Source organism: Neovison vison, chromosome 13 (assembly GCF_020171115.1).
Source record: "Neovison vison isolate M4711 chromosome 13, ASM_NN_V1, whole genome shotgun sequence".
In the NCBI taxonomy this organism is placed as follows: domain Eukaryota; kingdom Metazoa; phylum Chordata; class Mammalia; order Carnivora; family Mustelidae; genus Neogale; species Neogale vison.
Window position 1 is genome coordinate 41,207,469 of NC_058103.1, and position 144,179 is coordinate 41,351,647.

Genomic DNA, 144,179 nt, shown 5'->3' on the forward strand with positions numbered 1-144,179 from the left:
TCCCACATGGGACATTGAGCCTAACTAAAGAAAAAGAAAAAAATAAAAATAAAAATGTCTCCCAAGGTTTTAACCTAAATGACTAAAATGGAGAAAGAGAGCTAGAGAGCTTAGGAGAAGAGAGGATTAATATGAGAAGAGTGGAGGCAGGGGTGAGTTTGATTTGACATGTTAGTTAACTCTGAAATACGTATGAGAAACCCAAGTGGAAATGCTGGATCAGTTAGACATACTAACTCAGAAGTTCGAGGGAAACTATAAAGACTGGAGATATAAATTTTGGCAGCATCAGCAAATAGATAAAAATCTGAAACCATCTCATCACTGTACCCTTGGTGCCCAACACAGTGTGGACACTCAATAAATATTTGTCAGATTAATGAATGAGTGAGGATAAAACGAGATGACGGGTACGAAAATATTTTTCAAACTGGAAGGGCCTCTGGAAATAAAAGGTTATATACAATATTATACTATGATTATCTTACAAAAAGAAAACTCTTGAATGAGCAGTAAAGATTTAGCAAAAGCACAACTAGAAATTTTGCTTCTAACAGAAACAAACTCCAGATGGCTTCTTTCGTCCTCCCCTTTTTGATATTTAGAGTTGATACTATCTAATACTGTAATTAAGGGCGGTGAAGCACCATAAAAAAACTGAAAGCTAGTGAAATACAGCAGTGGTTTTTCTCTAATCATGGCTCTTCAAATTGTCAAAAAGATTTTCACAGCAATTTTTCAAACTGTTTCAGAAGGAGTATTTTTTCAAAAACTACACGGGTTTTGTATGGACTTTCCTAACCCAGATTATACCATAATTCTAAATTCAACTGGCATTATTTTGTATTAAATAAAAGATAGCCCTGACTTCTTTCTATTTGCCTTTTAAGTCACAGCCTGATGTTTTCATTAAAAAAAGTAATTTGATGGGGCACCTGGATGGCTCAGTCCTTTAAGTATCTGACTCTTGATTTCAGCTCAGGTCATGATCTCAGGGTCATGAGAGAGAGCTCCCTGCCTCCACAACAGGTGCCACACTCAGCGAAGAGTCTACTTGAAATTCTCTCTCTCCCCTCCCTCTGGCTTTCCCCACCCACTCACCCCCCCACCCGCACTCACCCATACTCTTTTTCTCTCTCCCCGCCTCATTGAAATAAATAAGTCTTTTAGAAAAGACAAACAAGTAGCTTGGTGAATTTTATTGGGGAGTTGTTGCTTTGGGACTTAAGCAACAATCCAGTAAAATTCTCTGGACTTTTTCTTTTTTTAAGATTTTATTCCTTTATTTGTTAGAGAGAGAGAGCAGAGGATGTAGCAGACAGGTTGAGGGAGAAGCAGGCTCCCCACTGAGCTAGGAGCCCAGTACAGGGCTCAATCCCAGGACCCTGAGATCATGGCCTAAGCTAAAGACACACACTTAAATGACTGAGCGCCGCAGGGGGTCTCTTCTCTGGACTTTTTAAAGCACATGATAAAAATTAGATATTGCAAGTTATATTCCCTCTATTGATTATAGAAATACAGCAAAGGTAAGGGTTTTCTGCCTATGAGAGCTGAATATTGGGTATGAAGACTTAAAGTTTCCTGGACCAAGAGAGGAGATAGTCAGCTAGAGCGATGGATGAAGGGATGGATGGATGTCTGGGGAGAAGTGAGTGTTGAGAGAAAGAGAAGCAGGAAGATATGAGAGTGAAAGGGAAAATGAGACATTCTGGCTTTTAACAAGGAGCCAAAACAATTCAATAGGACAACGATAGTCTTCATAACTGGTGTAATTGATATCCCTATTGGAAAAATAAACCTGAGGCTTACTTCACAATTTATAAAAATTAACTGGAAATAAATCATAGATATAAACATAATATCTAAATCTATAAAATGTATAGAAGGAAACATCAAGAAAAAAATTTTAACTTTGATTTAGACAGAGTTCTTGTGACATAAAAGTATGAATCATAAAAAGAAAAAAATCATATATTAAACTTTATCAAATCTTAAATAGTTTTCTCTTTGACAATCACTCACCAGAAATTAGAAAATTGTGCCAAAGACTGGGGGAAAGTGTTTGTTAAATAAATATCTGGTAAAAGGTCTTCTACTTGGAATAAATAAATAAATCTTATAACTCAAGAATTTTTTTTAATTTGAACAATAGGCAAAGATTTGAACATGCTCTTCAGATAATATGAGAATGACAAATAAGCATATGAGAAGTTCAGCATCATTCGTCATCAGAGAAATTCAGGTTAAAATCACAATGAAATACTACTCCATACCTAATAGCATGGCTTGAATTTTAAAAAACCAACAGAACAAAACTGACAGTGACATCTACTCTCTAACCATGAGGAAATAATAGGGACCAAACTGGAAACTGGCGAACAGAAAACTGTGGCATGTTCATTCACACACAGTATTATTCAGCTATAACTACTGACATGTGGCACAACATAGATGAATCCCAAAAGCATTATGCTCAGTTGAAGAAGTTAAGCACAAAAAGCTCTTTTCTGCTTAATTCTATTTATATGTTTTTTTTTTTTTTGGTTTTTTTAAAGACAAAACTATAGAAACATAAACAAGTCAGTGGTTACCAGGACCTGGGGGTGGTAGGAGGAAAGTGACTGCAAAGAGGCAAGCGAGAACATACTGGGGGGGACAAAAGGTTCTGTATCCTCATTGTGATAATAACCACATGTCTGTATAGATTTGTCACAACTCAAAGAACTATACACTTTAAAATTGGTAAATCTTATTGTATGTATCTCTCTAAAGCTGACGAGAGACATACATTTGATGAGATTAAAACATATTGGACCATCAACAAGAAAGGATCAGTAAACTAGGAGGAAAATCAATAGAATTTATCCAAACTGAAACACAAAGAGAAAATAAAGTTTTAAGAAATTGCATAGACAGAAAAGAAAGAAAAGAAAAGAAATGCATAGAGCCTCAATGACTTTTGGGCCAGGGACAAGCATTCTAACACAAAAGTATTTAAAGTACTTAGAGCCTCAGAAGGACTGGAAAGGGTGAAGAAAGCAGATAAAAATATTAGAACAAGTATTGGCTAAAAATATTCCAAATTTAAATAAAAACATCCATCAGAAATGTCATCAGCTTAATGAAATGAACCTCAAGCAGAGAAACACAAAGAAAACCAAAACAAAGCACATCGTAATCAAGGGGCTGAAGGCTCCATATAGAAGCAGCCAGAGGAAAAGAGGACATATGACATTAGTATTAAGAATGACAGTTGACTTATTGGAAACAACGTAAGCCCAAAGAGCAGAACCTTCAAGTGCTTAAAAAAAAACTGATCGAGCTAGAATTATATGTGCAAATCAGGGCAAAATAAAGACATATCTAGATAAATGAAAGCTGGGAGAATATGCTCCCAGGGGACTCACACCCATAAGACCTGCTCAAAGAAGTTATGCAAGGTGGATGGAAATGACACCAGGTTTACAAGAAGGAATATAACATACCAAAGATAGTAAATATGTGGTTAAATATAAAGACTACATTGAGTTATCTTCTTTAAAAGATCCTTGACTATGTAAAGCATGTGACATTGTACCAATGTAATAAATATAGACATTAAATGTACAAGATTTATGTCTAAATATAGACATAAAATGTACAATATCACAAAGATGAGATGGAAGGTTTTGGAATAAGGGTGAATACTGTAATCCCTAGAGCAACCACTAAAACAAATTAGAATACACAAGTTGTGGTTCAAAATCCAGTAGAGGACCTATTATACTATTATAAATAATATTTTGTTCACTATTTCATATATTTTATTATTATAAAATAAATAAAATTTATTTATTATATTATATTTTATATATTTTATTTATATTTTGTTTAGTATTTTGAATACTATTATAAATAATATTTTGTTAATTCATGATAAGGCAGAAAAGGAGGAATAAAGGAAGAACAAAGGGGACAAACAGAAAATAGATTTTTACCCAACCATAACAATAATTTATATTAAATGTAAACAGACTATACACTTTGGTTAAAGACAGAACTTATCAGATTAAAAAAACAAAACCAGCATGTTTCAAGTGATGCGCTTTAGATATAAAGACATAGATAAACTCTTAGTGAGAAAAAAAATTGAGGAAATACCCATCTTCAATATCAGGAATGATAGAAGAGACATCTCTACTGATCCCACTGGTATTAAAAGGGTGAAGTTACATGCATATTGAAGGCTTACAACCTAATACTGTATGTATCCCAACTCGCTAAATATTCATCAAGCCACTGTGCTAAACAGTTCAGGTACATCCTTTTATGTAGTCCTCTCACAATCCTGTAGTGTAGACATAATTTTGTTCATATTTTATAGATGAGAAAAATCAAGGCTGGCAGAGGGTAATTGACTTGCCCAAGGTCACGGAGCTTGTTAACAGCAGAATCATTTCTTTCCTGAACTCGCATCCTGTGGATATTCCTAGCCTCATAACTGTCTCATTAGAATGAGTTTAAATGTATGTATTATACTATAAAGGAAGAACAGGTTTTGTTTTTGTTTTTGTTTTCTGAAACAATCTTACAGCCTGAAGGTCTTAGAGGAAGAATGGAAAAGCTACTCACCGACTTGCTGCTACTGTTGCCATGGGAACCTGAAAAGAGATTACATACACATCAATTTTACAACTCCATCTTTTAATAAGTGCGGAACATAACCACAGGCTGCTGACTCCTCGTGGAAAACTCCTTGAAAAATCCATCTAATCAAAAATCTCCACAGCTTTTCTAATACGAAAATCCCAATTCACACAGTAAGCTGAACTTTGCCAGATGGGGTGAGTAATGATTCTCTTGTCCTAAACTGCCGTCCATCCTCTGCCTATTGAGAAGTGAATCAAGCCAAAAAAAAAAAAAAGGAAATTAAAAAATAATACTGAAAAGCAAGAACAAGGGACTACAAAGCATTGGGTGCTTACGTCCTAAGAGCGAGATCAGGAGGTGCTGAAGAGAGAGCTATGGGCACTGATTTAAAGCATTGGTAAACATCACGGAGACAAATAGGCAAATGGAAATTAGTCGCTGACAATGGAGGCAGCAGCTTCCACTAAAATCAAAGCAAAACATTCCTCAAAAGTACAGACTTATCTCTGTTGACTATTTCTCTGATGCTGAGGTATAGACATTGTCAACTCAAAGTCGGCTATCACAGTAAGAAGAAATTCTGAAATTCAATAAAGCCTACATCTATTTACAAAGAAAGAGTGATGTTCTTGTTTACTAAATTTAGGCTCCTACTATGCCTTCCCAAAAGCTGATTTGAAAAGGCACAAGAGAAAACTGAAGCATGAATTGTAGGTACAGAAAAGTAAATTGTGATCTGCCAATTTTTTTTCATGACATACGACTCTGGCTCAGCCAGCAGAAATGATTTAGAAAATATGTTAATAACAATTTTGTTTGGTTGCAAATGGCAGAAGTCCTAAAGGAACGAAGGCTTGAACAGCACAAAAGTTGATTTCTCTCTTATTTAAAAGTCTGCATTGGTCATGTAGGGCTGACCTGGCCGTGCCACAATCATCAGAGACCCCGTTTCCCCCACCCCTTTTATTGTTCCACTGTTTGTAACCTGTGCTCCAAGATGGTTATTGGAATGGCAGACCACATGTTCACAAGAAAGACCACAGAAAGGGGGGAAAGGATGAAGGATGCCCCCTTTCCTTTTAAGAGCACTGTTCTCTAGTGTCAGACACTTTTACTTATACCCCACTGGTCATGTCAGATGTGAGTAGGCCGACTCTTGTGTGCCACAGACAAGCAGGTCCTCACATGTTGTATGACAATAGCCAGAGGAAGAATAGTTGCTCCCTGCAACTGTAACTCCAGGGGATCCCAGACTCGGGTATGGTTGATTTATTCATATGTCACATACGCATTCAAGACACAATTGTTAGTCGTACTGTATATGTGAGGCTTTGTGTTAGATTCTGGAAATAAGAAAGACAATAATGACACATTAATCATTTCAACACAATGTGTAAGGAATTTCACAGAGGTAAAAAAAAGCAGCTCTCTGTTGTATTGTAAGGAACTCTTTCAAGGAAACTTTCCCAGAATAAATGCTGTGTAAGGTAAGTCTTTTAAAAATATGACCTCGCCAAGTATACTGGTGGAGGAGAGCTGGGGTGGGGGTGGGGAGAGGAGAGTTGGAGAGTGTCCGAAAGTGGAGAAGGCATTCCAGGCAGAAGGAGGAACAGATGCAAATGTGACAAAATATGGGAAAGTATGGCTTGCTAGGGAGCTCTAGGCACTTCCACAGGACTTGGAATGGGGACGAGGATATAGGAAGGGAGCCAGGGAGGAGTGGTAGATGAGACAAATGGAGACAGGCTGGAGAGCGCATGCATTGTTCTGTGCTCCCCAGGAAGCAGTAGAGAGGTCTAGGAATCAGAGGATCACAATGAGTTTGTGTTTTGAATAACAACTCTAGAGGGTGTGTGGGTAAGTGGAAATCGAATGGAAGACGGGCACAACTGAAAGCAGAAAACCGTTCACTTATCAAACATTTCCTGAGTGCCAAGTCTGCACCAGGCACACAGGAAGTGCTAAGGATACCCAAAGGAGTATACCAGACACGGGAGCCCTCCAGGACCCACAGCAGAGGAAGGGACAGGAACAGGGGTTAATGGTCCTCTGTGACGCGTGTGAGCACGGGAAGGTGAAGGATGATCTGGGAGGGCAATGAAGAACGTGTCTAACCTTGCTGGGATGGGACCAGAAAATTACAGAGAAAAGTGTATGTTAGTTTGCAAAGACTGACTGGAATTTTGACAGGTAGTCAAGGACTGCAAAGGACATTCTTGGCAGAGAATGTGGTACCTACAAATACAAAGAGGCATGAGAAGAAGCTAGAAGTAGTTCAGGGTAGGGGTTCAGGATGCAAGTGTGGGTGGAGGGGTGGAAAATTAGCCCCAGATCAGGATGGAGACAGTTGGAGAGTCACACGATCAAACCTGATTAGTGATTATAGCAAATGTCTAGTTAGGAGGAGATGAGACCTTGATATAAAGTTGAGTGGAAAGAGCAGTCAGGGAGCTGCAGATCTCCCCTTTGCTCCCCCGATCCACACCATGCCCTCCTCTACTCTGCTCCATGGCCCAGGAGGCTGAATTGCGTGGATGACATCCATCTGCTCTCGTCCTTGGGCTTCCAGCTGGGTTTGGCCAACGAGGACAACAGAAGGACGTCAGCAGGGAGGAGAACTTGAGAGAGTGAGGTCAGGTTCCCTGCCTATGAGGTGACCCAAGGCTGACTTCATGATCCTGTTCAGCGCTCCGATCTCCAAGGAGCTCTCGTGCATTTCTTCTCTGCCCCAAGGCTCTGGCTTTCTTTTGTTCTCTTTGTCCCCAGAACCATTCCCTGGCCTTCCTCACTTGGGCATGGGAGGGGTAACAATGACGCACTACATTCAGGGTGTTATACTACCCCTGTGGTTTCCCTACACTGTGCTCTTTGAGAATAGCCCCTTTATTAAGTTCTCAAATTATGCACTGAGTGTGCCAACACTTTCCTGCCAGGATCCTTACTAATATAATCAGTAAACATCACCCTCAATTAAACTATTTCTTCACAACCCTCCTGACTTTTCTGTGAAATCTGGAGCACCCAGTTTTCCGGGGGGTTGGGGGTGATCAAACACCCAAGAAGCTTCACGGCTTTCCCAATACAGTTAGTTAATTTCGTATGCCAAAGATCACAGTCTGGTGGGTTCAGATGAATTCAGGGGAGTGAAACTAAATTCTTGCTACCAACCAGTTCACAAGTTGGGGGGGGGGAGATAAACTTGTATATAATTAACAGTAAAACCCACCAGACTAATCTCTGGCCTACTTCCTCAGCATGGTACAGTTTAAGCAAATAGTCTAGACTGAATGAGAATCATTTCCATGGGGATATATTGGTCAAAGGGTACAAACCTCTAGCTACAAGATTAACAAGTTCTGGGGATCTAACGTTTGGCATGGTGATTACAGCTAATAATAGTGTATTGTGTACTCAAATGTTACTAAAAGTAGATCTTAAATGTTCTCACCACAAAAAAAAAAAAAAATGGTAATCATATGACGGGTTGGAGGTGTTAGCTAATGCTATGTTGGGAATGATTTTACAATATTGAAACAGGTCAAATCAACATGTTGTATATCTTCAATTTCTACAATGTTGTATGTCAGCCCTATTTCAATAAAACTGGGGTTAGTAAAACTTAGGGTTAAAAACAAAAACAAAAACCGGGGCACCTGGGTGGCTCAGTGGGTTAAGCCTCTGCCTTTGGCTCCTGTTCTAATCAGTCAGCGAGGCTTGCAGTATAAACAGGCTGCCTGCAAATTCAACCCTCTGTGGGGAGAGGAAGTTTTCAGAGAAAGAATACTGGTGTAAGATGAGCAGACATCCCTAAAAGTATCTATTACACTAGTTTGTAGACCCTGTTTAGTCTTTTTTTTTAAGAGGCAGGGAGAGGCCCAGGGAAAGGGAGAGAGAATCTTAGGCAGACTTCACACTCAGGTGGAGCCTGACATGGGGCTCTATCCCAGGACCCTGAAATCATAACCTGAGCCGAAACCAAGAGACTGATTATTAACCAGCTGAGCCACCCTGGTGCCCCAGTCTTTCTCTAAATGAATAATTTCATAAGGCAGATTGTGATATGCTAAGAAAGACTGATTTAAAGTCTATCTTATCTTAGGGTATTTAATGTTGTTTTTTTTTTAAGAGAACAATAGCATATTTACAACTCAATTACATTTCTATTATGCTACTTCTAGTCAAATTAAACATTCCTTGGTTCCACAATGATTTTTCGGGGGGAGGGGTGTTGTCACACCTGCCACACAGCTGGGTCCAAGGACTGCCTGCATGCTCCCAGCATGCTCTGGGGTTAGTTACCATGACAACCAGTCTAAGAGTGTTTCCACCCTATCTACCCCCTCCAGGACAGACATTAATAGAATAGGCATATATGAGAAAGACTAAGAGACAGGTTGAATAAGCGTATGCAATTATTTTTATAGCACTGTGGTCCTAAATTATTCCTCATGTTAGTCGCCTTTGTAACACACGATGATTGGAGACAGATTATGATGTCTTTCCTGCTAAGTGTTTAGAGCACTTTCAAATATGCTTTCACATTATCCTCACAGCATCCCTAAGAGAGAAGAAAGTCTTATTCTGCAGGTTGGCAAACTAAGGCACAGAATGGTAAAGTGTCCATTCTGCATCCATAGGATGAGATGATACTAGAAACTAGGAGCTACTAGGTAATACTAGGAATTCAAGAATCCTACCTGTAAAATCTGCATTTTCATTACTCTTTTCTGCTCCCCTGTCTCTATCAGCTTTAAGCTCCAGAGAAAATCAAACTCAATACAATTTTTGATGCAACCTCATCCTCATTATAGTTTGTATAAACTGTAAAAATAACAAAAGTGGTAGAAGAGGGTAACTGGGGAGGGCAACTGAGTAAACTATTAAAGAAAAAGGCTGGTGAGGGGCACCTGGGTGGCTCAGTTGGTTAAGCCTCTGCTTTTGGCTCAGGTCATGATCTCAGGGTCCTGGGGTCGAGCCCCAAATTGGGATCTCTGCTCAGCGGGGAGACTGCTTCCCCCTCTCTCTCTCCCTACCTCTCTACTTGTGATCTCTCTCTGTCAAATAAGTAAATAAAATCTTAAAAAAAGAAAAAAAAAGAAGGTAGGTGGATATGAAGATTGGGAAACAGGAAAGTAAGTATATATGTTTCACCAAAGTTAAAATATTTCACCTCAATTTTCCTTCAAGGAAAGGAAACAACCACTCAGCTTTGGAATAACGGAAGGTTAATCCACTGGCATGAGGTGTGTTTGGGACTCAAGGAAACAATATGACAGGAATGATGGCCAAGACTAACAAGGGACATCTCGGATAGTGAGAGGAAAACTCAGGAAGTTGTGCCTCCCTTCCCCCAAAAGCAGCTAAAATAAGCCCACTTTTCACTTTTTCTGGGATTCTGCTTTTGGCCTCCATTGCCTCTGAGAGAGGAGACCAGGAGTGCCTCATGGGAAGGGATAAGAATTGCCTTTGAGAGATGGAAGCTGAGGACACATTAAAACCTACCAAAAGGTTGACTCCAGTGTTTGAAAGATTCTGAGATTCATTTCACGTCAATACTCCACGTGAAAAACTACAACCTAAGAAGACAGTGCTTTAGCCAGTGAATACAGAAGCACCAGAATGTGATTTCATGTCCCTGATGTTTCTCCAAAGCAATAACCTATCCCCACAAAAGTCAACTGCCGGTGGCATGCTACCGTCAGGAGCTTTACAAACCCAGAGCTTTGGTACCTGGTGTATTTATCCTTGATTCATACATGCATAGGCACACACACACACATACACACACACACACACACACACACACACACACACACACACATTTACGTTTGTTCCTTTTCTCTCTTATTTCCTTATCGTGCAACATAAAATGTATTGACTTTCTAGCATAGTATTTAAGTATTATTAATTTTAAATTATAGCATTTCAGTTACAGAGGAAAAGTGCATATCACTCAAGGGCTTTATCTCCCCTTCTGTGGAAGGGATTAGCATGTTTTCTGTTGTATACAGGATAGTTGCATCATGATAGGTAGAACTAGGACCCTGTTAATGACTTTATTTGGAGATTAAGTATGGTTTAAGGATTTGGGTATGGATGCCAAGTTGACAAGGGGTGGATTTGTGATGGTTAATTTTATGTGTCAACTTGACTGGTTAAACATAATTTCTGGGTGTGTTTATGAGAGTGTTTCCAGAAGCGATTAGCATTTGAATTGGTGGCCTGAGTAAAGAAAATTGCCCTCTGTGATGTAAGGGGGCATTACCAGCCCCTTGAAGGCCATTTGTGGGAGTGGTGATCTCTCCTGACTTCTCAGTTTCAGGAAGTGTTAATTCCCTCACATCACTTTACCTTATGTCCAGAATCATTTAGAAGAGTAGAATACTAGCCTAGGACCATCTTCTTTGTCTCTCTTCTGACCACCATCTCTGTGATAACCATTACCTATGTGCCTCGGGGCAACAAGCTCCAGCTGGAAACCCCACCTCATTCAAGCCCCAAAAGAGGAGCAGGACTCTGGAGTAAAGCTTAAGAGGTTCAAATCCTGGTTAGTGGTGAACATTCTGTTGACCAATAACATTTACAGTAAATGAACATGGGCAATGTTACTCTTCCTCTCTGACATTTAGAGTTTCTCTCTATAAACTACAATTAATAAAAGTGTCAACCTCATATGGATATTGTGAGGATTAAGTGAGATAATCCACATGAAGTTTGTCTAGGGGCTAGGCCACAGTCAGCACTTACTACCTGTTAGCTATGTATTAAAACAACTCTCCAGAAATCTGTCTCAGCCAGGAGTTGTGTCTTTGCTCATCAGACAGGCCTTTCTATCATACTCAAAGAGGGTGAACACAAAGGAAAGCACAGAAAACTAAGGACTGGAAAATGGTGAGGTTGTAGAAGTGGCCAATCAGGAGGAACCAATTAAATAGTTGCCCAAAGCATGTATAAAGGGTCTCTCTGGACAGAATGGAGTATAGTGTGTAGAAAGCAGTTAAATGGGAACAGTTTAAGCCTCTTAGGGCAAATCTAAGAAGGGACATATTAAGTGTATTCATAAAGATAGACAGACTTTGGAAAATATACTTAATTAAATGAAAGATTTGCATAGAAAACTAGTCTTTTCCCAAGCTCATTAGAATGGCAAGTCAATGATCCCTTAAGAAATTTCAAATGTTGCTTTTATATGGTGGGAAGATTGGGAGACTGAAAAAAACTCAAGACACTAGCAGTTAATCTGTGCCTTGCCCAGACCTCAAGCAGAACTCATGCATTTTTAGGAGGTGAAAATTAGACCCTATAGGAGAGTTCAAGAGACACAAGTGATATGCTTAAAACATTCCAAATGTATTTGCGAAGGAAGATTTACTCTTTGCTGTGTTCAGTATATTGCCTGGGGCAAGAATAATCTCTTCCTCAGGTCTCTGGTTCATGCTGGCTTTCTTTTTTTACATGCTGTCCTTCGTTTGCCACACAAAGATATTCCGAATCTGTCATAAACACAGACACTCCCCGTGCAGTATAATGATAAACTAGCTGTTGCAAAGAGCTTAGAAACCAGACAGAATGTTCCCACATATCTAACCCAAGTTATTTTCTGTGGCTTAACATATTTTCAATAGCAGTTCAACCACATGCTTAACTCCAACATAGAATTCCTTTCACCAGCTACAGAAAAAAATAATCAAAGAGTCTATTGCTTCTGTGGAAGTTCTTGTACATGATGCCAGGGGAATTATCCTTTCTCTCACTCCAACATGCTTTATGGGTTTGCCCCGACCTGGCTACACTGAACCCCACTAACATATGACTCTGTGTGCACCATGGCCGTGGAGGTTGAAAGAGTCCCAAGAGTGTCAGAAAGATGAGAAAGAATGCTTTAAAGCCTTGGGACCATTCATTATCCTGCAGGGGACCAAAATAGGCAAATCATTTCCCCTCCATGGTCTGCATTATTCCAGTCCCTTTCAAGGTACAGTAGTCCCCCCTTATGCCTGGCAGATACAGTCCAAGACATGGATGCCTGAACCTACAGATAGTACCATACACTATACAGACTATGTTTTTTGTTATACATATATGCTTCTGATAAAGTTTAATTTCTAAACTAGCATAGTAAGAGATCAATACAGTAACTAATAATAAAAGGAACAATTATAACAACATTCTGTCATAAAAGTTATGTGAATGTGGTCTCTCTCTTTCTCTCAAGATATCTTACTGGGCTATACCCCCCTTGTTCTTGTGATAATGGGAGATGATAAAATGTGCACGTGATGAGATGAAGGGAGGTGAATGAGGCAGGTATTTTGACATAGCTTTGGGTTATCACTGACCTTCTGACAACTTATCAGAAGGATCATCTGCTTCTGGACCACAGATGACCACAGGTAACTGAAAGCATGGAAAGTGAAACCACAGATAAGGGGGGGCAGGGAGCTGCTGTATGATTTCCAGCAACTGTGACAGTCTCTATCCTTTGGAACTTCTGAATATCCTGGGTCCTTCCAGTTGGATCATCAAGCTTCGGACCACAGAGATAATACAGCAAAATGCCAGCAGGGCCTCAATGTAGGAAATGGCCGCCATTGAACTCTAGCTCAGCCTACTGCTGCCTCAGTACTGCTGCCTATGATTAAGAGTTTGGGTTAAAAAAAAAAAAAAAAAAAGTTGGCCTTTTTTTTTTTAGAAGGTAGAGTGAATCGGGTTTGGATTCTGAATTCTGAATCTACCTCTCACTGGTTCTAAGAACTTGGACAAGTTATTTGATTTTTCTAAGCCTCAATTCCTCATCTATCCATTGAAGAGAATGATACAGCTACCTCTATGAGTGCAGGAAAATTAAGTGAGATCATTTATGTAAAGAATTCAATAAGAACAATAAGCAGGCAGTACGTACTAGCTATAGTCAGAGAATCCTGCTTTGGAGATGCAGTCTGACTTTCCCCCTCTCAAACATTCCTTCATTCATCAAATGAGTATTGATCCATTTCAGATATTACAAACCATCCACAGAGTTCCACCGGCTAGACATATGAGAGATCTGGGTCAAACTACATACAAACATTCATAAATTTGAGATTATGTATTGAATCTTGTAGCAGATTATCTTTTTCTGACCCCTGAGAATTATTCCATCAGACTGCTGGGCTCAGTCACATAAAAACCCAGGAAGAAAGTCAATCAGAAATGTATATAAGAAGATGAACAAATTACCCACAAACACATTAAAAGGTTTAACCTTACTAATGATGAAATGAATTACAAATAATCCAATAACAATATTATACCCATCCAAAATGTGAACATTTGAAATGATAATGTTCATGGGTCCCTGGCTGGCTCAGTCAGTTAAGCACCTGCCCTCAGCTCAAGTCATGATCCCAGGGTCTTGGGATCAAGTCCCGCATCAGGATCCCTGCTCAGTGGGGAGTCTGCTTTTCCTGCTGCCTGCCCCCCAACTCATGCTCTCTCCCTCTCTCTCTCTCTCAAAAATAAACAAAATCCTAAAAAATAATAAAAGTGATAATATTCAGTATTATCAGAAGTAGTATCAGATATGCTGATAAGAATGTAAATTTTTGGAGTATTTTATTAATATACAAGGACCAAAAGTTGATATCTTTTGACCCAATAATCTAATGTCTGGAAATTTATCCAGAGATAATACTCAGAAATACAAACAAAAATGTATATATGCAAGAATGGTCAAAGCAGTATTATTTTGGGGTGTTTGGTTGGCTCAGCTGGTTAAGCATCTGACTTGATTTTAGCTCAGAGAGTGATTTTTGGGGTCCTGGGACCTAGCCCATGTAGGGCTCCCACTCAGTGGGAAATCTGCTTGAGATTCTCTCCCTCTCCCTCTGCTCCTCCCTGCTCACTAGCATTCTCTTTCTCCCTCAAATAAGTAAATAAGTCTTTTTTAAAAGTATTATTTTAACATTAATTAATTAATTAGATAAATAGCATAAATAACCCCAAATAAGGAATTTCCTAAATAAATTATGATAATTCAATACAATAAAATACCATGTATCCATTAAAAATCATGTTTTCAAAGAGTATTCAAAGCCATGGGAAAGCACTTACAATATAATGTTATTTTTAAAAATTGTTTTAATGTAATGCAATTCTTAAAAATTGATTATAAAACTTCCAAATATATAGAGAAAATTAATAAAAGAAAATACGGTAAATGTTAACTGTAAATATCTATAATGAAGGAAGCAGAATCATGTTTATTTTCTTTTGTATGGTTTTTGTATTTCAAACTTTCTGTAGTAAACACGCTCTCCTTTTATGGTCAGCTTTTATGTTTGTATGTATGCTCCAGTTTCTCAGAGACTTCTTACTCTCCGTGGATTTATTTACACTTAAATGTAACCTTCTAGAGAAACAAATCCTCAGCCCCAAAGAATAACCCTACTCTAAAACTCCTAGTTCGCAGGCTGCTCTGGCCAGTAGAAGAAATACTTGAGGTGGTCAGTCATTCCTTCTTGACCCCTCCCACCCACATCACAGTATGTGGGAGGGGAGCTTTAGGCTCAAAGGCTGATAAGAAAGTGACAAAGCAGCAAAGACAAGCCAAGTAGATGAAAGCATTGTCATCAAAGTCCAGGAAGTTGTAGCCATGCCATTGATTCCCAATGCTAGGAAGGTGGAAGAGTCCAGAGGTTGAGAATATTTTCAAGCTACCTTCCTCAGGAAAGGCCTGATCTCAGAAGAGAAAGTACAGAAGAACAATCACAGCTCCTTGAAGTCATCCTTTGACTTACTGTCTAGCACGGACCCAAGAGATGAAAGACAAAAAGAGATACAATACTGTGCTGGGCCTCATGGTTTCTGAAGGCATGTTTCATCAACTTTGTGAAATTGTAGTATTGTTCATTGTTGTTATTTAGCACCCATAGAGTATTCTATTATTCGGGGCATCTTGCCAACAATAATTAGTAATTTTTCTCATCACTCTGAACAGCATTATTAGCGTCATTATCCTCTGAAATATACAAGAATATTATGAAAGCTGATGCCACAGCAGTCACTGGCAAAGCCAAAATTAAACTTATTTTCTGGCTTCTTGATTAATAGCTAGAAGACTCAAATAATACAGAATTGTCCCACTAGAAGTAAAAGGGATGCATTATTTATATGTAAGATAAATAAGTTGGTTGTGATTTTGCTCCTCTCAAATAAAAATTATTGTGTATTCTTTTAATTAAGTAATACAATTATACTGTCTGAGTTGCAATTAGTGTCTTCCTTCTCTGGCTTTCCAAGGAGGGCCTAGCTTCTATTTTAGTTTCTTCTGATTATTTCTGTCCATGGCTCTTGCTGGCTTTGGTGTTAGTCATCTGTTGCTGCATAACAAATTACTCCCATAATTTAGAAGCTTAAGACAACAAACATTTATTATGTCACATAGTTTCTGAGGGTCAGGAATTTGAGAGTCATTTAGCTGGGTGGTTCCGGCTCAAGATCTCTCTATGAGATGCACCCAAGCTGTCAGGAAGGCTGTGGTCATCGGTAATCTGACAGCTTGATTAGGGCTGTGGTTGTTGACCTCAGTTCCTTGCTGGCTATTAGCAAAAGGTCTCAATGCCTGCCCTGTGGGCCTCCTCCTTGGGCCACTCACAACATGGCATTGAATGGCTTCCCCCACACTGAATGACGAAAGAAAGAGTGAGATTGCAAGACAGCAACCAAAATGGAAGTCACACGGGTTTTAATAGCCTGTTCTTGAAAGGGACATAACATTGTTTCTATCAGATACTTTTGCTTACACAGAGTAACTCCAGTAAAATGTGACAGGGAACCAAACAAGGGCATGAACATTAAGCATCAGGGATTGCTGGGGGGTCATTTTGGATGCTGCCTACCACAGCTTTTATTTTATTTTATTTAAATCTTTATTAGAGAGAGAGAAGCAGAAGGAGAGGGAGAGAGAGAATCTTAAGGAGGCTCCATGTCCAGCATGGATCCTGGATGCAGGGCTAGATGTCACCATCCTGAGATCACAACATGAGCCAAAATGAAAGGTCGGACCCTTAACCAACAGAGCCTCCCAGGCTCTGTCTTGAAGAAAATGTGATTTGTTTTTTTGTTTCTCCAATGGTTTCTTCTTGTCTCAGTGGTAGCAGAGCCTTTCACATTCTTTCACAACCCAATCAGCAGCAGGATGATAATCAAGAAAATTCATTTAAAGTACAATCTTCCAAAATAACTCAAAAATATTTTTTAACTAAATAAATTTTGATCATTTTAATTAGCCTCACTGGCCTTAAGACTGTGGATCTATCATACTGACATTATTAGAATTTTTGGTACATTTTACTTGAGTTGGATTTCTGAGGGGAAAGAGTAATGTTATCCTAATAGGAAAAGCCATTTGAGAAACTAGAATGGCAATGAAATATAGTAATTAAGGCTCAGTTCCTAAGTCATGCTGGCCTGTGCTCAAAGCCCCGTTCTGCCCCGCCCTAGCTATTTGACTCTGGACAAACTGAGCCTCAGAGTGTCAGTTTCCTTATCTATAAAATGGGCACATTCCAAGTTCTGTTGCCTGAAATCTGGGCAAGTGCTTAGCCAAGTGCAATCACTGTCAATAACGAAGATTTCATGTTTTGGCCCAGTATCCACACACAGCAAAAGGCTCTTGAATAAGCTTTTTCCATCTTCATTGACCCCTCCCTCTCCTTTCATCTTAAGGAATTTATTTAATCCTTTTTGCTTCCTATAGAAGGTAGATGTTTCTTAAGAGATTCTTCATTTTTTATTTTTCAAGGCTGTGACCAGCAAGGGAAAGTGGTGAGTAGGTGTTTTATTTCATTTTTTTTTTTAAATTAATTTTGAGAATCCGTCAGAGTCAGGCATTCAGAAACTAGACTATCATGGACTTTGAAGGTCGTTCCCTTACCTTTCCCCTATTCTGTGCCCCGTCCGTCGCCCAGCATGGAGCAAATACGTGACCTGAATTGAGGTGACAGCTTTCACGTGGAGAGCTAGCACGGGGAGGTCCCAGGAGAGGTGAGCAGCTACAGTGTAACAGGAGGCATCTATTTGTTACCAACTACACCGATTCTCCCTGCTTAAGTCTTGAGCAAGGTCATTATTCTCAACTCGCGACGCATGGGTGCACAGCAGGCCCAGCTGATGGGGCACGAGCCATTAGTATTCTGCACGTTCCATCGGCTAAATTTGCCATTTCATTTAGAATGCTTCTGATTGCATATTTTTTTACATTCCTGGCCTCCTCAGAGAAATGAATGCCACTGTTAGTGATCTGACAGGCAGCAGAGCACACAGCGATGCATTTTGTCATCAAACTAAAGGGGAAACTTATTAAAACACTTGGCTGTCAACCATGAATTTGGTCAGAATCACTTAAGTTCTTAAAGTACGTTTACATGCAAGAGCCAAATATAAATAAGTAAATCAAGGAAGTATTGTGGTAAGGGGGGGTAGATTTTAATAAATTAGAATTTACCAAAGAGACTGCTTTCTTCTCTAATTATGTCCAAATAAAAGTTCAATGAATGCAGACATTTTTTCAAGGTACAAGATCATCTTCTGGCTATTGAAATGGGCATCACATACTTTGCAAACCTCAGAAACTCTATGTTTTAAAGTATGTACCTTTAAAAGATAATTAATATTTATATTTTATTATATTCTTCTCAATATCTCTTAGATGTGATAGGCCAGAAGACAGCTGAATAGTTACTTCACAAGAGAAATAAATGAGGAGCATTGTTTTATGGGCTGTGAAGGGAATGTAAAATTTGTACTCCTATCAGTGGAGCTACTAAAAAATGGAAATTTATGATTTTTGCCCCCCAGAAAAACCTCATTAAGCTCCTTGAAGAAATAGAAACCTCATGAGCAGTAATCAAAGCATATGAAGCCTCCTGAGTGGTTAACAGAACCCACTTCATCAGACAATTCCACTGAGGACAGAGTTGCCCAAGGACATCCTTTTTATGGAATTTATTATGAATTAAAATTCAGCTGCAGAGAGTGACTGAGCTAGAGAGCTTAAACACTAGACTGTATCCATGAGAATCTTCCTTGAGAACCATACTGGCCTTTCATCATTGTCAAATCCCCAGGAACAATAAATAAGCCAGAGGCAGACTGATGTGCCCCATTCAAGGCAAATCCATGCATAGCATGCTCCAGACAGGCAGTCAGTGGAAGGCCCCTCTACTGGAGGCCAATGCAGCTAGATATTGCAAGTCAACACAAGTCAGTTCGATTTAGAACCACAGTCTGGGCGTGTGTCACCTTGTCCTAAGCAGACCTTCCCAGTTTCCACGAAGACGACTGCTTATACGTGAGTTTCGAAGCTATTAGCCTGATGAAGGAACATCTGACAGAAGAAAAATTCATAATACTTTGCTTTTCAGGACATCCTGTGGGACCATGTATTAGTTTCTTAAGGTTGCTACAATGAAGTACCACAAACCAGGGAGCTTCAAACAACAAAAAATTGTCTCACAGTTCCAGAAGCTAGAAGTCTGAAATGAAGGTGTTGGCCGGGCCAGGCTCCCTCTGAGATCTCTAAGAGAGAATCCTTCTTTGCCTCTGCTCGCTTGACATTTGCTGGCAATCCTTGGCATTCCTGGGCGTAGAGGAACATCACTCTAGCCTCTATCAACATCAACCTTTGCTTCTGTGATCACATGACTTTCTTCTTTCCGTGGGTCTTTGTCTTGGCATGGTGTTTTCTTTTCTTTTCTTTTTAAGACTATGCATTTATTTATTTGAAAGAGAGAGAAATCACAAGTAAGCAGAGAGGCAGGCAGAGAGAGGGGGAAGCAGCCTCCCTACCAAGCAGAGAGCCTGATATGGGGCTCCATCCCAGTACTCTGGGACCATGACATGAGCCGAGGGCAGAGGCTTTAACCCACTGAGCCGCCCAGGCACCCCAGTGTCTGTTTTTCTTATAAAGACACCGGCCACACTGAATTAGGACCTATCCTAATGACCTCATCTTAAATTGATCACATCTGCTAAGACTTGATTTTCAAATAAAGTCACATCACAGGTTCCGGTGGTTAGGACTCAGTATAACTTATAGGAGACACTACGCAACCCCACCAAGAGGCCACTTTGGTTGACGGAGACTGAAGCAATTCATTTAGATGGACAGGATGCAGACTATGAGGGAACTGGTGGCAGAAGACAAAGGATAAGATTGTTAGAAGAGTGTGACCAATAGTAGTGGATTGATTAACACTATAAGTAAACTGAAAGCTAAGTATCCATTGGATTTAACAGCAGGGAGTTTTGTGTCTATAGAGTGGTGAGGGCTAGGACCCTATTACAATGGGTAACAGAGTAAGGAGCAAATAAGGTCATGAAGACCATGAGTGTAGGTAAGTCTCTTAAGAAATTTAGCTGTGCAGAGATAAGAGACAAGAAGGCTCTTGGAGAGAACGCTGATTGTATGCAGGGCTTTTGGTGTCAAGAATTTGGAAGCGAATCACATTTACTGGTGCTCCTCTATACTGAATGGCCACTGATTCATACACCTGCCACAAATGAAAAGGCTAGCACATGCACACTGGTGGTGAAGATTTTATTTGAGAGCTCACTGCTCCCTGCTTATAAAGAGATGGACAAGGTGTGCAAAGAGGTGGTTTGAATTGGGAGGGGCTTGTTAAGTAGGCTTAACAGTGAGGTTCATACTTTCCTCTATAAATGGTCATGAAAACTGACTCCTAGTGGCACGTTTGGCTAAGTCCATGACACCTGTTTGTATTAAGGGCCCAATAAACTCTCTTGCGATCTGCAAGTCATCTGCCTCTTTCCTTCACTACCCGTATCAGTCAGGGTTCTCCAGAGAGCATCAACAGGATCTATACGCACATAAAAAAGATTGATTTTAAGGGATCAGCTCATTGGACTGTGGGATCTGACAAGTCCAAAATTTGCAGGGCAGGTCAGCAGGTTGGAAACTCAGGTAAGGAGCAGATGCTGCAGTCTTGAAATAGAACTTCTCCTCTGAGAAATCTCGGTTTTTCCTCTTAAAGCCTTCAACTGTTTGGGTGAGGCCCCACCCACATTAGCCAGGGTACTCGCCTTTACTTAAAGTCAACCAATCATCGATGTTAACCACATTTACAAATACCTTCACAGTGACAACCAGATTTCTGTTGGATTGAACAGCTGGACGCTATAGCCTAGCAAAGCTGATCCGTGAAACTAACCATCACATCGTCTTCCTAAGGACTTCTGAGGGGCCACAGCTTCTGAAAAGGCATACCAGTTCTGACCACAGCAATAAGGCAAATGTCCACTTTAACTTTAGAGGCTTGGATTTAGGCATTTACAGAACAGTATTTTTTATTATTTTTTTCAGGATTTGATTTATTTATCTGACAGAGAGAGAGAGAGAGAGATGAGCACAAGCGGGGGGAGCAGGGGAGGGAGAAGCAGGCTCCCCACTGAGCAGGGAGCTTGATATGGGACTCAATCCCAGGACTCTGAGATCATGACTGGAGCTGAAGGCAGATGCTTAACCGACTGAGCCACCCAGGTGCCCCTAACACTATCTTTTTTTGAAGATTTTATTTATTTACTTGACACAGAGGGAGAGAACGTGCACAGCAAGGGGAGCCGCAGAGGGAGAGGGAGAGGAAGAAGCAGGCTCCCTGCTCCATCCCAGGACCCTGGGATCATGACCTAAGCAGAAGGCAGGTGCTTAACTGACTGAACCACCCAGGCGCACCCAGAACAGTATTTTTGTAGCAAAATCTATATGGTAAATGGAGTTATCAGCCACAAATAAAACTACTAAAGACAATGAGTCCACAGAATGATAGATGCTTGCATTCTTTCTAAAAATAAAATTAGAACGGGACACCTGGCTGGCTCAGTGGGTTAAGCATCTGCCTTCAGCTCAGGTCATGATCCCAGGGTCCTGGGATCGAGTCCCATGTTGGTCTCCTTGCTCAGCAGGGAGCCTGCTTCTCTCTCTGCCTCTGTCTGCCACTCTGCCTACTTGTGCTCTCTCTCTCTCTGACAAAAAATAAATAAAATCTTTAAAAAAATATTAGAACGATGATGTGCTTTAGTTTATTCACAGTATAAAAACACCAGACCCAGTCTGTGGCAATTAGCTCATTATCTTATAGTAACACTACCTATTACTTTCTGGAGGTGTCATTAACCTTCTTTCTCCTTAGAGGAGAATTTAATACAAGGCAGCTCTGTCTCTCTCACCATTCAGCGGAGCATTTAATTATCAAAGGATCAAAAGCATCTTGTTAGAATGTTTCCATGCAGTGTGGACTCCAAGGGAATTAGGAAGGACAATTTAAGTGTAATTTCCTGAAAGAAAGGGCTGTCAACAACAACAACAAAAAAAACGAGAGCACAGAAGATGACAGCTTCAGAACTGTACCATGTCTCTTTCTATATTTCTATCACAGAAAACTCTATTAAGATAACTTACATCAGGAAAAGCATCAAAACAAAGCAAGAATGTTTTTCTACATGAACTGAGCATGTGAAAATATCACCAAAGGTGCTTACTCCAGAATGCCATATACTGTTATTAGCCTTTAACATTTTAGTTCAGGTCATGTATCAAAAGACTGTTATAGATGGTGAAACACACACACACACACACACACATGCACGCGCACACGCACACAAGTGTCTCCAAACTCCCGCAATTATATGAGGTTTAAGATCCTTCATTCCCTAATCATATTCCTTTCACTCAGAAATGGTTTTATTACAGCTTCTCTTGAGATCTTTTTCTTGAAACTGAAATGACATAATACGCCAACAGAAAGATCGAAAGCTCACAGTTGAATATAAAAGGGTGTCATTTATAACTCATCCTTCCAAGACAAAACCAGCTCACCTTTGTATCAAAGCTTGCAGGGTGTGTGCTGGGGCTAAAACAATGCAGAGAGCCATTTAACGTGAGTCCTGGAAAGAAATCCTGGAGTCGCCTTTTCTGTTTATTTTTCCCATCTCCAACCTGCACATAGGATTAAAAGATGTCACTCAATTACATTTCAATTTTTCTGCCAGCTGCATTCATTACAAAATTTCAGAAATGTTCCAGGAAGGGTCATTTATTGAATGGATGTTAAATTTGCCACTAGAAATTGACAAGTACCCAGCAGCATATTTTGTTCTCTCTCAGAGATAATTTATTTCAAAATACTGTGTTTTTGATAAGTGGACCGTGTTTGGGACTTTAGTGTATCACAGAGACTATAGTAATTCCCCCTTACGGTGATTTAAATGCTTTTATTATTAGGTCTTATAAAGAAAAAAAAATGTGGGTTATATTAGTGAAGGGGATTATTTTTTATTACATAAATATTTTATGATATCCATTTTCCATTTCTTGCCCTGACACTTTATTACTACCCACTCTTATTAATTCCATGCTTGATATAAATTAAATGTGAAATTTTGATGTGTGCGGTTGCAGGGCCTTGAGGGCATAAAATCCCTTCTCTAAAATTACAATTACTTAACTTCTCCTAGGATTAATATGCCTCACCACAGTCCCTGAGCTATCCAAGAAAGAGATCATTTGGAAACAGAGCAGCAGGCTTCAGACGTGACAACTCACAACCTCGTACTTAGGCTGTTTGTGGGAACTCCAAGACAGAGTTCACCACGAAATTTTTCATAAAGAGCTTGTAAAATTGAATCCAGTCAAACTCTCCATTGTTCAGGGGCTGGTACTCTTGCCTGGGGACCTCATTACTTGCTGGCACCTCTGTGCGAAGCTAGATTGGCCTCGGGAAGGTGGAGAAACTGACCCACACCATGGTCACCACTTGTTAGCAACTTGCAGGAAATGCAGGCATGGCAGCTGAAACGCGCTCTGCCTCCCTTGGGGACTTAGCCAGGCTCTCCTCCTCTCGGATACGTTACAAAATCGATTGGGCTGTTGCTATTTTTCCAAGTTTCTCCCAAAAGAAAAAGGATAAATACATTTAGAAATGCTTAAACCAACACAATATGATTAGGAACAAGGAGGATGACGGAGTAATAGGGTAAAGAGAAAGAACACTGGAAAGATAGGCTGGATAGCATGTCAAAAAGACAGGGAGCTCAAAAGTGCGGATGTTTTTGCAGGCCCTAGCTCTTAAGTAGCTTACAAACACCTTTTTAAAGGAAACAATTACCCACAGTGTTAACTTATTTCATGAAATAAATATATGCATGCACAGATATACATATGCACACCCATATCTACATATTGTACACACATACATACATAATATAAACATGTGTGTATATGTATATATAAAAACTCCCCATTATGTGTCCTTCGTGGTTGACTGAAGCTCTTGGCTAACTTTGCATAATCTTCATTCTGGGGTCCAGGCTGAAGAAGAAATCCCTTTCTACAATATTGCTGGGCTCATGCCAGAGAGAAAGAAGGGAGAGGGTCAGATAGGCAGCAGATCTGACAACCTCCACTGGAAAGCGGCACATTTATTCACTTCCACCCACATTTTTTTTTTTTTTTGCTAATCAAGTGGTACAGCCCAATCTATCTGACTGAGCCACCCAGGCCTCCCGGTACAGCCCAATCTAAAGTCAGGAGGATGGGAAGTGTAATTTTCCCACAAGAAGGGACCCTGTAGGGAGAGAGAGGAAACACTCTTCAAAAATGTGTGAAATTCTATGTGAAATGGAAAACTCGGCCTGATCTCTTTTTGCTTAGAGATTTCACAGGAATCTAAATCATAACAATTCTCTAGGAAATATAGAAAGCCAATTGAGTTCAAATTAATATTTATTTATTGTGTTAAATGTTTTACTGAAAGGAAAACACCATGCGCTATGAGAAAATTGTTACAAAGAGCTAAGGTCTTGTTTCGGTTTGGTTTTGTTATTTTTGCCTCATGTTTGAGAGTTAGTTAGGCATGCCTGGTCTGGCATGGGACACGTAGTGGGTTACATGCTCCCCATTTTTCTCTACTGGAGCCATTGAACTGAAAACCTGCCTACAAACAATTTGCTGCCATAGCATTTGGCCTTCACATGGATCAAACTCATTACAAATTATGTCCACTTCTGTTCATTTTTCATTAACATATGACATTTAAAGTCATACAACTTGGCGCCAACAAGATTATAAAGATATCTGCAACCCAGACAGTGAAATTTTATGATGGTGATAAGACAGTCCTTTGGATGATCCCGAATAGACTTCTACTATTTTTTAATGATTTTTGTGGTTGTTATTAAAACACAAAACTCAAAAAAACTCCCGGACAACCTAAACATGAGCTCCCTCTTCCCATAAGAGTGTCACCCAGGGGTATGGGGACACTGTTATGTCGGGGAAAGGAGCCACCAAAGAATTTGATGCCAAGGACTCTTAAAAATAAAATTTATTTCTGAGAAAGATCATGCTTAAGCAACCAATGGGCACCAGTTAGAAGGCATGACGATACAATGAGTAGGAAAAGCCAAGGCCTGACTTTAAAGGTAGTTATGAATAAAATTAAATGATGGAAACTCAATGTTTAACATGCCAGCCAGCTATGAAGTCTGGAGAAGAAAACTTTGAAAAATCAGGGAGAGCTGAAGGGGGAGAAAAAATTCACCTGACTTCTGGTACATGAAACTTCTGCTCCGGTCTCCCGAAACCGAGAGAAACTCTTCACTAACAAATATGTAGATATATGATTAATCACAAAAATTGGAGAGAACACCGAACAGAGTTTAAAAGAAAAAAAGAAATGAGTTGCAGTGTGAGCTTTGCCACTCCGTAGTCATATCACTTTGGGGAAACAACAATCTGAGTTTTTAAGGAGAAGATTCATGAGCAGCCCTGTGGATTTCATAAGTGGTTTAGACAGTAATCTACAAGGAAACACATGAAAGCAGTTTTAAATTCAGTTCAACATACACCTCCTGGGTATCTACTACGCTGAGAGAGGAACTTGGAAATGTGCCAAGTGCTGTACAAATATCAGTTATCATGTGAATTTTCTTCCCTGTTCCTTCTGTTCCCGGAGCCTGGAGAACTCAATAATAAAGTAATAGAATGGAAAGTTTTGTATGGAACTCATCTGAATGGGAGCCAAACCCTCTTTCAGCATAATAAGGTACAGAACACAAGCTAGAAAAAAACCTCTTACATATAAGCAATCTGATTTCCTTTTGAATCTGTCCTTTCCTGTTCCGTCACACCCTCCGTACCAGCTTCCACATGGCCCCATCAAGCCTCATACCAGAGGATGGCCACGATGCCAGGGGCTGTGACACAGCAGGATGAAGAAAATTAAAGGAATAAAACAGGCCCCCAGGCCAAGGGACTGAGCTGAGGAAGCAGAAAAGGAAAGAGGAAGTGTGTTTAAGGGGGTGTTCTCTGCTTCCAAGGGGAGCAGCCCCCTATGGCACCTGGAGAGCCCATGAACGGGGCCCCAGACCTGTGGATGACACATAGATAAGTCAGGGAGAAAAGAGGCTCTACATTGGTCAGACAGTTACTGGATCAAAAGAACATGTTGCACATCCTTTGGGGGTCTGTGTGTGCATTGACTCAGCTGAGGTGAGGCTTAGCCCCTCCCCACCCCACTCACCAGCAGATGCCGGGATTCTGACAGAGGAAAAGGACAGGATTCAAGTAAGTCATGTGGGATCCAACACTAGCTGACCAGTGAGACGTTCTTCTGACCTTCTCATTCCCTCCCACCTAGACAAGGAACACAGTGTTCCTATTACACGGTTATTTAAAATCCACATACCCCCACCCCCACCACAGTATAGTAGACTATCCTCAGGAAGGTTCAGAAACTGCTAAACATTGACATAAGCAAAGAACAAAGAGCTTCTTGTGGGAAAGCAGGTTTTAGACTAGCAAGATTTATCACTGTTTGATGAGTTTTATCTTCTATATTTTGATTCCTGACTTTTCTGTAGTTTTCTGAGACGATTAAACTGAAAGTAAATGTGGGTTATTGGCTACTAAGCCTTGTTAAAGGAAGTATTAAAAGGAACTGTGGTTAAACTACTGGTCTTCCTTCTCACAGAGGGCAATTCAGCTACATACAAGGACACATTGTGGACTTGAAGTAAATCAGATTCAGCAACTTTTTAAAAGGTGGATTTGAAATCTGCAATGGTAGCTAGGGAAGTAAAACACTGGAGAATCCTGAGGCCGACTTAGAAATCATAATATTTATCAAAACCCTTATGTCACCTTAGCCTTCCAGTACAAAAGGTCATATAATATTACCCCTTGAGCAAGACAGAATGTTGTTCAGTATCTGAAATGAAACACGAATAGGGTTATAGAACTTCGCAGGAGTTTCACAATGATTATAACAACACTGTTCTCTTGGAACGTTAAGACCGTTCTTCCTTTTCATAGATAAGCAACTTAAAGGACTATCTTCTTCATCAACACCTTCTGAAGCCTCGAGACACTTCCCCAGATAGTGTAGGTCCCAGTGTATCACTCCAGGAACATATGAGAACAAAGCTTCTGATTACTGTCTGCAGTGGCCTCACGTGCACCTGTGACTTCAGGAATGCTGGACACCCTGGGAGGCAAGGAACCCACCAACAGTATTAGCTCATTTCTAAAAGAGAAAATTGGATTAAGAGAAGTTGAGTGTGTTGCCAAAAATAATTGAGCAGTTATCGAATGAGGTGTGAGCAGATCTAGTTGTTATGGTTCATTTCATCTACTGGGATAAATTGGACCTCCAGCATGGAACTGCATTTTATTTTATTTTTTTTATTTTTTTTTTTTTTTAAGATTTTATTTATTTATTTGAGAGAGAGAGTGTGAGAGAGAGCATGAGCGAGGAGAAGGTCAGAGAACGAAGCAGACTCCCCATGGAGCTGGGAGCCTGATGTGGGACTCGATCCTGGGACTCCAGGATCACGCCCTGAGCCGAAGGCAGTCGTCCAACCAACTGCGCCACCCAGGCGTCCCCATGGAACTGCATTTTAAAAGATCAGATGCCACTACCACAGTGATGGAAGGTAATTCTAAGAGGTATCAATTTTAAAGTTAGAAGATTTTTCAAATCTTAAAAAATAAAATAAATAAAAAATAAAAATTGTGGATCCTGAAAAAATATGAAAAAAATCTAAGTGAATCTAATAAATTTAAGTAGTGGGAGACTATTGACTGAATAATAGGGTTCTCACTGTAATACGTGTGTATATTTAACGTCATACTAATGTGTCCCCCTGAACATTTTTATAGATATCATTTTTTAAAAAGTTTAAAAATCAGGTTGCATTTCAAATCTCCAAGGGAAACTCACTATTGAAAGAAGGAAGCCTGTGTAAATCTTTTGTGTACATGTATCCTTTTTAGAATTTGAGTCATCGCTCCCTCATTTGGAGGCTTTATAGGCTTAGATTCAGCACATTTGTGTTTCCTGATAGCAGGGCTTGCCCAAAGTTTAAATTAACAGGAAGATACTATTTTGTTACAGTGCACGTTTGGCAGATGTATGAGGGTAGAATATATTCATAAATGGCTTTTAGTTGTATTGTAGTCAATGGTCTGAGAGTAGCAATTGATACCAAGGCAATATTCTTTTTTCTCCTAAATAAAATCTCATAAACATATTTTTAGACCATACTCATCTGCTCCCATGGCCTTAAATTGTTAGGCATGTCTTATATGCATGGGTTGGCTCTTGGAGAGTTATCTTTTTCAGATATCTGCCTAATTGGTAGCAGCTGTTAATCAAGCACATTGTCACAAATCCTGTAGTATAGCATTCATCCTAAAGGTTTGTAGTTTTTTTACATTTTGAAGGGAAGCCATAGGCCTTAGGGAACATGGAATGGAGTAGATTTCAAGTAATTATATTGAGTCAATGCAATTCGGCCTGAAATATCTGACTTGAATGTTTATGTTGATCGAACTCCCTGGGAAACTGTCAGACCTTATCAACACTTTGTGTTGTTCACACATAACCCAAGAGGAAATGTCCCTTTAGCACTCTGGTCACAGGCCTTGGGAACAAAGAATTGAAAGCCAGAGTGCTCTAAGTGGAAGGTTGGTTTCAGCAGACTGGGGTTTGAATCAGCTCTCTATCATTCATTCTTTACACTACTCAGATACTTTTAAGTGTCTAGACACATGTCGTGCTATGTTAGATGCTGGGATACCCAGGAGAATAAGGCATAATCTGGCCTCAAAGGCTACCCTCTACCTGGGGCCACTTCAATCACAAGGTACAACAAGACTAGGCTCATGTTCCAGACATCCAAACCCATGGGCTCCTATATCCTCCAAGTCTTCGACCCTAAAATCTCTGAGACCTGGTTGAAACTACCTCAAGTTCATGGAGCCAAAATATCCACCGTTGGGCCCAGTCCTCACCTTCCAACAGGAGACTCTTGGGACTAAACCCACCCATTCTTCTCATCCTTGTTCTTATCAGTCAACACTCCTTTAATCTATTGGCAGGCACTACTGTCACTATTATACTCATCCTTCCTTATCCTCAAATTGATGACCTAATCTCTCCCTCCCCTGAGTTTCTTAAGTCCCCTCTCTGTTATCAGACTGCTTCCAACAACCTCAAACTCCCTTACAAGACCTTCCTCCATTTCCTTGCATTAACTGAAAGCTGACTCACCTCAAGGATATCCACTTCTATGTTGTTCCCTCAAATGAGGCTCTTTATCCTCTCCTACATCAAGCACCTAGGGTCAGTGGTATGCTTTTTCCTCCTCAATGCCTTAAACCTTTAAACTCTTAAACATCATCAACCCCTATAGCAAGCTGCGTTTTCCAAAGGAGGCTATAGCACATTCCCCACTCCAGCTGGGTGACCTTGCTTCATGGATGGGAACCATGGATGGGAATCCTCAGCAAATGTACTTGCATCTCCCTCACCTTCCTTCCCTCTCCTTCTACTCAGGAGTCCATTCTTATGGCCATTCTCTTCTCATTCCTGCATTTTAGGCTTGCCCCCTCTAATAGAGCTTTCCAAATGCCAGTATTATTTGAGCATTTTCATGCTTTTGCAAACTAAAAAACAAAACAAAACAAAACAAAACAAAAACATTTGGTTGTCCTGCCTCAAAAATAGCCTCCCTTTATAGATACATTTGTCAAGACTTGTTTATTCTTGCCTTTTCCATTTCCTCACTTCCTCCCCACTCTTAAGCCTGCCCCATCTGGCTTGAGTTCTACCAATTCACCAAAATAACACTAACTAAGGAAAACATAGACCTCCATTGGGCTCATTTTTCTGGATATTTTTCAGTCTTTGTTATAAATGATGTCAGAACGAAGGGTACAGTTTTAGGGGTGAAAGAAAGGATCAGGATCATTCAAGGAGAATCCTGAATATCAAGAGAGACAGGGGGTGGGGCAGGGAAGAAAGAGAACACTGAGAAAAGAACTTCAGAGAATGCTAACACATGGAAGGGATGAAAGAAGGAATTCTGAAGAAGACTGAGAAGGCATGGTTATGACATAAGTAAAGAACAATATTATGAAAGCCAAGGGAGGGAGAAGTTTCAAGTAAATAATAATACATGCATTGTTGATCATGTATATTCATGTAGTGTTCATGTATCACTGAGACTGAAAGTGTCCCCTGGATTTAGGAATTAGGAAGAGGACAGTGACCCAAGTACCACAGAATAGTGAATCAAAAGCCTGATGAAAGCAAATAGGGATGAACACACTCTTTTAAGAAGCTTACCTACAAAAGAAAAGGGAGAGATGAGGCAATCACTAGAATTCTCTCTGCACCTGTTTTCAATTCTGTTAAAAAGAGATAGCAGTAACTGACCTTGCAGACCTGTGGTGAGGACTAAACTAGAGGAGGAATAGATGTACGGCATGTAGCATAAGCCATATAAATGATAGTCATTGTTATTAAAGGATGAACGTGAAAAATTAAGTCTATTTCTTGTTGGTGGGAAGAAACTAATGGGGAGGAGTTGAAGATAATGGATATAAGAGAAAAAGATAAAGAAAGGTCCTGTGACCAGACTAAAACAAGATCAAGCAGTGAGGTGGAGAAGCTGTCTTCTCCAGGAAGAAGGAGATATCATGGTCTCAGACTAAAGAGATGGAGAGAGGGACAAATGTTGATACAGAAGGTGGTGTCTGGAGAGAGAAGAGCTGTGAAATTGATGAAGTTTGTGACTGAAAACCTTGATCTATTAGGAAGGTATGAGGGGAGATGATTTGCTGACAGTAAATGTGTTGGGGGCAAGATAAGGGGCATAAGATAGAGTAGTGGCCAAAGGGAATGGGACACAATGCTAACCAAAGACAACTTAAGTATGTGAGCATTGCTGAGGGGGTCACTGAAACTGGAACCAGAGATGTGCAGTGGGCCCAACCTGCCCAGTTGTGAGCTTTGTTCTCACTGGCCTGGGTGAGTCCATGTATTTTCCATCTCCCACCACGAAACACAAGCTCCCTGATGGTAGGATATGCGTTGATCTTGGTCACCACTACACCCAGTAACTGGTGCAAAGTAGGTGCTCAATAAATCGCTATTAAAAGAAAAAATGAGGGACGCCTGGGTGGCTCAGTTGGTTAAGCAGCTGCCTTCGGCCCAGGTCATGATCCCAGCGTCCTGGGATCGAGTCTCACATCAGGCTCCTTGCTCGGCGGGGAGCCTGCTTCTGCCTCTGCCTGCCATTCTGTCTGCCTGTGCTCACTCGCTCTCCCTCTCTCTCTCTCTGACAAATAAATAAAAAATCTTTAAAAAAAAATGAATTAATGGATATAGAAATGCAAAGGGAAAATCATGAAGTTGTACAAGTTTGGGATGTGTAGAATGGAAGAATTAGAATGGGAAAGAATTGAGGGAGCATATAAGAAAATTATGAGAATCACGTAAGTGAATCAGACTAGCAATCTGGAATGAAGAGAAGCCACAAGAAAACTGCTAAGCTGAGATAAAACAGCAATACCCTACTATGAAAGGGGATTTCATAAGCCAAAAAGAAGACTCAGGGAGTGGCTAAGTCAGTTAAATGTCCAACTCTTGATTTCAACTCAGGTTATGATCTCAGGGTCATGAGATCAAGTCCCATGTCAGGCTCTGTGCTGGGCATGGAGCCTGCTTAATATTCTCTCTCTCCCTCTACCTTTGCCCCTCCTCCCCCCCAAAAAAAGGAGGAGAAGGAAGAAGAGGAGAAGGAGAAAGGAGAAGAGGAGGAGGAGGAGATCAGTGGAATAAGAGAATACAAGAGATCTGACAGTTTTTTAAACTTCAAAGGTAGAGCTGTTACCAGAGATAACAAACCTAGGATATGTCCTGGGGATTGAAAAATTAAAAAAAAAAAGTAGAGAGAAAAGTCAAAGGAGTTAAAGGTCAAGGAACTATGAGATCAGAGTAAAGTTTTAATTATTTTTCTAGCTTTGGTACCATGAAACAGATTGAAAAGAAACCATACTGGATATCTCTCCTCTCGGGGTTATTTGTACACTTCCTACCTTCCTGGAGCGGGTGGGGAATGGCACCGTACTCATTTTACCTAAATGGTTCACACATAGATGCAACTTTGTTGAAGTGAATAAAAGATAAGGGAGAATTGCCTATTTTTCTTCACTCATACACACCATTAAGCCAGAACTGTCAATCAAAAGCAATTCTATGAAAATCTGTCCAATTCATGCTCCAAGGAAGGCTAGCCAAATGTTAAAAAAAAAAAAAAAAGAGATTAGCAATTAATTTAGCAGTAGAGGGGATGTCAATGACAGATTGCCTCAAATAACAGTTATATAATTTCTCCCTTTAAGTGACTGTTAAACATGAGATTTTAAAAAAAGTTTAAAGTTTTATAAAAATCTAATCATGAAGATACACCTGGTATTGAATGATCTCAATTATCAATGTGCCCAGCCAACTGGTCAGCATGTCGCATCCTCTCGCATCCTCATTTTTCTCGGATACAAAGTAGGGGATTAACAGTATTCTCCCTCCAGGATGTTTAGATGATTGAATGAGATGACATTTGTAAAGACCTTAGCACAGGGCCTCGCACCTAGTGAAAATTTAAGAAATGAGAGCTATAATATAGTTATTCCAGAGAATGAAGCAAACTCCAGGCCTTCTAACCTACCTCCAGATACTCAGTCATCTATACAGATAACAGCTCAAAATTAACTCTAGCCTTCTATAAATAAGTAAATCTTTTTTTTTTTAAGTGTTGAGGGGGGGTAGGGGGCTCCTGGGTGGCTCAGTTGGTTAAGTGTCTGACTCTTGATTTTGGCTCAGGTCATGATCTTAGGGTCCTGAGAGGGAGACTCGAGTCAGTTTCCCCTCTCTCTTCCTCTGCTCCTTCCCTTACTCATGCTCTTTCATGTGCTTTCTCTCTCTCTCTCTCTCTCAAATAAATAAATAATTTTTTGAAAAAAGGAAACTCTGGTCTTCTGGTTCAAGCTGCAAAACAGAAAATATGCATGGACTTTCCCTCCCCCAAACCCACTGAATCACAGTAAAGAAGCATAAGAAGAAATTCACTATGAAGCCCTAAAAATGTAAAGAATATTAGTTTTCTAGGGCTGCCATAATAACATATCACAGACTGGGTAGTATAAACAACAGAAATTTATTTCCTCACAGTTCTAGAGGCTAGAAGTCCAAGATTGAAGTGACAAAGGTTAATTTCATCTGAGAGCCTCTCTTCTTGGTTCATAGATAACCATCTTCTCCCTTTGTCTTCACATGGTCTTACTTCTATGTGTGTCAGTGTATGAGTTTCTTATTCTTAAAGAGACCCCAGCCATATTATATGAGGACCACTCTAATGACCTCATTTAACCTTAATCACTTCTTTAAATACCCTATTCCCAAATACAGTCACATTCTGAGGTACTGCAGATTAGGGCTACAACATATAAATTTGATCGGGGGATACAATTTGGTCCATTAAAAGGAATATAGGCAAGAAGTAAAAAAAAGATACAGATACATTTTTGGAAAACAAAATACAATTGGAAACAACTGATGGATAATCCAGAGTGGAGACAGACATGGATCAGAGAGAGTGACTCCGGAGGATTCAGATACAATTCATGGGAGAGGAAATAAGACAAAGTAGAAATGAAAAAAAGAAATACAGGGTGCGTGGGTGGCTCAATGGGTTAAGCCTCTGCCTTCGGCTCGGGTCATGATCTCAGGGTCCTGGGATCAAGCCCTGCATCGGGCTCTCTGCTCAGCAGGGAGCCTACTTCCCTCTCCTCTCTCTGCCTGCCTCTCTGCCTACTTGTGATCTCTCTCTGTCAAATAAATAAAATCTTTAAAAAAAAAAGAAAGAAAGAAAGAAAGAAATACAGAAGCCAAGGAAAAAAAAAATTTTTTAATTTATTTGATAGAGATCACAAGTAGGCAGAGAGGCACACAGAGAGAGAGAGGAAGGGAAGCAGGCTCCCCGCCGAGCAGAGAGCCTGATGCGGGGCTCGATCCCAGAACCCTGGGATCATGACCTGAGCCAAAGGCAGAGGCTTTAACCCACTAAGCCACCTAAGTGCCCCCCAAGGAAAAATTTTTAAGAGAAAAAAAAAAAAAGAGGGCAAAGTGAGGCTCAGTTGGTTAAGTGTCTGCCTTAGGCTCAGGTGATGATCCCAGGGTCCTGGGATTGAGTCCTAAGTCAGGCTCCCTGCTCAGTACTGAGTCTGCTTCTCTCTCTGCCCCTTCCCCTGCTTGTGCTTTCTCTCTGTCCTCTCGCTCTCAAAAAAAAAAAAAAAAGAAAGAAAGAAAAGAAAAAGAAGAAGGAAACAAACCAGGACAATCAATAGTGTTCTAACAGGAGTTGCTAAAGAAGAAGACAATAAAAGTAGAGGGAGGGGATTACTAGAGAAACAATGGAAGAAAAATCTTCCAAAAGACCAGTCTTCAGACTGAAAGAGTCAGACAGTACTGAAAAGAATGGAAGAAAAAGGCTCACAAAACCCTAGAATGTCAGTAATAATGAAAAGATTGCCCAAATTTTGAGACATAAAAGCCAAATTACTTACAAAGGAAGGAGAATCCGGTTACATGATACTGCCTATCAGCAACCTTGAAAAAGATGCAAAAGATGGATGAAGACCTCTAAAGTTCAGAAGAATGGTCTTAAATCTAGACAAATTCTAATTGAGTAGAAAAGTGAGATACAGACTTTCAGACATATACAAACATACGTGAAGTCTCCCTCCATGGATCTTTTCTTTAAAAAACAAAGACTCTTAACTATAGAGAACAAACTGATGGTAACCAGAGGGGATGTGGGGGCCAGGGATGGGTGAAATAGGGCATGGGAATTAAGGAGCTCCTCACTTGTGAAGAGCCCCGGTGTTGTACGGAAGTGTTGAATCACTATGTTGTATACCTGAAATTAATATTACACTGTATGTCAACTAACTGAAATTTAAATAAAAACTTGGAGGTTTTTTTAAAAGGTGAAGATGTATTTGCACAAAACAAAGAAGAAAACCATAGGCAGAGAGGGCTAGAGGCAGAAAGTGCTGTAGGAACATAAACTATGTTAGCTAATTTTTTTTTTAAGATTTTTTTTTTTTTTAATTTGTCAGAGAGAGAGAGGGAGAGAGAGCGAGCACAGGCAGACAGAATGGCAGGCAGAGGCAGAGAGAGAAGCAGGCTCCCTGCCGAGCAAGGAGCCCGATGTGGGACTCGATCCCAGGATGCTGGGAATATGACCTGAGCCGAAGGCAGCTGCTTAACCAACTGAGCCACCCAGGCGTCCCTATGTTAGCTATTTTTAAATCATTAAGTAAATGTAATAAATCAAGAGAGAGACACTTAACTATATGATTTGAAATTATGAAAGTTGCCAATAGAATACTGGAAAATAAAACACAAGTAAAAATTAAATTGGGGGCGAGCATGATTACTCTTAGCTAAACTCTTCAATCCAAAACAGAAAGATAATAAAGATAAAGGTTTACTCTGAAAAACAGCCTGAGGGTTTTGAAGGGTGGGGGGTGGGAGGTCGGGGTACAGGTGGTGGGTATTATAGAGGGCACGGATTGTATGGAGCACTAGGTGTGGTGCAAAAATGATGAATACTGTTATGCTGAAAATAAATAAAAAATAAATTAAAAAAAAAAAAGATAAAGGTTTATTATGTGGCATCATGCAGTTAACTACCAAAAGGGAAAGACACAAAAACATTCAGAAGAGGTTAACTTTGAACTTGCAGGGATAAATTGAAAATGGGAGCAGGGGCCTGGGTAAGTCACATGGGAAGACTTATTTTGTCCTCTGCACTATTTGAAACTTTATTTCTATGTAAATGCATTATTTTCATAATAATTAAAAGGGAAACTCTCCCCAAAGATTCCTAAATCTCAGACATAATCCTCTTGATCCGCAGTTTAATCCACTTCCCTTGGGTTTAGAGACAATTCTTCAAATAGCTCTATGCTTTCCACTTGGAAGAAATGTCCACAGCAGTAAAAAACTGGACACTTGCATGTTCAGCAGTTTATCTAACTCAGACTTTTCCTGCTAAGCAATATTTCATAGAATTTTGATTGCGGTTCTATTCTCTACCCTATTCCCACTCCTTTTTCATTCACATCTTTCCTTTTTTCTGGTCACATCGCTACGAACTCACACATTCTGCATAATCTAATTACCGAATTTCTTCTCGTGAATCATTAGCACCTCTAGCCTGCAAAATACATCAAATCTGTATCTTTCTATGATAAAATTAACACATGTGATAGGATTTTTAAAATGCTGTATTTCACACATGCGTATGCGTAAACCCATGCTATACAATGGCTGTAATTTCCATTGTAAGGGTGAGTGTGTTTCAAAGGACAGACTGGAATAAGACTTTTATTTAGGACTTCAAATTGAAAGCCACTTCATTGTGTCGATTCATTGCCCATGTAAAGTGGAGGGCAAAGTTGAGCTTTCAGAGTTCCCTTTGCCCATGTTAGTGCTGTTCCTCTTGCCCATCTCGCCCAAGAATCTTACTGATAAGGGTCATTTTTCCACTCGCCTACAGTAACACCGTCTAGTAAACTTCAAACTCACAGTAAATAAATGGAGGTCTCTCGTTTTCTAATACCCTGAACAACGAACAAGTGAGCTTTAGACGTAATTGTTACGTCACTTCCTTGAACTTCATCTCATTGAGAAAATGCATACGCATTATATAAGACTTCCGCCGTGTTGACGTACTGTATTAGTTTTCTATTGTTGTTATAACAAGTTACCACACATTTAGAGGCTTAAGCAGGGCACGTTTATTATCTTACTGTTCTGTAGATCAGAAGTTGGATACAAGTCTCATTAGACTAAAAGCAAGATGTCAGCAAGGTGGCATTCCTTTCTGAAAGTCCTAAGGGAAAATTCTTTTCTTTGCCTTTTCATCTAGAGCTTGCCCACATTTGTTGGTCTAAGAGTTGCTTACTTCATCTTCAAAGTCAGTAATGGATGAGTGAGTCCTTCTCACACTGCCATCACTGACTCTTCATAGCTCAGAAATGTTCTCCACTTAAGAATGCATGTCATTGATTGGGCTCACCTGGTTAATCCAGGGTAACCTCTCTTTTCAAGATCCTTAACCTTAATCACATGAGCAAAGTCCCTTTTGCCAGGTAAGTAACATATGCATAGGTTCTGGAGATTTGGGTGTGTATATCCTTGGGGGACCACTATTCTACCTGCCACACTTATCTATTGTTATCTTTTGATTTTCTTAACAGATCATTCCTGTGAATGAGAATGAAAGCATGATCTTGATTTAGAGACCAACATTTTAAGTCCTTCAAACACTCATCAGAAATACATATTGATAAACAGGGCTCTCAACGAAGTAATCTACAATTCTAAATGGCATAAAAGAAATTCATATACCTGTTAACCTACACAAATATAACCTAGTAGGGTGTGACTTGGAGTACATGGTTCTCTGTTATAGCAAAGAAACAAGCAAGGCTCATGATAAGGACTCAAATACATTAAAGAGTTTGAGGGACAATGAGGTACCACCTCACACTGGTCAGAATGGCTAAAATTAACAAGTCAGGAAATGACAGGTGTTGGCAAGGATGTGGAGAAAGGGGAATCCTCTTACACTGTTGGGAATGCAAGCTGGTACAGTCACTCTGGAGAACAGTATGGAGGTTCCTCAAAAAGTTGAAAATAGAGCTACCCTATGACCTAGCAATTGCACTACTAGGGATATATAGAGATGATACAAATGTAGGGATCCGAAGGGATATCTGCACCCCAGTGTTTATAGCAGCAATGTCCACAATAGCCAGACTATGGAAAGAGCCCAGATGTCCATCAAGAGATGAATGGATAAAGAAGATGTGGTGTATGTGTATATATCCATACAATGGAATACTACTCAGCCATCAAAAAGATGAAATCGTGCCATTTGCAACGATGTGGGTAGAACTAGAGGGCATTGTGCTAAGAGAAATAAGTGCATCAGAAAAAGACAATTATCCTATGATCTCATTTATATGTGGAATTTAAGAAACAAAACAGAGGAGAATGGGGAAGGAGGGGGAAAATAAAACAAGACAAAATCAGAGAGGGAGATGACCCATAAGAGACTTACTAGTAGGAAACAAACTGAGGGGTTCTGGGAGGGTGGGGGTGGGGAATGGAGTAACTGGGTGATGGCCATTAAGGAAGGCATGTGATGTAATGAGCACTGGGTGTTATATAAGACTGATGAATCACTGACCTCTACTTCGGAAACTAATAATATACCATATGTTAATTAATTGAATTTAAATTTAAAAAAGCAAGCAAACACGATGCAGGTATACAAATATCACAACTGGAATTTAATTCTATAAGTTACTTATCATTGAACATATATTGAGAACATATAACTGCATCAATATGTATTCATCTGTGATACACCAGGTGAGTGTGTGTTTATGGACAATTCATGGACAATTTAAAAATTTGTACAAAAAATACATTTTTTAAGATTTTATTTATTTATTTGACAGACAGAGATCACAAGTAGGCAGAGAGGCAGGCAGAGAGAGGGGGAAGCAGGCTCCCTGCTGAGCAGAGAGCCCGATGCAGGGCTCGATCCCAGGACTCTGAGATTATGACCTGAGCCAAAGGCAGGGGTTTAACCTGCTGCGCCACCCAGGCACCCCCCCAAAAATACATTTTACACAAAAAAATTAAAATAAAGAAGTTGTGGGAGTGGGGGAGGAGAAGAGCTAGACTTTTATATTATTTATTTCATTCTTAATGCAACTTTTTTACTAAGTATAAAATGAATACATGCTCATTTTGAAAAATTTGGGAAATATATAAAGATTTACCTCCCAAAAAAGAAAGCTGTAATCATCTTCTCCTACATTTTTATTTAGGTTCACATTCAATAGATAAGAATTAATAGCAATTGTTGTAATACCACCGCCATAATAACATCCCCAGATATTAAAACTAAAGATTCCTTATACTCAAATGAAACAAATTTTTAAAAGACTTAAGATTACCTTCATTTGATTCTCTCCTCTCCAAGATCTATCCCAAACTGTGGGCCACTTCTTCAATTCCTAGCTTGGCATAATACCTCACTACCCCCAGAATTGACTTGCCCCCAAAATAAGCAGCTGGTAAGAATCTTGAAATGTGACCACACTGAGGTCCTTACAACAGCAATAATAAAGATTTATTAAGTATTTCTAATGTGCCAGGTGCTAGTCTACATTTATTAATTCATTAAATCTTCACAACCACCTATGGGGTCAGTGCTAGAGCCACTCCCATTTTACAAATGAGCACAGGGTGACACGAAGAGCTTACATGCCTACTCAGGTCACTCAGTTACTAAACAGCAGTCCCAAGGCTTCAGACCCTAGCTATCCACTTTGATTTATTTTTCCAGCATCCTTGGAGCCCCAGGATGCCTTGCTCTTTGCCTCCCATCAATGCAACAGAAGCCAGAAAAGATAGATATTTGAAAAACTGCATCTATATTGAACTATAGAAAGGTCTTTAATGGTATCGAAATACCAAGAGCAGCTTAACGTTTTATGAGTCCTTATTGGGGTCCATGGGCTGCCAGGCACTTTATCTCATTTAATTCAAACAACCATTTCACAAGGGAGGAACAATTCCTGACACCATTTTTACAGTTGAAGAAATGGAAACTTGGAGAAGTTCAGTAACTTGGCCATGGCCACACAAGAGGTAGAGCCAGAATTCCACCCCAAATCTCCAAACTTGTGGGCCTGCCCTGTTGGCCAATGTGTTTTACTTGATTCTGTGCTTGTCTCAGTTCTGTTCTATAATTGTATGGACATGGATAAAGACAAAAAGGCATAGAGATCTGCCATCTCAAGATTCAAAATAAAAACCAAAATTAAACTTGACAGCTTGGAGTGATGTACAAAAAGAAGAGAATGGAGATTTCAAGCCATGCCCATGGGGCCTCAAGTAGTTCACCATGCTATGAAACCTCTAAGTTAGAACCGAGGAGGGCAAGGGAAGGGGTGAGGAGGGGCACAGTCCTAAAGCTGGAGAGCAAAACCAGAGTTCTCTCTCTCTCTCTTTTTTTTAAAGGGTTTTATAAATTTATTTGACAGAGATTACAAGTAGGCAGAGAGGCAGGTGAGGGGAGGCGGGGGTGGGGGAACCAGGTTTCCCCGCTAAACAGAGAGCTTGATGTGGGGCTTAATCCCAGGACCCTGAGATCATGACCTGAGCCGAAGGCAGAGGCTTAACTCACTGAGCCACCCAGGTACCCCAAAACCAAAGTTCTGATAGTCCAGTAAGCCAGCAGAGCACTCTCCAAAAATCTGGGCACAAAGAGGCTAGAGTATATGTCATATGAGAGAAGTCTAAAGAAATGAAGAGGGGGAAATCAAACAAAAATAGAAAGGTTACAAGAGCTGGTTTTAAATGCTTAGTAGGCCAGCTCTTCTGTATATGTGGAAATAACTCCAAGGAGGTGACTTAGGATCAAGAAATGTGTTTTAAAGAGATTTGAAAGAGGAGGTAGATTTGGTTGAGGAGAAGGAAGGTCCTGCAAATAAAAATTGAAGTTGTTCAAAAAGGGAATTATGGTTGATGTTTCCTCCTCATCTGGAGTACTCAGCCACAGGCTTCATGCTCGCTTATCAGGAGTGACCTAGAGGGCCCAGTGAGTGTGTGGCTTGGGTAGGGGAGAAGAACCATTTGCTTTAAGTTTATTTTCATCCCCACACTTCTGTGATTCCACGAAATGGGCACCAGCAACTATAGTTAAGAGGTAAGAAAAAGGAGGCAGGACATCAGACATGGGAAAACACGAGGGGACAGGTTTCGTAAAGATAGGAACCTTGATTTCTTTCTGTCCTTGGCTCCTAACCACTACTAGATTTGATGTGGCTTTCATCTGAGAAAAGGAAGAATGTGCTACTTTCTTTTTCTCAGGAATTACATTTCTGCCTAACAAATTGTCAACATGATTATTAGGTTGTAAATATGTTTCTACTTGTGTTGTGAAGAAAAGTACATTTTGATGGATGTCAGCAATGAACGAAATATATTGGCCCCACAACAACTCCAGGCTGTTGGGAGGAATGGAATCTCAGAAAAGGTGGGTGGCCACTGGAGATTTGGAAAGAAATAAAACATCTTCAGAATCCCTAGGATCTGGCTTTTGGATACTTGTCAAAATTACACTTTGAAATGCAAGGATTCTATCACGGGCTTAGTTTTTGTTCATTTTCAATGACTACAACAAAAAATTAAGACAATGCATTCCTTTATTGAAAGACTATAATTTGCACATTATTGTCTGACATTGTTGATACTGTATTGACAGTGAAACCAAGCTCACGTGTAAATGTGGTTGTCTTATACCAAGGATACCTTCCACACTGGGGTCACATGTAGTTTTGCTCTGCTGAGTAAGTGACTACATGTTTCTAGGGTTTTTCTGGTTTGCAACTCAGTCTCTGTGCTTTGTTAGGTACATATCTCCTTTGTTCAACCTGTGCCACATATTTCTGATTATCGTATGGAACTTGGACTGCAAAACAAAAGTTCCTGCAAAGGTTCATACCATATAACCTGGGGCCATGCCACAGCATGCTTTTATTATAATTTTTTTTAACCTTCTTCTTTTTTTTTTTTTTTTTAAAGATTTTATTTATTTGACTGATGGATCACAAGTAGGCAGAGAGAGAGGAGGAAGCAGGCTCCCCACTGAGCAGAAGCCCGATGCGGGGCTCTATCCCAGGACCCTGAGATCACGACCTGAGCTGAAGGCAGAGGCTTTAACCCACTGAGCCACCCAGGCACCCCTTTTTACCTTCTTCTTTTATGATTTTAGAATCATAGCTTTCCATCCAATAATCATAAGTAATTAGCTCAGAAGTCCTATTGTACTATGTCCCCCTTCTCTGTCTAGATCAGGGGAAATGAATTTAACTGAGTATCCTTCTAATTCCAGCCAACTTTATGTCAGAAAGTCACTGTTGACTTTCATGACAAATTGCAAATAAAAGGATGCCAGTGAAAAATGGCACTCACTGGGGCACCTGGGTGGCCCAGTTAGCCAAGCATCTGACTCTTGATTTTGGCTCTGGTCATGATCTCAGAGTCTTGAGGTCAAGCCCCAAGCCAGGTTCCATGCTCTGCAGGGAGTCTGCTTGAGATTCTCTCTCCTTCTCCCCCTGCCCCTCCCCTTACTCTCACTCTCTAAAAAATAAATTAATTAAATAGGGACACCTGGGTGGCTCAGTTGGTTGAGTGGCTGCCTTTGGCTCGGGTCATGATCTCAGTGTCCTGGGATCGAATCCCACATCGGGCTCCTTGCTCGGCGGGGAGCCTGCTTCCCCTTTTGCCTCTGCCTGTCACTCTGTCTGCCTGTGCTCACTCTCTCTGACAAATAAATGAATAAAATCTTTAAAAAAAATAAAAATAAAAATAAAGAATAAATTAATTAAATAAATAATTTGATGGTAATAACAATGAAATGCCCCTACTAGGTGTTTGGTCATAAAATGAATGAGTATCTAGAGCTGTAGTGAAGCTTATATATAATAATTAAGTACTTCCATGTTTGGCACACAATAGATACTCAATAAAAGACTTATTGCTAAAACTAGCAACTGGGTTCAGTGTCCTTGTTTTACATATTCATAGACTTAATCTCTATCCTAGAGCTTGTTACACTAATGTGTTTTGCTCTCTTTACTTATCTGTCTTCCCATGCAACTAGATTTCATCTCTATATCCCAAGCATATAAATCAATTTAATTTGTTGAATTATAAGTCATCGAATGCTTGTCTTTGAACTTTTAACTTAATCAATAGTTCTACTGGCATAGAACTCCATTATCTCTTGAAAGATAAGCAAATTTTCCTGTTCACATTTTCTAAGTATTCTCTATCGATGCAATCGAAACATAAATCAAAGTTTTAAAAATGTATTTGGATGTAATTGTACTTTCACTTTCACTAATGAAGAAAAGTTCACAGATTGATTATTCTGGAACAGTACAGTTCTGCTATATGTGACATATAGGATAGTTGGCCATGTACATAAAACTATTATGTCAAACCACTGAACAAAGAATCTGAATGAGAGACTTCCTTCATGGTCAGGTCTAGAGAGGCCATGGAGACAAAATTCAAAAAAAAAACATAGAATCTGGAAAACAAGTTATAGGGAAAGTAAGAGTAAAACCAATGATTCCTTAACCTTCACCTAGGGTTTTATAGATAACCGAGTGGCAAAATCAATTTATTTATTTATTTACCAAAGTATTATAATGCTCAAGTATGTCTGGAAAATCCTTGATGACTCTATCTCTTCCTAATCCCAAAACTGTTAGCTTTCCCAAAAGCAGTAAAGAAAGCAAGTGTCATTCACGAGGGATGAAGGTTGAAGAGCTTTACAAGATGAAAGCACTAACTCTAATTTCCTGAAAAATTAATAAAGAGTAAGTTCTTTTAAAATGTGGCAGATTCAGTATGCAATGGTGTTGAAGCAGGGTAGGGAGCAGGGGTATGGTCAGGACAACAAAAGATCCTCATTATCCCAACAAAACCCCAATTCCACTTTGACCATCAGCTCATATGCCATTAAAGACCCTAAAGAAGAAATGCCTATTTTCTCAAGTAGAAGAGTTTTGACCCAAACTTTTGGGCCACTGTTTTTCTTATTGAGTTCAAATGAAGACCCTTGCCTATTTTTTTTTTAAAGATTTTATTTATTTATTTGACAGAGAGAAATCACAAGTAGGTGGAGAGGCAGGCAGAGAGAGAGAGAGAGAGAGAGAGAGAGAGGGAAGCAGGCCCCCTGCTGAGCAGAGAGCCCAATGCGGGACTCGATCCCAGGACCCTGAGATCATGACCTGAGCCGAAGGCAGCGGCTTAACCCACTGAGCCACCCAGGTGCCCCGACCCTTGCCTATTTTTGAAAATAATACCATGATGTCCATCCTGTCCATCCTGTCACACTCACCCCTGCCTCACCAGAAAGACAGAGACCAAATCCTACATGCCCAGTACCATTACCCAATCCTGATTCATGAATAGTTGTAGACAAGAAGAATTTTAGTCCTTTGTGGTCTAACATAAATGTATAGTGAGCATCAAAAATATTTTTAAATTGAAAGTCTTCCTAACATTTTTAAAATCAAAATACCTGTATAATTTATATTCAGTTAGTCACATGTTATTTAATTGCCTGTCACAAAGAGGAGATTGTGTTCTCAAAATGTAATTTCCAGAGGATTACAAGTATGGCAGGATGCCAGTCACTGAGTCGGTTTCCCAGTAACCAGTAGCAGGCCCATGATTTTACAAGGACAATTATGCTTTCCAAGGCCAGTCACATACCCCACAGAAAAGCCTGTCATTTTCAAGCAGCATCCATAAGTCATACTTGGCTTTGTTCAACATATGTGCATTATACACCCACAGTGTCCTTGACTCTTTAATGGGCAATGGGCACACAATTGTGACCAAGCCTCAAAAATCTTACAACCCAAAGAATGAGACAAGTGAACGCAATATAGGTGTAATGCAGAGCAGTGAGGTATCTGGTATGAGTGAAAAGCACTAAAATAATGTGAAAATCAGTAACTGTGAAACAGCAGAAGATAAACTGAGTCAGCTGGTAAACTTTTTAGTAGCTAGGTAGAAATGAATGTGAATACTGTCTAAAAAATGCTGAAACTTGCCTGTATATAAAGATCTTATATTAATATTCTTCCATATTCTTCTCATAGTATTGAGAGGATCCTATAGCCACCTACATTTCTCCAGCCAAGGGTGGTAAACCATGCAACTCAAACCATTTGGTAAGGCTGATTGAAAGGAGAGGAAGGAAGGAAGATACATTTTTGGAGCAACTTTTTGTTCTTTATTCCTAAAGCAATCAATTGGTATCACAGTATAATGAGAGTTCACAATTTCCAAGAAGTACTCTTTAGACTTTTTCTCCTCTTTAAAATCATAGAGTACTCTCTGATTGGTTCATTTTTCAATAGCATAGTAAAAAAGAGAGAGAGAGAGTAAGGGGTAAGTGGCCAAAGCAATCATAAGAGGATGTCACAGACTTGTAGGAACAGTGTCAAAAAACAGGGTTCTTTCGAATTAATGGCATTGAAACTTACAGAAAACACCAAAGAGGATGCAGAGAAACTTTTGTTATGCTCCAGCACAAAGGGAACTCTGTGAGACAGTATGAAAATGTCTCAGAGTAGTCCTATCCAAGGCACAGGAAAGTGGGGCATTTTCTCCAACTCTAGAAATTCTTTCTGGGTCATTAACTCTTCACCATTCCAACCTTTTCCACTGCTTACAAGAAAACCACAAGAATAAAGTCGCAAGTGTTCATGGTAAGACTCTATAAGCACAACAAGAATGGTGAGATGTGAGGGGATATGAGTGGGACTCCGACAATGCCTACTCCAAATGGAGAAGAGCAAATGGGCAAGATACTTGTGATAAAGCAATATAGACCTGGTTTTCCAAAAGGGAAAGTGGAGTTCAGGAACTGATACTGGACATCTCGACATTAATGTGGGGGCAAGAAACATACTATTACAGGAGCAGTTTGGAGTACCTTAAAAGAGGAGGCAGAAGTGATGAGAACCTAACAAGAGCCCTATCAGATTAATGTCATATCTTGTTTTCAGTAAGGTCTCCAAACTGAGAAGTGAGGGAAATGGGACGGACCCATCTAGCTGATGTGTGCAGGTCTAGGTTCTTTGGGTAGCATGAAATTGACCAAGCTGCATCGCAAACCAGCATGAGCAAATGGTTTACTCAGCATCAGGTTGCACAATTTCAAAGAATGCAATCTACCTAGCATTCTGGGTGAATGCTGCCCCCTGGAACAGAAAATAGACTATAATGTGACTAAGTGCCTCCTGGAGCTATACAATACCACTGACCCTGTGGCACACAGCGTAGTGAGAGAACACAAAAGGATATTCAACATGCAGAGAAAGGCCTCCACTCCTGCGAGAGGCTCGCAAATCTAGAGCAGGAGCCAAACCATCTGACCAACAGGTTCAAGTTTATGCAGCTCCTCTCGAAGGCCTTTGAAGTATGCAAGGCAAGTAGGATGCTCTTCAACAAAGCAAGATGTATCTTAACAAATTCAACATCTTTATGCTGACGGATAACCATGGGTATTAATCTATAGAAAAATCTTAATGGCATGCCAAATGGCTCCTACCAAGATTTGTATTAATGACTTGATATCTCTGTTTAATCTCTCTCTCTCTACCTCCTGTCTGTCTGTCTCTCTCTCACACACACATACACACACACACACACACCCCACCCTTCATGCACAGCACGCTCACTCACCTGAAGTCAAGTGATACCAAATTTGTGGATCACATTCTTTTGGGAATCATGATAAATACTGCAAGTTAAGCTTCCCAAACTCCATTTCACCTCTCTTCGGTTCAAGATGACGAAGAGCCAAAACAAACAAACAAAACACCTCTTTTAGCTAGGATTCTGGGTGCAAATTGCATTTCACCCATTAGAGGGTCTCATGTAGAGTCTGGAAGACGGTAATGACGCGGATCCCAACTTTCTGCCCCTATTTGCTGTTTCCGTGCCATGTGAGGCTGTGGGGCAGCAATGCAGCTGCAGCAGTGGTACAGGGTCTCCTTTACATCTTTCCAGGGGTCAGGAGCTGCCCACCTGTGATAGGGCAGCATCTTCATTCCTGGATCACAGCCAGGACTCTGGGTTCTTGAAATCATAATTTCAGAGGTGGCCTTAAAGGGAGTAGCAAGTCTGCCAGTCAGCTGTGTAACATTCTTGGAATTCTGAAGATTCAGCTTAGAATCCATTCTTCCCCTCCTGCCAGTGATGTTCCAAGCACCAAACTGTGTTAAACCTCTTCCTGCTGCAAGCACCTAGAGAAGTTTCTGTCTCCCACACTGGATGCTCACTGATATAGGAGGATGGATAAATATGTTGAATGACAGAATTTGGGTGAAAGGCAAATATTGGTGGATACAGTTGAATAAGGATAAGTGAAAAAGTTCAATACTTTGGTCCAAAATGCCACTGCACATCTACAGGCTGCTGGAAGCATAACTTAGCAGCTTTATATGGCAAAAAGTTGAGAGTGAGGCCACCACAGATGTTGATGTGATCTCCAGAAAAAGCCAAAGATATAGACCTGTGCTATTAGCCTGTTCTGGTATGACTCACTTTGAGAACAGTGATTAATCCCAGACATTGTGTTTTAAGAGGGATATAGCCAAAATAGAGATCCTTCAAGGAAGATTAGATTAATTAACCTAATCAATAGATTAAATTAAATCAAGAAAGACCTGAATCTATATCACAGAAAAAATTCTTGAAGACCACAGGAGGAGTTTGTACCCTGAAGCCGAGACGAGATGTAAGGTGGACCATGATAGCCATATTTAAATACTTACATGGTTTTCTGGTGGAAGAGTCATTTGACTTGTTCTGTACATTTCAAAGGTTTGGAACCAGGACCAACAGAGGGGAGAAATGGGAAGGCACAGATGAAAGTTCTTTAGTAAGAGATGTCAGAATATATGGGGACTACTTTGGAGGCAATGAACTGTCCAATATTTGAAGTATTCGAAAATAACCTGGAGACTCATTTGATGGGGTGACTGCAGGAAACACTGAAGCATCAAATGAGTTGCTGGTCCAAGAAATTAACCTTTGAGGCTTATTCCAAATCAGAGAATTTTTAATAGCAAAATTTTTACAAAACTAGTAGAATACTCCTAGAAAACTCATATATAACACATTATTCTTAGAGATAAAAATCACACGCACGTGTGCACATGCACACGCACACACACACACACTGAATAGAGGATGTAGGAGGTAGCTGAAAGAGCCCAGGATTTGGAATTAAGTAGATAGAAGCTCACAGCTAAGCAATGCGTGACTCCATTGTTTGCTAGCTAGATGACCTTGAGCAATTTAAATAATCTCTGATTCTCTGTTTCTTTATTGGTAAGGAATGAGATCTACCTTATAATTTTAATATGAGGCTTTAAAAAATATGCCCCGTGCTGGGTAAATACAATTATTACCAAAAAAGTTGCCAACTTCTAAGATCTTTATAAATTTTTTCCTTAATTTGTAACTCTTTCAAACTGCTAGATGGGAATAGATAAATGAAGGTTTTATAATGATACTAAATTGATATAGTTCCCCCTCGGATTTATGACTTTGCCAGAAAATAGGCAGTACAGGACAATGATTAACAGTAAAGTGTCATGAGTCCATCTGATTCTGGGTCCAGTTCAGTCTCTTCTTACCATGTGACTACAAACATAGTCCAAAACAACCGGGAACTTTCGTTCTTTTATCTGTAAAAGGGGATCAATGATAGTACCTCACTTATAAGATCTAGTAAGAATAAAATCAAATAATTTAAGTACAGCATTTGTGCCCAGTGCTTGGCTCCCAGTGGGAGCTCTTTACCACTTGCTACTAAAAGTATGATGGTAAATAATAGTGATGGTAATGACGAAAGCACAAACCATAGGAGCATCAGTCTAAAACATTAATGCTGTTGACTGTCCTATCCTTCGGTACCTTCATCCTTGATCTGTTGTAGCATTCCTCTCTGTGGCAAGGTTATTTAGATATTTACACTTTTCGGTAGCTATATTGCACATTGACTTCTAATTGCCTTCTTTTGGCACGAATGTGCCAAAGACATACAGCCGTAACCTAACCTAACACATACACTGGCTGCAGACCTATCTGGGAGGCCAGTGTACCAGGAAGGCTAGGAAAACACGACTTTTTACTGGCAGCATTAAGTCAATAAACTTCCCAGGGGTGCCATGAACATGCAGAAGCCGGCAGTCTTAATGAGGACATGCTCAGAGCACAGTGAAATCTTATAATGTGCTCAGTGCCCTGAGGAATCCATAGGAATTTGATTTAGCAACATTAGATTCCAGTTTCTCAAAATATTAGCAAATACGATTTTCAATAATTGTCTCTTATTTTAGTGGATGACATCGCAAATTACAAGTGTTCTTATGGCATCGTTTATAATTCAGAAATGTTACCACAAGAATCTGCCATTCAGCTGTTGGTAGACGTGAGTAGAGTTTGCCTTTGTTAATACAGCACAGGCCAAATTTTTCCTTAAGACCTTTAATTGGTATGGCACATATATCAAGGCACACGAGAAGCCTATTTCTGCAGAACTTTAAAAGGCAACCTCTACTCTATCATCACAGCATTTCAAATGAATCTCTGTCTCTTTCACTCCCCAAATCTTTTCAACGGTGCCCCACATTTTGCTCCCCACCAAACCCCTAAAGCTCCAAATATTGGGATGTAAACTGAAATAGCCAAGAAAAAGAAGTATGAGAAATGTCTTGGGCACTTCAAAACTCCCAGATTCCACTTCCCAGGAACTTATTATCTTTGAAGTCAGAGGTCATCATAGAAATGATAAGCACACTTAAGTGATATTTCTTAGACAATGCCTGTGGGAGAGCTGGGAGGGAGCGCAGAGAAAAAGGAAAGTTTAGGGTGAATATTAGTAACTTCCCCCAGATGAAAGAACATTTATCAGCTATTTCAAAGGCACCAAGATCAATCTAAAAGGATATCATGATAGAGATAAGTTAAATATGTCCTAATTGGGGACCAACTTAGGGGGAATTTTCAAAGTAATTGTCTGGCAAGTATTAAAAAAAATCTCCTACAGAGTCACTTGAACATAAAAACTAATCACTCAGCATGTGGGTCTATCAACTGAGTTAATAGGCCAAAGAAAAAAAATGGGGAAAAAAAAACCATTGCATCGAAGCACATCATTTAATTCAGAATCCCACCCAGTAGTCTCCCTTGTTAGAATATAATTGAGAGGCTCAAGCCTAGACAGGCAGCCCCTCTGAGCAGCCACGTAAGATGTGTGACCCATAGCACCTGTACCGTGGGCAGGCTACATCACTTCTCTGTGCTTCAGGTCCCTCGTCTGATGGAGGAAGTACAAATATAAAGCACACAGTAAAATGCTCAGTGGTTTTATTGTTAATTTTAGTGTTATTATTTTTAGTACTGTTGTGTTGCCTCACATACTTTTCCTAAAAATTTAGCCATAGGGAACCTCTTGGGTTCTACTGAACTTTTTCACTCACCTTTTTTTTTTTAAGATTTTATTTATTTATTTGACACAGAGAGAGATTACAAGTAGGCAGAGAGGCAGGCAGAGAGAGAGGAGAAAGCAGGCTCCCCATCCAGCAGAGAGCCCATGTGGGGCTAGATCCCAGGACCCTGAGATCATGACCTGAGACGAAGGCAGAGGCTTAACCCACTGAGCCACCCAGGCGCCCCTTCACTCACTTCTAACAAGTGTACAGATAGCTTAGTTTCTCACCTGTGGCAAAATCTACCAGTTGTCCACTAGTGTCCATCCTCTCCTCTTGGTTCTCCTCACTAGTCACCCCTTCTCAATATCCTTGGCAGGTTCTTCCATTTCTTCCTTGCTTCTTAATAAAGGGGCACCCCAGACCTCTCATCTTGGTTCCCTCCACTTCATCTACCCTCATCCTTTGGAGATCCCACATCTAATCTCATGGCTTGAAACACGATGCCAACAGCTCCAGATTTCTATCTCTGATGCCGAACTCTTTGTTACCAGTATATCACAAGCACCTAAAATAGTGTCCAGCGTATAGTAGATCCTAAATAAAAATTTGTTGAGTGAATAAATGAATGAGACCCTTAATATTTATTGGAACATATAGACATCAGAATAAAGGCTACATTTCTTAGCCTCTCTTGCAATTAGAGGTAGCACACTGAAGGATGAAATGTTGCTAGCGAAGGCATGTGTATTAGAGCAAACACTAACAATGGCATCTTCCGAACTCAGCAACCTTAGTTTTCAATGCTTCCCCATGAAAATCAGACAGAAGAACTCAAAGGTAGCAAAGGACCAATTTCACATAGCTCAATAGACTTGAAAGGAAATCGTTGATGTTGACAGTAATGGTCTTGAGTTAGCAACACAGCATAACAAAGTCTCTTTGCCAAGGACACATGTGCACTTAGAAAAGATTACATAAAATATTATCTTACATTGTTTATACATACAGCTAAACTAAGTCTTATCATTTAAAAGATGGTAACATTTATTGAGAAATCTAGCATTGCCTATTAATGTCAGATAAAGTGGGTAACATTAAACTTTTTCTGGGAGACAAATAAGCCACTTATTTTAAGTCTCTTACAAGGTGTTGGAATACCTAGTGAAGAAGTACAAACACTGGAAGGACTGAGAGATGTACTGGTCTCAGGTGGTATTTTATTCATTCAGTCGATGAATAATGACCAACATGTAAAGCCCTGTGTTAGGTGCAAAGTGTGTACAATGAGGAAGTCCATGTTCTCATGGAAGTTCTTATCTGGAAAGATGAGATGTTCACTCAGAAGCCAATCTGAGATAGGATACAGTAGGTATCTTGAAGGAGGAAACAGCACAAGACCTACAGAGGACAGAGAGTCCCTGTGGCAGGGAAAAGAGGGAGGCTGGATCTTGCATTTAATTTATTAATAGTTCAAGAGCCCATCAAGATGAGCCAATTCTTTAGGAAGGCAAATTTGCAACATTCCACTGGGAGCCTTTGGATGGTTCATCCTAAAACGTCCTCCAGCACCAAAATTCTGCCTCTCAAAATTTCCTTTCTTTATCACTAATCCCCGTTTTCAATCTACTATTCCACCACTGCTTCCTTTAACCCAATTATTTTTGACGTTTTTATCCCCAAGTACTGGTTGATGAAAGTAGTTATAATAGCTAAGATTTACCGATTGCCCACCATGTGCCAAGTACTGTTCTAACTACTCTACATAAGATTAACACATGTAATCCTTACAGTAAGCTACTATTATTAGCCCCATTTTATAGAAGAGGAAACCAAGTCACAGAACGACTAAATAACTGTCCCAAGGTTAGACGGCTAGTGTGGCAGTGAATAGACAAGATCTTCACTATTATATATCAAACTGAAAAAAAATCATGATAATATAGTGACTTCCTGATAAATATATATAATTTTTAAAAATACAATTGTATGTGAAAATTATATACAATTTAAAGAACTGTCCTATATTCTGAGATTAGGCTCAAATGTCTAAGCTTTTATGAAATGACAGTCAAAGAAAGTCACACAATCATCATTCCTTTAAACAAAACCATAAAAATCTAAATCCACTGAACTCTCCTTGCTGCTTTAGAAGCAAACCCTGCCTCCTGGTTTGTCCTCCAACAGCTTTGTCTCATCCAGGTCTACTCCAAGTCCTTTCCTTCCCTGTCCTTTTCCCCACCAGCCTTTAATGTTGCCCTGTGAGATGCTTGTTCTAGCATGATGGTAACCCATGTTTCCCTCCAGCTCTCCCCACAGTTGAAACCTGACTCCCCTCAATCAAGCCACTTCCTTGGGTGAGCATACTCTGCATGCCCCGTGCCCCCCCATAGCTCCTGTTCAAACGATCCTTCTTCTGTCCCTACTGGACAACCTCTCTCCTCACCTTCACCACCAATCCTCACGCCCTCACATGCTTACTTCTCGTGCCCTTTCCCACTTTCCTCCATGACTTTACCACTGACAGGTCCATCCCCAACTCAAAGCCTTGCTACCTGGTACCTATCATCAGCATCCAGAAAGGTGACCTTTATAACATCGAACCACTGAACAACCTCCCCAGTTCCAGGAGTATTTATTATCACTCCACTTTGCTTAACCTTACCAAATTGCCATTGCTGAAGACATGGGGAAAGGAGAAGGTGAATCTGTCAGACTTGGCAGTTAGCCTATCAGTAGTGATTTGCTTCCAGAGAGCAGCTACAGCAAGATATGGAAACAGAACCCTGGCTGCAGGAGGTTAAGGGGTGAGTGGGTGGCAAGATAGCAGAGGTCACCATCACTCAAGAAACTTCCCACCTTGGAAGTCATGTGATCCCACAGCCAAGCAGATTCTCTTTTTCAGCACTATTCCCTTGGTTATGCTGATGTTAACATGGTTGTCCTCTTATACCTCTAACACGTCATTCTATGTTTTCACTTAATACATAAAACACTCTTGAACCTCAATTATGAATCAGGCAATTTGTGAGACACTGAGGACATCAAAGACAATTCCTTCCCTTGAGTTTCTCAGGCTTGGAAAGGTGACTATTATAGATTTGGTACATTATGCCCACCTTTAATGAATAAAATGGGAACACAGCAGAGGAAAATAATGCCTCTAGCAAAGGACAGGAATGAGGGCCAAACGAAGCTGTCTGAAGGAAGGACCACTGAGTCTCAAAGACAAGGAGTATGTCAGACGTAGTCAGTTGCAAGGGAGATGGCATCTGCTCGGGAGCAGATCGTACAGCACAAGCAAAGGATTAGAGCATGGTCTGTTTGGGGATGGTAAATACCTTGGTGTGGGGTGGCAGGTACTAATGTGAGAGTGGTAAAAATATACCACTGGGTTCATGGATTCTTCTCCTACCCACTTAATCCATGAAACAAGATGGGATAGGGAGGGAGACAAACCATAAGTGACTCTTAATCTCACGAAACAAACTGTGGGTTGCTGGGGGGAGGGGGGTTGGGAGAAGGGGGGTAGGGTTATGGACATTGGGGAGGGTATGTGCTTTTGGGTAAATTGGAAGGGGAGATGAACCATGAGAGACTATGGACTCTGAAAAACAATCTGAGGGGTTTGAAGTGGCGGGGGGGTGGGAGGTTGGGGTACCAGGTGGTGGGTATTATAGAGGGCACAGCTTGCATGGAGCACTGGGTGTGGTGAAAAAATAATGAATACTGTTTTTCTGAAAATAAATAAATTGGAAAAAAAATCAAACTACAAAAAAATATATATATATACCACTGGGAAGGTGAATTGGGACCAAATTACACAGGATCTTAAAGAGGATGCCTACAATATGAATTTTACCCTGTAGGCCAAGAATAATCACTGAAAGATATTGAGACAGTGACACCATAACAGCTCTGTTTTAGACAGACAATTCTAGAAATGCTATTGAAAGGTGGAAAAGATAAAAGGAATATAGGAATTAGATCTCGGCTTGTGCAACGTTCTAGGATTCCTACGCCTGGGTTCCTTCTTGATTTCTGTCGTGGTCTGTCTTAGCGAGAACTGCAGTAGTTGCTCTGTTTATATAGAGAGGGAAAAATAATATGAGTCACCTCATGGTGACTCCGTCACCTCAATCAGTGGGACTTGGTGACCAGTTAAATATGGAAATATAGAGATCAGGAAAAGTTTAAAACTGATTTAAAGTTTTAAACCTAGGAAACTAGTGACAAAAATTTCAGTAGCCAACAGGTAGGGGTTCTTTGCCAATTCTCCTTCCATGTCCTGCTCCAAAAGTTTTCTCTTTCATCTTCTTTAAATTTTCTAAACTCTTTGCATGACATTTTCATATCCCCCAATTGTTCCACTGTCATATGGGTGATGGCCATATCTCCTTCTAGCCAGCATCTCTGACGGGTTCCAAACATACTTTCTCCGTTTGCCTTCTAGAGATCTCTGGTTATCTCACTAGGATCCCAAATTAGTTGTCAGCTGTGAAACTCTCCTCTCCTTACTGCCCACCCAAACCAGCTCTTTCTCCAGGCTTCCCAGCCCTAAACCTCTTCTTCACCCAGCCCTAAACCTCTCAATGATCCAATCCCACAGCCAGTTCGCTGCTGAAACATTGTGGAATAGGCCTCATTCACTCTCCTGTCGCCGCTCACCTCCACCCCTCCTCTCCATCCCTCCCGCCAGCTCCTTCCTAAATCAATCCCTCTGTTCTCTCACCTCCAGGCCTTCTAGCAACATTCTGCTCCCGCCCAGTGCGACAGTTTTCAGTGGGGTCCTAACAGTGTTCTCAGTGGTAGACATTTCCACATTCCATCATTTTAAGGTGCTCCCAAAGCAGCAAGAAAGTCACGTTTCACCAAAGAGTCAGCTGCAGGCCTCTTGGGCAAGAGCTACTTTTCAGTTAATTTGTTACTGTCGATAGCACATAGGGCATGCCCCTGATCCTAGAGTAATGCATTTTCTAATCTAAGAAGAAAACTGCTTCCTACATGGCCCTCTGAAATGACTACTATGGAAACAAAAATTTTTATTTGAATAGTTTTTTTTTCCTAATTTTTAAAATGTTTCCACAGCAGTCATCCACCCGTGTCAACACATTAAATTCCTTCCTTTCCTGAGATTGTGTTTTCTCAATGTGAGATAGAAAAGCTGCCGTAATTGGCAGTCATGGGAAAACATTTGCGACCTGGAACCAATGGATTGGATTATTTTCTTAACAGTGACACTAACCGCCTTGTCTCATTAGCGGACTTCTGAGTTCACGACTAACTCTGGGCTGACTCACGTTCACAAAGGCAGCACAGATGTTCCCTAGGTGCCGCAGGCGGCCCTTTCACAGTGTTCCACGAGAACGAGATCGAGGTCACCACTAGAAAGTAATTGGATTTCAACACAGGGAGCTCAAAGTGCCGCTTTGGAAAGGTAACCTCTTGTCATGTCCAAGTGCTCCTCTGAGTCCAAAGGCATCACTTCCCTCTAAGGGGGCTTTTCCAGTCTCTACTGCCCAGCCCCTGGAGTGGAAGAAAGGAAACTCCTTTACAGCTACCCGCGCAGCTCCATTCGACCTGCCTGCAGACTCTGGGGTGAGCGTTCCCTGCCCGCAGAGCTGCAGTGAGCAGTCGGGAGGGGCTGGGCTCAAGTGACATGGTACAGAGATCAGCACAAAGGGACAGGATGCCCTATCCAAAGAGGATACATTTGAGAAAGACCTCAAGATGACAAGGTGAAACCTGTGACTCAGTCTTCCTGGGCTCTGAGACCATGAGAAGGAGAAGCCGACTTCACGGTTTTCTAAAAACCAGAGGAAACTTTAATGAGGCCCCAGACGAGTAGGCAAGCCCATAAAGGAGCTTCTGCTACTGTTCTCCAGCCACGGGTGTGGTTTCAGAAAAGAAAAGACGGGAAGATTCTGGGTAACTCACATTTTAGGGTCAATTCGGTTTCTTTTTTTTTTTTTTTCAAGATTTTATTTATTTGACAGACAGAGATCACAAGGAGGCAGAGAGACAGGCAGAGAGAGAGGCAGAGAGAGAGGAGGAAGCAGGCTCCCTGCTGAGCAGAGAGCCTGACATGGGGCTCGATCCCAGGACCCTGGGATCATGACCGGAGCCGAAGGCAGAGGCTTTAAACCACTGAGCCACCCAGGCGCCCCTCATTTTTTTCTTTTAAAGATTTTATTTATTTATTTGACAGAGAGACAGACAGTGAGAGAGAGAACACAAGGAGGGGGAGTGGGAGAGGGAGAAGCAGGCTTCCTGCCAAGCAGGGAGCCCGATGCTGTGGGGCTCAATCCCAGGACCCCAGGATAACCACCCCAGTGTGAGAAGGTGGACGCTTAACAACTGAGCCACAGAGGTACCCCCATCCCCAGTTTCATTTTTAAAGTGGCCATTTTTTTAACTGTAAAAAATAGTATATATTCATTAGAGAATAATAAGGAAAAGATGAAAATAAAAAATAAAAGCACTTTGATCCCAAGATCCAGAGATATCTACTAATATTAATAGATAATATTTCTAAGAAGATTCCTCCAGTGTGTGTGTTTGTATGGCCATGCGTGTGTGTGTGTGTGTGTGTGTGTGTATTTATTCTCATACATTCTTTTCTCCTCCATGCTGTACTTACTGTCTTATAACCACTTAACAGTATATCAAAGACTTCTCCATGTCACTGAAAATTCTCCCCTTTTCAGCAGATGCTTACTTAGTATTCAAGAACAAATTTTACTTTAAAAACATATCTAAATCAATCCAAACTGCACTGTTGTTTGCAAGCCATTCTCAGAACAGAAGAAAAAAGCTAGTTAGGCATTGCTTCAGTCTTATGGACCCTGTTATTTGGGGTAGATACTGCTAAACTTCTTCATAATTCTGTATTTTAGAGAGTATTTTTATCCAAAACTCAAGACCATCAGAGATATTTTATGCCAAGAAAATAGAAATATAGGGGTGCCTGGGTGGCTCAGTCAATTAGGCATCTGCCTTTGGCTCAGGTCATGATCCAGGGGTCCTGGGATCACAGCCTGAATCAGGCTCCCAGCTCAGCAGGAAGTCCACTTCTCCCTCTGCCTCTCCCCCTGCTCATGCTCTTTCTCTCTCTCAAATAAATAAAATCTCAAAAAAAAAAAAAAAAAGAAAATAGAAATATATAAAGAACTTATACAATTCAACACCAAAATAATCTGATTAAAAATGGTTAGAGAACTTAAGTAGACATTTTTCCAAAGACATACAGATGGCCAACAGACACATGAAAAGGTGCTCAACATCATTCATCATCAGAGAAATGCAAATCAAAACCACAATAAGATATCACCGCACATCTCTCAGAATGGCTAATGTCAAAAACACAAGAAATAACAAGTGTTGGTGAGGATGTGGAGAAAAAGTAACTCTCCTGCACTGTTAATGGGAATGCAAATTGGTGTAGCCACTGTGGGAAACAGTATGGAGGTTCCTTCAAAATTACAACTAGAAATACCATATGGCCCAGGAATTCCACTATGGGTATTTACCCAGAGAAAACGAAGACATTGATTTGAGATTTTATTTATTTATTTGACAGACAGAGATCACAAGCAGGCAGAGAGGCAGGCAGAGAGAGAAGAAGGGAAGCAGGCTCCCTGCTGAGCAGAGAGCCCGACTCAGGGCCCGATCCCAGGACACTGAGATCATGACCTGAGCTGAAGGCAGAGGCTTTGACCCACTGAGCCACCCAGGTGCCCAAAGACATTGATTTGAAAAGATATAAGCCCTCTATGTTTGCTGCAGCATTATTTACAATAGCCAAGACAAGAAAGCAACCCGTCTACCATAGATGAGTGGATAAAGAAGATGTGTATCACAATAAAAAAATTATTTCACAATATTATTTCACAATAAAAAAATTGTGAACGCTTTCCATTTGCAACAACATGGATGGACCTAAAGGGTATAAAAGTGAAATAAGTCAGAGAAAGACAACAACTACTATCTGATCACACTGGTATGTGGAATTTAAGAACTAAAAAAAATGAACAAAGAAAAAAAAAGATAAACAAGCCAGAATTTTAAATATAGGAAACAAACTCGTAGTCGCCAGAGGTGGGTGGGTGAAATAGAAAGGATTAAAAGTACACTTATCTTAATAAGTGCTGAAAAATGTACAGAATTATTGGATTATTATCTTGTACACCTAAAACCAATATAACACTCTCTGTTAATTACATTTCAATTAAACAGTAGAAAAGAACATGCAACTTTTCTTGCAGCCAAATATGCCAGGCACTGTGCTAAGCAATTCCCATGCATTGTCTCATTTAATTTCATCAACACTCTTTAATATGAGTTGTTGTCCACATTTTTATGGAAACTGAGACTTAATGAGTTATATGACAGACCTGTGGCTCAAACCCAGTTAATCTAGAGAATTCGACTCATGAATAATTCACCCCACGCTTTTCCAATAAGAATTTTTATTCTATAAGAAATGAGGGGGCGCCTGGGTGGCTCAGTGGGTTAAAGCCTCTGCCTTCGGCTCAGGTCATGATCTCAGGGTCCTGGGATCGAGCCCCGCATCGGGCTCTCTGCTCAGCGGGGAGCCTGCTTCCCCCTCTCTCTCTGCCTGCCTCTCTGCCTACTTGTGATCTCTGTCTGTCAAATAAATAAATAAATAAAATATTTAAAAAAAAAAATGAAATGAAAGAATGACCCACATTGAAATTAACTCCTTATCCCATCACCCAATCACAATTTACTCAACAAGTCATAAGTGGGAAAAACTTGTATAATCTTTTACTTGTGGTAGTGAATGGGGTCTTTAACTTTGTGACTTGGAGAAAATGATGAGAAAAACTGAAATCCTTTGTTCCAAGTGACTTCTAGGATTTAAGCATATAGTGTCACATGTAGATATTTTCTTTGAATGATCTCTTTCACAACCTCACCACTGCCTTTCAGTGAAGAGAGCCACCTCTCACAGCCCACCCCAGGCTCAGCACCGGTGACCAAAGCCAGGCCCTGCAGGGCAAGTAATTTACAGACAATGGCTGGCTGGCTTTCAACACTAGATGGTTTCTGCTCCAAGCATGACTTTCTAGTTACTATGGAAAAAGCTTACTTCTCTGGAGTAAAAGTCACAGACCTTAAATTTCTGAAAACATAACCTGCAGCATTTGCTGAAAAAATTTCTTTTCTTCTTTGCCTGATGATACAGCATAAATTTAAGGACGTAGAGGATCAGATCAAGTAGCAGCCCTTAATCTGTAAATAATCTCTTTGGCTTTATGGGCAATCAGGAAAACAGTGGGAAACAGCCGGTTCAAAATGAAAGTGACAACCTATTAGCATTCAGAGAGAAATTATTTCTCTCATCACCTTTACTCGAAGATTCTGTTGCTGTGGCAACTGGTCCCTGCGTTCATCCCTTATCCAATTGCTGAGATGACAAGGAAGCTGGTCAGGCTAAGAGAAGATCATTCACACTATCCCTTTTAAGTGACAGCCAGTAAGATCTGTGAGGGAGATTCCTTATACAAACCAAGCACTTTCCACTATAGTGAAATGCTGCTTGACTACACGTCCCGAACTTGGGTCCTTGGCTAAAACTTAAGTTCTTTAATTTAATTGAACTGGTGAACATTTAACTCGTGAACTATGATATGCCTCAGGGACATTTTAAATATTCTTTCTTCCAGGCGCTGCTACGCAAAGTATGTGTGGGGGGTATGATACGTCCCTATGGGGTACAAAATGCACGGGGCAGAGATATTCTACAACTGGGCTTATGGATGGAAGAGGGCCACAGCCGTCCCCTCACACCATGGCAATCAGGCTTCAGGCTGAGGCTGAAATGCGGACCATAGGGCTGTTTTTCCTACATGTGGCCCTCCCGTCAGAAACCCAGTTGGAGGGGCGCCTGGGTGGCTCAGTGGGTTAAGCCGCTGCTTTCGGCTCAGGTCATGATCTCAGGGTCCTGGGTTCGAGTCCCGCATCGGGCTCTCTTCTCGGCAGGGAGCCTGCTTCCCTCTCTCTCTCTGCCTGCCTCTCCATCTACTTGTGATTTCTCTCTGTCAAATAAATAAATAAAATCTTTAAAAAAAAAAAAGAAACCCAGTTGGAGTCTCTCCAGTCCCTAAACCATCACTAAAAGCACAAACAAGGGTTCCTGTGCACTCTGGTGGCTAGCTTTCTATGGAGACACCCATAAACTACATTTCTTTATTTGTCTGAACACACAAATACTTCTCAGGTAGAAACAAAGTCATGAAGCCAAATCATTTAGTTCTATTTCCTGAAGGAAACCCAAAGGATTGGTTTATCTTGGGTGACTGCCCCTGATGATTTCTAGAGCATCTCACTATCGTGATGTTTTTAGACCTGTTGCAAGAGCAGAGAACCTGCATTCATCATCCTGCTTAAATAATAAATGCATCGCTTTTAAAAGTTTCATGGGAGCTGGAAACCAAATGTTCTTCAGGGAACACTCTCATTCATCAACAAGCAGTTTTCATTCATGACTCGTGCTGTGGTAGGCCTAAGAAGAATGAAAAGGAAGTCCATTTTCAAAATTATACGGTCCTCGAATGCTCATTGATAGCTCTCTGTCTTCCATTTCCAGAGGGCCATGTCTATTCTCTCCTATTCAAACATGACATAATAGATCTAAGTAACTTCTCTGGGATTTTTCAACTAATACCCCTTGTTAGTACTGTGCCCCTCCCCCACCAAAACAAAAACAAAAACACGATTTGCTTTTGCCCAGTTGCAAAGGAAACTCTTGGCTACTTTGAAAACTTGATAGGCAGAAGAGAGAGTAAGCAGCAACAAAAATAAATACTTTGGCGTTAATAACTCTCAGCTAGGGAGGGAGCTTCTTACATGTGATTTATTGCTTGTGATTTGATATGTACAGAGTGGAAAAAACTTTTTGATTCCAGATTGAGAAAGCTTTCTCTTTTTAAAGACCTGCTGCACTGTTGGCCCTTGGCCATTTCAGGAGTCTCTGGAACACCACTGTCTTACAGACTTCTTTTGCTTGAGATCCTGAGATCTTGTCTCTCTTCCTGATTGCCACATCCTGGGCTTATTTTCCTCTGCTGGACTCACAATGCACATTTTAGAATTCCTTTTGTAACTGATGATACTGAAGAACCAAAATATATGTTGTCTGAGTTTTCAAACCCACACGATGCCAGCCCTGGGCTGTTTTAGAAGAATAATGATTTTTTTTTCAAGATTAAATAGAATTATAACATTCAAAAAAATAAAACTGCCTCATGCAGTACTATATGGCAAGGTTCCAATCCACTACAAGCAAGGCTTTGAATAATTTCTACAGTCTTGCAACGCCTCATTTCATATCCTGGAGAGCAGAACAAGTGTCTGTTCATGGTCCCATGAAGGCCTTCCAGCCCAGGGCCGCCGAGCTCCTCTCCCTCCTAATGACAGACACTCTAACAAATCCACACGAGAGCAGAATGAGCAGTGCCAAAGCAATTAATCACGGAGTGCACAGGACAGAGCCTAGGGATGTCTACTTTGTTTTTTATTTTTTTAGTTTTGAAATTTCAGATAACAAAAAATTATATTATAGAAGATTAGAAAATACAAATAAACTAAAAGAAAATTTAAAACATTTATAATCCCATTCCACAAAGATAACATTTATTGGATATCCTTCCAGAAGTTTTCTATTTTTCTTTTTTTTTTAAAGAAAAATGGATTATGCTACACCTATTGTTTTTATAAATCTAATAAAAGGTGAACACTTTTAAATGGCAATAATATTAATCTTTGTTATTTCAATAGTTGTATGGTTTGTCTTATATGATTAAACCATAATTTATTTAACCAAATTCTCTGTTGTTGAACCTTGAGTTGCTTATATGAATATTCTACTGATCATCCTTGAATATAAATCTCCACCTACCTATTATTTGATTAACATAAATTCATAGTCATAGAAGTAGACTTGCCAGATCCAAGGATATGTATGTTTTTAAGGAGGACTTTGATATATATTTTCAAAATGCTTTCCAAAAAATTCAGTTTACTGTCTATCAACCGCTGTTGATAGAGCCCTTCAGACTATCCTTTTCTTAAATCAAAATCTTATATATCCCAGAGTCAGATATAAATGCTTTTCTGAAGGCTGCATCATTGCTTTGCTCTGTTACATTAGTAACCACAACTACAGATAGCAAAAATGAACTCTTGTAATTACTAAATTGCCATAACATTCAGCTGTTTTTTTCAAAGGGAGTAGGGATGGGTCCCTGCAGACACTGGCCCAGTACACTTTTCCCAGAAGGGCTGCCCAACCCCCCTTACAGTCATGGAAAAGAACCCCAAGCAGGACTGACTTGTCTGTGATCATTCATCTCTGGAGTGTGGGCTTTTGTGGGTCAAGGTGACTTATAGTCAAAGAAAGGTCCAGTTCTGATTTCAGAGGTCCTGTGAACCAAGTTCAAATCAGGGGCCTCCCAGGTTCATGGGAGAATGATAGAGGTAAGCAGATTCCTTCAGGGGCTATTGGGAGGGTATGCCTTTCTTAGCCCCTGAGAGGTCCCCTGAACTAGTGGCCACTAACTCAGACTGGTGCCCCCAGAGCCTGGCAGGGCCAAAGCAGCTCACCCTCATTTTCCTGTTAAAGCCTTTCTTTGTCAGCAGGATGGAGCAGATTCCCCTGCTAGTGTGCAAAGTGCTGGTAACAGTCGAGAAGAGTCCATATGCAAGGGTACCTTATTTAAGAACTGAACTTCAAACTCCATTTTTAGATGAAAAAGAGTTATCTAATAATTCTAAAGTAGATTACTAATTATATGCTTTATTCTCATTCCTTCATTCATTCCTCAGATAATCACCACATGCAATAGGGGTATTAAGAGCACCACCCCTGAAGTCAGACTACCTGGATTCTAATCCCAAGCCACCTTGTGTGTGTGTGTATGTGTGTGTGTGTGAGTGTGTGTGCGCACGCCTCCATTTTTTCAAGTATAAAATAGAGATAATGCATTAGAACACCTCCGTGAAGATGAAATTATATTTTTATTTAATTCCCTTACTTAGAATTTACATAAAACAATGTCTGATAACCTAAGGGCTCAGCTGATGCCAGCTACCACGGCTCCAGCATACTCAAGGGCTGCCTGGAAACCAGAGACATGAAGAAAAAACTCCCTAGATTCCAAAGGCTTCCTTTTCAATAGCGAAGGTGACTATGTAAACAAATCATGAGGGCTGCATGCTAAGTGCAGCACTGCAGACATGAAGAAGAAGAGGCAACAGGATCAGGAAGGAGTTTTTAACTTGGCCTGAGGATGCCGGAGAAAGCGTACTCTCTCTTCCAGGAGTTTTGTTTTTAGGATAAATCAGAATTTGTCACGCAGAAAAGGAGAGGAATGGCATTCCATGCCACTCACTAATACTTGTGAATGCGCGTACGGAGAGGCGCGATGCAGGGGAGAATACAGCTGGGTCAGGCGGGCTGTGACTTGGGCTGGTACGGGGAGAAGGGGAGAAGACCAGGGAAACATCAGCGGAGACCCATTTGTGAAGTTCCTCATATTTCATGCTCCCCAGTTCTAACTTGATCCTGTGAAGTCCCCCTTTCTCTCCTCCTGGAGTCTTAGGAGGACATGCCAAGGAGAACTTCCAGCCTTGGAAGCATGGTTTCCTTGGGGTGCCCAGGTGGCTCAGCTGGTTAAGTGTCTGACTCTTGGTTTTGGCTCAGGTCATGATCTTACGGGTCTTGAGATCAAGCCTGTGAGGGCTCCCTGCTCAGCGGGGAGTCTGCGGCCCCACTTCCTGAACCCCTGCCCCAACTCATGTGCACCCACACTCTCAAAAACAAATAAATCTTTGTAAAAAAAGAAGCGTAGTTTACTCAACAACAGGTGTGACAACGTGCAGTATTATTTTCCTACTATAATAACTCAGATATTGTGGAATGGGCTATAATATTCACCTAACATTTCAAGGATTTCAATGAAATGTAGAATTTAGACTGGGATGCTTAGGGCTGGCTATGCCTCCAGCCCTCAAGAGCTGGCAGTTTTTCTCCTCTGCCAGTCAGGTCTCCCAGCAGAAACACGGGGAAAATGGTGTGTCTGGGGAAAGCAGAAGAAACTTCTGTGACATGTCTTGTTCAAAGACAGCTTTGCAAAAGTATTAGAGAAGCATAGGGGTATTTGGAGAGAGAGGTGCTATAAAGTAGATTTACCTGGAGAAGGATCACCCTGGCTTCAGTGTAGTTCTAAAATAATAATAATAATAACTAGAAGCAGAAAGGCTAGTGCTAAGGTTATTTCTATAACCCAAACCCAAGATGGCCAGCTGCCCCTTCTGTTATTCTCAAATACCCTGCACTTCTCTGGGAAAGTATCTGGCACTTTCTTCAGTGTATGTGCTATTAGAAACCTCATGAAAGAACAAATTGAATGTTATTTATTGCTACAACCTTGGTGCTTAGTCCTATTTCTGGTATATATTAGCTGCTAAATAAATGGTTGTTAAATCAATGTACAAACAAACAGAACTAAATGGAACTGCGAAGAAATTATTCTCAGAGGCCTCAAATTTTTCTTTGGAAGAGACTAAAAGAGACTAAAAATATCTAACTTCATGGATGATTTGAATGTATCTTTTTATTGCCGGAATTTGCACTCATGAAATGATAGCTGTTGAGTTCATCTCAATTTTATTAATATTATTTGCTGGTTCTAAGTTTATTATCCTTTTTACAGATGAGGGATTGAGAAGCTCAGAGAGAGGTTAAGTAACTTGCCAGGGTCACCCAGTCAGTAAAGAAAAAGGAACTTGACCCTGGGCCTGGCTAGCTAGAGCCTGTTTTCTGACTTACTCTGCTAGATTTTAAACTAAATGGGCCAACTATAGAAAGCTATGTGCAAGTCACGGCGTTTAATCGGCTTTCTCAAGGGAAGGTGAACTTCCACGTAAAGTTTTAGATAGGGATGGGACATTCCAATTTTAGAAGGAAAATATGAGCAGAATCCAGTGTCTGGAGCATGCCTAGTACCCTGGAAGAAGAGTGAGTAAACCAATGTGGCTTAGGTATCTAGAACTTGGAGAGAAAAGAAAGAGTTAAAAGTGAGACATCCAAGTAGAGAAATGGGTTAGAGCCAGATGTGGTCAGGCCCATGAGTCCAGGAGAGAAGTGAGCCACTGCAGCTTTCTGAGCAGCGAAAGGAGATGGCTGGAGCTGAATGTGCCTTGTTCCCGGCTACAGCTTGTAAAGGTAGCTTTGGGAAAACCATCTCTTTTGCTTATCAGTTTCCTACCTTTAAAAGGACAGCATATTAATTCAGTACCCTTCCTCAGCTGTTAGGAAAGTAGCCTAGTTAATTATCAAAACTTTACTGAATGTAATTGTTATTATTTTTTTTAAGTTTATTTATTTGACAGACAGAGATCACAAGTAGGCAGAGAGGCAGGCAGGGAGAGAGGGGAAGGGAACCAGGCTCCCCACTGAGCAGACAGCCCGATGCGGGGCTCGATCCCAGAACCCTGAGACCATGACCTGAGCCGAAGGCAGAGGCTTAACCCACTGAGCCACCCAGGCGCCCCACTGAATGTAATAATTATAGGTTCTCCTTTCAAGTTCATCAGTGGGTATAAAAAATAAAATTGCTTTCCTCTGCTGGTTTCTCTGCTTCTGGCTTTTGTGACCTCTTATTTATTTAAGGCCAAGTATTCTGCTGGTTCATGAAATCATACCCTGGACGGATGTATCATTTGTCTCTTCATTACAAGACCAGAAAAAGATGCATCTGGCTTTCTTGGTTTCTCGCCATCATTAGAATCTTATTGGCTCTAGATTCACAATTTGTTGTGGGTCTTAGTGGGAAGGTTTGAAACTTGCTTCTGGTTCTCTAGGTCTTACAGAGTTAAAGGAAATGATGTGGGGATAGGAGATAACTGGCTCCTTCCATTTGTTCCTCTCTCCCGTTTCCTTCATGTTAGATATTCACCAAGCTTGCCTGAAAGGAGGTTACAAGCCAAAACTCGCACATAGTTGGGTGAGGTCTGGAACACAGAACCCCAGTGCCGGCAAACAGCAACCACCCCCACCCCAGCCCAGAGGATTTCGACATTCCCATTCCCACGTCGGCGCACATATGATATGCTTGTATCCTAAACATCAAATGTAAGCTATGGAAACAATATGGAAAACACTCATTGTGTACTCTAAAACATGGTAATTGAAAACAGACTTTGGATCCTCATTTCTTCTAAATCCAGGTGAAAGTTCCTTATCCTTAGAAAGGAATGAATATGATCAGTGTTTTTTTCCTGGGACTTGGAAAATATTACTCAGCCTAAGCTACATCTTGTCTGTTTGCACCCCCTGGGCCCCACATCCTCCTCTTTTCTGCCCTTCTTTCACAGGTTTCCCCCACCCACCCTGTGCGGACCACCCTACCCTATTCCCACTCACGGCGACATGGCCTACAGGAACACACAAGGCTTATTTCCTTAGTAGGCTGGGCTTTCGATAATGTTCAACTGTTTAGGTTGGAGCTGTGGACTGACTTTGTCAAAAGCCATCTGGTGCTGAGACAAAACTGGGGAGAAGAGAGCAGAGCTAAGATCTGCAAGATGTGTGGCGAACCAAAGCTGTGAGTTTAATGAGGAAAGAAGAGATTAAGGGAGTTCTGGTTTTTTGGCAAAAGCCCCAGTTGAACACAGGAATGCCCAGAGGCAAAAGCAACTCAGCCTACAATAAGTTAATAAAACAGCCTATTGTTTCCGGCTTTGTTGTCAACACAGTAGAAAGAGGCTGCATCTCAGTTTCCAGGAAATGAGCTCTCTCTCCTCCCAATTTTGCATGTAAGCATATGCCCAGTCTCCAAGGATCACAGAAGATCCCTCTCTGTAGGCCTTTCTCAGCAGTCTGGCAAACTGGTGATGTGTAGCATTTATAGCAAAGATCCTTTCCTTTTGGGAAAGAATTTCGCACACCCTTCCCATGTGAGTTGCCAGTGTGTCTGTCAATATAAAATTAAATTTATATAAATAAAAAGCTATACATATAGCTTTCACTAGAAATAAATAGGAAAGAAAAATATTCTCTATATCTCCTTTTTTAAAAAGTTTCCCATGAGTGGAAAAGTGAAATATCTTCTACAAGTGAACATCCGTGAAAGTAATTCACTCTCCTTAATCCAACCATCATACAGCATCAAAATATGTTTATTCAGATGGAATTTCTACTCAAATATTTTTTACATGGAATTAGTTTTGTAATTTCAAAATCTTCTATCTTTAAAAAAAATACCTTAATGACTCTGAAAGACAGAAAGTGAGAAAAACTCGTCGTACTTGATAATAAATAAGCTGACTGCATTCATCTCAAGCCAAGGCGAATAGAGTCCTCATAATTTTTTTTTGTCTTTTTTTAAGATTTCATTTTTAAGTAATCTGTACACCCCATGTGGGGCTTGAACTCACAACCCCGAGATCAAGAGTTGCACACTCTACTGACTGGGCAAGCCAGGTGCCCTGACAGAGCCCAACTAGTTTTTAACAGCCCTAAACAAGCCACTGCATTTGGAAAGAAGCAGCAATGGACATGTGCACACTGGGTAAGCTCATCATATGGATTGTGACATAGATGAGAAAGTCAGGACACGTGAAATAAATGGCTCCTGTTTTGGTAAGGGTAGAAAGTTGAAAACAATTTACAGCAGACAATGCTAATGTAAGAATCAAAGCAGCAGTCACCCCCAGGTAGCAGAGGCAGAGAGTGACAGCTTAAATAAGCTCTGAACCGAAGATGTGAACACCCGAGTGGAGAAGTAGGAATTTCAGACACAGCAGTAGGAAGGACTATGAACTTGTAGTTGGGCTAACTGTTGATTTTTCCCCATTCCTGCAGGGATCTGGAAAGCATCCCTGGTCTGTAGCAGATGGGGGACTCTGAAGGGGAGAGATGGAATAAAGCAGACACCTGAGGCAGGAGGAAGAAGGGACGATACAAAGAAGGGCAGGCAGCCCTGGAAGAGGAGCCAGAAGGAACAAGGGAGGCTCCCATCGCGCCTTCCACTAAGGCTTCGGCAGAAGATAAGAAAACCTAAGCCACGTCAGTGAAGGGAGGACAGCAGGAAGGCCTTTCGGGGGAGATTCGTGGTGTGGATTCACTCAGTGTTGATGAGAGTGGCTCCCCAGAGACAGACAGTGAGGCAGAAACTCTAGTTATTAATGGAATCAGGGTGAACGCAGGGAGTGTCATTTATAATCATTTAAATTCCAGGAAATAGAAGAGCTTCAGATCATCAATATAACTAGATTATTTAAAGCCTATTTCAAAGAAAAAGACTAGGTCTACAAAAATTAATTTGCGGCAATTCCGTTTAGCAGGCCAAAGCCAATGTTTCAGTTCTTCAAAAATGACAATAAAAAGAAGCCATTTGTGCTCAGGTAGAAGGATATTGTGATGTTTTAACAGTTGCAGGAAAATAAAAACACATTTGGAATGTGTATGTGGAGAACACACACAAGAAAAATTTGTAGAAAGAGAAGTAGATTTAAATGCCCACAGTGGACTTTTCCACTAGACATGGAAAAGGTACAAAAAGACAATCAAAGGATTAATGGAAAGGGATGGACGGACGGATGGATGGATGGATGGATGGATATATGGATAATTAGGTCAAATGACTGATGGGTAAATGCAAAAGATGGGGCAATGTGCAAAAAAAAAAATCTATTTAGGTATTTTAAGAGAATAAGTCTCCAGTTTCACATCCTTTTAACAATAGAATTTTATACCATCTTTGTGATGGCAAAACTAAAACATATTTATGCAAACGGTCCAATTCACATCAAAATGAGAAGAGGGCTACACAGCTGGGCCAGTTAACATGAATGAACAACTAAGCCAGTAACATTTGCCAAGATGAATTTAGAGATGGCTCCGGAGGTTATAAGAGGAGAAGGCAGAGAAGAGGCTTCCGGAAGAAAATGAGAAAAATAAAGGTCATGAATTTAGGATTTAGGAGTGAGAGTGGAAGGGTCAGAAAGAAAAACATTCTAATAAATGCAAGAAAAGAGAAACCTAGCAGGAATATAGAATTCGGGAAACAAAACGGAGATGGATGAATACATATTACAGTAGGGAGTTTTGTTTTGCTTTTTAAGACCACGCCAGCCTGCGGGCCAGAGAGGGTGCCGGCTGCCAGCCTCTTGAAGCCTTTGCATGTGCTGATGTGCTGATCCACCCAGCTCCAGGGTCTGGCCTTCAGCCTTTTGAAAAGCTGGATTTTGTCAGCACTGGGACTAGGTCCAAAGCCCAGGCTCACAAAGATATATAAACCAGAAAGCTGATGTATACACGCACAAGTACACTCTTTCCCACAGTCTCCAGAGGAAAGCAAACAACTGGAAGATCACTCGGCGAAGACGGCACTGGCCCAAGAGAAGTCCTAAAAGCCCAGACCACAGAGCACGTGGGTTTGTCACTTGCCAGCCATGTGGCCATGAGCACTTGATTTAATCTGTCTCAATTTTCTCATCTGTAAAATGGGACATTCCAGTTATCTATTCCTGTGTATTATTCCAAGATTCAGTGACTTCACTCAATAATCTCTCTCTCTCTCTCTTTTTTTTCTTAGAATCTGCCATTTGGCAGGAGTTGGCAGGGACAACTCGGTTGTATAACACATGGCATTCATTGGGGTGGCCCAATGTGGGGCCCAAAGTTAGGAGGATCCATTTACAAGATGGCAAGTTGCTACTGACTGTTGTTTGGGGCTCAATTAGGACTATGGTCCCAGGGTTCCGTTCCTCAATGTGGGCCTTTCCATAGGCTTCTCTCTGAGGCTTCCTTAAACTTTGGTGGCTGGATTCGAAGACCAGCCATCCCCAGGGAACAGAAAGTAAAAGCTATCCGTCTCCCAAGGCTTGTGCCCAGAAAAGGTCACAAGCCATATTCTATTAGCCCAGCAGTCAAAGGGCACAGATTCAAAAAGGAGAGGACATAGGGCCATACACACCTCTCAATGGGGAGCGTGTCAAAGAATTGTAGGGTGATGCTTTCAAAACTATAAGAGTCCGCCCTCCGGCCCACACATGATTGACATTCTTCTCACATGCAAAGTACACTCACCCTCCCAAGACCCCCATTACAGCATCAAACTTCTTTTGGTTTTGCACTGTTTCTATCTCTTCAGGCCAAGCTGGTACTCCACTAAACAATTTTCTTTACAAACATTGTGGGTTTTGTATAAATCAGACTGGAGTTGTTCTCTTCAACAAAAGCCCTAACTGCAACAATAAGTCCTTTCCTTGGGCTCCTGGAGAGGCTGCCATGATACAACCACCCTTAAGGATACTTAGAAGCCTTTGTTTTTAATGAGGAGCATCTAAGAGGCATCCTTTCAAAACCTTAGAGGATCTTTTGTCTGCCTGAAATGTTCTACAAGGCTCTGCTTTTAGATCTTTCTGAAGTCTCAACAAAGGATTTGATAGTCCCACACTGGATTTGATCTTTGGCCTGAGGCCCTTTGTTCATATGAGAATTGCAGGCCATTTGGAAAAGTTAGGAGAGAATCCCGCAAGTCCTGGTTTCTTTATACTAATAGTTCATTCTTTAGCTCCCTATCTCCTCTCTCCCTCTTTCTCTCTCTCTTTTTTTAAACCACAGGCTTTGAGAAGAAACCAGGCAGCCCTTCTAGTACGCTTCCTGAAAGTCTCCTTAGCTCGAGCATTCATTAGGTACATTTCTTATTTTCCACACTACTTCAGGCGACCGTGCTACCAAAGCTTCCACCACTGCATAACAAGGATCCCTTTCTTCTAGCTTCCAATAACATTTTCCTCAATTTCCTTTTTGCCCTCACTGGCAGCTTCCTCCAGGCTCTACAGGCTGCTGCCAGCACCATCCTCGAGGCCCAGCCACATTCTCCCCTCCACCTGGTCTCAAATCAATTCCACATGTCTTAAGTTTTTGATATACAGAGCCCCACCTGTAGGTACCCAAACCTACATGAATCAATTCATATGAATCAATTCATAATTTACTCCATTAATAACTATGTCCTTAAGAGAGCTATTGTGATGATCAACTCAATAACTAGACTACGCTGATGTCATATAATAAGGCCTCAGTAAAGGTTTCCTCTGATTTAAATGCTTGTAATGTATGTTTGATGTTTTACTTGAGAATATTCCATATTGCTATAGAAGACAAGAAAACAAATCGGATGCATGTGTCTCATAAGATATTTCATGCGTGTGTGTGTGTGTGTAATTTAGCAACTTGGATGACATATTTAGACATAGAACACCTAAGTGAGCATAATAAGTGTTTGATATGCTTTACTTGCATTTTCTAGATAAAAAGAAGAAACAGGATGGAAGATAAAAGAGAAAAAGGATGTAAGGACCAAATAACATTTAGTCAAGATATTATTATTTTAAGTATATATTCATGATACACTAAAACATGAGATATATGAGACTCTGTTCATGAAGGTTAATTGACCATCCCCTGGTGACACCCATCCTGGCCCCTTGTGTTTTCTGCCCATAGCTGCTCAGTAGGCTAATTGATAAGCCACAGTTGTGTCTTTACAATAAAATAAGCCCTTGCATTGAGCCCTTATACCTTCTGTCTTATTGGACCATCTGAGTCAGACCTGAAGTCTGGTCCTTATAACCACATTATTAGCAGAGAAGGTTAAAGTGACATAGAGATGGAAAGTCATGTGACCATTGTATAACTCAGGAACTTGGTGGTGTGATCTTTCTCCCACTCTCCCACCATGTCTATGTAAGTTCATTTATCCCATTGCTTTCCCCTTGTGTTGCGGGACCCACCACCACCACAAAAGATAAGTTGAACTCCTCATCCCACATACGCATGAATGTGAACATTGTTTTGAAAGTAGGGTCTTTGCAGATGGAATCAGGCAAAGATGATCATACTGGATTAAGCTGGGCCCTAACTCTAATGAGTAGTTCTTACAGGAAGACACACAGAGAAACACACACAGAGGGAGAACGTCCTGTGTGGATGCAGACAGAGATTGGAGTGATGCATTTACAAGCCAAGGAACACCAAGAAATGCCAGGACCATTAGGATGGTCCTCCCCTTGAGCCTTCAGAGGAATATGAACCTGCTGACATTTTGATTTCAGACTTTAAGCTTCCAGAACTGTGAGAGAATAAATGTCTGGTTTAAAAACTGCAATATGTAGTATATTGGTATGGCATCTGCAGGAGACTAAGAAATCTGGCTTCTTGCTGTGAGTTTTAAACTGACCTGTGAAAATAAATCAGGTTACTAGAGCCTCTTAATGTGATCTGTGGATCTTCCAGCCTTGTGACTCTTCATGTAGCCATGTTGCCAGGTGGTAGCGTGCTTGGTAGTTCCCACGCATCAGGACCTTTCCCATACATAAGTCACATACAGTCATTTCTGCCTTGGATAGTTTTCAAAAGGGCACTGCCAACTTCAGGCCCCTGGAGTTTTCATGTTCTGTCCTCTAGGCAACTGGTTTTCAACATTTAGTATCACCTAGGGATCTTGCTTGAATTTTTTATGATATGATTGAGATATAAGATTGTATACTTCAATTTTTTTTAAGTAGGTTCCACACCCAACACAGGGCTTGAACTCATGACGGAGATTAAGAGTTGCACACTCTACCACCTGAGCCAGTTAGGCACCCAGTAACATTGTGTATTTTAAGGTATATTGATTTGATAAGCTTACATATTGCAAAATGATTACCACCATAAATCTGGTTAAGAACTCCATTACTTCATACAATTACTATTTCTTTCTTTTTTTTGGCTGAGAACAGTTAAGATTTAGTCTCTTGGCAATTTTCAAGTACATAATACAGTATTGCTAACTATAATCACCATGCTGTACTTAGATCCCCAGAACTTACTCATTTTATAACTGGAATTTGTGCTCTTTGACCAACATCTTCCTACAGCCCCTACTCCCCAACTCCTGGTAACCAGCATTCTACTTTCTGTTTCTATGAGTTTGATTTTTTTTAGATTCTACATGTAAGTGAGATGATATAGTATTTATTTTTCTGGACTTTATTTCAATTAGCATAATATCTTTAAGTTTCATTCATCTTGTCACAAATGGCAGTATTTTCTTCTCACGGCTGAATAATATGTGTGTATATTTGTGTGTGTGTGTGTGTGTGTGTGTATCACCATGGATTTGGGGTGATATTATTTAAAAATTATTAAAAATGTTTATTTAAAATTAAAATTAAACATTATTTTAAAATGTGACCCACAAATTCAACGTTTTCCACCAGCTCAGAGTACAGAAACCTTCACAGTCTTCACAACCTCTTGCTTCGTTGTTGCCTTCATGGGAGTCTTGGTGGCAGCCATTGCTGTCCTTTTAGATGCTTACTTAGTCCTTTTTGTTTCCGTGGCAGCCCTGATGGCTGGTTCTCGTTGAGCCTTCCTAACTTCAGGTTTCTGATTCCTCTTGACCATTCTATCAACAAGAGGTGCACCAGTGATGGCCCTCTGGAATGCGACCGCAGAGAAGGTTCTTTTGAACTTCTTCCAACCATCCCTTTCTTTTGAACTTCTTCCAACCATCCCTTTTTGTGGTTTCTTCAGTAGAGGACAGTCCAGTTTATCTGCTGAGGATTCCTCTTGGAAAGGAATGCCAACTTGCATTTTGCATCAGGAAATTGGAAAACCTTCCCATTGGTCCTGGCGTAGCACCTGCTGGGTCTGGGGTGAGATATATTTGTATCTCATATCTCTATCTACTCATCCATTGACAGATGCTTAGGCTGTCTCCATATCTTGGCTATTACAAATAATGCTGCAATGAACACTGAAATGCAAATATCTCTTCAAAATCTTGATTTCATTTGGATTTGTGCCCAGAGTGGGATTGCTGGATCATATGGTATTTCTATTTTTAGTATTTTGAGGAACCTCCATACTATTTTCTATAGTGGCTGCACCAGTTCATGTTTTCACCAATAGTGCATAAAGAGTTCCCTTTTGTGGCGGAGCTTGTTTAAACACAGATTTCCTTCCCCCAAATTCACACACATATTAAGATTCAGTTCAGTAGGGGTTGAAGACATTACTGGTGTTTGCCCACATATTTAATTCTCCCCTCCTTCCTGGCATAAGGAACATTATCCTTACTAACTCCCCTGGATTTGGGCAGGGCTGCATGACTGGTTCTAGACAATAAACCATGACCAGAAACTTACATGTGCCACTCATTTAGACAGAGGCAATAAGAAACTCTAGTAGTTTTTCCTAGTTTTTCTCCACTTATCCCTCTTCCCATGCTGCCATAGTACGGAGCCCTCATTTGAGATGGAGGGGCCCCAGGATTAAAGCAACTTGGATTAGTGAATGGATCACTGAATGGAAGCAGGCTGTTCTGGAGAGTTGCAAAGCATGTGCCTGAGTTAGGATTACCAAGAAATAAACTTCTGTTTTATTAAGCCATGAAAATTTGGGCGCTGTTTGTTACCACAGCAGAACCTCTTTAGTTCTGATTTGTAGATGTGAAGTCAGGACCAGAACGTTTACTTTTTCTGTCATAGAGGTCCATGGACCACATTTGGAGAAACATCTTTTAGGCTGACCATTCGCCATCATTTATTCATGGTCTTTTTCCAAACAAGAAGCAACATAGTTTAAGTACTCTCTTACAATTCTATTGGAATCACACTACTGACCCGTTTCCCTTCTTTTCTTTCCAGATCATTTCCCTGCACATTTGGTTCCCTTCCAAAGCAGGCATGCATGGTCTCATTATTTGCTCAATTGTTGGTATTGTGGTAAGTTTCTTTTAGTCTGATTATTATCTTATTGGAAGTACATTCCTGCCACCCTGTATAGTGAAAATAAAATATCCACAAAAAAGGAAATAAAAGAAGCTAAACATTTGCCAAGGGTAGGTCTTATGTTAAGTATTCTTATCACAAAATAACAATGATAACAATAAGCATAATAAAAAGGGCAGAAAGAAACTTTTGGACGTGATGGATATGTTTATGGCACAGATTATGGTGATGTTTCACAGGTGTGAACTTATCTCTAAATTCACCAAGTTGTATATCTCTAACATGTATAGATTTTTGTAAGTCAATGCTACATCAATAAAGCGGCTTAAAAAAAAAAAAAAGAACATGCCAGGTGGAAAATAAGATGTAACCAATCAAAGAAGAAATCAAAAAAAGGACAGAGGAAATGCAAAGAACCACCTAAAGGATCAAAAATCAAAAAGTCCAACTAATCAAATCCAAGCAAGAGAATGTAAATGCCAAAGGCCATTAGTAATAAATACTCATGACAACACTAATAGCAGCAGCTGTCATTTGTAGAGCCTCTGCTATATCCAGGCATTGTGTTACGCTTTTAGTCTTCATTCTCTCTCAACCTTACAACCACCACAGAGTGAGTTTTCTTACGAGTAGGATGAAAAATTAAGTTGGAAAACAGTCAGTAGTTTATATAGGGTCATATTGGAGAGTAAATGGCAGGCCTAGATTCAAAGCCAGTGCTGTCTTGCTCCAAAGTCTCTTCCAGTGTATCACACGACCTCCCAATAACATAGAGGATAGGATGAGAAAGCAGGGATAAATATAAATATGACAATGTGTTGTAAACGAAAGGCCTAGATTGAAGGCTCCACCATTCCAGTCAATGCAAAAGGCGAATGAAACTGGAAGGCGATTTCTTTTTTCCTCTTTTTTTTTTTTCTTTTCTTTTTTTCCAATTTATTTATTTTCAGAAAAACAGTATTCATTATTTTTTCACCACACCCAGTGCTCCATGCAAGCCATGCCCTCTATAATACCCACCACCTGGTACCCCAACCTCCCACCCCCCCGCCACTTCAAACCCCTCAGACTGTTTTTCAGAGTCCATAGTCTCTCATGGTTCACCTCCCCTTCCAATTTACCCAAATTCCCTACTCCTCTCTAACGCCCCTTGTCCTCCATGCTATTTGTTATGCTCCACAAATAAGTGAAACCATATGATAATTGACTCTCTATGCTTGACTTATTTCACTCAGCATAATCTCTTCCAGTCCCGTCCATGTTGCTACAAAAGTTGGGTATTCATCCTTTCTGATGGAGGCATAATACTCCATAGTGTATATGGACTACATCTTCCTTATCCATTCATCCGTTGAAGGACATCTTGGTTCTTTCCATAGTTTGGCAACTGTGGCCATTGCTGCTATAAACATTGGGGTACAGATGGCCCTTCTTTTCACGACATCTGTATCTTTGGGGTAAATACCCAGGAGTGCAATTGCAGGGTCATAGGGAAGCTCTATTTTTAATTTCTTGAGGAATCTCCACACTGTTCTCCAAAGAGGCTGCACCAACTTGCATTCCCACCAAGGGTGTAAGAGGGTTCCCCTTTCTCCACATCCTCTCCAACACATGTTGTTTCCTGTTTTGTTAATTTTGGCCATTCTAACTGGTGTAAGGTAATATCTCAATGTGGTTTTAATTTGAATCTCCCTGAGGGCTAATGATGATGGCATTTTTTCATGTGTCTGATAGCCATTTGTATGTCTTGATTGGAGAAGTGTCTGTTCATATCTTCTGCCCATTTTTTGATGTGTTTGTCTGTTTCGTGTGGGTTGAGTTTGAGGAGTTCATTATAGATCCTGGATATCAACCTTTTGTCTGTACTGTCGTTTGCAAATATCTTCTCCCATTCCGTGGGTTTCCTCTTTGTTTTTTTGACTGTTTCCTTTGCTGTGCAGAAGCTTTTGATTTTGATGAAGTCCCAGAAGTTTATTTTCGCTTTTGTCTCCTTTGCCTTTGGAGACGTATCTTGAAAGAAGTTGCTGTGGCTGATATCAAAGAGATTACTGCCTATGTTCTCCTCTAAGATTCTGATGGATTCCTGTCTCACGTTGAGGTCTTTTATCCATTTTGAGTTGATCTTTGTGTACGGTGTAAGAGAATGGTCGAGTTTCATTCTTCTACATATAGCTGTCCAGTTTTCCCAGCACCATTTATTGAAGAGACTGTCTTTTTTCCACTGTATATTTTTTCCTGTTTTGTCAAAGATTAATTGACCATAGAGTTGAGGGTCCATATCTGGGCTCTCTACTCTGTTCCACTGGTCTATGTGTCTGTTTTTATGCCAGTACCATGCTGTCTTGGTGATCACAGCTTTGTAATAAAGCTTGAAATCAGGTAAGGTGATGCCGCCAGCTTTATTTTTGTTTTTCAACATTTCCTTAGCGATTCGGGGTCTCTTCTGATTCCATACAAATTTTAGGATTATTTGCTCCAGCTCTTTGAAGAATGCCGGTGGAATTTTGATCGGAATCGCATTAAAAGTATAGATTGCTCTAGGCAGTATAGACATTTTAACCATGTTTATTCTTCTGATCCAAGAGCATGGAATGGTCTTCCATCTATTTGTGTCTTCTTCAATTTCTTTCATGAGTGTTCTATAGTTCCTCAAGTACAGATCCTTTACCTCTTTAGTTAGGTTTATTCCCAGGTATCTTATGGTTCTTGGTGCTATAGTAAATGGAATCGATTCTCTAATTTCCCTTTCTGTATTTTCATTGTTAGTGTATAAGAAAGCCACTGATTTCTGCACACTGACTTTGTATCCTGCCACGTTGCTGAATTGCTGTATGAGTTCTAGTAGTTTGGGGGTGGAGTCTTTTGGGTTTCAACATTCGCAAATCAATCAATGTGATACAACAAATTAATATGAGAAGAGAGAAGAACCACATGGTCCTCTCAATTGATGCAGAAAAAGCATTTGACAAAATCCAACATCCGTTCCTGATTAAAACGCTTCAAAGTATAGGGATAGAGGGAACATTCCTGAACCTCATTAAATCTATCTATGAAAGACCCACAGCAAATATCATCCTCAATGGGAAAAAGCTAGCAGCCTTCCCATTGAGATCAGGAACAAGACAAGGATGCCCACTTTCACCACTCTTGTTCAACATAGTATTAGAAGTCCTAGCAACAGCAATCAGACAACAGAGAGAAATAAAAGGTATCCAAATTGGTAATGAAGAAGTCAAACTCTCTCTCTTCGCAGATGACATAATTCTTTTTTCCTCTTTTAAAGCATACAGTCTGGAAGCTGAAAAGGTAGGATTTTTGTGGGAATATATGTGGTCACAAGAATGAAATGGAAAGGGGGAAGGAGGGAGAGGCCTCGACTCTCATTTCCTACATATAATACTAAGAGAGGCGGCAGCAAGAAGGAATTTCAAATGAGATTTTGGAAAAGGTGGTGGTGTTGGAAGTAAATCAAAGTGGCCCCTGGATCCAAACATTCAGAATCCCTCAGTAAGAACACTTAACTTAAAGGTTACTTATTTTGCACACATGCTAAAGGTCCCCCCAAAAGGCATTGAGCCAAGGAAGCTTAAGAACCATAAAAGGAATAAAGCTGCTTTATTAATGATAAGGAAATAACTGAAAATAATTTATCAAAATGAGGGGTATTTTACAGAGGTATATGACAGATGATCAAATTATCTTCAAACAAGAAGAAATAAATATGTAAGAAGAATGATCAAGCTGATGAAAGCCCTTTTGGCTTTGGAAAGGATAAGAGAATGGAGGACATGTTTAAAAAAAAAAATGATACAAAGAAAACTCACTGGAAGGAAGAAAGCCAAAGTCTTTTTTAAAAACAAATAAATGCTCCCAGCTGAGGGTAATGGCTAATGCACAGAAAAAGGGGGAAAGGAAGAAACTGGAGCCAAAAAAACAAATAAATGAACAAATAAGAAAAGTCAGAGACAAAGTCAAGGTAATGAGAGAAGAAAAAAGAGATCAAGTAAGAGCAAAATAATCTTCTGTGAAGATTTTCATGTTCAAAGAGCAGAGAGAAGGGTGATGGTTTGAAAGAGAGGCAATACAATTGAAGAGAAGTGAAGAAACTGGGTTTAAAAGTGAGACACATGGCTTCCCTCCCAGCCCCACATCTTGGGCAATTTTCTTCTTCTTTTTTTTTTTTTTCCTTTTTTAAAGGAGCTTTCTTAACTCTCCATGCCTCCGTTTCTCTTTATGTATCAAATTGGATAAAAGGGAAATTTTATACTTATATCACATTCACTAGTCTGGACTACAGATGATGAAAAATGAGGAGTAAAATGAGATGACACATATGAGCCTTTTAACATGGGGCCTGGCTTATCAGGAAGAGTCAATAAATGTTCATGATTGATGATTAATTATTTATGATAACCTTGGAAGATAAAAACCAACAAACAGCACACTGAAAGAGAAACTGCAGATAGTACAGAAGATGTCTGAGGAACTATTTCAAGGGGGGAAAAATGCGCAGATATGTGGACTCATGTTTGAGAATCAATTTTTAAAAAAAGGACAACTCTCAAATAATTTATTTACCAAATGCAGCTCAAAAAGTGAGCTGGTGCTGTTGAGTTGTTTATTGACAGGAAAGGACTCCTGGGTCTAGCAGACTTACTGCTGGGTTCTTAATAAGACAACTGAGAATGTCCAGCATCCTGCCTTCAATGAAGTATGAGAGAAGATTGAAACAAGATCCACAATGAAATAATGAGGTTGAACAATAGCTGCTTGAGGAAGGAGGAAACATATTAACAATTTGTGGTCACATCCTAAATGCCCATTGATAAAGGATAGTTAGCTAAATAAATTAGGGTACCTCTAGATCCCGAGAGACTGCTAAAAGGAATATAATGATTCTCTGTGTGCTGACATGGAGAAACCCTTTCTATGGAGTTTAGAAATAAAGTGCAAAACACTGTGTATTAAAATGCCCTATTTGGGGCACCTGGGTGGCTCGTTGTGTTGGGCCGCTGCCTTCGGCTCGGGTCGTGATCTCGGGGTCCTGGGATCGAGTCCCACGTTGGGCTCTCTGCTCAGCGGGGAGCCTGCTTCCCTTCCTCTCTCTCTCTGCCTGCCTCTCTGCCTACTTGTGATCTCTCTCTGTCAAATAAATAAATAAATAATTTTTTTTTAATGCCCTATTTTATGAGAATATGTTAAATGATTATGTGTATGTACATGAACCAGATAAACAACAAAGCGTCTGGGAAATGGGCCTGGGGAATGGGAGGGACTTTTCCTTTTTATTATTTACCCAGAGGAAGGTAAAATGATACTGTAGTTAAAAACCCAGGATCTGTATCACTTAAGGAACCTTGTGTAAGTTAATTAACCTCTCTGTGCCTGGTTTAGCCATCTGTAAAATGAGGACACTAGCCTGATAAGGATGTCATAAGGATGAAATGAGATTGTGAACATTTTACCCAAATACCACTCAGAACAGGACCAAGTGCCTAGAACTGTCCATTACACAGTCAACTAGCTGTTAGTGGTATTATCGCACCTCTGTAAAGTTTGCTGTCATTCAATCACAAGTGGGAGTCAGTTCTGTAAATTTGTTAAAAGCCTAAAGGAGGAGAATGGAGAAAATTAATGAGGTTATAAAAATAAAGAGGAGTTTTCGAAAGTGTCAGCATCATTTTTTTAAGTTTTTCACAAAATCTTGTATTGCAATTGGCACTGTATTAAATTTATGGGTTTGTTGAGGGAAAACAGACAGTTTTCACACTGCTAAGGCTTCATATGCAAAATCAAGGCACATCTTTGGGTTTTTTCCTTATGTTTTCAGTATAGTTAAAATTTCTTTTCTTTATTTGGGTCCACACATTTTTGAGTTTGTTCCAAAATTCTTTTTTATATTAATATTATAAATGGAATCTTTTCTTCCATTATTTTCTCTTACTTGATCTTGTTTATATATAGGAAAGCTATGAGGGGGATGAGCCCTACCAGATAAAATGTAATATGAAACTACGATAATTAAAAACAGTTTGGTGCTGAAGAGGAAATGAGAAGATCAAAGGATAGAATAGAGAATCCAGAAATAGACTCTAATTCATGTGGGAATTTAACATATTCAAATCAAAATGAGAAAAATGAATTAACCTGTAAATCACAATGCAAAACTAGCCTAACACATAAATGCCAAAAGAGAAATGATTTCCTCATTCTTTTTACCAGGTAAATCCAAATTAATCTGAGATTTTTAAACTAAAACTATAAAATTAATCAATATTTTTTAAAAAATCGACTTCATTTAAGAATAGAAGGCATAGATGGATTTATAATCTTAGAATAAGAAATGATTTCTAGGAAATACATGGAAAACCTAGATATCATAGAGGAAATTAAAATGTTTATGTAGTCAAATTCATCCAAACACTTGTTTAGAAAAAAACATATCCTAAATTCAAATAACAACAAACCGGAAACATGTTTTCAACAGATATTAAAAAGGGCCAATTTCCTTAATTCACAAAGAGTTCGTGCAAATCAGTTAGGAGAAAATCTGACAACCCAGCTGAAAAATAAAATGAACGAAGGCAATCAGCTCGTGACCACAGAGTATAGAAAAGAACTTCCCACTATGCAGTGAACACCAGCAGCAAAAGCAAGAGCATGAACAAATCCCAACAATCAGGCAGGACATCAGGGGAGACAAAGGGGACGGAGGACCAGACATCTTACTTGGCAGGACAAAGAGTGTGAATGGTTCATGGCCCAGCCAAGCCCATAAGCTGTAACCCACAGCTTTTCTCTGCTTCTTTTCCTAGGATGATCCTGGCTTTCATGCTCGCATGGTCTAGTCGGTCAAACCCATGTGGATGAGTTCATTGTGAAGAATGGAGAATTACTTCTTAGTTTGGTGCTCTCAAGTTTCAACTTTAAAAAGAACCATATCCTGATATAGTTGTTGCCTAAACCTGACAGTTTCTTCCTTCCCGTTCCCTTCTCATGGAAAGTCTTCCATCCCCTCTGCTGAAACATTTTGCTAACAGCTTTGTAATGTAACACGTTCCGTGGAGGGTCTCTGCTGAAGGGAGGGTATGCTTTCTGAAACCTCTCAAAGTTTTTGAATGTCCCAATTCTCTGGTCTGATACTTTTTTAAGTATAGGTTGTCCCTGCTATTTCTGTGTACAAGATTTTCCACTTCTTTTCTAGATCCTTCACCTTCATAAAATACTGTGGCACATTTGTTACAATAACCTTTTCATGGTGATCCTGTTTCATTATTTGAAAATCTTTCTCTTAAGGGACCACCAGCTTCTCTCTCCAGCTCTCTGGGCATGGAAGCTTGCTCTCTAATAACTGACCACATTGCATCTTCTTAAAGTTGAGAGCACGAAACTGTAAAATAATTCCCAAAGCAAAATAAGACTGCCAGTATTCTCTGTTCCCTGTGAAACACACTGCTTGATGTCCTGACCCTTCTCTTAAAGGCTGGTGGGCTGAGTGTCTCTGCCACCAGCTACTCAGAAATCAACACACAGGACAGAGCAGTTGCTCTCCTGTTTAGTTACATTTAGTTGCACTTAAAAGGTAACAACTGGGGGTGCCTGGGTGGCTCAGTCGTTAAGCATCTGCCTTGGGCTCAGGTCACGATCCCAGGGTCCTAAGATCGAGCGAGGCCTGCATCAGGCTCCCTGCTTAATGGGAAGCCTGCTTCTCCCTCTCCCACTCCCCCTGCTTGTGTTTCCTCTCTGCGTCTCTGTCAAATAAATAAATAAAATCTTAAAACAAAACAAAACGAAACAAAAAGGTAACAACAAAATAAAAGAACTCTTCCTGCAGGGATCCTTCTATTTCCCACCATAAGGAAAATGATTCACGATGCAAATACTAAGATACAGAAAGAACCTAAGAATTGTTAATATCCTCGTCGGCCATCATTTTGGTAATTATAAAAATATAATAACATGTAATTTGTACATATCTAGAGCCTGTGTATATATCAGAAAACACACAAATACGTATTTTATGAATTTTATAAATATCAATAAAATAGTATATAGAGAGACACATGTTATAACATCCAACACAGAACATTTAGTTTGTGAGGGATGCTGTTGAGCACTTTATATATACTGTCTTGCTTAATCCTCTCAATTACTTTACTGGATTAGAACCCCTGTAAGCACCACCTGTGGCTGGTTTCTAAGGCCCACAAACTCTTCAACACTCCTCCCATCGAGAGGTGAGGTCTCGAGTTGCCCATTCCCACCTCTTGTAAACCTCCTTTCAGAGCATGGGGCTGCCATTGTGAGAACCCAACCCCCCTGCAGGAGATACCACCTGGAGCATCTCGGAGCCCATTTGGAGAGGGAAAGGGACACAGCTGAGCTCAGCCTTCCTTCTGGTCCCATCAAAGTGCCAGACCCTAAGGGAATTCTTCCTGGACCCCCTAGACAAGAGCAGCTGCCAGTTGAATGCCACCAAACGACCCAGCCGATGCCACATGGAGCAGAATTGTCAGTAGAGCCCTGCCTAACTCACTGACTCACAAAATCCTGAGAGTGAATAAAAGGGTCATTGCTGTAGACCACCAGCCGCTGGGTGATTTGTTACAGAGCCGTAGATAACTGGAACTCTCTATTCCAGATGCAGAAGCAAAATCACAGTGAATGAAGTAAGGTGTTCTGAATCACATGCCTAATTAATAGTACAGCTGAGATTCCAACTCAAGCAGCCTGCCTCAAAAGCCTATAATCTTACCCACTCCACTGAATTATTTTAAAATTATAATTAACTTTTGGAGATAGGGCATATATAACATCTTGATTCTTCTTCGCGTCTAGTCTAATTCCAATCTAATGAAGAATTTGTGCCAAAGGCATATGTCCTCTCTGCATTCACAGTTATCTATTTATGCTTATTTTCACATCTCTCTGCATTTAAAATGTGATGAATTTCTCCAACAGATTTGCCTGCGCTTATTTTGAGGCAGTAGGATAGAGATCCTCATTTCTCTTTTGCCTTTAGCATAGATCATATCAGCAGCGCTACTTAATACCAAAGGGCAAGCTAATTCTGGGACTCAGGAAGCTGATTTCTATAGTATTAAATGTGGTTTAGTAATTTTCCAAGCAGACAGAGACTCTGAGGTCTTGGTAGTTTCCCTGATAAGCTATCATCCCATCTATTTTATATTAGCATGTATTGTTTACTGAAAAGGGTTAGGAAGGAGGCAAAAGGGAGACTCAATCCCAGCTTCTTGACAGGCAAATAGTTCTGTACCTGCAGCCTTTCTGGAGCCAAAAAGGTCAGGGGTCGAGGACCCAGAGGTACTGATGAAATCAAGGGACTTCAGTTAATTAAACACTCAGCAATATAGTGTAGTGTAGAGACTATTGTTTCCAAGACAGAATAAAGAACACAATGTATCAAGGAAAGCAGGTTCTCTGTACAGCTGTCATCCTCTGATTGTTAGGCATCTTCACAACAAATAGGGACAATCAAGAAAGCCTACACTTACTTCCTTGGTGTCACTTTCAAAACATTTTGATTTCAGCCTCTCAGAGACTGATCCCATTGTGAAAAGAAGTACAACAGGGAGAGAGGTACACAATTATTAACAACATTTCCTAGAACTTAAAACATAAAGTTAGGAAAGCAAGCATAAAACACTCCTAAGTACTCCAATGACTGGTTATTAAATTTGGCTGAGTTATACTTTAGAAAAATCTAGCAAAAAAAAAGAATTCTGAGACTTTAGAGCTGCTTTTTTTTTCTTTTTAAAGATTTATATATTTATTTTAGAGGTGGGGAGGGGCAAAGAGAGAGGACAGAGAGTCTTAAGCAGACTTGACACTGGCTGTGAGCCCATCCTGGGGCTCGATCTCATGACCTAAGCCCCAGTCAAGCCTGTTACTTAACCAATGGCACCACCAAGGTGCCCCCATATCATTCTTCTATTAAAAGTAAAATCACAATGTAATTTTAGTGTCTTCCTTTGGCTTCCAATAAAAGTAAAACCACAATAAAAAACAATGATCCTATGTAGCAGGAGCTGTTCTAAGCATTTTTTTTTAAAAGATTTTATTTATTTATTTGACACTAAGAGCAGGAACACAAGCTGGGGGGTGGGGAGGTGGGAGAGGGAGAACCAGGCTTTCCACCGAGCAGTGAGCCCAATGTGGGGCTCAATCCCAGGACCCTGGGATCATGACCTTAGCTGGACAGACGCTTAACGACTGAGCCACCCAGGCGCCCCTGTACTAAGCATTCTATATTGATTAGGACATTTATCTTCACAACCACTGTATGAAGTGATTATTATTATTACCCCCATGTTATAGTTGAGGAAACCAAGCCTTAGCTTAAGTGACTTGCTGAGGTCACACAGATAGGAAGCTGGGGAGTCAGGAGTTAAACATAAGTTAACAGATCCCAGCACTATCCCCCTTCCTGATTTAGAACTCAGAACAACTCCCCTTTTATTCATTTTTGTACATAAGATTGAGAAATATGTTTATTTTTGAATTATAGCTCAATAAAGCTGGGAGAAAACCCAGACAAATCCCAACTAAGAAACATTCTACAATATACCTGACCAATATTCCTCAAAACTGTCAAGGTGTATAGCATAAGAACAAGGAAAACCTGAGAAACTGTGACAGTTAAGAGGAGCCTAAGAAGACAGGAGATTAAATGTAATGAGGTGTCCTGGATGGGATCTTAGGACAGAAAAAGGACAGTAGAGAGAAACAAAAGAAATCTGAATATATTATGGACTTCAGTTAATGATAATGACACTGGTTTAATGATAATGATACTGGTTCATTAATTGTGACAAATGTAACCTGCTATTGTAAAGATGTTAATAATAGGGAAAAGTAGCTGTCGGGTATTTGGATACTCTCTTCCCTATCTTCATAATTTTTCTGTATATCTCAAACTATTCTAAAATAAAGCTTAGTTTTTTCCCAAAAGAAATATATAATTGATTTTTTAAAAACTATTTGCAAATCACTGCTTTAATCTAACCATCGCCTCGGTTTGTGAAGCAATGGAAGTGCCCAGTGTTTCTAGACCTGCCCTCAAAGGACTGGGGCTGTGCTAGGCCCGGAACCAGACCTTCTCCCTGGTGTACAGTCTAATGTTTCTTCCACTACATTCTGCTGCTCATGACCCACCATAAATCAAATCGAATATTTTTACTCTTTTTTTCCCTTCAATTTTATCTTTCTCTCTATATAAAGACACAGCACTGGTGGGAAAAAGTAGCCTTATTTTCATCTGCTCCCACTTCTAAAAAGGAAGACTCCATGAGAATGTTAATGCCTTGAATTTAAGTACATGACATTCCCACAGCTAGTGTGGGACCAGGAGGAATTGGGCATCCATGAATCTCTGCTACACACAGGACAATAGCAATGGCAAAAAATAATAATAATAATAAAATAAAATAATAAAAATAAAAAATCTAAGTACTATTTGTAATAAATACAAGCAAACTAAAGAAATAAAAACAATGAAAACACAACATTATTAAATTCTCACTGAAAACAGTTGCCTGCTAAATACTGAGCCGAGGGCCTGCTCTCTCTTTCCATAAGAAAAGGAGATTATGGAAAGATGTTAAAGACATATTAGAACCAAACTGACTTTCTTCCTTTTTTTATAACTGAGTAATGGTAATAAACCTTTCTTTTTTTTCCTTTCAGCTAACAAAGCCAGTCACACTCATTTAATTGTTGCTTCCTTGTAGAGGAACTTTTGGTGTTCCTAACAGGTTCATCAGGCTTCCAGAAATAAACTATGATGGGGAAAAACATACCTCTTAGTCTTTTCAAAATGACAGAGCAAACGAGTGACTAGGAAGAGAAGAGGGAAAATCCAAATAAATTTCATGTTGTAAGAATCAAAAACGATACTAAATATCACATGAAAAGTGTACACCCAAACCATGAGACTGTTCAAGTCCAGAATTATGTAGCAAATGTTGTTTTGCATGTCTCCATGACTGTGTCAAAATCTGGCTTCAACATGTACAGTGGGTGCTTCCATAGCCCCCCCGAATCTTTTTTTTTTTTTAAAGATTTTATTTATTTATTTGGCAGAGAGAGATTACAAGTAGGCAGAGAGGCAGGCAGAGAGAGAGAGGAGGAAGCAGGCTCCCTGCTGAGCAGAGAGCCCGATGCGGGACTCCATCCCAGGACCCTGAGATCATGACCTGAGCCGAAGGCAGTGGCTTAACCCACTGAGCCACCCAGGCGCCCCAGCCCCCCCGAATCTTTACCCAGAACCCTGGGCAGCTGGTAGGAGCTGACCTAGATCTCAGGTTCAGAATTCTTTTCTCCATGACAACTCACAGGTAAAAGAATGAGATCTCCAGAAGGTTGTTACCAGACTTGATTCAGCTGGGCACCAATACTCTGGGGCTATGCCAGGCCTTTGTAGGACCAGGGGATTAAAGATTAGCACTATGTTACACGGAGGAGATCCTAGGCAAAGACAGCATGATACACATATGTGCATACACATGCGGTAAAATAACGACAAGGAGACGATCCACCAAGCGTACACAAACTATGCAAAGTATGCTGTGGGGTTTATAAGCCAGGCTACAAAAGAGAAAATCTCCACACTTTCTTTCTTTCTTTTTTTTTTTTTTTAATTTTTTATTTTTTATAAACACTTTCATTTTTTAAACGTTGGTCTTGGTAGAACATATATTTTGGAGTATAGTACTGAGTGTGCACATCTGTGAAAAAGAAAAATAACACGGTTAACCAAAAAATGAGTGTGGAATCCACTTTATCAGCACTTTAAACATAGCTCTTAAAATAATATCTGAAGATAGGCTTTCCATGCCAAAGTGGAGACAGATGTGCTTTAATATAATATCCTGATGTTTGTCTATTTCCTGATGACCCTTTGACTTCTAGGGTGGGCTTCGTTTCTCTTTTGAAACAGATGTTGGTAAATGTCTATCCCTAAAACGAAAAGTCCTGATCTGCAGGGAATCCAACTGGTTTTCCTCTTCCTTCTCTCAAACCTCCCTCAGCTATATCACATTCTTTGTCAGCAGCTATGACTAACAGACCATCATCGGAAAATAAAGTAGAAATACTTGGATAATTCAGGACGAAAGCTTTCATTGCAAGCATGCAAAAGGCACAACCTAAACATAGTTCCAGAGACAATTCAAGAGAAGTGTAATTTTCCTCTTTACCTCCCAAAACTGGATATTCAATCAATGTAATTTTGTACAGTCAAACATGTAATAACTGTGCTAACCAAATGTTGCCTAGCAAAAAGCCTATTAAAGCATTAATCAATAAGAATGGCTTGAAGCTAGTGGACTACAGCTTCGGCATAAGCATTGTTAGCTTCTAGAGGGCACAAAAATGGCAGTTTATCTCGAAATTACTATTTCTTAAATGTCTGAAAACACTTTGGCTCTCTTCAATAGGCAATAATTTTCCTTTGAACTTTGTTCATAGCCTTGTTAAAAGGCTTTTATTTTCCTCCAAACAACTTTTTGGGGGAAAAAAAAAAAGCCAACTTCATGACTCCTGTACAAATATCACAAATTCTAGCTACTCAATTACAACTGAAGGCAATCTTGCTAGAATGTCTTTATGATGACTTCCTAGAAAATTACTACTAAATCCAATTCTTTTTTTTTTAAAAATGCGTCAGGAGCTCATTAAAAGAAACCTTTGATCAATCCAAGAATTTTTTGACAACACTGATCATCAACTTCTGATGGACTTGTTTTGTCAGTACAGACCTTTAGAAATGGATTATTTTAAAAAGGGCACACCTGTAATTTTGGCTCATCAAGATATCATACACCTCCTTGTTTCCTTTCAAAGTAAGCATTATGAATAGCAAAAAGTACTTTGAAAACTTCAAATACTACAACATTTTAGAAAGTTGACCATGAGTAAAATGTAGTTTTTAAAATTATAATTTTGAGGGTGCCTGAGTGGCTTAGTGGATTAAAGCCTCTGCCTTCAGCTCAGGTCATGATCCCAGGGTCCTGGGATCGAGTCCCGCATCAGGCTCTCTGCTCAGCAGGGAGCTGGCTTCTCTGTCTCTCTCTGCCTACTTGTGATCTCTGTCTGTCAAATAAATAAATAAAATCTTTTAAAAAATTATAATTTTGACAAAACTAAAGAAAATTGTTTGCTTTAGTCTGTTAAACTGTTATCTACAAGAAGAGAAATTATCCCTTGCTATTTCTAAAGGTTAATTTTATACCATTAAGAAAAATTACTAAACCAGAAATGCCAAAATCTGGCTTTTTATTTAACCAGGTTTTTTACCTTAAAAAAAAAAAAGAAAAGAAAACTAAAAATTAATTCAGAAGACAAAAGAGACCAGAAATTTGTTAAGCAGGGAATATGATAAGAAGAAATGCTCATCTTGCAAATTAAAATAAATTTGTGTGTTCCTCAGAGGAAAATAAATAGAATTACCATGTCATCCAGGAATTCCACTTCTGTATATACTCAAAAAGAACTGGAAGCAGAGACTCAAAAAGGTATTTGTAAGCCAGTGTTCACAGTAGCATTATTCGAAATGGTCAAGAGGTGGAAACAACCCGAATGTCCATTGACAGAGGAATGGATTCACAAAATATGGTAAATACATACCATGGAATATTATTCAGCCATTAAAAGAAAAGAAATTCTGACACATGCTGTAATACATGGATGAACTTTAAAGATACTGTGCTGAGTGAAACAGATCAGACCAAAGCGACAAAGAGTATATGATTACATTTCTGTGAGCTACCCCGAGTAGCCAGATTTATAGATAGAAAGCAGAATGGTGCTTGCCAGGGGCAGGGAGCGGTGGGGGAGGGATGCTGACCAGTTACTGCTTAAGGGACTGGAATTTTAGTGTTACAAGAGAGCACGTGTCCTGGAGATAAACGGTGGTGGTGCTTGCCCTCAGTGTGAATGTATTTAAAGCCACTGAACTGTAGTCCTAAAAATCATTAAAAAGGTAAATTTTTTTATGTATATTTTACTATATTAACAAAACGGTGTCATTTTCCACTATAATAATAATCAGTGACATTTCGGGGCACCTGGGTGGCTCAGTGAGTAAGTGTCTGTCTTTGGCTCGGGTCATGATCCCAGCATCCTGGGATGGAGCCTTGCTTTGGGTTCCCTGCTCAGCGAGGGGTCTGCTTCTCCCTCTGCCTCTGCTCCTACCCCATTCATGCTCACTCTCTCTTTCCTCTCTCTCAAATAAATAAATAAATAAAATCTTAAAAAAAAAAATCAGTGATGTTTGACTTGGAACTGGACATCAAGGAAACCCAAATTCCCTGAAAACTGTGCTGACTGGTTAGGGCAGTGTCCCACCAAAATGTCAACTGCCAACAGACCTCTTCTGATGTCCCAGACAAGAACACTGCCTCTTGAAGCTAGAAGAGGTAACAAAGGGAGTGAGCTTATTTTATGTTTCATCCTGGTCTCTTTCTTTTCCAGAAGGCCATTCCATAAATGGTTACTTCCGGTAGAATTTGAGTAAATTTCATGTAGTCACTGGTTTTTGTTTGTTTGTTTGTTTTACTACAACATGGTTAAAAAGAGAAAAAGCTGTAAAAGAAGCCCTTTGGGAGAGAACAAGAAATAATAAGTTTTTAAAATCAAGGATTGAGCATTTTTGTTGGAAGTGAAATTGACTCAGAGGAGAGTCTGATTATACACACACACACACACACACACACACACACTATTTTATTTTATTTTTTCAAGAGAGTTTGATTTTAATAAAATGTTAGACATAACTGCCAGGTGAGGGAAGGGAGCTTACCCATACAAGTAAGTTAAAGACAAGAGATAAGATCATCCACACATTTAATTCTCAAAATGAAATATATATTTGCTTAATGCTGCGTAAGAATATAAGCTTAATCAAGAACCTTAAATTTTGTGAGAAAGAAAAATGCCAGGTCATTATAGTCTTATCTGTTAAAGATGTGAGAAATTTACTCCGCTAAATGTGAAGATAAAGTTATAAATGTGACCTAATCACTACATTTTACATGGTGTTAAAGCAATCAATAAAATATAAGCAAAAGATAGCAGAGCACCATTGAAAGTCTTTTAATATCAATGCCGTGTGCTTAAACATACAAGGACTGTGATTTTGCAAGTGTCTAAGAGGTTATTTGGATACATTCTGACAAAAATAATCTCATGTCCAATAAAATAGTATGTAGTTGAAAACAAGGAAGAGAAATTGCAGTAGATTTTTATTCTAAACCCCCAGAGATAGAGAGAAATGAGACTGATTATATAGATGATATAGGTCTCAAATGCTATATGAATGGACATATTAAACTATTCATAGTCCATCACTTGGCATCAAAAAGACCCAAATTACACGAAGAGCAATTCTGAGCCAGTGAGCACAAAAATAAACCCAAAGAAAATTCTGTAGTTGGTGATTACATTAAATCTTGCATTGATGAGAGCCACCTAAGAAATCCTAGCTTTTAATAAATATATCAGAAAATAGGAATTGCAGAGAATATCCACAATATAAATGAGTACCTGTATGAAATGAGTGACAATATTTTTTTAAAAAGCTTAGGTTCGGTCATTTTAAAAATCCGTCTTTAAAAATAAAATTGAAGGGTAGTTTGAAGTACCTTACAGAGTTAGAAAAATTGCAACAGTAACAAAAAATCCACAGTTCCTAAAGTCCAGAAAGGATATCATTGGAAAGAAAAAATCATTGTTTCCATAAAAACATCAATTTTTAAGGAATTACCTAATTTTTTTTGGTATGGAAATATGTGAACTCTTATAATTTGCAAATTCTTGGTTAAAGAGAACTGCATGATTCACATATTTTTTAAAAGGATAACAATAATGGGAACTATAAAATTCAAAATTTTACCAAATGTAATCATGAATAAAAAAATTACTTTAAGGAAAAGTAATTTTAAAATCCCAAGCAATAGCAAGCAATAGCAAGCATTTATTAAAACAAGTCATTCAAGGGGCGCCTGGGTGGCTCAGTGGGTTAAGCCTCTGCCTTCGGCTCAGGTCATGATCCCAGGGTCCTGGGATCAAGCCCCGCATCGGGCTCTCTGCTCTGCAGGGAGCCTGCTTCCTCCTCTCTCTCTCTGCCAGCCTCTCTGCCTACTTGTGATCTCTGTCAGATAAATAAAGAAAAAAATCTTTAAAAAAAAAAAAAAAAAACAAGTCATTCAAGGTAAAATAATGTAACTGCTCCTGGCAAAATTATAAAGTTTGTTTAGAAAATAATACAGAATTATATGGGGGAGAGCATTAAGAAAGCATTCAATATGGCATTTAATAAATGTTATCCGAGGAAAATTTAAATTAGCTTGGAAATAAACATTGTCGAATAAACTAAAAGTTGGCTAAGTTATTTTAAACAAAGGAAATTGATAAATGGTCCGGTATCCAATTGAGACAAGATATTTGGCAGAAGGTCTATTCTCTCTGGTCTCAATAAAAATTTTATTAATGACATGAAATAAAGAATGAGTATTAGATTATTGATATCAAAAGTTCTGTTTCAAATAGGCAAAGATCATGCTTAAGTACACAAAGATCTGAAGGGATTGGATCTAAAGCCAAAAAATGATAGGCTAGAGTCAGCATAGAAAAATGCAAGCTACCATAGCATGAGAAAAAGAATTTGAAACTAATTTAATTCCCTGAGAAAACATGGCAATTGGTAATGCTAAAGACACTCTATAAGGAACAGTAGACAGAATATTAAGTAGCCACTTAAAGAACAATAAGAAGACTGCTTGAATAGTGCGGTCCACTAAGCAGCAGATTCGTGCTTTATGGACACTCAGGTCTGAGCTCAGGGTTGTGAGATCAAGACCCCTTACAGACTCCACACTCAGTAGGAGCGCGTGCTTGGGTTTCTCCTTCCCTCTGTCCCTCCACCCCCATCTCTCTCTCAAATAAATAAGTAAATCTCTTTTTCAAGGCGGGTAGGGAGGACAACAGGAAATAAAAGCGGGCCCATGATGCTTTTCCAAGTGTTCATTTCCTACTCAAGGCAGTTTGGTGCAAGCAGACATTCGATTGCTTCAGGTTAAGGTCAGATTGACAGGTCTTTCTTAACTACACAGTCTGACTACTTCCATCACAGACAGTGGGAAGAAAAATGGTAAAATTCATAGCAGAACCTCATGGTTGCTGAGCCCTGCCTCACACCAACATCTGATTTGTTTGCTTTAACTGAAGTTGGACAGAAACAGAAATGAATCCTATTTGCCATTGATAATATTATTCAGCAAAATGGGGCTGATGGTGCACTAGACTGGGAGTCACCAAATCTTCCCCTGATCAGCCTGCATTTCCTCCTTCCTACGGCAAAAAGGCTGAACCATACATATATTCCTAATATCCTTCCAGCTCTAAGTCTACATAGTGGTTACTTGGGTCTTTCGAAAATAAACTGTGTTTAGAACACAAAGCCTGTGGTAAATGTGTAGAATATATTATTCTGATAGAAGAGGCTGACTCTGTAGGTGGATTCAAGAAAAAAATCCTAAACTCTTTGGGTTCTTATTAATAATTCCTATGTATTGAGAGTTGCCTGTTGCTAGGCTCTGTGCTGAGGATCTAATGTGGATTATCTCATTTAATGCTTAGAAGACTTCTTCCGGGCAGGTGTGATTATCATCTCCCCCTTACAGACAGTCTCCCTGAGTCTCAGAGAGGTTAAATAACTTGTCTGGAGTTGCGCAACTGGGAAAAGGGAACATTCCTGGACAAAGTCCTCATCAGTCCTTAGAAACCCAAGAAAAATAGGGACAGTGGCACTCAATAAATATTTGCTGAGTAAGTAACATGACCGCTGGTAGCTACCTGCAGACTGTCCTTTGGGAGACAGCACAATGAGGGGAATGGCCGAATATCTGTCGAACTCTGCCCAACGCCAGACACAGTCCTAGGCCCTTTACAAATACCCCATTCAACCCTCACAATAACACTGACACAGATGGTGTTATCCACATTTTACAAACAGAAGCCAGCCTCTCGTTGCTGTCTCCCCACCTGATGGCTTTGGAACTAGGTCTGGAGCAGAAGGGAGAAGAGACCCCAACCAGGAAAAAACCCGTAAGGATGTGCCGCCATAACCCAGTCCCTTCTGGCTGAGTTACGAAGCATGTGTTAGACATGAATCACTTTTTAGTTTGATGGCCTTCTACTTCCTACTGTCTTCCTTTTGTACCAGAACTTCCTTTTTGGAGAGTCCCCACTTTGTATGGTTCTGGTGAGAGGGGAAACTGCTACCTGCTGTACCACAGATGCCAAAAGGGCCAGGGCACCCCCTTCCACAGCCCCTTGCAGCCCTCTCAGGGAGGGAGGGGAGGCCTCGGATCAGACTGAGCCAAATGAAAGTTTGCTCCCAGAGCTCCAAATCCAGAGCATGTGAGGAAACAATGAGGGGGGGTGGGGGATAATGGGGGATGGGGTGTCACATTCTCACAGCTGTGCAGGTGGTATGCAGGGCAGCTCCTCCTGGGAGAGCACCTGAGGTACTATAGTTTTATTGTCTGTCTTGAGGAGACTGGATGCTTCCCATTCTTCAAGACTGTTCTTGAGGGTCTCGGTGATTTTGTGAGCCCAAAACAGCCTTCTAACAAACTCCTTTTGGTTTAAAATAAAGAGAGTTCATTTCTGTTGCTTGCAACCAAGAAGCCTAAATGGTACAGACTATGGGTAAAAAAAGTAAAGGCAGGTATTTGCAGTGTATTTAAGATGCATTTTTGTGACAGTGCTCTCTCCAATGACAGCTCCTGACCTCCAACCTCCCCGGTAACGAAGGACCATTCCCTGATCTGTGGCTGAACATGGGTACCATTTCACATTCTCACCCCCAAATTCCTCCAATCTGTGCTCTCAGCTCCTCCAGCTTTAATCAAAACGTGTACAAAGGCACAGTCTAACAGCCAAGTCCCACAGTTCATGCTGTTTATGTCATGTTGATTTTGACCTCCCTTAAAATGAAACCCTTCAGGTAATACAAAAAAAAAAAAAAAAGAATGTTTGAAGTTCTGTCGTAGATATTGCATATACTGGCAGAAAAGGCAATGCTTCTTATATATAGCTCCATGACTCTCCGGCCTGAAAAATGACTGCTCACTACTGAGTCAAGTCACTAAGTTTCCCCTCCTTTTTTATTATCCTTCCACACAGACACTTTCATGTTCATTCACAAATGCATTCACACACAGCTACACACCTCCCATTATTTTCCCTCATATCAAAAGAGAAAGGCAGACCCACCTCTCTAAGCTAACAGAACTTTTCTAAACAGAAGGGAAGAGACTCCATTCAAAGAGTTTCACGTTCTGTGGCACCTGGGTGGCTCAGTCATTAAGCTTCTGCCTTACTGCTCAGGTCATGATCCCAACATCCTAGGATAGGAGCCTCACATCAGGCTCTTTGCTCAGCGGGGAGCCTGCTTCTCCTTCTGCCTGCTTCTCCCCCTGTTGCTATCTCTCTCTGTCAAATAAATAAATAAAATCTTAAAAAAAAAAAAAAAAGAACAAAGAGTTTCACATTCTGAGATTCTCTTATCTTCGTGTTGATAGAAGAAAACCCTTCTCAGTCTATTCTGAACTGTTCTCCACATAGGTCTCCACCTACGTGGAGAAAATAGATCACAAGCTCTGAAGACAAGACTGAAGGGGCACCGGGGTGGCTCAGTCAGGTGTCTGCCTTCCGCTCAGGTCATGATCTCAGGGTCCTGGAATCGAGCCCCACGTCAGGCTCCCTGCTTAGTGGGGAGTCTGCTTCTCCTTCCCCCTGCTCATATACTCTCTTTCTCCTCAAATAAATAAATAAGATCTTAAGAAAAAATAAAAGAGTGATTTAAAGTCCTTTGGGAGAAGCTGAAGCAGGTCAGGAAGGGTGGGAAGAGGTCAGAAGGACACCGTATGCAAACTTTGGAGGACCAGCCCAGGAGCGAAATGGGGCAGCAGTCCACTGCGGCTGTCCACGGGTTAAGGGGTGCTGCCTTAACACCTCTTATTTATTTGTGACTGACAGAAGAAGCAAGGCTGGCAAGAAGAGTTCCAAGAAGAAATCCAGGAAAGAAGCAATGTCTAGGAGAATGTTCCTTCAAAGTAAGTGGAATAAGAACTATAACAGTTTCTTTCTGAAAGTCTTATTCCTAAGAATGTTGTTAGACCATGAGCCCGTGAAGAGTTATAACTGGATTTTCTCTGACTGATTTTCCACGGGTTCTAACATATGCCAATAGAAAAGTGCTTATATAAACAGAATGCAATAGCATTTTATGCTACAGTGAACCAGCCTTTCGGAATAAAAAAAAAAAAATTCTCTTAATTGCCTATGTGCATTAAGCACATTTTTGCCCAAATTCTGTCTGGCTGCAAGCCAAGATTTTTGCAAACTACCTCAATACTATTCATTTTCATAGCACTTATTATAAAGTACTACATTGTAGGCCCCTTGAAAATCTAGTATAACTCAAAGTCAATAGAAGGTTCTCCTGTCTTTTGGAGACCTGGGAAAAATTGGCTCAGACCTCTAGATTCTGGGGGCACCTGGGTAACTCTGTCCATTAAGGGGCTGACTTTTGGTTTCAGCTCAAGTCATGATCTCAGGGTCTTGGGATTAAGCCCTGTGTTGGGATCTGCGCTCAGTGTGGAGTCTGCTTGAGGATTCTCTCTCTCTCTTTCCCTCTGCCCCTTCTCCTACCCTCTCTCTCTCAAATAAATAAATAAATCTTTTTAAAAAACAAAACAAAGCAAACAAACAAAAAACCCCTTCTAGATTCTGTAGCCTAGATCAGTCCAGTTTCCACTCCAAGATTTTCACAAAACCCTCCCAGGCCTAACCCTTGGGAGGGCTTCCTGCGGCTACAGGCTGACCGCGTCGTTCTACTTTTCCTGAGTCGCCCAGGCCTCTGCTCACTGAGAGCAGGAATGAACCAGCATCACCCTCTTTACTCGGAGTGTTGGGAGGTAACTGGAGGGGCATTTCCCTCTCAGAAATACAAACAGAGGGGCGCCTGGGTGGCTCAGTGGGTTAAAGCCTCTGCCTTCGGCTCAGGTCATGGTCTCAGGGTCCTGGGATCGAGCCCCGCATCGGGCTCTCTGCTCAGCGGGGAGCCTGCTTCCCACCCCACCCCCCGCCTGCCTCTCTGCCTACTTGTGATCTCTGTCTGTAAATAAATAAAATAAAAATCTTAAAAAAAAAAAAACAAAAAAGGAAGAAAGAAATACAAATGGAAACATTAGTGTTATTGTTTTGAAATATGCTTCAGGCCCTCCATCTCCAGGGGCTGCAGGCCTGTGACCACTTACTCCGCATCTGCAGGCCTCTCTGTTTTGTCATCTCCTTCCCCACCCCTTCAGGTATCACTTCTCTCTTGCCTTCCTTGATGAGGTGTGGGCCTAGCCCACTCCCCAGCCTTGCATTTCAACTTCTGCCCATGACTGTTATTATCTGTATCACAGCACTTTTTCCCAACAAAGAAATTTTCTTTGTGGAGAGGAATTTGGGTGCCTGCTATGTAGGAAATAAAAACTGCTTTCCCTTATGAGACAGAAGCAGCAAGGGTAAGAAATGTTAGAAGAGGGAAGGGAGCTGACGATGGCAAGGAGTTCAGGTGTTTCTGCTCACCATCCCTGAGGTAAACCCAAGTGTGGACACCCTCAAAGGGCTCAAGCAACCAGGGCCCGAATCGACTTTCTATGAGACTGGGACCCTCCAGCTTCTCCCTGACTCAGTGACCAACCCAAAGCCATAACCTTGTGCCCAATGGCTTGCGCGAGGAATGTTTAAAAAAAAAAAAAAGGTATGAGAAAAGAGTCCCAGATCTTTTTCTCTGCCTGTTTTAATCACTGATTTTCTATGCAGTTTGACACAAGCTGTCGCTCTCCTAATACTGCAAACCCACTACTAAATGTCATCATGAAAAATAATTTTGAACAGTACCAAGCATATGGAAAGGGTTTATCAGAACCAGAAAGGTGGTAACTATCTGTGGAGAGAGGGAGGATGACGGGGAGACACAGAAGGAGAAATAGGAGAGACAGACACAGAGATGGACAGAAAGAGAGAGAGAAGCAAGGGGGGAAAACCTCAACAGAAGATAATGCACCCCCACACACAATAGCGTCCAAGCTTCAAATAGTGGTGACTGCCTTCCAATTTCAATTTGATGTGTGCAGAATTCTTTCTTTTCCAATGCCAAATCCTGACTGAAACATGCAATAAAAATTACTGCCTGAAACATGGTGATAGCATTTAATCCTCTGGCAACACATTAGAAAGGCTTTCAGTTCTAAACCGAGGACTGCCACACGGCAGCCTCGCTCGTGAAATTATTTATTCATGCCTTGGTTTATAAAGTCCTTTTTTATATGCTTTCTATCAGCTAATAACGGGCTGGAGCACTTCTGTTCTCAGCCTGACAGATTCCACATTACGAGGCAGGGAGACCAATGCCTGGCAAGAGCTGTGGCCTGGAGGGAGCTATTCCATCTGCTTGGATGGGTTTAGGCCTCAAGAAGCTCCAGGGACAGTGCCAGGTTGGGGCACCTCGGTGACCAGAGGGATGACACGTGGGGAGTCTCGGAGCGCAAGGCAATGAGGGAGGAAGGTGACATTCGAATGCTCAGAAGCTTCTGGCAGCTGGGTCTCGAATGTGCAGGGCAGTGCATGCAGACAAGGAGAGGAGGATTCAAAGGGCACAGGATAAATCTCTCCATAAACCAATATCAGGGCTCATTAATTAGTGGCAGCACGAGAGGGCTGACTTCCCTTTCGTGAGTATGAAAAAGGTGGAGAGAGGGTATTGATTTGCTGAGCAGATGAAAAGCAGAAGCAGATTACAAAGGAGAAATTCTATACTTAAGAGACCAAATTGATTGGAGACACTTTCATATATATTTATTTACATGCAATTTATCTCGAAGGAAAGGTAAAGCTATTGTGGGGTAAAAGCATACTGAGATCATTCTAACGCAGACATGAAAGTAGGACAGCTACTATATAGTATTTATGTAGGTTAACCCTTCCCTGACTTTTTGGTCAGTTCCTGCTCTTAAGTATTTTCATAATACCATACAACCTCTCTTTCTCAGCACTTATGACAGCTAACAGTTTTATGTTCTCTGTGTGTGCTTGTGTACTCCAAGAGGATTCCACGAGGGATTGTGGTTTTTCCCTTCAACTAGTACTGATGAAGGCAATAAAACGAAATATTTTAAAGATATTTTAGTTCAGAGTTTCCATTAAATAGGAATAATGAAATGATAGTAAAAGGTACAGCAAATCGCTGAAATAATAATAACACATTGAAAGGAAAAATATTATTCCAGTAAAATTGACAATTATGGACAATGTTAATTAAGATCTCTTTGCTTTAATGTTGAAATTTTTATTTAATTAGTAAAGCTCAAGAATGCCTAATGGTATGGCTTTGTAATTGTAAATATCCTAAAGTATGATCCAATGAGCTAGGTTTTTGCCAGAATTAAACCAGTTAAATTCATTGATCTGCACTGTCAAAGAAAACATAATGACTTTCGTCTTTCTTGATCATTCTGTGCAAATAGATCATCTTTCTGCCACCTAATACCTCTTTTCTCCTTCAGGTTGTTTCCTTCAGCCCATGGGCCTTCTTTCCACTCTCACTGTTTCAGCCCTGGTCCCATTTAGAGTGTGTGCACTTGCTGTCCCCAAAGCTTTGTAGAATTAATTCCTTCTCTTCCTTCTGGCCACTCCAGAGAGGCCATTCCTGACCATGCTAATGATACCCATCCCTCCTACTTTGTAGCACATTACCCTGTTTCATTTTCTTACTGGGATTTATCCTTATCTAAAATTATCTTATTAGTGGACTCCCTGGTTTGTAAGCCCATCTATTTCAGATTTCCCCTACAAGAATGCACAGTTCTTGAGCGTAGGAACTGTACCTGTCTTTTCATGTATATAGCCCTAATGCCTAGCACAGCGTCTAGTAAGTAGTAAGTCCTTCATAAATATTTGCTGAATGAATGAATGAACAGAAAACAGGTGAGGGAGTAAGTGAACCATCTTTGCTACATAATAATGGAAGAGTTTGATAATTGTGTGTAAATCTTGCTGTTAAAATGTCCAATTGGGGTCCCTGGGTGGCTCAGTCAGTTAAGGATCTGACTCTCGATTTCAGCTCAGGTCATTTTTCTCAGGGTCATGAGATCAAGCCCTCTGAGGGGCTTCATGTTGAGCCTGAAGCCTGCTTAAGATTCTGTCTCTCCTGCTCCTTCTGCTCTTCCCCTGCTTGTGTGCAAATGTGTGCGTGATTCTCTCTATATATAAAATAAAATAAAAGTCTCATGTTGGCTGGTTGGCCAACTATCTACACATCTAATAGCTTAGGTCAGCATTTACGGCATACTTCAGCATGTGCTTACATTTCCCTATTCTGTTCCCACAACTATCCCATAAGTAGGCACGGCAAGAACAGAGGCAGGATCGTTGTTTTTACAGATGAAGAAACTGAGCTCAGAGAGGTTAAATTACTTTCCCAAGTCATGCACGTAATGGGCAACAGGACCAGATCTCCAGCCTGGTTTTCTGTAGCATTCCTACTATACCAGTCAGGGTCTGACTACTTTGTTTTCAAACAAATCAATCATTTATTTAGTTATTCTTTCAAGAACCCTAAATCAGGCACCAACTATTGATGAATAGTGAAGGACTCTCTTAGGCCCTAGGCAACAGTAAAGATATGTGGATAGCAAGGTCTCTCTCTGGATGATTAAGATGCACAAATGGCTAACCAGCTTGAAGATATCTGAGTTAAGTGTCTAGCTAGTAGGAAAACCTCAATGTTATAAAAGTAGAAAAACCTTCTGGCTTGTGTGATAGTGGGATGGGCCTCCAGGAAAAACAATTCTGTAGCTCTCCTTGGAAAGGTGGATGGATTTCAAGAGGAGAAATGTAGAGAGAGGACATTCTAAAAAAAAGGAACAAAACTGGAGCGCCTCAGTGGCTCAGTTGGTTAAGCATCTGCCCTTGGCTCAAGTCATGATCTCCGGGTCCTGGGATCGAGCCCCATGCCGGGCTCCCAGCTCAGGGGGAGGTCTGCTTCTCCCTCTGCCTCTCCCCCTGCCTGTGCTCTCTCTGTCTCTGTCTCTCTCTCAAATGAATGAATAAATAAATAAATAAACTTCTTTAAAATGGAACAAAAGTAAACAAGAAAATGTGATGTATTTTCAGTTCCTCGTAGGAAGTTAATTGAAGGGAGTGTCTGAAGCAGGGAAAGCATTGGAAAAAAGACTGGAATTCATGTTAAATGAAATTGCTGTTCGATGCTTTTAACATATGAAGATGGATTCTTCTGAGTCTTGTAAAATGCTAAGCCAGCTGCCGAAGAAATACATTAGTCATATGCCATAAAGGAAGTTAGGCGCCCCAGCTGGTAGTTGGGGCAAGAAAATGGTATCCCAGAGCCTGAAAGTTCAAATTAAGACAGGTCTGTGGCCAAATTTATTCATTTTAAAGTTGAAAATGCTGTAAGTCAAATGCTTGGTATGGTATATCTATAGTAAAATACTATTTTGTACCCAGGGAATCTCAATTTAAGTTCCAAGAAGTTAAAAAGTCAGAGAAATATATAAATTCACGTGGGAGAAGATAAGAATTATTTCCATGATTATAATTTGGTCAGTCAGACTCTAGAGCTGTGTATGTAAATAGATGTATAGAAACACAGAGCTATAGCCCAGAAACATGTCACATAAACACACCACACTCTACCACCACTTTCACTGGCACGTGAATGGACAGTTCGGTCCTGACAGCACCTTCCTTACATCTTGGGATACATTCAAATTTACTTTTTACAGGAGAGTCTAGTCATTTTAGTACCAAACTTGAGTTAAACATGTAATTAATTTACATTAGTGGAACATTTGCAAGGTGATTGAACAGATGGGTGGTGAGAGCTTTTTACCTCAGAGACGTGGTTTTCACAGAGTAGGTAGGTCTCATGGTTTTTCAGAGGTGACATCACATTTGCATATATTCATTGGTGCTGTGTTAAATATCAGTGAATGAGTTAGTTTATTCTAAATGACATTTTCCTGTTACCGTGGCTATGAAGAGGGTGGACTATGGAGTCAGAAGGAAATAAACTGAAATCCCAGCTCTCCCACATGCTGTGTGATCTGAGGAAATAATCACCACCTCACCAGTTGTTGTCAGGATGAAATGCAATGAGATTTATGTACCATGTTTTGAACAACATCTCACACATATTAGTCACTTAGTAATTCTATACATTAATAATAATCATGATAATAATATCCCTTAAAACCCAATGATGTTCAGCGCCTAATACTGTCATTACCTTAAATACATTAATTCTAATCTTCACAAAAACTCTGTGTGTTAGATTATATTATCCCATTTTACAAATGGGAAAAAAAGAGACTTCTAGGAATTCATAAACTTACCAAAATTGTTTAATAGTAAACGAGGAGCTGAGCTTGGATCTGTATGTGACCTTCCTTGTTCTTTGTTTATTTTGCTGTCTCTATAATACCTTGAAGTACCTCATGTGCCTCAATAAGGCTTTTTCTCCTTTTGTCTGGAATAATGCCTCATAAATATTATGACATACAAAAAAGCTCAAATAAGACACCATTTACAGAATGGAATTTAAGAGATCTAACAAAGGAATTAAATAAAAAGAACAGTGTGCAAGATAAAACTTGTACAAGTAAGCAAACAGAGACAAAAATAAATCCTAACTGATGGACCATCTGATAGGCATTTATACCTAATAGTGGCATAAATGAAAGAGAAAATGAATCCCTGGTTATATTATGGTTAAATTGTATGTTACTATTATCATCAATTTATAAGCAACATAGTTCCCATTTGACCAAACCAAGATGAATAAGTTACTCAAGATTTACCACTGGGGAGAGAAAAGACCTCTAGACTGATTTAAAAGCATTATCAATGCCACCAAGTCTGAGAAAAATAGAACAATGAATGTAACTATTTCTTCTTGATTCTTTTTTATTTTTTTGGAGAGAAAAAGAGAGAGAGCTCAGAGTGGGAGGAGGGCAGACAGAGAGGGAGAGAGAAAATTTCAGACGCAGGGCTCGATCCCATAACCAAGAGTTCATGACCCTAGCAGAAACCAAGAATCGGACACTTAACTGGCTGAGCCACCCAGGTGCCCCCTTCTTGATTCTTTACAAGAGAAAATTGAAACTATGTAATCTTCACTTCATTGCAATTAACTTCAAATTTTCTTTTTACAGGAAGAGTCTAATCATTTTAGTACCAAACTTGAGTTAAACTTGTAATTAATACATTAATTCTAGGTCCCCATTAAAACCTAAAATGAATATTTTGTGGGTGGTATAACTTATTCCAATAAAGCCTCCTTCGTTCGCTATTTTGCCTGGAGGCCGAGAGGGCAGGGCCTCCCTGGGAGGCAGTGTGGTGTGGTGGTTATGAATACACACTTGGGCTCCCATTGCATCTTTACCATTTATTAGCTGTGTTAGATTACGCACATGAGGTAACTTCCCAAGCCTCACTGTTTTCATCTGTGTGGACATGATAATAAAAGAATCTGCCTCACGGAGCTGTTGTAAGGATTACGGAAGAAGACAAGAGAAGCTCTTATTTCAGTGCCTTGGCAGAATAAGTCTTCAATAAATATTAGTGGTTGCTCTTTTTACTATGGAAAAGTAGAATGATTTAACAGAAAGCATACGAGATTTGGATAGGATATACAAGGCCTCATTCAATTACTTCCTATTTATGGTACTAAGCAAATGCAAACTGTCTTCCAGGAAGGGAATTTTGGAGAGGTTGGATTCTTTATTGGAGGGGTTAGAAGGGTAAAGCTAGGCTAGATATTGGGGGAAGAAAGTAGAGTTTTTTTTTTTTTTTTCAGGGAAGTCATGATAATGTGTAAATTGTCATACTAAATCTTAAACCCTAGCAGAGTTATTGAATTTCTAAACAGAAAGAAAAAGTTCTCCCCAAAGTGACATAGACCAGGAAGCTGGCAGAAAGAAAAAAGAGATGTTTGATTCATACAGCTAATGTGTGCCACTGAGAATCACATCCAGTCGTATAAACCACTCATGGGGTGTGACTTGCTCCATCATCTCAACAAGCCTAGAAAGAATGCATGTCAAATATTATAAAGAATCTGAGCTTTTATCCAACTTGCAAGCTATCAAGTTAGCATACCACAATTTCAGGGATGCTGGTAGAAGACGCAAAACTCCTGGGTCAGAGACAAAGCTCAGTGAATTACTCACAGCAACAGCAGTAGCCAGAGTACTGGCATTTGGTTGTGCCGGTTTCTCAAACCCCAAATCCTAATTCTGAGGCTGTGCAGAAAGGGGACGATAGCATCTACACACATAGCAGGTTGCAGGGTGAGAGGGGAGTCCCGAGCTGAGGAAACCCAAAGCTTTAATCATGGGTAGTGAATGTTTGCCTGCCCTTTCCTGCAGAAGTGGACACGATCTTCATTATATTAGACAATAAGCATGCCTGCCCTTTGCCCAAGAGGGAGATACTATCTTTCAGCCTGATCACTGTGCACACATTCCTGTCCAGAACAAAGGGCAGCCAGTGTCATTGCTCACAAGATCAGCAGTAATGTGAGGGACCCAGGGAGAAATTATTGCCTGACCACGCAGCAAGACAGATATAAAAGCTTCTCAAGTCATCTGTGTTGGGAAGGAAAATGCCACTCCAACAAACCTCTTTAGGATCGCGAAACCTTTAGATCAAGGCTTCGTTTTCCCGACTCTGTGTTCCCATTGCCTAAAGCTAGGATGATCCCTGCAGGAGCCTGCACTAAATAATGCACTAACCAGCAGGCTTGCCGCTTGCCAAGCAGGAAAACACCCCTTCTAATGTACCAGCTGGTTTGGGGCCTGACGATTTGCAACCCCACAGCTGCCTGGATCGTGTTCTTTGCAGTGAGTGAGTGATTCCCCGGATAATGAAGAATGATAGGTAATTTTTTTCACCTGAACCCTGTTCTCTATCGACACACTGAGAAAAATCAGAAGACAGTTTTTTTCCAAACTGCCCTTTAACTGTTGCAATGTTTGTGGGGAGCCCTGTGTGACAGTTCGGACTGGGAGTCTCCATGAGGAACCCCAGTTTGTAAGGGTCCAGGAAGAAGGCAGCAAGAACCAGAAGAAGAGGCAAAATCTCTCAACCACCCTGTAGCTCCTTCCACGGAAGTGAAAGTTTGCGACGCCGGGATGGTCTGGGACTCTTTCCTAGGGACCCTCTTTCAACATTAGATTCCCCAGTCCTTCCCATGAGGATCCAGTCTTAGAAGAGCACCAGACATCAAACAAATTTTACCTTGGTGTGGTTTAAGGTAATTTCTGTTGCCGAGAATGTGGGGGAGAGTTGATTTTTTTTTCCCAATTTATTTATTTTCAGAAAAACAGTATTCATTATTTTTTCACCACACCCAGTACTCCATGCAAGCTGTGCCCTCTATAATACCCACCACCTGGTACCCCAACTCTGTTTTTCAGAGTCCATAGTGTCTCATGGGGGAGAGATGATTTTTAAAGCCATTCTTCCCGTGAAGAACTAAGTCACAGTCTCCTATTTACAATAATCATAGCAAACACTTTCATAGCGTTTGCCAGGGGCCAGGCACTCAGGCAGGTGCTTGGCATATGTTTACCAATTCAGTCAAGGTTCTCTGATGCTATAAATGAGCAACTTCAGGTACAGAGATCATCTGTAACTCCGAGGTCACACAAATAAGAAGTGACAGAGCTAGATTTGAACTCACGCAGTCCCAGGATGGTCTGGGCTCTCAGCCACTGCCCAAGACAGCCCGCGGGATAAGAAACAGGCCCCACCATCTAGGTTGTACTTGAGTCATGCATATCGATGAAGGAATGGCTTCTAATGCGAGTGGCGGGAAGCAGAGTTAAGTTTAGAATAGATACAAGTTAACTCGAGCTAAAAAACAAAGGTAACAACTGCTCTTTCAGCCCAGATATAAGGCAACCAAAGTCATCCCCCCAAAGTGATTAGCAGAAAGAGTCCCCTAAAAATAAACCACTAATAAGGTAGGGTTCAGTTTCAGCTTTTCAAATGTTTGGAACTACATTCCCTAAAACAGTGACAAATTACATCTCCATCAGGCACATGGTAACTGAAGCCCAAAGCTCATAAATCATCGTCAAGAGGCCAGAATGCCATATTGCACCTGGCACTTTCCCTCCTGAAGGGACAGCTGCAGCACACCCGTTCTTCCCGCTTCAAAGTCGGGACACCACTCATCTCTCAGAAGTTATCTGAAAACTTGTCCCAGATTCAGGGTTCAGGGACAATCAGTTGGTGCTTCGATTACCTCATCTTGGAGCATCATATTTACCGATTTCCAGCTGTATTTCCTTATTTTCCTGAATGACAATTTAAAAAATCCTTCTTTGCCACATTTACACTTACACTCGTCAACACCCACAGTTAAGAAGTGACTCAAGGAAAGTAATTAAAAGCTGTGTTTCTATGTAATCCTGTCCTATATGCCAGCTGACAACCTCCTCAAAGTGTATACTTTCCAAAACTTGGCATTTACCATTTGTGGACCCTTCAACATTTATCTGTTGGCAGATGGAGAATGTCATGATTGCCCAAACCCTCATCACCTCCCACAATCTCACACACACAGACACAGACACACACACACACACACACACACACACACACTTAAAATTATACAAATGAAAGGGGTCTTATAGTTAATTCAGTTTACACTCCTCATTTTACAGGTGAAATGAGGTCCTAGATAGATAGATAGATAGAGATACAGATATAGACATAGATATAGATATAGATATAGATATAGATATAGATATAGATATAGATTTTGTCATTGCATTAGGCCCTTTAGTTACAAGTAATGGAATGCTACCTCAGGCTAGATTAAGCAAAAAAGGAGTATAATTACCATAGGATAGGGAAGGGCCTCCAGGAACTCAACGGCAGAAATACAGGCGACACAGGACCCTGACAGAATCAGGGCATCAAGCCCTGTCTCCAGCCTCAGTTTCTCTTTCCTCTACTCCTGCTGCTCCAATATGCTTTTTCTCTTTCTCTCTCAACCAGCTTCCTTGACTTCCGCAATTGAAGTCCAAAGATTTCAGAGAATAAACTCATTGACCTAGCCTAATTCAGTTGCCAACTCCTCAACCAATAACCCACAACATGGTCACATAGTAACAGGACCACTTCCACTGTAACAATGTGGTTGGGAGGAAAATTCCCAGAAAATGGGTATGGGACAAAATGTTCCATGTGGATCTAGAATTTAGAAATCCTCACTCTTGGTTGAGTTGCCTTTTCTGCTTCATCTCTTATTCTATTGCCTGTAAATTAATAATTTAAATATAAGCAGACTCTATCTATACTGTACTCATTCACAACTATTATTTACTCAGGAACTCCCATATATATTCTGGGTGCTTAACAACTACATAGTTGCATTTAATTTTCATGATCGTTTGGCAAGAGAAGTAATATTAACTCCATCTTCTAGATCCAAACTGAGTCTCAGACAGAAAGAATAAATAACTGGCAGCCAAAACCCAGTAATTAATGTTCATCAACAGAGGAATGGATTTTTAAAAAAAAAAAAAAAAGGAAAAAAAGATGTGGTGTAGATACCAAAATGGAATATTATTCAGCCATGAAAAGAAGAATAGCCTTCCATTTGTAACAACATGGACTATGAGCACATTACATTAAGTGGGGGAAGTCAGAGAAAGACAAGTGCCATATGATATCATTTTTAAAAAGATTTTATTTATTTATTTGACAGAGAGAGAGAGAGAGATCACAAGCAGGCAGAGAGGCAGGCAGAGAGAGAGGGGGAAACAGGCTCCCTGCCGAGCAGAGAGTCCAATGTGGGGCTCGATCCCAGGACCCTGAGATCATAACCCAAGCTGAAGGTGGAGGCTTAACACACTAAGCACCCAGGCACCCCATATTATACCATTTTTATGTGGAGTCTAAAAGAAGTCAATCCTTACTGGGGAAGAAAAAAAAAAAAGGAGGGAGGGAAAGAAGGAAAGAGGCAAGGGAGGGAGGGAGGGAGGAAGAAAGGAAGGGAAGAGAGAGTAAAATATCTGCTTGCCAGGGGTTGGGGTTGGAGGTGGGGATAAGATGGATGTCCACTGAAAGAACAAACTTGCAATGAGTAACAAATAGTCATAGAACCTAATGCACAATATAATGGATATAAATAATACTGTACTGTAATTATGTAATGTGGTAAATATCAGTGGCAATTGTATTACATTATATAAATACATCAAAGTGGCAATTGTATTACATTATATAAATGTATTAAAGTAACATACCCTCTACTTTAAATTTATACACTGTCACATGTCAAATACATTCAATTTTTTAAAAAGCTGAAAAAGAGGAAGACAAGAATGCATACAGAAGACTACACACTAAAGGGAAACATGAAATTTCAACTCTAAACTTAAAGGGAAGAGAAGTGTACTGGAAGGCAAACTGTAAGTTCAAAATGCCAAAATCACTGATTCATATAAAAGAGAAAAATTGTGAGTTTCTTTTAAGAACCCACAGGCAAGCCAGCCTTCTCGAATTTAAAAGATATTAGTTAAGGTTTCCAAGCCCCAAAATATCAATGCCATTACCAGTTATTCCACCATTATTTATAACTGATTTCATGGCAGGTATGTCTAAAACATTCAAGGAGATTATTTTAGAAGAAGAAATTAGAAGTTTGTATTTATTACAATAAAAATTAGAAGTTGATGGGCTATGTTCATCTTTGTACACATTTGGGTTGTAGACTAAATAAGCAGGTTAGCCCAAAAAGCTGCAACACACTGCTCACTCCGAGGAGCATCCTGTGAAACGTGACCTGGAAAACCAATGTCCTGGGGCCACCTGTGCTGGAGACAGATGAAATCCTGAAGTTCCACAGCAGGCTATTACCACTGCTATTCAACATAGTACTAGAAGTCCTAGCCTCAGCAATCAGACAACAAAAAGAAATTAAAGGCATCTTACTTGGCAAAGAAGAAGTCAAACTCTCACTCTTCACAGATGATATGCTACTTTATGTTGAAAACCCAAAAGACTCCACTCTAAAACTGCTAGAATTCATACAGGAATTCAGTAAAGTGTCAGGATATAAAATCAATGCACAGAAATCAGTTACATTTCTATACACCAACAGCAAGACAGAAGAAAGAGAAATTAAGGAGTCGATCCCATTTACAATTGCACCCAAAACCATAAGATACCTAGGAATAAACCTAACCAAAGAGGCGAAGAATCTGTACTCAGAAACTAAAAAGTACTCATGAAAGAAATTGAGGAAGACACAAAGAAATGGAAAAATGTTCCATGCTCATGGATTGGAAAAACAAATATTGTGAAAATGTCTATGCTACCTAAAGCTATCAACACACTTAATGTAATCCTTATCAAAATACCATTAATTTTTTCCAAAGAAATGGAACAAATAATCCTAAAGTTTATATGGAACCAGAAAAAACCCTGAATAGCCAGAGGGATGTTGAAAAAGAAAACCAAAGTTGGTAGCATCACAATTTCAGACTTCAAGCTCTATTACAAAGCTGTCATCATCAAGACAGTATAGTTCTGGCACAAAAACAGACACATCAATCAATGGAACAGAATAGAGAGCCCAGAAATATACCCTCAACTCTATGGTCAACTAATCTTCGACAAAGCAGGAAAGAATGTCCAATGGAAAAAAGACAGTCTCTTCAACAAATGGTGTTGGGAAAACCAGACATCCACATGCAGAAAAATGAAACTGGACCATAGCCTTACCCCACACACATATTCCAAAATGGATGAAAGACCTCAATGTGAGTCAGGAATCCATCAATATCCTTGAGGAGAACACAGGCAGCAACCTCTTTGACCTCAGCTGCAGCAACTTCTTCCTAGAAACATCACCAAACCAAGGGAAGCAAGGGCAAAGATGAACTACTGGACTTTATCAAGAGCAAAACCTTCTGCACAGCAAAGGAAACAGTCAACAAAACCAAAAGACAACTGACAGAATGGGAGAAGATATTCACAAATGACATATCAGATAAAAGGCTAGTATCCAAAATCTATAAAGAACTTATCAAACTCAACACCCAAAGAACAAAGAATTCAATCAAGAAATGGGCAGAAGACATGAACAGACATTTCTGCAGAGAAGACATCCAGATGGCCAACAGACACATGAAAAAGTACTCCACATCACTCGGCATCAGGGAAATAAAAATCAAAACCACAATGAGATACCACCTCACACCAGTCAGAATGGCTAAAATTAAAAAGTCAGGAAACAACAGAATGAAAACAGAATGCAAGCTGGTGCAGCCACTCTGGAAAACAGTATGGAGGTTCCTCAAAAAGTTGAAAATAGAGCTACCCTATGACCTAGCAATCATACTACTGGGTATTTACCCTAAAGATACAAATGTAGTGATCCAAAGGGGCATGTGCACCCCAGTGTTTATAGCATCAATGTCCACAACAGCCAAACTATGGAAAGAACCTAGATGTCCATCAACCGATGAATGGATAAAGAAGAAGTGAGATATATATTTTATATATATATATATATATACATATATATATATATATATGATGGAATACTATGCAGCCATCAAAAGAAATGAAATCTTGCCATTTGCAACGACCTGGGTGGAACCAGAGCGTATTATGCTGAGTGAAATAAGTCAATCAGAGAAAGACAATTATTATAGCATCTCTCTGATATGAGGAATTTGAGAGGCAGTGTGAGTGGGCCCAGGGTGGGAGGGGGGGGGGTAGGAGGGTAAAAATGAAACAAGATGGGATTGGGAGGGGAAAAAAAAACCCATAAGAGACTCTTAATCTCATGAAACAAATTGAGGGCTGCTGGGGGGTGGATAGGGATAGGGTAGTTGGGCTCTGAACATTGTGGAGGGTATATGCTATGGTGAGTGCTATGAAATGTGTAAGCCTGATGACTGACAGGCCTGTATCCCTGGGGCAAATAACACATTATATGTTTAAAAAAAAAAAACAAAACCATAGAAGTCTTGAAGTTCCATCTCCTCTAGATGCCAAGGAACTAGGACCAGGCCTGTAATGGCCTAAGTCCACTCCAGTCCCCAGGGAATCATGAGGCCCTCAGTGATTGCCCTGAGGTATTCTAAAAGCAGTAACTCCCAGTACCTATGAGGCAATTTTCTGAAAGAGGCTAAAAGGTGATTAAGAATTCAAACCAGGCACATTACATATCTCATCTCCAGCAGCAACTTGGGGAGGTAGATATTCTCATCTCCCTCTTACAGATGAAAAGCGTGGGGGCTCACAGGACTTAAATACTTGCCCCAGGTCACAGAGGCAGGAATAACAGAACACACTTCTGTCAGACCCTACATGTTCTCTCTGGTGTCTCTACCACTGGCAAGACTCTCCCCACAACTCCTGTCCTGAGCTGGGAAGAGGTGAAAGAGGGTCTCTTCATGGGCCCCTGATCCCAGTTCTCAGTTTGAGAGAGAGAGAAAAGAAAGCAGAGCAGAACATTCTAGAAAACTACTTCCTCGCTCTCTGAGATCAACCCTCTGCTCCGTCTCCTTTGTATTTTCTTTAATTTAGCCTTTCTCAGCCTTTCCTCATTTTCTTGCCACAATGGCCTCCCTCCTGTACTTACTTTGGGGCCCCTCCCACCCTCCATCTCTCATGTCCTAGCCAACTCCAACCCCCCAAAGGCTTCCAGGACTGGGTGGGTTATGTATCCTGGATCCTCACTGTTTACATTCCCCCCCACCCAGGCCACTGACCCCACCCTTGCTCAGTCTGGCCCACATGAAAGGTGATGCCTGCAAAAGCTCTGTGGGGGATAAACAATAGCAACAAAAGCGAAATGGAAGAGGAAGACATAAATATTTATCTATCCAAATATATTCCAGAAACACAAAAGTGTATGTTTAAAAATCAACTTTAAAAATTAAGTGTTGAATATCATGACACTTGTGTTTCCAAATGTTCGTGCCCTCAATAAAGAAATAGATGATATTGGGGCACCTGGGTGGCTTAGTGGGTTAAAGCCTCAGCTCTGCCTTCAGCTCAGGTCATGATCCCAGGGTCCTGGGATAGAGCCCCACGTAGGGCTTTCTGCTCAACGAGGAGCCTGCTTCCCCTCCCCACTCTGCCTGCCTCTCTGCCCACTTGTGATCTCTGTCTGTCAAATAAAGAAATTAAAAAAAAAAAAGAAATACAAGATATTAAAATTAGATTGCCATTAGGGACCTATCTTTTCTCTGGGATTTGTATGCTTTCCGGAAAGAAAGAAAGAAAGAGAGAGAAAGAAAGAAAGAAAGAATTCTAGTAATTCTAATTCTCCAAGAGTTTCCTCTCTGAATCTACTACATTCCTTATAGATCAAATTTATAGTCCCCCTGTTCTACTTTCTTTAATCAATGTCTGAGTAGAAAAGAATTAACGTATTTAGAAGCAGCAGCATGGAAAATCTGATGTCTTAACTGACTTTGCAGATAAAAGTTCTGATTCAGAACAGACCACACTGTAAGAGATCATCCCACTTAAAGTGAATCAGCTACACATAAAACCTGGGCTCCCCAAGTAAATGAATTATTTTGCCATTCTTTACCATACAAAAGTTTCACACACAAAAAAAATTCTTTAAAATGTGCTAATCTTAAAGAGCTGAAGCAGCATTCAATTTGTCATACACTCGTGTGCGTATGACTTCTCTGGACTGGAACAGCTCCTCTGAAAGAAGTAGCTCTGTAAGCAAAGCTAGTGAAGAAGCCCAACCGCTGATTCGTAGAAAAGACAAAGAGAAGATTGTTGGCCTCTTGGAAGAGCCCACAAGCAAAGCCAGCCTTAAAAACACCAGAATTTAAAGGGTGTTTTTCATTTTCTCCAGGCTCCCACATATCTACCACATTATCCTTCATTTCATCACTAGTTAGCTCTAGCCTTGAGTTCTTAAGAAACCTCAATGCTAAGCACAATTCCTTAAATCTTTTAAGCTTTTGTTGTTGTTGTTGTTATAAAACTCTTTAAGATTCTGATTTAAAATTTCCCTTAAAATATGCTCTTCTACGGGCGCCTGGGTGGCTCAGTGGGTTGAGCCACTGCCTTTGGCTCAGGTCATGATCTCAGGGTCCTGGGATCGAGGCCCGCATTGGGCTCTCTGCTCAGCAGGGAGCCTGCTTCCTCTTCTCTCTCTCTGCCTGCCTCTCTGCCTACTTGTGATCTCTCTCTGTCAAATAAATAAATAAATAATCTTAAAAAAAAATATATATGCTCCTCTACCAGAGCTACACCAGATTTGGTCCAATTTTTTTTTTTTTTTCTTGAAGGGTAGGTCAGTCCCCCTGCCTTAGGCTAAGGCCTTAATTATCACTTAGCAACTTAGCAAGAAACTAATAGCCAGCTGAGAACAAAAACAGAGCAGAAGGTAGGCCCTAAATTCATGGCAGCAATGACAGGAAAGGGTCCCATGAATCAACAAATTCTTTACAATATTACAGACCACCAGCCCAAGAAGGAAGAACCCATCCTTGACAGCTCTGAAAATTGTGCACTGGGGGATGAAGGTACCAAAGGTTGAGAATTGTTTTAGAAAAGAGTTTTGCATAACTTTCTGGTTGAGTGGAGATCAACCCCCCTGAGAATTCTGTAGGACAGAATTCTGCCATATCTACACAATTTCTTAAATTATACATTCTCAGACAATGAATAGCCAAGATGTGGCCAGAGCTGTTTAGAAACACTTCAGAGCATGTGAGCATAATTTCATACTGCGTTAGAAGGGATTCCTCAGAAATTACACGATGTATCTTTCTGAACTTCGAGTCCACCCAAAAACAGAAATGCTCTAAAACTTATCGGTAAACTCTGATCATTTGCTTTCTTATAACAAAGCCTTCAGAAATGCAGAATATTTCTTAAAACTGCGTTAATCAGCCAAAATAGACAGTTCCCAATTTAAACAAGAGAAGATTTGTCACTAAATGGTAGACTTGGCCAAGCATAACATTCTTTTCATCACTTTCTTTTTTACCCAGTGTTTTTCCGTCTTAAAGATATTACATCTCCTAAACTTTTCCCCAGTTTTTCTCTCCAGCAAATCCACGTAAGTCACAAAAACTACTCATTGAAAATAAACGTCTTCATTAGCCAACAAACAATTAGAAAGCTGGTCAAATTTTCTATTTCAGTTCTATTTTAGGGCAAAAACTATTCTTATTCTTGCTTTTTATCCAAGATCACTGGGAAATCCAAAAGCCCTTCTTGAGAAATAGCTCAGTGTTTCTGGCAAAGGACTTGGAATCCATGGAATATGGATCTGACCACCCAAGATGGACCACCTAATACATGTGAAAGAGAAGGGCCAGGTGTATTGTCCAGTTGTTCTGGAAAATTCTAACGGAACTCAGGCTCCTTGGAAGATCATCCTCCCATTTGGACAAATACGAACTAATTCATTAGTATTCATCTCTCAGTTTTGCTGACACTAGTCCAATGTGCTAATAAGAAATTTCCTGCTGCCTGAGGAGTGCTTCTCGTTCATGTATGTCTAGGAGTCTCCAGAGTGTGTCTCACAAGTGTGGTTCCCATGGTACCCACCCGGCACGGCTGCGTGCCGCTGCTCCAGGAAGGACAGCAGGCCTGTGCCAGTGGCCACCTGGCAGATAGGGCGAAGTGAGATCTGTTGCGGCCCTCAGTTGCTCAGAGCACTGCAGTCCTCTGTGGAGGAGGGGAGGGTCCCTCCCTATGTGGTGCACCCTACTAGATGGGTCCCTACATGATAGGTATATCACTGAGCCCCGCTGTCTCAGATGATCACGGCATGGCTTTTATTTACACTGACCTCTCTCTTCCAAACCCAAATGGGTTCCAGGAGCTGGGCTCTGATTCAAGTCTCATAACAACTCCATGTTAGACTCTCTCTTACTCCTTCTCTCGGATGAATTAGGCTTTATTGGAAAATCCTCCCCCAGCCCAAGGGCTGTTTCTCACAAGATCTCCTTAACCCCTTGCAAACAATCATCAGGTCAACTCACCTGCTGTGGATACAGCAAAGCCACAGGAAGTCCTCGCTGCCCAAAGCCTCCCTCATCAAGGCTCCACACATTCCCTTGGAGGTGATCAGACACTATCTATGAAATAAAACCACCTTAACTGGAGGAACTAACATGTCCCACATCATAAAGAACAAAAAGGTTTTGATTCAGGAAACAAAAGACCACTTAGGGCAGACAAATAAAGAAAAGCAAGGAGAACAAAAAAAGGGAAAATATATAAGAAGGAAATAGAAAGCAGCAGGTTTGTGCTAGCACAGGGCTTCCTGGTAACGTGGTTGACAAGGGTTAAAAGCATTTCATTCCTGCAATGGTAAGATGGTCATTCCCGGTTGGACCGGGCCCCACGCTCCACTCCAAAGCACTTTGCGTGAAGGGTGGGTAAATGTAATGCGACCTACTTGTGTCTGTAATCCAGGAGAGCCAGGAGAATAATGACAGGGTAAAGAAAATTCATTATGCTATTTACCCCCGCTCAGACCCAATGCCCCAGCTGTTTGATTTTGCTGATCCTCACGGGCTGTTATGTGGTGTCAGGGATGGCTGTAGCCTGCCAGCATTTGGACAATTCTGTGAGTTTAATTATTCTCTGGTAATAACTTCTCCCGATTTCTATAAAGAACAGATGATCAACAATACCAGGCTGTTATGCAGGAGAAAGATAGAGCTTTTCCCTGAACATAGTTTATGAATGTCATGTCCCCATTTTGATGTACTCACTGTAAAGTTTTAATATCAATAATAATGGTCTTTCCATTACACATATTTACATAAATGCTTTCCATGTGAAGCAAGAGTAATTATTATCAATATTTGGGTGGACCAGAATGACGGTGACAGTTCCAGCAGCTGCGTTTGCCTTTGGCTCGGTAACAAAACACAGCAAGCTCCCCAGTGAGAAACAAGGCAGGGCTTGATGAATTCCACTCAGCTCTTCAGTTACAGATTATTAAAAGATGAATTATAAAATTGGCACGATGATGGCCACGCACATTCTTTCTGGCCAGCATCATCCCTACGGCTCTGATCGTTACAGAAGAATCTTTAAATCCGAGGACGATTCGGGTCTAACTCAGATTGACAGTGTTTGTAAAGCTGCCACGCACCATTAGCGCGTGCCCGTCCCTGAGTGACTGTTCGATTACTTACCACAGACAGCCACATGCGGTGGCTAATGGGACAAAGACAATACAGGATGACATAACGGTGTGAGCAGTGCCATTTTCTAGTCCCTGGATAAGAATGAAGGAGATGGAGGCGAGTAGACAGTGGAAGTCAGCAAACTATGCTGAATCTGTTAGGATGTTGAGTATTTCCAGCATCACACACTAAATATTTATTCCCTTTTGGGATTCCTGTTTTAGTAAGAGTTCTCCAGATAAAGAGAACAAATAGGATAGATAGATCTAGATATCTGTAGATGGATAAATAGATAAATATAGATTCAGAAACAATATAAATAAGATACATTTCTATTACATGTTATATAATATATAGATACAATATAGGTTATACTATATTTATTATACATAATTATATTACGTATTATATACATACTATATATAGAGATAAAAAGATAGATACACTATATCTATATCTATCTAGATACAGAGAGATTGAGTTTTAGGTATTGGTTCATGTAATTCTGGGTGCTGACAATCTGAAGTCTGTAGGGCAAGCCAGCAGGCTGTAAATTCAGGTAAGTGTCAGTCTTGAGCCTGAAATCTGCTTGGTAGGCTGGTAGGGAAGATATTCAGGCAGGGTTTCCATGTTGCAGTCTTAAAGCAAAATTCAACTGATTAGATCAGTCCCACCCACATTATAGAGAGTAGAGAGTAATCTGCTTTAATCAAGTCTACTGATTATAAATGTTTATTACATCTAAAAAGTATCTTCACAGCTACATATTGACGGGTAGTGAAACAAAGTACTAGACACCATAGCCTAACCAAGTTGATACTTAAAATTAATCACCACATTACTTCTTCCCAAAAACATAATTGCTGAAGACAAAATACATATATTATGAGGGTTCTCAGCATTCCACATATATGGCTGAGTATGGCTGATACCACCTGCTTCACACTCACACACATCCTCCAGAACATGAAGACACAGGCATCCTTCAGAATGGACCCAGGAAGGACATATGTGCACAGAACTTCAGTGAGCTGAAGCCTGGGCTGGTGCCTGCCTCCCTTCATCTGCCACCCTTTCTAGGCTGACCTTTTTCTAGCACATCTGAGGGGAAGGGATCTTTGACACTGCCTAGCCTACCCATCACTTGGCTCTCTTACTGGTCTCAAAGCAACCGTGGACTTCCACTTGTGATGTTCCTCGGAGTCCTCTGAAGAAGGCTAGGAACATGGTTCTCCCTTAGCAAAAGGCTGGCCTAGACAGATGGGGTCAGAAGGAGAAGCTTCAGTGCTCTTTCCTTTAGTTCCTCATCTGACACAGCAGGTGGAATGGGTACAAGAGACTTTGTTGAGGTTTGGAGATAGCTTGAGGATACTGCAGCATAGGAATAAATTAATACTGAACGCTAAGCATGATTGTCCAATATCCATAGAAATTTACCAAGACAAACCCCTCTAAGGGATTCCCCTTAGGATACAGCTCAATTCCAAATCTCAATTGCCTGTCTTATTATCCATCTTTCCCTTACCTCTTGGAGGCAGAGCTATGTCTTCAATCCTTCCCAGACTGACTATCCATGTCCTTTCCAGGACCAATTTGCTACCCTACTGAGTCAATCTGTGGGCCTCCACAGTCTCCAGAAATAACCTTTCCAATCCTGGGATTACTCACTAAAAATGTGCTTTGGTCAATAATCCAGGTTGGGCGTTGGTATTTCAAACACAGCCGCCATGCAGATCTACCCATGGTGTGATGTCATATATGATCTAATATGCCCCAGATTCTTCTTTTAGTCTTCCAGGGTATTATGGATAAGTTCTGGGAAAAACACACATATGCATGATGCAGGCATATACATCTCAAGAACAAAAATAATTCTCCGATGCAGTGCTGTCCAAATTTATAACAAAAATATTTTCTTCAAAAAAACCTCCAAAAATCTGTCAAGCTTTTCTCTGCCCACAACAGAAAGAATGTTTTATGTTTTTGTGCACAGTGATTTTAGTTCCCCTTTTCATCACCTCCCTATTCTTGATGACTCCTGTGAGCCCAACAAGGCCTGAGCATTGGAACACATCACAGGGCCTTTCCTAACTCAGAATTCCTCTCCCCTGAGTCATACCCTAAGACAGTCCTGCCCAACCTTGATCATGGCACATAATAAACTCATGGTATGATAAACTCGTGGTGTAACAGGACAAATGGACTGGTCAGTTTATGGCAAGAGGCTTTCCTGGGCCCCATCTGGCTTCCAGAGTGGGAACAGAAACAGTACCTTGGCACAAAGCTACTCTACATGTAGCAGCCCAGGGAATCCCAGCGCACCTGTTGGGAGGCTCTGCCCATGCTATGGGCATCTCCTTTGAATCAGATCAAAATTTAAGACAACACTTCCTATCCCAATATCATTGGCAAGTGGCAGGAGAACCATTTAAAGATAGATCCTCCCACCATTAGCCGAAAAACCCCAAAAGTTGGACTGAGAAGCTGGGCTGTGCTTTATTAAACACATCTGTATAATAACTGGCCTTCAAAACTGAAAGGGAATTTCTCTTTGATATCAGCTGTGACTATTCTTAAGTTGAGAAGATAGGGTTTAAGGAAGCTAACTAGAGAGGTTGACTATGCTTTTTATGGGGTGGGGAGAGTTCTTATACTCAAGAAAATCTCCCTTTTTTCACCCAAAAAGGTGAACAACAACAAGGACAGAACTATAATCCCAACCTTCTTGACAAACATGCAAAATTCTGTTACTTAAGAGAATTTGTCCCCAAATCCTGGTTTGCTGACTGTCATTGAAAGATAGGGACCGTATCTTTCTTATTTTCCATTGTATCGCAGTTGCTAGCAAAACGTTTGCCACCCAGTAAATGTTCAATAAATATTTATGGAAAAACTGTACCCCTCAACTTAAAGGAGTGGATGACTTTTAAGATACTCATCCAAAATTCCGGGTATTGAAATTCATTCCACTTGTCAATTACAGTTTAAGGAGATTATCTAGCAGGAGACGGCTTTCTCAAAATAAGATTTCAGACAGAAATCCATCTGTCAACTAATGATACAGATATTAAGAAATAAGAAGCCTCTAACAAAATTGCGAAGTCCAGCCTCCTGCCTGTGTAGAAAAGCAGTTCAGGTGCTATTATCTGCTTACACGGTCAGACAAGAGTCCTTCAATGTCTGTACTTCACCTTCAGAATTTGTTGAGAAAGCAAATACCCCATCATAAAGCAAACAGGAGCTCATGCTGTTTAAACTATAAGACATCCTGCTGGCCAAATTCTCTGAGCATTCAACGTTTCTAAACATATTCACTATTTTTCTTGATGAGAGTCAATAGTTAATGTAATACAAATGGTTGAGTTAGAATAAATAAAAGCACAGTTTAAAATTTTTGCAAAAAATTCTTCTTTTTGTTGTAGTTTTTCTTTTTTTTTTTTTCTTTAAGATTCTATTTATTTATTTGACACAGAGATGAGAACAAGCAGAGGGAGCTACAAGCAGAGGGAGAGGGAGAAGCAGGCTCCCTGCTGAGCAAGGGTCCCAAGGGGCTCCAACCCAAGACCCTGGGATCAAGCCATCAGAGCTGAGTTTCTATCTTTAACAAGAGAAGTTGTTTAAGCAAATACATAATGTATATACAAGTAAATATGTTAATAAGATTACAGGAGACCTCATTAATCCTACTGTGAGACTTAAAATTTCAAATACCTTTATAATAGTCACTGGCACATCAAAGGGTTTACTCTTTTTAAAAAACAGTCATATATTTATTGAAGAATGGCTAACTGGGTTTCTCCATCAATGCTTTGTTGTATTCTGTTACTCTTAATGATGCACTAAAAAGTGAAAACCAAATAATCAACAGTATTTCACTTTATAGTAGCTTAATTTAGTCTAAATTAGTGAGGTTTTGTTTTTTGGAAATATTGAGGAATTGAGCTTATGAACACAATACTGTTTAACCAAGTGTACAGGATTTAAAAAAAAACAAAAAAAGTAGAATGCTTCCCCACCAAAACATAAAACACTTTTATGACTTTTATGAAGTCACAGTGTGACTTCCACTGGAGAACCCCTGATTAGCCACTTTCGGAATTACTCTTTTCTAAGTTTACACTTCCAAGAAGCATTTACTCTTTGACCTGCTACATGACAACCACTGGGCCTACAGAGAAATTAAGGCAGTCCCTTGCCTAAGAAACAAACTCACAATCTAGAGGGGAAAAAATAGATCTACAACAAATCGAGTTAATGCTACTTTATCTGGAATACAACAGAGGAAGTTACAAAGGCGGGCCAGCCAACCCTGTCTGGGTGCTAAAGAAGGCCATATGGAGAAAACAATAGTTCATCTGGTTCTCTGAAAGATGAGGAGATATTCTCTGAAGGAAATACGAGCACAAGGCATTCCAGACAGCAGAGATGGCTGTGCATGGTGAGGGAAAAATAGTGGGCAAATGATGCATGGACCATTATCATCAAGAAACAATAGCATGGGGAATGGGTAAATGCTGGAAAGCCAAATTAAACAAATCATGAAGGACTGTATGTGCCCAGGATAATTCTGATCATTTTTGTAAAAGCCAATGACTTTTAACCTATTTTTAACTTACAGAAAGCCTCAGTAAATTGATGAAAACCATGACCCTTCTCCCTAGAAAACACACATTTGCACACTGTGTTCTCTGACTACACAGTGCCTCTCTGCTACCCAGACACACACACCATCCTCTGTTGTTGTGGTGGTTGTTTTTATGTTGCTTTAATGTCTAGACTTTTTAATCCAAAGATCAGGGTCCCCATTCTGATCTTAAAACAGAAAGCTGAATACGAACAGAGAGTCCCAAGAGATTGTCTTCACAGCTTAGACATTTTCCCTTCTATCTCCAGTTCTAACTTGCCCCCCAAATCTGCCTTTCCCATATCTTCTTCTTCTCTCCTGCAGCTATGCCATGGAGAAGACTTCAATTTTTGAAAGATCTGATCTCCTTATTTTGGAAGATCTCTTTCTCTCCTTCCTCCTTTATTTTCAGCTTTAGGTTGTAACAACCATGCTACCAATAGCTGTGATCACTCTCATCCAGCTTGCAACTCTGAAGTCATTTAGAGCCCCTCCTCTTCTGTGCCATCTACAGTTAGCTTCTAGATGTAAAGGTGGGCACATTAAAAATACCTAGAAATCTAACATTTATTCTTTGATCTTATTATTCTATTTTAATAACTTCCATTATCCTGCCCTGGATCTTTTATAGGTTCTCAATGATCTTTTTCATAATGGGATATAACATCAAGGCTGAGGGTAATGAGTAAATGGCTGTTCCCACAATTAGATATACTATGCATATATCCTATATCACACTATCCCTCCTAACCCCAGAGTTTGTTTGCTATTACAAATATAACTTATAGCCCATGGCATTTTTTTCCCCAAACACCTCAACCCAGGATAAAAATATCAAACAGAGACTTGTGTCTATGGGAGAACAACAATTCCTGGGGTCCTGTGAACAAGTCAGGAAGGAAACATTCTCCATGATCGTTACTCTGCTTGCCCATATACTGCTTCAAATTTCTCAGAAAAAGACTCAGGAAAATGTGCTAGCTGAAGTCCTAAAGACAGATAAGGTAAACTCCTGCCTGGCATAAGTAAGCCTGGCGTAAGTAAAATAAATCACTGCCCCTTTAGGTGAAAAGGGTCCAATGGGTCAACTTGCCGCCACGAGGCTTCTGACAACTGGGCCTGTGCGGAAGCAGTAGCTAGATCTGCTGTGGTAACTGGGAGCCCTTATTGTTAAGCTCGTGCATAGTCCTTATCTCAACCACCATGACTGCTGTTATTCACAGGCTCATTAGGGCATTTTCCTTCACCACTGCCATTCAAGTCCACCTCTGAGAGGATTATAGTGCAGTGATTTTTTCTCCTTGAATTCTATTTCTGAGTCCATCCATCTGCGAACCAAGCTAAGGACTTTCCTTCTCTGCCAGTAGGTCATGAGAGATTACTCCTGTGTTCCTTCAGTGTAAACTGAGGTAAAGGCACTGAATGACTTCATAGGGAAATCTGGAGCTGGGATAATAATTCAGAGTTATTTCAAGTTGAGGTAAGGAGTACAGATCTATATATCCCCAGGTAGACCAGTTTGGGATAAAAGCTATCCTGGGAAGGAGAGTCACCATAGACTAGATGACTCTCTTCAATCAAGGCAATTCCAAGGAGAACTGATAACTGGGAAATGTCTTCTAGCAGCACTTCCAGAGGCAGACCTGAAGGGGGACCCAGGGGGGATATCACAGAATCCATTACACAGCCTGAGTTCAAATCTAGACTTTGCCAATTTTTAGGTCTAAAATTTTGTATATTAGCCTGGCTTCTCTGTGAAGCAGTTACTAAGACAGGATTAGACATACAACACTAGTATAGTTATTAGACATAACACTAGTATGCTGAGTTTCATAGCGTTCCCCCCAAATTCAAAGTCTTCACAGAACCTGAGAACATGACATTATTTGGAAATAAGGTTGTTGCTGATGTTATTAGTTGAAAGGAGGTTGTACTGGAGAAGGGTGAGCCCTCAATCCAATATAACCGCTGTCCTTTCAAGAAAAGGAGCAGAGACATGCATAGAATGAAGAACAATGGCAAAGGCACAGGCACCCCGAGAGCAGACGGTCATGGGACAATTGTGGCGGACACTGAAGTTGTACAGCTGCAAGCCGAAGAGCACCAAGACCTGCTGGAAACATGAGAAATTAAGAGTAAAACTGAGACTGATTCTCCTCTAGAATCTTCAGAAAGACTGTGGCCCCACTGACACCTTGATTGGAGATTTCTAGTCTCCAGGACTGTAGAAAAAATATGCTTCTTTGTGTTAAGCCACCCCAGTTTTGGTACTTTGGCACAGACGTCACAGTAAACTAATACCACCTGTAAGGAAAAATGGAGGAAGGAGTTGGAGGAGGTTGGGACAGATGTGAGACTGTGGTGCACGACTCACACCCGTGAGGGAAAACAGACTAGAAGGCAAGAGAGAAGGAAGAAAGGAGATGTTTTTCCTTGTCACAGTGAAGAGGGGTGCTCAACATTCCACAAGGCACAGGAAAGCCCCCACAACAAAGCCCCCTCTATTGAGTCCAAAATGTTCTTAGTGTTAAGTTTGAAAAACTCTAAGCTAGAAAAATACACTTAACCTTTTAGTTTCCACAGCTGTAAAATGGAGTCAATTACAGCAAGTACATGTTGGGTGCTATAAGTGAAGCAAAGTCCCTGCCCTCACGGAGGTTATATTCTTACTGAGGATAATAAGATCACCTACTTCTTAAGGTTATGAAGCTTAAAGCATTAATAAATGCAAAACACTTAGAACTGTACTTGGCACACACTAAGAGCTCTTTAAAGCAATTATGACATTACCTATCACATAGTATACACTCATTAAAAGACAACTGATAATACTAGTAAACATAGATGAGTCAGTATTTCCTAGCAAAAAAGTTGGCTTCCTGAGTACCTTGTGTCTCCTGTGTCTGACGTTTATTCTCAACTTCCAATGGGGACCTAGAGGCATTCCAAAGCTTCATAGGGGTGATAAGCCCATGTTAAAGAAAATAATTAGTAGGTCTAGGTGGTACCATTTTTTTTTAAGCAAGAATAGTTTCCTAATGTTCTCAAGCAGGAACAAAGAAAGAAAGTTACAACTACACAAGGGGAAAAAACTCCTTGGCAAAGGAAGCTTAACTCCATCTCATACTTGAATTCTTAATTAATAATGCCCCTCCAGAAAGCTCAATACGCATCTAATGGAAAAAAAAGTCATAACAAGATCAAAATCATGTTGTTCCCTTGCACAAATTTCCATAGATACAGGGATCATTTTGTACCAGGCATTAGTCAGTTGATCCTTGTTTACACATCCTTTTGGGAATTTGTTTTGCTTTTCAGGCATAGCCATCCCTGGCTCATGAACAAGGAAGCCCTAAACATTTCACTCTGGGAACTCTTCACTGATTCAAGAGAGAGGCTGGTTTGGAGGCAAATCATGCAGCCCAAAGGACAGAAGCTTTGAGTCCACACAGAAAAAAACTCTGACTTTTTTATCTGGATAACTCCAGGTAACCCTCTCCTAGCTTGCTTGGTAGAAAATTTTGGGAGGATAAGTTGCCTGTATGTGCTCTTTGCATTCCTGTCAGGATGAGAGGCTGTGTTCAAAGTTCAATGAGGGATTGATAAATAAGAAAACCTCACTAGAGGAAGCAGAATGCAGAACTCATATTTCTCTACTAGATCAGAGCTAATTAAGTCAGTATCAAATTCTTAGGTAATTATGAAATCACAGAGAATCAACGCTGAAATTATTTTCTGCTGCTTATATTTCTTATGGAATTGTTCTATAAATGAAAAACGGATCCCACTTCTGTACTTGCCCAAGAGATAAGAATGACTATTAAGAAGATTTGTGTGTTTAATAAGGATTTGATTAGGATTGGTGTTCTTTCCAACTGCGATCCTGAGTTGAGTCCAGAATGTAGAGGATTTGCATTCATTGACAAAGATGAAAATAACAATGGGCACAACGGAAAATAAGGAATAGTTCCGTGGATGTTTAGGCACATGGTCTGTTTCATCATGACTAATGAGTTGTTACTGCTATCCCCTCTTCTGTGACATTTAAAACAAGGTAGGGAAGGTGGGATTCTGCCAGATTTCAGCAAGGCTTTCCATATATTCTTCCTCTCCCCTCCAGGGGACAGATAAACTTTATTACTTATAGTCACTTCCCATATTTGACTGTCCCATGATAGAATCTTAATTCTTTGTTTTAAGACCCAGGAATAAAATTGTGTTCCAATGAAAACAAAACAAAATAAAACAAAAAAACTGTTCCTATTTTCCTCTCTTAATTTTTAACAATTTCATCATACTTGAAATAAAGAGCATTCATCCTCCTTACCTTTGCATACAACTTTAATTTGTAAATGTCAGAGGTTTATAAATCTGTTATCTGAAAAATTATATGCCAGAAATGAGTCTTAAATTTGTTTTTCTTAAACAGCACAGTTTTTGCAATTAACTCCAGAGGCATATAAGTTAACACAGCTCAAGGCCATGCTCCCTGACCATATCTCCTCAAGGGATTTGGCTAGAGCTATTTATATAATTTAAAGTAGTTTAGAGTATTTTCTGAAATTGTAAATTTTGATAATAAACGTCTTCTACCCTAGAACTAGCAGAGTAGCTTTTATAGATATGAATATGTGAATAGAGTTTAAATGGACCCTGGGTAAAAATTTTTGCAGAACCTCTTCTGTGACAAAACATACAAATGACAGACGTCCTTTTGATTCCAGCACGGAACGTCTGGTCTCCCAGTATTTGTGACTAGCACAATCAGGGATACAGTGAAAATCATGCTCTGAAAAATAATACATAAAGCTTTTAATAGTCTACCTTTCTTTTCATGAGAAGTGTCAGGGAAAAGTGACATACCACACCAAAAATGTATGAATAACTAGCTGGTAGACTCGAGATTGGATGTGTTAGGAAGTTTCCATCTCTTTTCCTGTCTGATATCACACAGAACTAAGCTTTTTTTGTTAGAGAATCAAGAAAAATGGTTGCAGTTGGAATGATAAAAACAAATCCCATCATAGTTGTTTTGCATGTGGTTTATTTTAGTTATATTCTCTGTGTTACACAGTTCTGTATGCTATGTATGGCACAAAAGTGAGGCAAACACACAACATGGAAAGAGAATACTTTCCTTGCCTCTTCAGGTCACGTCCCCATACTTTGTTATGGCACATATGGTATGACATTTTTCTACACTATATTCCCACTAGATTCAGCTCTAGGAGAATAGAGAACAAGCCTTGGTCTTTGTTTTCCTAGGATCTAACTCTTAGTAGGTATGCAAATATTCATTAAGTAAGAATCAGGTAGTTCACTTCCATTGTTACTTGGTAGCCAGACAAGGACTAAAACTGAAAAACTTACAAATAAATCAATTACACACTTCTTGTCTAGTAATCAAAACAATCTCAGCCCTTTGAAACCAGGATCCCTCAAGAATCCTACAATTCCTCAAGCCCTACTGAAAATGATTTAACTCTTTTCTCAATTTTCCCAAGGATGGCACATTTTGACGCAAGAAAAGAACTTAATTCATTATATACAATAGTTACCTTAAGGCATTAGGGTTTAATTCTTTCAAACTCTGGTTGAGAAGGGCTGTTATTGCCTCCTATTGCACAAATTTAAACTATGAATATGAAAAACACTTAAATCACTTTTCAGTCTGACCTTAGGAAAATTAATGTCACATATTGATTAGGCCAATCTGTTAATGAGCTAGTTAAATGTTTACTGAGTAGTCTGGTATCCAAAGCCCAGACACACTAGAAAGCAGAGCCTGAGACAAGGATTTAAAGTACTAACACTTTATTTTGGAGACCCAAGCCCAGGGCAGTAAGGAAAAGGAGAATATGAGTCAAGGAAAAATGCACTGTGATATGATGCAATTTGCTATCTCCCTTCCCTGCACCACTCCCACACATGACCTGGGAAGAGACCCAGAAGGTCACATGGCACCTGGATTTCTCCAGAAGGAGAAACTGTACCCTAGTGTAGTCCATGGAAGATGTAACAGAGGGGGAAATTTATCTGCCCAACCCCTCCTTTCATCTCCCATTTCTCATTGGTCAAAATTCACTCAGAGGAATCTAACACCCACTCACTACTTGGTTACTTCATCCAGTTCTTCTGCAGTCCCTCAAGACTCCAGATTGCACACCTGCAGAGCAGTGTTTTATGCAAGTCCAAAAATGAAGGGGCAACCAGGTGAGGGTGGGGTACCAACTGACAGAAAAAAAGCAGCAGTCATGGAAATCTAAGTCTTATTGTCTAAGACACAAGGCTTGTGCCTCAATGCAGCTACACCTTATTCAGGGTGAAGAGCTTAGTATACGCTTTCTCCCTGGAGACCAGGGGTTATTAAGGCATTCAGGGAGGCGGGGAGGGTTCCATTATAATAAGGAAAGAATTGTCCCAAGATTCTCTGCCTTGGCTTTTCAGGTTCTGAGGAAGTGGCTTTGGTCCAAGACATACACTCTCCTTTTATCTTATCTTGGAAAGCCCTGGGCACTAGTCCAAGCTACTATTTTACCATGTCTCCCAAGAGCTAAATTGCTGTCGCTGGGTATAGGTTGAGGAAGCACTCCAGTGGATTGTTTAGCCTGGTTTGTTTTCAATAAGCTTACTATTCGTACAACTATTCAGCCAATTTGTGTTAAGCCCTGGTGTCATCATTCTTTCACCTCTATTTAGTCTCTTGGCTAACTCAACTACTATCATTAATTATTTCAACTAGTCCTATATAACTCCAGATAAACTATACCAGGTAGAAGTTAGTATGATATGTCTCTTAAAATGGGTAGATGACCACAACTCTTCAATTCTCTACTAGAATCTGTTCTCCTACAATAAAAGATCTAGAGGCTGTACAAATGTCTAGGGGCACAATATAGCTTTTCTAACAGCATAAACTACATTCACCAACTCTTTCTAGGTTTTGGTCCACTTTGACAATCATATATATCATTCATTAACTACTTTGTGGAAGAAATCTACCCACAAGTCCTGCCATTCATTCAAAAGGTTAAATGTTGAGACCCATCTACCGAAGTCAAATCTACCCAGACCCAAGCATACATGATAAGATATTGGTAGAGATCACCAGAATTTTGCCAAGGGCTACAAGTATTAGGGTTTTACCAGCCAGTCCTTAATCTCTTGTTATAATGTTAAGAATCCATAGAGCGATTACTCATCTTGGAAAATATAGGTTAAGAAAATACTTAAGTATATCAAATCCATTAGGTGAGAAAAGTCTAAGAACATTTAGTGTTTTCTAGTGAAAGCTGGAGTTGTGCATTGAACTAAGGCCTTGAGGAACAGAAAGCCTGCTGGATCCCTTGTGTAAAGGATTAACTCCATCCCTGAGTTCTCACTCTGTGAAGCCATTTTTTTTTTTTTTTTTTGGCATCAGGCTTGCTTTTGATCCATTAGGCTTCATCCGTTTGAAAGTCTCATGACATCATCTGTGCATGCTTGCAGTACTAAAGGTTCCTTTTTGTGGAACACTCTGCCATGTCCCATCGTTTATCAAAAGCAGCTGGCCTCCATCTATACCCTGATTTAGTCTGAACTGTGCCTAAGAGCTCTGCAATCACTGACTTATTAAATTTCTGCTGAAATCTCTGCTGGAATGAGTGATTGATGGCCAAAGCTTTCCCCCTTGGCCCATTTTTCCCAGTAGCCCCTCCTTCTACAATTCTTTCTATTTGGCTCAACTGTAACCAAAAGTTTATGCTCATCTTAATAAGACAAAGCATATTGTGGTGAGACAAACACAAAGTAGGCCCCATGCAGTGCCAGTCCTAGCTAGAAGCCAAACCAACTGTGGTCTTAGGGAACGTGCTAGGTACAGTTTCAAAGACCACAGTAGACCATGTTAAGACTGAAATCCAGCCGATAAAAACCAGTATAGTCAGACTGATTGTCAAAATACTGAAATGCTTTTATATTTCTCATAAGTAGCTGCTACCCCAAGTTCCCACTGCATATTCACATCCCCAAACCCCAGCTACCTCTCCCTGAATCTTTGATGGGCCCACCACCCAGTAACTAAAAGGCTAAACGTAATCTGCACTCTGTCCCAGCACTAAAGCCAGCACCCACTCTGATCCATCTTGACCCGTCTGTGCCTGAGCTCCCCCAGTTGTTTGATCATTTGAACAGCATCCCTGAGAATATGTACTTAGAAGGAATAGCCATCAAACTGCGGGGCCCTGAAGAATATGGAGAACAATTGAAGTGACCACTCTCAAATAGATTTACTCCCCTTCTAAACATCTGTTGCTAATTTCTCTTGTCACTTAACTGAACACCAGGGACTCTTTCCCCTGCTGTCATTTTGGCCCAGTCCTTATTTTCACAGTGCCTATTGTGACTTCAATTAATTTCTCAAGGCAATACATGTGTTAACCATCCTTTGAATATGGTTATATAAAAACAAAGCTTTCTCTGAATTGATTGCATTAACTCAAAAAACTGCCAATCAAAATTTCTAGGAAAACTGAATATTGGCAAAATAGAGCAGGGAGAAACTTAACAGAGTAAGAATTGGAATCTGAAGAAGATAGAAGTAATGTGGAAGAGAATCTGAAAATTCTCCTTAAACTTGGGCTATAGAAAGAAGAAATGGAGAAAGCCAAGGTGTGCCAGCCTTCTCCATAATCCAGGAGCAGCAAACTCCTCTGAATTCCTCTGGAATGTGGATGGCTAAGCTCACCTGACCCGGCGCATAGAGGTGATTCTGCTAAGAGGTCCAGCTTCTGAACAGATTTTAAGATCACAGTCATTATAACCAAAGCCACTCAACAGCAATATTTTAATAGACTACATTTTGAAATAAAATAAAAATAGCCTGAGAATCTAAAGATTCTCGTACCCCACGGATGCAGGAAAGACAAGCATGAAGGAGAAATTGCTGAAACACGCACGTTCTTGGGGACTCTATACCTCTTTGGGAAAGAAATTAAAGACATAAGCACGGCCTGTGTGGTCATAAGTGGCCACCAGTTCACTGAACCTATTCAATGAGCATAGTGTAAGAACTGAGTGAGAAATGTTTTACTGAGCCCTCACTACATGCTGGGCACTATACCAAAAAAGCATTTGTATCCACTACCACATTTAATCTCCAACAACTACAATAATCCCATCTTAAAGATGAGAAAACTTTAGCACAGAGAGGTAGAGTGACTTATCCACATTCACGAGGCTATTAAGAGGCAGAAGCAGGATTAAATCCCAATCCGTTTGTTTCCAGAGACCTTGCTTCCAACCAAGATATTATACGAGCTAATTTTATAAGCATTAATATCCGACAACATTCCTAGAGCTGGCAGTTTCCTATTGGGTACATTGTCACTCTCTCTTGCCCTTTTCCAGAGTTTAATCCTACAAACGTCCAGCCAAAGAAAGGATTATTCTGTTATCCTGTAATTGCAGTCAGTTATACCACCAAATATACGTAATCTTTTAATCTGAGTTCTTAAAACAGCCCTCTATTCTCTTAGCAGCTAAACTCCACACTCACCTCAGTTTTCACTCTCTGTACCCTCTCCAAGATCAGTACCAACAAACACAGTCTTTACTATATCATGTTCCCTCCTCAGAAGGAAAGCGCTCAGTGGGTGACTTAATTGCCACAGTTAACTGCAAAACCAGCCAAGCAGAAGTGGCTGGATTTTTTTTTTTTTTTTTTTTTTTTTTAGCATCTATTAAGCAGCTGAGCAGCTCACAATTTGTCCAAAGCAAGTTCGGTGCTAACTAAATACTGGGAAGGTCTGTTTTCATCATTTACAACCCAAGACAATAGCTTTTAAGGGCAGCGTTTCATAAGTCAGATCACCAGGACCCTCAAAGGCGGCTCAGATGAGCCCAAACCTAGTGAGGAATTCCTCCCTCCCTAGAGAAAGATGGAAAACATGAAACTGGGTTCTCGTTACAGAGTCTGACTGAGGTGATTAATACCTCAGATTGAGGTAATACCTCAAGTATTACCTCGGGGGTAATACCCCCAGGCTGAAAGTAAGCAGGCAAAACTAAACTAACCTCAAATAGAGTGCACCTCAGGAAAACCACTGAGTTCTCCAGCCTCAGTTTTTTGCAGTTGGTAATCAGTATTCCTATGACTGAAGACTAGCTGCTTTCCATTGTGCAGGGAATAATGTCTTCTGCTTTGTTATATTACTTTTTTCCAGGAGAGATTTAATCACAACCAACAATGTGTCTCCAGATTGTACCATGACATGTGAGGGTTTTCTATCCGATCATCTGTCATAAGGTCATAAGAATTTTTCAAATCCTTGGTCACGTAGTTTTGAGCACCTTACATGCAGTAGTCTTGCACTGCTGCACTGTTTAGTAATCTCAGAGATATTTAACAAGAATAATAGAGAGTGAGGCTTCCATAATTTTGAAATAAAAGTATTTTCAATTCTCTTCCCCTGAAATATTCATCTATCAAATAATTTCTACTCACTAAAAACATGAGATAATCAACTTTCTCTAAATCTATTTTATTCCATCTCTTTTATATGGAATCTCAATTTTCAATCTCAAGGTTTAATTTCATTTAGTTGTGGTATTTGTATTTCACTAAATGATTCTAGAACCTCATGGGTAAAAGGTTCATTTAAATATATAACAACAACATAAGTATTTCCACAATCACTTGATTCCTCCCGGTCCCTTCTCTTCTCACCCATTTACTCCTACACAATTTCTTCACAAATCTCTCCACTTAATACAGGAAAGTTGATCATTTCTAACACTGAAGTACCCTGGCACATGGAAAAGTAATAACTATTTCAAAAGCAAATGCTGCAAAGAAAGTAATACATTATGTTAGTCATTAAAGAATCAAAATTAACATTCATAGTCTAACATTCCCTAATCTACCTCAAACAAACAAACAAACAAATGATCTGAGTATCTAATTGGTACAAGAATATTCCCATGTAGGTGCACTGGTTTTCAATCATTTCAGCATCAATTCATTCATTATTCTAAAGTGAGTTGTGTGCCTACTCTTTATACACTACTGAGACTTCATTCTTAAAACAGAAGAAGTAAATAAACATGATGATGATGATAAGATATGTGAGGAATGTGCTGTATATGACACAGAAAAAGTGCCAAATATAAGCTAACAATGGATGACAATGTTGACAACAATGGTAGGGAACGGAAATTCAAAAATAACTATTATTTTCTTGACCTCAGTTTGTTCAAAATCTAGCAGGGAAAATATGTGACTATAGCAAGAGTACAGATGGCATTATAAATACAGAAATACTATATCCTGGATTTTCCAGGATAACTGGAAAATATTCTGCCCCATTTACAGACTTTGAGTTTATGTCTCACTATCTTATTCATGAAATATGTTTTCTATATCTATAATGAAAACATAATTGAAACAAGAGAATACTGAAGAGGAATTAGAAACTCTTGTTTTTTATTTTTTTTTAAGATTTTCTTTCTTTCTTTCTTAGAGAGAAAGGGAGGGAGGAAGGGAGAGTGAGTGGGGGTGAGGGGGAAAGTGGGGAGAGGTACAAGCTGACTCTGAGAAGAACCCAATGCGGTTCTCGATCCTCAAATCCTAGCATCATCACCTGAGCCAAAGTCAAGAGTCAGATACTTAACTGACTGAGCAACTCAGGTGCCCCAGCTCCTGCTTTTAACCAATGTATAGTTTTGTTCAGAGCTTTATGCACATGAAACCATTTAAAAAGCAAAGTAAAATAGGCTATAACCAGTCTCAAACACATAGACCAGACAGTAAGTGCTAAAAGAAATATAACAATTCAGAGGAATTTTAAGGAGAAATTGAACTTTATGGAGAAACTTGGACTTCTGTTTAAACAGAATTTCAGAGCAAGAAACAAGGTTACAGTGAAGAGGCTGAGCATTATTATTGAAGAGGATAGCAAAAACACAGATCCAACTTCAGATTCTAAAATTGTTCTCTCAAAAATGTGAAACCAAATGTGTTGAGTATAGTGGGGAGAAAACACTTCCACTATGGATCCAGTAATTGGTGTCTTCAGACAATGTATTTCCCAAATCATCTTGAGTAAAGGAATTCACTGGTTCCTGGATCAGTGGAAACTGATGGTCTAAAAACATTTTATTTAGCTGAAAATCCCCTTGCATTTATTTAATACTTTAACCCTGGCAAAGTTCTTGCTATATGGTCTTGCTGAGTCTGACTTGTAACTGTAGCTAGTGACTGGGTAGAAGGCAAGCTCTCCTTCTGGCCCTGGGCAGTGTCTGCTGTTCTGTGTTCACAGCCCTAAAACACTGGCTAAGTAATCCCAGCCTCCACCTCACTGAATAAAAAAGCACTGCTAATGGAATTGGGCCCCTAGGAAATGTAAACTCTGCCTTGATTTAAAAAGACATTTGGCTGTTGTATAATCACTGATTAATTGATTGGTTTCCTTCTTACATTTTGGATCTGATCTGAGACCATTTGGAAGCTAAATAAGTGCTCCCACATCATCGATTCCCTCGTGTAATGAGTGGTAGGTGTGTAACTGTGTTCCATGAGTACCCAGAGGCAAAGAACTGCAGAGCAGTAAGACTTTTTATTATCCAATAATATAAAATAGTAAAGGCTGTCTTTTGATTATGGAAATAGATGTACCATGATACATGCAACTCTCCAAGAAATGTTGTCCCATTCCCACTTGTTAGAGAAGTAGAATGTTCCCCTTCTAGCAGGGCTAGGAAATGTTTGGAAATGATGCATGTCAAACCATTTTATAGTACCCCAATTGCCCCTTAGCATTTTAGTCTATAGTAGCTACTCTTGGCAAACCAAGAAGTCTGGCTTTAAGTGGAATTAAAAGCACCATGTAGACCCAACAGATCCCTTCATGGCCATAAGACTGTGCCTCTCCCCATCTGGCAGAGAATAATGCCTTGGATTTAAAGATCATCTTGACTCTGTTCTCTCCAAATACATTTTACAGTACAGCATTCTCTCTCTTTATAAATCCTTCCAACTTCCTCATCACGGTTTTTCAAAAAGGTAACTTTAATATTTATAGGTTATGTGATTGGCCCCAATTCAGCAAGGGAGTTCAGATTTGACTAAAACAGTCATTATTGGGATGCACAATAAGGAGCTCCTAGAATGTATATGGTTAGGAAAAGTTCTTCTTGGAGAATGAAGCCAGTAAGAACCAATATACATGGACTTTAACAACTATAGAAGCAGACACCCCCATGAGATAGTTTATAAGAATGTTGTTCCTAAAACTGAGGCAGTCAGTGAGTATTTTCAGGGAGACTGCTGAAATATAACTGATACAAAAGAAAACCCAGTGAAACTTACCTAGCATGGAGAAAGGATGGCTTTGGTGAAAAGTCTTTAAAGACAATATAATGTTGAAAATTTCTTTGTTTATCAAGCTCTCTTGAAGGCAATACAACCCTAAGAATCCATCCCTCAGGAACATCTACTCTTATTACTATCATTCTGTGTTGACCAGGAGATTTTTAGGCCTCTAACTTAGGTATCTGCGTGGAGATACTCACTAGGAGGAAAACCCCTTAAACTACATATGACTAGAAAAAATTATCCTGACAGATGTTGTTTATACCATAATCTCATGCACAGGAATTCTGATTTGCACATCAATGCCTTGTGAATATTATTAATGAGACTCTGTCTCGTGTGGGCTACTCATCTCTGCATAATTGATAAAATTGTTCCTAGACCTGGGAAGTGGAGGATCAGGTCACCAAATGTGATGCCCTCTCCATGGTACTGATTCCCATGGGGTTCTGCCCATGGCTGCCACACAACATCTCTCTTTATCTATTCCTACCTGTAAGATCTTAGAGCCAGTGCTCAAGATCCATCTTTCTCAAACTTTAACAGACTTTCAAATCACCTGGGAATCCATTTAAATTGTAAACCTCTACATCAAACAGATGTATTATTCTTTTGCTGCACAGAACCTAAAATATTTCCATTTCCTTATCTGTAAAATAAGGGTGTTGGATGAGCTCTTGGTGGTGAGTAGGTCTGTTCTCTTGAACCATTTATGAGATGTTAGTCAGGACTGTGGTTGTGTCATCTTGCGAAGGAGTCTGAAGCTGTCTCAGGAAAGGCTGATTGATTAATTATGTCTGTCATATGTTTAGGGTAGAAAAAATATGGCAGACAGGTCATATATTAAAAATTCCATACTTTTATATTAAAAATTCTATATAGATATTTTCTAAACTTCTTATCTTTCTATAATTCTTAGAATTCATAGTTTTTTAGACATCCTGGGAAAGAGAAATTTTCTTTGAATAATAAATAATGAATAATGAAAGCAAGCTATCTAGAAACCCAGTCTTAAATATTTGTGAGTGTGCTTGTATATGTGTGTAGCAGAAACAGCTGCTAACGCCAGACTTCTGAAAGTTCAGATTTCCTCTAGGGAAGTTCCAAAAATAACACATACCTCTGGCTCACTGCCTCTTCCAGAGTGGTACTACAGCTTTGTCTGTGTGATCAGAAGGGAAAGGGATGTGTCTATCACACTGTCAGAGCTTCCAAGTGCTGCTATAAAACAAATTAGTTAAATTTTAATGAGACATGGACAAGATCCAGGTAAAACAGGGGGAAGTTGTGAAAAGATGGAGAAAAGCTCCTCATTCTTTCTTAAACTCCTCTTAATACACAGTAAGATCCAGTAGAAACAAGTCACCTTAATGTCTAATGTTAAGGTCTATCTATTTAATGGGGTGTTAGACAGTCATTAAAATTGTCTATGAAAATTCTGCAGTGCAAAGTGGAAAACTCGTGTTCTAAGGTAAGAGAAAAAGGAGATGAAAATTTTCACAACTCTTAAAATAGAGTGAAAACAGCCTTGGAAGATAAACTTGTTTTTAAAGAAAAAGTCCAGAGGTACAATGTTTCTTAATTTTCCACATTTGCTACAAGATGCATGTATCTACACTGCTTAGGAAATAAATTACAAAGAAAAGCTTATCATGTTTTATTTAAATGAATGCTTGCCTTATTACTTGTAAAGGTAATTTCATAATATTAAGGCAAACTGGAAAGATGGATTCATGTGTAATCTAATCACTTGGTGACACAACTTATTTACTTTTTGAGTCTTACCATAAATATATTTTGAAGTTTTTAAATAAAAGTGATTGCACCTTCTAAGGGAAAAGTGTCTGTGACTGAAGTGTTAAGCTGTAAAACTCAGAGGAAGTTAGAACTGTTCGTAATTAAGGAAAGAGTTATGTTAATTCAAAACCCATCTTTACATAAGCTTAGGATTTCAAAAAAACAGAGCAAGATATATACTAATAGCAAGAATAATATGCCCCATTCTGATTGGAAAAGAATTGATGCAAGGAATTCAATCTGGGGCGATTCCACAAATGATTCTAATATACTTTTTCCAGTTTTAGGCTAGCCACATGGAACTAAAAGTCTGCGCAAAAAGACATCAAGATAATAATGATAATATAAATAAAAATTACCTAACATTTTCCCATTTATGAAACAATTCAGTTGATTTTAGCTTTTTCTTCTCAACAACCCTGGGAGGTAAGTATAGTTATTTCCACTTTACAGTATCACATACTAAGGATCAGAGATGTTAACTGGTCCAAGATCACCGTTAGAATGAAACTGAGTGTTTTAAAGAAAAACTATGCTGCCTATCAGAATGAGAAAGGTCATGTCATTAAGAGACTCCTGGTAAAAGCACAGTGATTCTCAGAGAAGCACAGATGCTTATTAGAAGCATTGGGAAGGACTTTTCAAGTGATACCCCAACACCCACAGGGTTCTCTAGACCTTCCTTGAGGTACCATGTTCCCTTCTAGAGAGAAGTAGAACCATTGCACACCAGCGTTATTGATGTGTGCCGATGTGTACCAACACTGTTCTGTCATTCATCTGTGTCGAGACAGAGAAAAGCTTTGGAAATGACAGTGTTGGAAGAAGAAAAACTCTAGGGAATGCAAAGAATGGTGTGGGTGAGAGTTGTGAATGTTGTAGAGCCTTAGACAGAGTCTGCACACATCAAGAAAGATTCCAAAATTGAGTGGCTTCTTAGAGAAGGCTCAAAATTCACCAGGTGCTGATTCTTCCGCATTTGTGCACCACCAGTGCCACTGTCCCCAGGGGAAAATAGAGAGTATTTTCTAGGATCAGCTCTGGTGCCCCATAAGGTTCTGTTAATGGAAGAAAGATGGGTGGGAAAAGAAAGATGCTGGCCCCGTTCAGCCCCAAGGTTCTGGCCATGACTAGATCCCTCTCTGACTAGAGCCTGTGTCAGGCAGCATCTCTTGTATAGCAAGAGTTCTCAATGGAACCCCAAAATACTGTTTCTTCCAAGCCTCCTCCATCCCAGGAAACATCTTCTCACGTTGCTGGTCCCTAGGTGCTCCAACATTTGTTCTTGGTCCCCATAACTCTGCCCACAGCTCTATAAACAGTCCTTTCACTCAACTCTCTTCAAGATATCTACTGAGTATGCTGAAAAATGGATAATAGGCAGACACTGATGTAAAAAATTCCTGCTTATGCCTACTTATGCATATTTCTTTGGATCCTGCTCAAGACGATCTTTCAATGCCCTGGTAGCTTGATTAGTTGACATGACTACATTGATATTTTATTAAAGGATATATTTATATTTTGTAATATATAATTGAATCTAGATAAACCCCAAGGCCCCATATGACTCATTCTCAGCCTGGAGTTATATTCAAGGAAAACACAAATCTGACTTCATAAACGTAGACTATATTGCAAATATTTGCTATAGTGTGTGTTGTTTTTTAATGGATCATCCAGGAGTTTTATATAGAGTACCAACCAGGAAGTTTTCCAGAAATTATCTTTAGACCCCAGTTCTTATCCTCTAATTCCATACCCAGTATAACCGCTCCACTTTTTCCTGTCCACTCAGTTTTGAGGTTGCCTCACCGCAGCTCTGCTCTCTGTTTACTTCTTCCATTTGCCCCTGAGCCCTTTCCCAGGCTAACTAGGCCAGGTGTGACCACCCAGAATGACCTGCTCCCTGGCCACTTAGCTGGAGAACTCACTATGTAACCCCATGTCACCAGATCCTGAGAAGGAAGCATGTAACCTTCTGGAATTCTTATGACTTTTGTGTTTGCTATTAAATTTCATGGAAAATTTCTGATGAGTAATTTCCTTTCACTTTGGGGAGAAACATGGTATACATATATCATGAGGTACCCTCACCTAAGAGGGAAAGCCTTGCCCTTTGAACCTTGAGTCTGTAGCCTAAACAATAGAGTCACCTAAATACAAAACACTACAGCCAAGGGGAAATGAATTGTGTCCTTTAGAGAGGGGACCCCATTGCTGGAGACAGAGCAGAAATCCTACCAATAGAAAACCACACTGACTAATGGCATTATACCCAAAGTTTATTTACATTTTAAAGAATAGTTTGCCCATTAAGGAAAAATTTAAGGTGTTTTCTTTTTCATTCTAGAAAGAAAGAAGCAGATGTAAATATTTTTTGAAAGGGCACAAAGCATCTCAGTAAATCAAGGAAGATGATAAATCTGGGGCTGAATCTATGATGAAAAAGCCAAAAAAAAAAATCAAGATCATTTAGGTCTATTTCTATAAGAAATCCAGATTGCAAGTCATTAAGTCTATACATTTACCTCAGTAATACAGTTCTATTGCACAGAATCTGGAATAATTATATGAAATTACAGGATAGATTCTAGCCAAGAATAATCTCATCATTTTTCAATGTCACTGCCATAACATAAAGGGAAAGGAAAACTCATGAATTGTGTATACTTCTTCTCAAGTTTTAAGCCTCCCTTCTAAGTAGTATAAGATGTTCTAACATTGCTTGCCAAAAACAAGCCCAACAACCAAGAGAGTAGAGACACAGATGAGAACAACAGGCCACAGGTGCCAAGCACTTGGTAAACCAGCCTTCCCTGGGAATCACACATACAGGACTGAAAACTGCTCCTTTTTTCTTCTGAGTCAACATAAAATTCTGGCACATCTTCCTTCGGCTACTCATTGACAGTTAAAGAATGTGTCTGAGAAAAGATGGGCAATCAAGTTAGAGCTCTCTACTCCTGTTTTAGTCCATTCAGATCACTCTACAAAATACCACAGGTTGGGAAGCTTATAAACAGCAGAAATTTATCGAAACTTCTCATTATATCCTCACATGGCAAAAAAGGCCAGGGATCCGTAGCCTCTGTGGGGTCTCCCAAAAGCCTCACCTTCTAGCAGCATCACATCGGGCATTAGGAGTCTAACTTGTGAATTTAAGGGGAACACAAATATTCAGACCACAGTAACTACTGCAATCCTGAATGATTCCCAGAGATTTCACCTTATGAGCAAGTAGCTGGACCAAGAGGTCACCTCCAATGACTCACTGTGCTAAGAATCTCTGGTAAATAGAACAAGACACAGAGGAAGCCATCCATGGCCCACATCCTCAATGTCTATAGATACTTCTCATGTAGGAGAACCCTACAAATGGGAATACCTCGCCCCTTAAAACTCCCTAGGGCGTTGATAGAAGTACACAGGTAGGAAAGAATAAAAACTCTTATCAGACTAAGGGAAGGGTCTCCATCACAGGTGACACTCACCTTCCCTGTGGGAGATCCAGGAAAGCACTGAGGTAGAGCAAGCTGAGGTGTCCCTCTGAATGGGCCTTTGAATGGTTCCCCAGCCAGAGTCTCACATGGGCAGCAAAATCCAGTAGGGGGGAAAGTAGGATGAGGGCTTGCCAGCCTGGTCTCTGACCTCAGAAAATCTCAGGCTGGAATCCCAGACGCCTCACTTACATTTCATCCTTACTCTCTCCCTAGTCTTCGTTGTCTCATGGGGTTTCAAAATGAGGTTGGTGTGAGGATTAAAGAACATAACTTGCAGAACATGCTTTAGCACAGTGCCTGGCAGATAATAAGCACTCAACAGGATGGTGGCTATCACATCATTACCCAAACATTCCCTTATACTTTTCTCTCTATCTTTTTCTGTTTGAAAGTTACTCTCTGGGAAACTTTCTTGGTCTTTGAAAGAGTTGCTCTGGAAGAATCCTGCCTTTTCCTCTCTGGAGCTAGTCTACTATTGATGTTGGCTACGGAAGCAAGGATTTGACACCTCCCCAACTTTCTCCTCCAAAGCACCTCCCCTTATGCCTCACATGGTGAGCCAGAGTCAGATGCAGCTGGAAAACAAGGTAAAACGTAAAAATCCATGAAGTCAGCTGTTTTCCATTATAATACAATAATCATACCCACAACCTTCTTTGTAGGAAGCAATGAACTTAAGGAGAAAATTGCATGTAAAAATATTACAACATGCAACAATAAGAATGAATCATTATATACCACCTCTATAAAAAGGGGGGGAGGGTGTGGGGTATGAGAATTGTGGCACAACCGAACTAACCCTAACTAGAATGGAATTCTGAGATGGCCAGTGCATGGCTTGTTTGGAAAACTGAGCACCGTTCTGCAAATCAGAACCAGCTGGAAGATTCTATCTAAAACAGATTTGGCCATGGAAAGAGAAAAAAATCTTAAACTGCCTTAAACTGGCTTTGTCGGCCTGGCTGGCCTTGGACTAGCAGAAGACATGGGGTGGACCCTTCAGTTTCAGCCTTTTTTAAATTTTTATTTTTCTAACTGGATTAACTTTTCAGGGACCTGGATCCCGGCACCAAATATAAAGCCTGTTATCCTAGATCAACGTTACAGATCTAGGCACTAACAGGAAGTGGGATCAATTGGTAGGAGCTCAGCTTGGCTTCAGGCTAACGTGGGACACTGAGCCCTGGCTCTACCACGAGGCCTTCGTCGGCTTATTTCACTTTTCTTTTTCTAGAATTCTTCATCTTTAAACACAGTGATGCTGTGAGGATTAAATGATTTAATGCCCATAAAATAGTTCTTGGCACCTAGTAAGCACTCAATAAATGTTAGCTATTATGATGTCAATTCCTGCTCTTACTGGTCTTATTATTCCAAAGTGGGTTTTTTTTAAATTATTAATAAAGAACAATGAAAAAACACAATGTTTGAGAGCAGGCCTCAACCAAAACTTCAGCTCCTTGCATCTGAACACTGTCTCTTCATGCTAAAGGCACCAGCTTCTAATTAATGATCCTCCAAATGTTTCCACAAATACAGTATTTGCACTACAAAGGCCAAAATAGGGTTGAGGTCAGTGGTTCTCAGGGAATAAAAAGTTTCCTCCCTGTGTTCTCAAGAGTGCTGGCCAAGCTTATTGCAAAGAATTCTCCTTACCCTCAAACTTGGAGCTGTTTTTAGACACTGTTCTGTTCTAAAGTATCAGGATGTGTTTTTCTCCATAGCATAATGCAAGCAGTAAAAATTTATTCACAGCCAAATTACAATCAGAAGCAACTAGTAGAAATGCAAGGATGTTTTCACAGCCAAATTGCTTCATTTTCACTTTATTTTTGATGTAAAATTATCAGCGCTCTTGGGATTTATAGAAGCAGTCAGCAAAATGTGTTATAAACACCTTCTTCAAAGAGGCCCCAGAGAGCCTGACTACAAAATTTCTCACTCTTATAATCCTCTCTATGCCAGTTCTGAATAATCTCAGCAGTACTCTGACATAGAGATTATTTTCCATCCTCCTGGAAGCTCAGATGGTGGGCTACCATGAAGATGTGCTTAGAATGTTTCACATAGAGTCTATTATAAGGCTCTGTATAAATGCAACTATTCGGTAAGCTTCTACAAGGCACTAATGGTAGAGTGGATGATACAAAATGACCAAAACATGTCCCTTGCTTTTAGGAAACATGCACCCCCAAAGTGAAAGAAATAGTCATCTCTTCCTATACAATCATTTTTTTAAAAAAATATCTTATTTATTTGTCAGAAAGCACAAGCAGGGAGAGCAGCAGGCAGAGGAAGAAGCAGGTTTCCCACTGAGGACTCAATCCCAGCTCCCTGGGATCATGACCTGAGCCGAAGGCAGATGCTAGACCAACTGAGCCACCCACGCATCCCCTATACAATCGTTGTTGTTGTTGTTGTTGTTGTTGTTTTAAATCACTAAATGCACAAGGTTTGCTTCACTCTTATTCTCCCACAAGCATCCCTGAATCTTATTCTATCTGCATGTGAACTCTTCTTCCCTTGGCCATCATCTGTGGTCTTTGGTCTCAGTACTCTCTACCCTATATCAAAGACACTACTTCTTACTCCGTTATTGCTCAGGCTTTGCCAAGATTCTGGAACTTTCTGGGTGTTATGACAGTGCTGGAGGTAAGGGGGAAGTTTATAGGTGTGTGTGTGTGTGTGTGTGTGTGTGTGTGTTGGGAGAGGGTGTTTGCACAGGTTGGGTGTGGGTGTTTGTTGAGGGATGGGTATATCAGTGAACTCTCTTCCAGAGAGCTCTTCATTCCCTCTGAGGCCAGAGTTATCTCCAGTCTCAGGCTTGAGACATGCCAGGAAATAATGAGAACAAACAGATCAGCTCGGACCCCTACACCAACACACATATCTACCCCAAGACTTTAGGTTCCCAAGGTGTTCTAGGAGATTTTCTAGGTATCATCTGGCTTCATAGTATCTTCATAGTATTTAAGAAAAGCTAGTGAAGATATTACCAGGTGCCTCTCAACTCTATTAGGATCCCCTTCTAGAGGCTAGGAGTTCTGGTCTCATCTACCTGGGTGCCTTGGTAAAGATGCAAGTGGGCTGAGATAAGGATGAGAAGGAAGAGAAGGAAGCAGGAGAGATGCTTTTGCCATGAGGTCCTCTGAGTCTCTGAGCTGACTCTAACCATGAGAAGATGCACAGAGATGGTGGGAAAGAGAATGTCTCTGTCTCTCAGGTTTTTGCAGTTTGGCAGCTGGGTGGGTGACATAGCCATTGACTAAGAATGGAGAAGAATGAGGAAGGACCAGTTAAGATAATGAATTTGAGAAATCTGTTAGGTATTCAAGTGGTCCTGTCAAGACGGTGGTTGGATATATGATCTCCAAGGAGAGGACTCCTCCCTAAATCTGTCTTCCAAATTACTGCTCCAACTAGATGGTAGTGAGGCCTACCAGGGACCAGGTTTATGGTGCACCGTGAGGAGAGGAGCAGTAATGAAATACCAGTGTGTCCACAGTGAAGCACCCTGAGGCTACAATCACACTTCACTTCACTTTTTATTCATTATTATAAATATTTACGATATGCCAAGACCATGCTAGGTCCCAGGGAAAGATGAATAAAACACATAGAGGTCCTGCCCTCATGGAACTTAGACCTAATGGGAGAAAAGAGATACAAAAGTTGGTTTCTTTTTTTTTTTTTTCTTTGACAGAGAGAGACTACAAGTAGGCAGAGAGGCAGGCAGAGAGAGAGAGAGAGGAGGAAGCAGGCTCCCCGCTGAGCAGAGAGCCCGATGCGGGACTCGATCCCAGGACCCTGAGATCATGACCTGAGCCGAAGACAGCGGCTTAACCCACTGAGCCACCCAGGCGCCCCAAAAGTTGGTTTCTAAGTAAATGATAAAACAGAGCACATATTCTGAAGTCAAACAGACTTAGAACAAATCCTAACTCAGTGGCTCATTAGCTGTGAAGCCTTGACAGATTTCTTAACCTTTCTGTGCATTTGCCCCATCATCTATAAACTGGGATAACCATTCTCAGTTCACAGCTGTGAGAACAGAATGAAATAATCGGTCACATACAGTACTTAGCACAGGGGCACGGTGTCTGATGCGTTGTGAGCATTTGATGGATGTTAACTGATATCACAGGTGCTGTGTGGGAGGTTTCTGTTTTTAAAAAGAGCATTTGTGAGGGCCTGAGCTGGAAGGAGCTGGGCAGTCCTAGGAATAAGCTATTGTAGAAAGGTCAGAATGTACATGAAGCATAACGGGAAGCCTAGCCTCTGGGACTGTCCCTCATGTGTCCCTCCGGTCCCCACTCACCATCTCTACCTAGACTTTTGTATACTAAGTCCATTCCCTCCCATGCCCAGCAATGCAGGGAAAGGCCTTTCCTCCAGACAATTCCTTTCCAATCTGTGAAAACTCTGCACTTTAATGAGTGATGACAGGATGGGAAGGAGGTTAAAACAGGAGCTGAAAGCAACTGCTTTGTTAAATGAACCATTGTCTTTTCATCATTCTTTCTCAACATGGACCATTTCGGGGGCGGGGGAGTGGATTTGTCTTGAATAATACCAGCATGGGCTAGAAGAATTCAAGAGCACCCTTGCTCTGCAGAAGCCTTTC

General features: G+C 40.2%; 1 long non-coding RNA gene across 1 annotated transcript; it reads right to left on the bottom strand.

Annotated features, from left to right (window-relative positions):
* Positions 1-4,614: 4,614 nt before the first annotated feature.
* Positions 4,615-115,176, bottom strand: LOC122893880. Its single transcript, XR_006381707.1, has 3 exons — positions 115,126-115,176; positions 22,508-22,627; positions 4,615-4,643 (listed from the first exon to the last, which is right to left on the bottom strand). It is a non-coding gene; the product is annotated as an uncharacterized LOC122893880 (long non-coding RNA).
* Between the last annotated feature and the right edge of the window lie 29,003 nt (positions 115,177-144,179).